General features: G+C 36.5%; 6 protein-coding genes across 63 annotated transcripts in view; 5 read left to right on the forward strand and 1 right to left on the reverse strand.

The window, feature by feature from the left end:
• The window catches only part of Pkn (serine/threonine-protein kinase N), a 297,850-nt gene extending 286,478 nt beyond the window's left edge, over positions 1-11,372 (forward strand). For all 50 annotated transcript variants that reach the window (XM_073990896.1, XM_073990881.1, XM_073990853.1 and 47 more), the window contains 6 exons: positions 572-1,210; positions 1,277-1,466; positions 1,543-1,724; positions 1,799-1,906; positions 9,976-10,116; positions 10,206-11,372. In XM_073990896.1, the coding sequence (XP_073846997.1) occupies positions 572-1,210; positions 1,277-1,466; positions 1,543-1,724; positions 1,799-1,906; positions 9,976-10,116; positions 10,206-10,349 (1,404 nt within the window). In that variant the 3' untranslated portion in view covers positions 10,350-11,372. The remainder of the gene's footprint in view (positions 1-571; positions 1,211-1,276; positions 1,467-1,542; positions 1,725-1,798; positions 1,907-9,975; positions 10,117-10,205) is intronic.
• A 12,395-nt stretch (positions 11,373-23,767) lies between these two features.
• LOC141406105 (uncharacterized) lies at positions 23,768-30,696 on the forward strand. 2 transcript variants are annotated; one of them, XM_073991185.1, is made up of 3 exons: positions 23,768-24,303; positions 29,940-30,161; positions 30,273-30,696. In XM_073991185.1, exons 1-3 carry the CDS (start codon positions 24,174-24,176, stop codon positions 30,359-30,361), a joined length of 441 nt encoding a protein of 146 aa, XP_073847286.1. In that variant the 5' UTR covers positions 23,768-24,173; the 3' UTR covers positions 30,362-30,696. The 2 variants fall into 2 exon arrangements, with proteins under 2 accessions (XP_073847286.1, XP_073847287.1); XM_073991186.1 differs by having other exon boundaries at positions 23,775-24,303; positions 30,276-30,696.
• Positions 30,697-37,794: 7,098 nt separating this feature from the next.
• Lrt (Leucine-rich tendon-specific protein) lies at positions 37,795-119,118 on the reverse strand. 3 transcript variants are annotated; one of them, XM_073992794.1, is made up of 7 exons: positions 118,000-119,118; positions 45,717-46,231; positions 45,173-45,654; positions 44,292-45,012; positions 44,078-44,224; positions 43,921-44,006; positions 37,795-39,003 (listed from the first exon to the last, which is right to left on the reverse strand). In XM_073992794.1, the coding sequence occupies exons 2-7, from the start codon at positions 46,158-46,160 to the stop codon at positions 38,397-38,399; spliced, it is 2,487 nt and encodes an 828-aa protein (XP_073848895.1). In that variant the 5' UTR covers positions 46,161-46,231; positions 118,000-119,118; the 3' UTR covers positions 37,795-38,396. The 3 variants fall into 3 exon arrangements, with proteins under 3 accessions (XP_073848895.1, XP_073848898.1, XP_073848897.1); XM_073992797.1 differs by having other exon boundaries at positions 118,913-119,032; XM_073992796.1 differs by lacking the exon at positions 118,000-119,118 and adding an exon at positions 46,287-46,331.
• LOC141404945 (lysozyme) lies at positions 56,378-64,081 on the forward strand. Its single transcript, XM_073988800.1, has 4 exons — positions 56,378-56,732; positions 56,801-56,889; positions 62,991-63,054; positions 63,478-64,081. The coding sequence occupies exons 1-4, from the start codon at positions 56,573-56,575 to the stop codon at positions 63,609-63,611; spliced, it is 447 nt and encodes a 148-aa protein (XP_073844901.1). The 5' UTR covers positions 56,378-56,572; the 3' UTR covers positions 63,612-64,081.
• Positions 75,795-81,556, forward strand: LOC141406777 (lysozyme c-1-like). The gene is made up of 4 exons (XM_073992800.1): positions 75,795-75,845; positions 76,109-76,289; positions 80,373-80,546; positions 80,830-81,556. The coding sequence occupies exons 2-4, from the start codon at positions 76,124-76,126 to the stop codon at positions 81,018-81,020; spliced, it is 531 nt and encodes a 176-aa protein (XP_073848901.1). The 5' UTR covers positions 75,795-75,845; positions 76,109-76,123; the 3' UTR covers positions 81,021-81,556.
• LOC141406778 (lysozyme-like) lies at positions 81,798-89,386 on the forward strand. 6 transcript variants are annotated; one of them, XM_073992803.1, is made up of 4 exons: positions 81,798-81,872; positions 87,875-88,086; positions 88,438-88,614; positions 89,060-89,386. In XM_073992803.1, the coding sequence occupies exons 2-4, from the start codon at positions 87,915-87,917 to the stop codon at positions 89,206-89,208; spliced, it is 498 nt and encodes a 165-aa protein (XP_073848904.1). In that variant the 5' UTR covers positions 81,798-81,872; positions 87,875-87,914; the 3' UTR covers positions 89,209-89,386. The 6 variants fall into 6 exon arrangements, with proteins under 6 accessions (XP_073848904.1, XP_073848903.1, XP_073848902.1 ...); XM_073992802.1 differs by having other exon boundaries at positions 81,806-81,974; XM_073992801.1 differs by having other exon boundaries at positions 81,814-81,974; positions 87,824-88,086.
• Positions 119,119-128,062: the final 8,944 nt, after the last annotated feature.

A 128,062-nucleotide genomic window follows, 5' to 3' on the forward strand; every position in this document is an offset into this window, starting at 1 on the left:
GTGGAAAACACTATCGACGTTTGTGGATAAAATTATCCATGTTTACGGATAAAATTGTCCACGTTTGGGGATAAAATTATCGATGTTTGGGGATAAAATTATCCATGTTTACGGATAAAATTGTCCACGTCTAAGGAAAAAATAATCCACCTCTTTGAATAAAAGTATCCACCTTTGAGTAGAAAGTTAAATTTCTGTAAAATTAATATTATATACAAAACCTATTTCTGCACCACTCTAAATTTAGAATAGAGGATAACTGTTCGATATTTAGTTTTAGAAAAAGCAATTCTTAGTTCGTATTAAGTTGTGAGAAAAAAAAATTTAAATCTAAATTACACAAATAGTACAGTTTTGAATATGGCACACTATATTTAGTCGGACACCACAAGCACAATAGCTTTTCTCTAAGTATTGAGTTTTTCGATTGGATGGATGAATGTTTGACAATTGTAAAATAACACGCAACCAAACCAAAAAAAAAACACTAAACACTTTTTCTTATTAAACCAAAGCTTTTTCTGCAAATTTTGAAAACAAATGTAACCTTTTGAACACTCCCAACTTTTAGGTTATACCACAATTTAGCAATGTTACGATTAGCAACAATAACAACATACAACTGCAACAACAACATTCAACAGAACCATCACCAATTATACAGGAGCCCCAAACACCCATTGTCTATGGTGGACATTTATCGGCCAGTGAAGCGGCCGCACCACATTTCCCACAACCTGCTCAACGTCAACAAAATTATCAGCAACCTTCACAGCAGCAGCCACCACAGCCATCGGCGGCGGCGGTTCAACAACAACAGCAACCGATTTATCAAAATCAATTTGAACTACAAAATGCTGCTGCAGCAGCTCAATCCAATTCAAGGCGCAATGTAGCCCGTGGCCTACAATATCGTGATTCTGCCTATGAATCACGACGCCAATCACAAAATATCACAGCTCCACCTGGTATTTTGTCAATGGACAATTTCCGCATGCTAAGCGTTTTGGGTCGTGGTCACTTTGGCAAAGTTATACTCTGTCAGCTGCGTACCAATAACCAATACTATGCCATCAAGGCTTTGAAGAAGGGCGACATCATTGCGCGTGATGAGGTGGAATCATTGCTCAGTGAAAAACGTATCTTTGAGGTGGCCAATGCAATGCGTCATCCATTTTTGGTTAATCTTTATGCCTGTTTCCAAACGGAGGTAAGTTGACAACTTTGGGCAGATGGTTTTTATGTTATCGGAACTTCTTTGTTTTTCTCCTTTTAGCAACATGTTTGTTTTGTCATGGAATATGCCGCTGGTGGCGATCTTATGATGCACATCCACACAGATGTTTTCTCCGAACCCCGTGCCGTATTCTATGCGGCTTGTGTTGTTTTAGGTTTACAGTATTTGCATGAAAATAAAATCATTTATCGTGATTTGAAATTGGATAATCTGTTATTGGACACAGAGGGTAGGTTTGCCATTTGAATTTCTCTTTATTTCATATCTTATTATTAATATGTCTGTTTGTGTGTGTGTTTTTTTAGGTTATGTTAAAATTGCCGATTTCGGTCTGTGTAAAGAAGGTATGGGCTTTGGTGATCGCACCGGCACATTCTGTGGTACTCCTGAATTCTTGGCCCCTGAAGTATTAACCGAGACTTCGTATACTCGCGCTGTGGACTGGTGGGGTTTGGGTGTGTTAATATTTGAAATGTTGGTGGGAGAGGTAAGGCTTATAATAAAATTATTAATAATATTTTATTTTATTAATCTTCTATTTATTTCCTTTTTACGTTTTAGTCACCCTTCCCCGGTGATGATGAAGAAGAAGTTTTCGATTCAATCGTTAACGATGAAGTTCGTTATCCACGATTCTTGTCGTTGGAAGCTATTGCTATAATGCGAAGGGTAAGTTCATACTTAATAGTTAAGGCAATTTCGTCGTTTGGTAACATACATTTAAGGAGGCCTTTAAGGTCCTCTTGTTCTTGAAAATCGACTTCAAAATGTCCTTTTAGTAAAGTCTTTTTTTTTTGTAAAGTATAATGTCCTTATTCTGATAATGAATACAATTTTATAGGATAAAGGGTAGCTATTAAAAGTCTTCTATAAAGTAAAACTTTTGCCAAAGATAAATAACAGATATTGGGTCCAAGTACGGCAGAGCGCTATGTCCTATGTCGTGTTTTAATACCCTCAGCATTTATGCTAACGAGGGTATATACCCTTTCATATGGGCAAAATGTGCCTCATCGAAATAATGATTTAGACCCCAAGAAGGTTTGGACGAAATTTGTTTCAGACAATTTGGAGTAGATTTAGCAATGTCCGTCCGTCTGTCTGTCTGGCTGGAGCGCACGATAACTCTCGAAGATGAACCGATTCGGTTCAAATTTTGGCTTTCGTAATATTTTGCCCAAACTTAGTTTAAGTTCGAAGATGGGCTATATCGGTCCACTCCTTCCGGTACCTCCCCCACAAAAGTTCGAAAATGTTCGGAAAATTTGTGTGCACGATAACTCTTGGTCCATACTTTGCCATCGTGAAATGTGTACCATACTTGGATAAGGTTTCAATATGGACCCAATCGGTCCCCTCCTTCGGGTACATCCCACAGAAAATTTTGGAAAAGTTCAGTTTAGGGCCATCTCTCGAATCGCTTTGATTTTTGTTTTAGCAACTTGTATTCACTGCCCCCATACGACGGTACAAGTTTCATCAGGGCAAGTCCATACTTCCTGAGAAAATAGCATGAAAGTTGCAAAAAAAAACTCCTATAACACCGTGTGAGGTGTTTGGAGCGCAAGATAACTCTCGAACGGATCTGCCGATTCGGTCCAAAATTTGGCCTAAGTAGTATTTTGTCCAAACATAGGTTAAGTTAGAAGATAAGCCATATCGGTTCACTCCTTCAGGTACCTCCCCCACAAAAGTTCAAAAAATTTCGGAAAAGTTCAGTTTAGGGCCATCTCTCGAATCGCTTTGGTTTTTGTTTTAGCAACTTGTATTCACTGCCCCCATACGACGGTACAAGTTTCATCAGGGCAAGTCCATACTTCCTGAGAAAATAGCATGAAAGTTGCAAAAAAAACTCCTATAACACCGTGTGAGGTTGTTAGAGCGCAAAATAACACTCGAACGGATCTGCCGATTCGGTCGAGGCCTTACTAGTATTTTGTCCAAACATAGTTTAAGTTCGAAGATAAGCCATATCGGTCTACTCCTTCAGGTACCTCCCCCACAAAAGTTCAAATTGTTCGTACGGTAACTCTTGAAGGGAGTGGCCGAATTTGTCCATACTTTACACTTCCTAATATTTCTACCAGATATAGATCAGGTTCAAGTATGGACTATATTTGTCCACTCCATCCGGTACATCCCACACAAAATTTCGAATAAGTTCACTTTAAGACCTGATATCGAATCACTTTGATTTTTGTTGAAGCAACTTGCATTCGCTGCCTCAATTACCAAAAAAAAGTTAAAAAGTGCAGTTTAAGGGTCTGAGTAGCTCCCCAAAAAAGTAAAAAAGTGCAGTTTAAGGGTCTGAAATTGTTATGGAAGGTAGGCCTTGTGGTGTTCGTGTATCGTTCCTCTGTGTCCATAATCAGAACCCTGGACTGGCTGCGACCGTAACGAATCGGGAGTTAGTTGACTGGGTTTAGCTGGGCAGTTAAATGGATGCAGCATATCATGCTATTAAATTGGTTCCAATACCAATTGAGACTAGTAGACATCCGGATCTTAATTGAGTTAAAACCACACTTGTTTGCCTTGGCAGCTGGCGTTTTTGTGCTGCGGTGGATGTAGTATGGTCTCCAATAACTGAAAAAGAGGCCCGAAAGTTCACTTTGTACCGTATTTTTCTACATTATAAAAATCTGTTCTGATATGCCTGGGTGAGGGAAACCTGTTCTCAGATTGGGGCCGGGACGCTAACGAGCAATAACACCCCACCAGGTACTGCATCTACAACATCTCGTTGTGTTCATGCACCGGCAAAAAATCTTCCTTTCCTCATAGTGTCATGAGGAGACACCCTGTTGCAGTCCTCAGGGTTACATTCTGGTAGGATTGAATATTCTTTCACTGCATAGCGCTAACATTTAAATGCCTTACTAGCACCGCATAGTATTTCACAGACCGGCCTATTGCCTTGTTGGAAGTCGATAAGGTTCTCAATCGCTGTCGGTCGGTGACTTTTAGACTTTCTTCTTAGTTCGGATCTTGTCAAAAATATCTGTCGTTTTCGCGGACAACATGATGTTGATCGTTGCACCAAATGTCTGGGGGTAGATAGTGGTCGGAATCAGGACACTATTCGAACAATATGTTCAGGGGTAGCCTCATTTCTGCCGTCATAATCCTCTGATGGAAGAACTGTACTAAGTCAGCTATAAAGATATTTAACCTATCTTATATGGCATCGAAAATACGACCCGACGCTTATATCGTACAATCATCCGCATAAATTATGATCTCCTTTCCGGCTGGAAGGTATGAAATTTCAGAAAGGTAGAGGTTAAACAATTAAACAACCTTGGGAAACTTTCTGTTTCATTTTAAGGGCCTTCGATTTATTGTGTCTGAATTCCACAAACGACTGGGGTCCACATATAGGTAATTATCCACCTTCCAAACACGGATGGACGGAAGTCTCATTTCCTTTTTCCTCGAACAACTTGACATGTCATTGGCACTGATGTCAGGCAACTGGGCAACTGCTTTTCATCATGGGTAGAAATTGTCCCTCTAGAATCTTTGCTACAGGCGACATGTGTTAAATCAGCATGTACGACTCTCTTCTTCTAGCATCGTTGCCTGCCTTCAGTAGCGGGATCACCCTGCCATTTTTCCAGGCTTTTGGTACAATATGGGTGGCTAATGATAATTTGAGGAGACTTCTCAGATACTCAACTTCGTGCCGTGAGCATTTCGTGTGGGTCCAGCGCCTAGGATGATTTCGCGTTTCGGATGACATCTGTAGCATCGCTCATCGCAAATTGTGATGTTAGCTTCTCGCCTGAGAGGGCTCTTATACGGCGTAGCACACTCCTCTTCGCCCTACCACCCTCTGGATGCTCTGTAAATTGTCAGTAAAAATAACCCTTGCACATCCTCGGATCTTTGACTATCACGGCGTTGAAAGTAGCCATTCTATCATCCTTCATTCCCGAATTCGAGAGTGATTTAACCGTTGGCACAAATAACTGTATACTGTAACAATGTTGCTTTGCGTATGCTCGTCTACTAGCCTTTTGACTTCAAGAATAGGCTATCCTAACTCTTGGGTCTTCAGGGTTCTTACGTTGAAGCTTCGCATTCATTTGGTAGTCTAATCGTCTGTGTTGGAGAATAAGGTGTAATTGTGGATATTCGACCAGCATGTAAATAGGGAGCGACTGCAGCTGTGATAATACATACATACAGTGGTGTGAAAAATAATAAGGACACTTCAATCCATAACCAAAATTACATTGAAAACTGACTAAAAAAGTGAAAATTACATTAGTTTATAAAATTTATTGTTTTCTTAAAATGTTAAGAAAATTATTATAAAAATATTTTGATTGCTTGTAACCATATATTTTATTTATCTTTTATATTTTATGCGAATTGTCGTAGTTTGTTGTGTGAAAAATAATAAGGACACTTCATGACATCCTTTAATAAGGACCAAACTTGAAAGAAATTAATGCAGGTTTTTACTAAATAATCGTAGATAAAGTGTTTCAGTGTCATTAATACTTTGTAGACGATCCTTTGTTTTCTAAAACGAAAGCGCATCGTCTGGGCATCGAGTCGACCAAATTTTGGCACTTCTCTACTGGTATCGCGTCCTACGCAACCTGTTTAAGTTGCCAAAGGTTGCCATAATTTGATGGACACTTTCCCCTGCTTGATTTTTTAACTTCATTCCACAACATTTTGCAATCGGGTTCAAATCAAGGGATTGTATGGGCCATTCTAACAACTTAACTTAACTATCCTGGAACGCCTTTTTTCATTTTGCCGTCATTTTTGGGTCATTAACCTTGCTGAAGACTCATTTGAGAGGCACACCCCCTTCAGCATACGGAAGAATTATATTTTTCAAAATATCAATGTAGTGTAGTGATTTCAAAAACACTTTGAATACTGTATAGAGACCCCACAGCATAGTAAGAAAATGAGCCCCACACCATGCTGTTACCTCTGTCATATTTAGCATCCTTCAGAGTATATTTTGGGTTATATTATTGATTTTTAGGTCTTCAACCCTGATAAACTCTTCTATCAGAACAAAAAATATATTTGGTTTCATCAGACCAAAGAATGGTACGCAATTTTTCTTAGACCAAGCGATGTGATTTTCTAGCAAACTGTATTATTTGCTGAATATTTTTATACCCTACACCACTACGTAGGAAGTGTATAATTTTTCGATTAAAATGATACTTTTCTGACACTGTGAGCTCTAATGTGGCCACCACAGAGGGTTTTAGGAGTTGTTGATGCGTCAAAATTAATATTTAAGTAGTTCTTTATTTGTAAAGATGTGGTAAAAGGATCTTTTTTAATCTTCGAATAACGCATTTATTATTACAGGTGCATTTTTTGGATTTCTACTACGACTTTTATCTTTGAAGTTCACTTAGCTGCATCCTCCACTATTGTTTTTAAAGATTCTAAGCTTTTTCTTAAATTTTTCTGTATGAATTTCCTTCTTTATGTAAAAATTAAATGATTTCTCGAGTAGCGTGATAACAATGCATATTTTTACCCATATTTGTAAAGAACAACTAAAAATACCGGTAGATTTAACATTTATTGAATAGAAACTAATTCATTTTAAACTTTTACTTACAGGAAAGAATCACAAAAAATAATATCCATTTATTTTTACTAAAACGAAAAACTGTCCTTATTTTTTTTTCACAGCAGAAATCACGAATTTTACGAAAAATATTTGATATGTATAAAAACTAAACAGAAAGCAACCAAAATCGTAACGGGATTTCTTATGGCAATACATGTACATTTTCAAAAACAAATTTCCATCGCAAATTCTTCCATTTTACACATTTTAGGAGCGACCAACATTTGTGAATGTCACTGTCCTTATTATTTTTCACACCACTGTAAGTTCCCACAACATTCCTGAAAGGACAAACGTTACTTCTCTCATAGCACTAAGTGCACGCCGATTCATATTGGCTCAATGATATGCGACCCACTTTTTATCGACGTGTCGGAACGTTGTGATTTACGACACCGCTTGTTAAGAACTTTTTCATGGCTGAAATACTTAGGAAATGGAAGCCGACATTACAATGAGGGGATTTGCCACCGCCGAAAACTTTAATTTTGAACCGCAAACCTTCTAAGTTCAAGGCGCTGTGATAATATTCAGGAAAATTATCTTAGCTACCGGAATATCTGATGGACTGTGTATCTCTCTGAAGCGATCATTGTTAAGTTTAGCTTTTTCCGCGGTTCAGATAGGTACGTTTGTCATAGGTGATGAAGGAGGGATTGTCTGTTAACATTGGATAGTGGTATGAGCCAAGCGAAATGACGGATCGCCAGGATGTTTCATTTGTCAGGCCGGGTACCACAATGTGATGTGTGATGTCTGGTGAGCTGTAGCAATCTCCCCTTACCTTTGTAGGAATGTTTTCTTTCGCTTTGTAAAATCTGGAGCTATTTTTTAGACAGCCGCCTAATTATAATTGGCTATGTATGTCCATTTTCGATGAAATTTGAAATGTGTGACGGAATTTGATCTGGAAAAAAGTTTGTCAAATTACTTTAAAATCTGTTCAGATTTGAATATAGCTCTCATATAAATATTTTCAGCATATTTCATGTATTTGATGCTCTAAATACGCAAATTGTGCCCAATTTTGATGAAATTTGGAAAATGTGATGGAATTCGAACTAGAACAAGTAAAAAAGTGTTAGTCGGCTTTGCCGACAGATATATACCCTCAGCCAATGTGAAGTGAAACCTTTACCTACGGACAGATCGAATATATTTAAGGTCTCTTCAGAATTTTGTGGCCCTTTTTGGATATTTGAACTTCCCGAAAAAAATTTGGATTAGGAATTAACTGCACTAAGACACAAATGTTGAACCTTTGTGGGGGAGGTACGCTTAGGGAGGACCGATATGGGCCATTTTAGAAGCTAAACTAAATTTTGACAAAATATTAGGAGACCCAAGGTTGGAACAAATTGGTTGCCTCATTCAAGTGATATCGTCCTAGCATTTTAGTGACATTTTTTAAACATTGGGAAGAAGTACCGGAAGTTATGGACCGGTATTGCCCCGTGAAACTAAGTTTGGATATAATATGATGAAGACCAAATGTTGGACCAAATCGGTTGAACAGTTCGGGAGTTATGGTGCTCTCTAGCCACCACATATGGTAACATAGTGTTTTTTACACCTTTCGGGGGCTGTTTTCCTAAGAAATATGGACTTGCCCCTGAAAAAAACTTTTACCGTCGTAATGGAGGTAGCGAATGCAAATCGCTTCAACAAAAATCAAAGTGATTCGAGAGCAGGTCTTAAAGTGAACTTATCCGAAATTTTGTGTGATAGATACCAGAAGGAGGAGACAAATATAGTCCATATTCGAACCTGATTTATATCTGGTAGATATATTAGGATGTGCAAAGTATGGATTACATCGGTAACTCCCTTCAAGAGTTATTGTGCGCACAATTTTTCCGAACATTTTTCAACTTTTGAGGGGGAGGTACCTGAAGGAGTGGACCGATATGACCTATCTTCGAATTTAAACTATGTTTGGACAAAATATTACGAAGGCCAAATTTTGGACCGAATCTGCAGATTCGTTCGAGAGTTATCTTGCGCTTCAACCACTACACACGGTGTCATAGGGGCTCTTTGCAACTTTTAGGCTATTTTCTCAGGAAGTATGGACTTGCCCGTGATGAAACTTGTTCCGTCGTATGGGGGGCAGTGAATACAAGTTGTTGCAATAAAAATCAAAGCGATTCGAGAGCAGGTCCTAAATTGAACTTCCCCCCGACAGACGAACGAATCGACTCCAAATTGTCTGAAACACATTTCGTCCAAACATACTTGGGGTCTAAAACCATTATTTCGATGAGGCACATTTTGCCCGTATGAAAGTGTATATACCCTCGTTAGCATAAATGCTGACGGTATAAAAATCGTCGAGCGCTTTTTAAATAAATCGCGGTTCAAGTTGACATTTTTAAGGGTTTTTTTAGGTTTTCACGATTTTGTTTGGAAATCACAAGTCCTATCCGAATGGGACTAAAAAAATGTTGTAGCTGGGAAAATTCTCTACAAGTTTGGCTTTTATAATATCTTCGTAGTTTTTACCGTTTCTGAGCTATAATTTTCAAAATGGATTGACTGTATCGCCTCCTTATAAAACAATGTCATGACTGCAATTTCCCAACTTAAACTTATATATCACAAAAATAGTACAACATAGGACAATTTCGAAAGCCAATCTTGTAGAAAATTTTCACAGCTACAACATATTCTTCAGTCCAATTTCGAAAGAATTTTTTATGCTTAATCCTGACGACCTAAGAAAAAATCTGAAAGTTTGATCTGAACCTCTATATCTCAAAAATGGTAAAACCTAGGAAAACAATCTTGTACAGAATTTTCACTGCTACAACATTTTCCTTAGTCCCATTTCAATAGGACTTGCGGTTTCCAAGCAATATCGTAAAAACCTAAAAACCCTTAAATATGTCAACTTGAAGCACTCCGGCGATTTTTTTTTTTTTTTTTTTTTTGTTTTTTAATTTTTCTCATCTATGAACATTGTAGTTTCAGAATCCGCAAAAACTTCCCAGGTGTAAGCACTTTCCATTTAATTTTGGTTCAATAGCACCGTGTGAAAGGAATCTAATTATTCCAGTTTTACATATTACGTGTTTTTTCTTCTTTTTATTAATTTTTTGTATTCCTTTTTTTCTCACAGCTTCTACGTAAAAATCCTGAAAGACGTTTGGGTTCATCGGAACGTGATGCTGAAGATGTGAAGAGACAAGCCTTCTTCCGTTCAATAGTCTGGGATGATTTGTTATTGCGCCGCGTTAGGCCACCATTTGTGCCTACCATTGTAAGTTTTTGTAGCAGCATTCAAACTCTGGAAAAGCTGTTTTATTTAAATAAAAATTTTAAATTTCTTTTTTCTTCATTTTCTTTCAGACCCACTTGGAAGATGTATCCAATTTCGATGAAGAATTTACTTCAGAAAGACCACAATTGACACCGCCAAAGGAACCACGTGTTTTGACTGATGAAGAGCAAATGTTCTTCCAAGATTTCACATATACAGCAGAGTGGTCTTAATAAAGTTAAATGGGAAATGAAAAAAAACAAGCACCACAACTAACACCAAGGACATTACCACCAGAACCATTAAATACAACAGCAACACCATCACCCCATTCATTATTAATAACAATACACAATAATGAAAGATTTTTGTAAGAAAAGATTTCATGGCGTTTCGAGAGTTATTAAGCCGTCCCCATATATTCAAATGAAGACGGTTGTATATTTCTTTTTATTTTTTCTTTTTAAGTTCTAAATTTGTTAAATACTAAAATGCCTTTAATTTCATTCGTTTTTTTATCCAAAACTTGTAACTGTTTCATTTTTTTATTTTACTAGTTTTCTGGCAATTATGGCCACGATGATGAAGAAGATGATGATTATGTATTTTTCCTTTTTAGTATCTTTTATTTTAATTTAATTAATTTTGTTGCTTCTTTTGAGCATAAAAATTTACATATTTTTTAGTTAGAAAAGAAAACAAAATATAAAAACCCCTAAACATAGCAAGAAACAAAAAAGCATGTTGCCTTTTAAAAGTTATTCTGATTAAAATAAAAAAAAAACTAAGTTAAAAGTAAAATAACTTTGAAAAGAAGAAAAAAAAACAAACCCCATTAAATTTATAACAAGCTCTTATATAAAAAATGTGAAGAGTATAAATTATTTATATAATATATAGTAAAACAACAAAAAAACAAACAAAAACCAACAACAATTTATTATTTGTGAAAATTTATTGAAACAAAAAAAAACGTGTAGAGGAGGAGCCCAAAAGTTAACGAATTCAGTGAAATACTAGAATGAATTCATCAATTAAAAAACTACATTTGAAATACATTATATATTTAAAATAAAACAATAACATTTTAAATTATAATAAGCATTTAAAGATTATAGAAATTAGAATATAACTAAACAACCAACCAACCAACAACATCAATTATATACATTTACAACAAAACGATAAACAAACATAAGCGTTTTCAAGGAAATGAAAAGAAAAAAAAAACAAATATTTGTAAAAAAAAAACAAAACAACATAATTCTTAAACTACCTTACATAAGTCATAATCTACAACTAACAACTCTGCTGTAAATCACTAACCAACTAACAACCTCAATTCCTTGACCTTCCTTCTCCCCTTGATATGATGCCTGCCTACCACCCAACCAAGCCCTCTTCATTTTTTCACCCATCAACTTAGTCACTCTCCCATGCACCTCTGTAGATAATAACAAGTTATCCTCTAACCACAACAACAAAAAACAAGAACTTGGAACTAATCGCGTTCCACCTGTCCAATTTGTCTGTTTACCACCTACCCTATTTGCTCATCAGTTTCTCAAAACATAGTCCTATATTTTTCATAAAATTATTATTTATATAATTCTATTTAATTTTTATTAGAAAATGTCATTTTTGTTTTTAAAGAAAAAAAAGAAAAGTCAAAACTTTTTGTATTATTTTTTTTCGTGTGTCCAAAACACATTAAACTAAAATCTTATTCTTTATTTTCTATTATTTGTATTTTCTTTACTTAGTTGTTTACCTATTCTTTTCCTTTTTTTTTTTTGCTTCAGCATTAATTATTTTTTAATTTAATTATTATTACTATTATTATTTTCGTGTATTAAGAAAAACAAAACGTAAAAGAAAAAGAAAAAACAGTGTTAAGGTTTTTATTTTTATTTAATCATTTACACATTTAATAAGTAATGTTGACACTATAAATAAAATAATCATTATTTAAATTTTCTATTGCGTTTTTATTTCAGTATTGTATTTCACATTTTTGGACTTGTTTGGTTTATTTTAGAATTTATGTAATATATAAAATGCTTCTGTTTTCTATTATGGAATGATGATTTTGTACCTTTTCTAGTTTTGAAGTGTGATATTTAAATGTTGGATTTTATCAATATTTATAATAGCAATGTACAACACAAAAAGTAATTACAAGATAATTCGGCCAGATTGTGAAAGAGGACCGAAAAAAAGAAGACACGATATCGGCGTTTTGAAAGTTTACGTCGGGAAGTAACCTAAATAGGCGTGGCAAGTTTCGCCCATTTCTAAAGGTTTTGAAATATTCGACATCAGATTCCTTGGAATCCTTGCATTTTAGGTGTAAAGTGTATTTGGCAATATTACTGACAATAATGCGGGGTATCTTTTTATGAAAAAAATTAACCCTTATGCGAGTCACTAAAGGGGTCTTTTTATTCCCTTTTTTCAAAAACTTTTAAAAACTCCTTTAAAATGTGATCGTATCAGATCAAAATATTCTACAAAATTATTTGCCATAAAATTTTACTTTAGGTCTCTGAATACACCAAAACTCTAGATCGCACCTAAACGCCAGGAATTTGCCAATAGTAAAATCACGTTTTAGGGTTAACGTTGTACTTTATCTGAGTTTATTAAGTTTTGTCCCACAAAACGTCATTCTAGATAGAAGACGCCAAAGACAAAAATGATCTCCATCAAATTTCAATATAAGTCGCCGAATAAATGAAATATGTATTTGCAATATATATCAAGAAAATATATACATCAAGTTTGTCAACAAAACACCTAAATATTTTTTGAATAAATTTGTGTTGTTCTTTTTTCGAGTTGACGCATGAAAGTAACATAAAATTTAGTTCTAGACGAAAGGTGTTAAAAGAACAAATATTCTACACAAAATTTCATTGTAAGTCCCAGAACAAACTAGATATCTTAGTAAAGTACTTTGTTAAGAAATTGACGTTACAAAATTAGATATTATAGGTAGAAATTATTTGTTACACTTTTAGACTCTTAATTAAAATTTATTCCATACTGAGTCAAAATCTCCTAAAATAACTCACTTTTTGGGGATTGTGTCAAAAGGAGAAATGTTCCAAATCAAATTTCATTATGAGTCTCTGAACAAAAGAAATTTGTAGCTATAATATTTAACATCTCCACAACCATATTCTACCGTTTTTATTCACATTTTCGTTATCTGCGGTCACAAAATATATTTTATTGATGTTTTTTTCATAATAAATTCTTTCACAAGATTATGTGTGCTCAATCCAAACTGTTTTTGAAATATCTATGGTGAATATATATCGGGAAAATATTGATAACTCAGATCGGACTTTGAAAAATTGCATATTTTAGTACTATAAACTAAAATAACGTCATCAGATTAAGTCATAGGCTCCTGATATTGTATAGTCTATTGATATTGTCCAGTGAATATATATCTGACATACGAGTCCTAACATCCATGGTTTTGGCATTGTCCTAAATACTATAATGATGGCAGCTACTCCTGCTATGATAAAATTGACTGAATTAACCCTAGGAACTTACATACATGTGTGTATCATGAATAACATAACAAATTTAGTTAGGATATGGCTAGTTACTTCGATTTCAAGGGTTAATTCAGTCAATTTTGTAAGAGCAGGGGTAGCAGCTGCAATCATAATATAAAAAGCAAAAGCTTCCGGAGATGTTAAATATTATAGCTACAAATTTCTTTTGTTCAGAGACTCATAATGAAATTTGATTTGGAACATTTCTTCTTTTGACACAATCCCCAAAAAGAGAATTATTTTAGGAGATTTTGACTCAGTATGGAATACATTTTAATTAAGAGTCTAAATGTGTAACAAATAATTTCTACCTATAATATCTAATTTTGTAACGTCATTTTCTTAACAAAGTATTTTACTTAGATATCTAGTTTGTTCAATGAAATTTTGTGTAGAATATTTGTTCTTTTAACACCTTTCGCCTAGAACTAAATTTCATGTTACTTTCATGCATCAACTCGAAAAAAGAACAAAACAAATTTATTGAAAAAATATTTGGGTGTTTTGTTGGCAAACTTGATGTATATATTTTCTTGATATATGTATATTGCAAATACATATTTCATTTATTCGGCGACTTATATTGAAATTTGATGGAGATTATTTTTGACTTTGACGTCTTCTATCTAGAATGAAGTTTTGTGGGACAAAACTTAATAAACTCAGATAAAGTACAACATTAACCCTAAAACGTGATTTTACTTGTGGTAGATTCCTGGCGTTTAGGTACGATTTAGAGTTTTGGTGTATTCGGAGACCTATAGTAAAATTTTAAAATTTTATTTTTATACGATCGCATTTAAAAGGAGTTTTTAAAGGTTTTTGAAAAAAGGGACCACAAAAAGGCCCTTTTTAGTGACTCGCATGAGGGTTAATTTTTTCATAAAAAGATACCCCGCTTTGTTTTCAGTGGTATTGCCAAAGACACTTTATACCTAAAATGCAAGGATTCCAAGGAATCTGATGTCGAATATTTTAAAACCTGTATAAACGGGCGGAACTTGCTACGCCTATTTAGGTTACTTCCCGACGTAAAAAAACGCTTTGAGTTCGATTATACCATTATCAGAAATGTGCGTCATTGCAATAATGGTTTTTGACTTCACAAATGTTAAAGCCAAATCCTTTTCAGATAATTTTGGCGTGAAGGAAAAAACGATTTGGTCCCAACTTTGAACTTTGTAATATTTCATCCAAACATAGATCATGTTAGGAGAGGGACTACATCCGTCCACTCCTCCACAAAAATTCAACAACATTTGATTAAGGGTAGTTTAGGGGTTGTTCCAGAATAGTTTTTGAATCTTTACGGAAGATTGTCCTTTTGGTTCTGACTACGATATTAGTTTTTTTCTTCGTGGGCAATACAATATTTCCTGTGCTATTGACAAAAAAACTCTTAAAATAGCTCTGCCGACATCACGTTAATGACTGATGTACATCAATCTCGTGGCGACCAGATCCATACCCCGGATTGACTGTCACAGTTCGCCTGACATATCCAACGTGTAACCTAGTCTGGCGAATGACGTGACTGAGTAACCCGCATTATTTCCCTAGGGTCGAACCATCTCCCTATACTCCAACAATAGACCACCAGGCTTTATAACCTCTGAATGCTGTACTTTCCTTAAACAGTGAAGAAAACCAAATACTAGGATTAAGAAAATCCACAATCACTGTAAAATATCGAATGTAATGATTACTCAACTAAGATCAAGTTCCAAGATGAACTATGCCGATCCCATCCTTCAGGTGTCTCCTCCTTCTCAAAAGTTAAACAGTTTTCTGCTTAAAAACAATATGATGCCACTTGTCTGATCGGGAACATCCACAACACCTTTTGTCAGCTACGATAATGTTGTTGCTTTTTTGGGATCTGTTCATATGACATTTAGGTCCACCACCGCTGTTGTTTTTCTGTACGGGCATATGCTGAGGATATTCAGCTGTCGACAAAAACGACTGAATTTCTGCCTTTTAAACGAAATGATATAATATTTTTCCTATTTTTCAATATATACGTAATTATAATTTATTTATTTATATGTTTTTTTTTTTTAATTTTATAAAATTGTTTCAATAAAATGTATTAAATTTCATTTCTAAATTTATATTCTAAAGTTTTTATACACAATTTTTAGTTTCAGTGCCTTGAACCTGTAACACGAAGAAATTGAAGACATAACAAAAATACCCAAAAAAATACTCAAACACCAAAAGTTTTTGATTACCAAATAACCCCTCAAAAGAAAACAGACATGTGCCTCAACCATTGATTAATGAAGAAAAAATAGTATTCACCTCAAAAAATAAAAGAATAATACAAATAGTGAAATTCCAAATTAAATTTGAATTTAAATATGTGCGTACATATATAAGAATTCAAAAAACAACTAAGTATTTTGCCAAATTTAAAATTTGTAGTATTAAAAAATGGAATGAAAATTCACTGAAATTAAAAATAAAAAAACATGTATACAATTATATATTAATAACATACTTAATATTAAAATAATAAAAAATTTTTTGAAAATGTAGAAACAAAGACTTTTAGTTATTGGACAAAATTTAAGTACATGTTTCGAAAACAAATTAGTACGAATTACTACCAAAATTCAAAATTGTTCAACATTTTTGTTTGATTAAAAAGAAATTTTGGTTAAATTTGGAACATTTTTTTCGAATCGTCTCAGGTCGAAATTTGCACAATAAATATTCGTCGCTTAATATTGTCAAATTAAAAAAATAAATGTTGAATATGTCGTAAGTCAAAACGTTATCCACACAAAAATTATATTAACATATGTGACTTCTATTTTTAGTTCAATTTATTTATTTCTACCAATTTGTACATACATACTTTGTTAAATAACATTTCTCGCCTTATGTATAGCAAATGCCAAAAATATCCTTTGTATTCGTTCGCTTATATTTAAACCTTTAGTTAGTGGCGTAATCAATTTGTTATAATATTTACTATCAGCTACTAGCCCCCAAATTTGTATTTCAATGAGCCAAACTCAGTTCACTGTTTTTTTTTAGCAAATTTCCATTACACCCAAGTTAATTATTATTTATGACGTCGTACTTGGTAGTTAACATGGAAGAGTGTCAACAATTAACGAAAAAATAACAACTATGTATTGAACTTTCTGAATATACATACCCCCAAAAGTATTCAGTGTTTTGATTATGGGTTATTTGGATATTTTCCATTAGTTACAGAGGGGTTATTGGCAGAAGTTGAAAGGTGGGAAAACTCTAATAAAAATTAGAAATAATGTTTGGTTAGTTGTAGGTAGGTTGTTTTTTTCATTACATTTCTTTGAAAATGCATAGAATAGAGGAAAAAAAGAGGGCGTTAATAACACGCTTTGCATACAAGTGGTTGTTCGTTGACCACCAACGGTCACATTTTTCCTTAGAAACAATAACAACAAATACATTTCTTTGTTAAGTAGCCTTCTTAAGATACTCTGTTACTCATTATGCATTAGGGTGTATATAAAAGTAAATTGTAAATCTATTATAAGCTTCGTCCCTGTACTTTTTAATAGTAAAACTCGAACTCGAAAAAGAGAACTGTAAAAAATTGTTCTCACACAAAAGTTTTTTGAAATAGTTCGGGAACGCAAAAATGGAAAAAACGTCAGAAAAGCTGGAACAAATGTCAAAGTCGACGTACCATCCAATCAGACGCCGGCATCCATGTCGGCTAAAGGGGTATTTACACTTTGATACGACCAAAAATGTGCCTCGTCGAAATAATGGTTTTAGACCGTACGATATCCGTTTCAGACAATTTTGAGTAAATCTAGCAATGTCCGTCCGTCTGTCTGTCTGGCAGGCTGGTGCGCACGATAACTCTCGAACGGATCAATCGATTCGGTTCAAATTTTGGGTATCGAAATATTTTGTCCAGATTCGATTTAAGTTCGAAGATGGGCCATATAGGTCCACTCCTTCAGGTACTCCCCCACACATTTTCAAAAATTGTCGCAAAACTTGTGCGCACAATAACTCTTGTAGGGAATAACCGATTTGGTCCATACTTAGCATATCGTGTAATTTCTTCCAAACTTAGATGAGGTTCCAATATGGACTCAATCGGTCCACTCCTTCGGGTACCTCCCACACAAAATTTCGGAAAAGTTCAGTTTAGGACCTGGTCTCGAATCGCTTTGATTTTGGTTTACGCAAGTTGTATTCGCTGTCCTCTATACGACGCTGTAAGTTTCATTAGGGACAAAACCATACTTCCTGAGAAAATAGCCTGAAAGTTACAAAAAACCCTATGACACCGTGTGTAGTGGTTGGAGCGCAAGATAATTCTCTAAAGGATCCGCAGATTCGGTCCAAAATTTGGCTCTCGTAATATTTTGTCCAAACTTAGTTCAAGTTCAAAGATGGATTATATCGGTCCACACCTTCCGGTACCTCCCCCACAAACGTTCGAAAATGTCCGGAAAATTTGTGCGTACGATAACTCTTGAAGGGAGTAATCGATTTGGTCCATACTTTGCACATTATGAAATTTCTACCAGACTTAGATGAGGTTCCAATATGGACTCAATCGGTAAACTCATTCGAGTACCTCCCACACAAAATTTCGGAAATGTTCAGTTTAGGACCTGCTCTCGAATCGCCTTGGTTTTTGTTGTAACATATTGTATTCACTGTCCCCCATACAACGGTACAAGTTTCATCAAGAGCAAATCCATACTTCCTGAGAAAATAGCCTGAAAGTTACAAAAAACCCTATGACACCGTGTGTAGTGGTTGGAGGGCAAGATAACTCTCGAACAGATCTGCTAATTCGGTCCAAAATTTGGCCAGGGTAATATTTTGCCCAAACTTAGTCTAAGTTTGAAGATAAGCCATATCGATCCACTCCTTCATGTACCTCCCCCACAAAAGTTCAAAAATGTATGAAAAAAATTGTGCGCACGATAACTCTTGAAGAGAGTGACCGATTTGGTCCAATACTTTACATATCCTAATATATTTTCCAGATATCATCAGGTTCGAATATGGACTATATTTGTCCAGTCCTTCGGGTACCTCCCACACAAAATTTCGGATAAGTTCACTTTAAGACCTGCTCTCGAATCACTTTGATTTTTGTTGAAGAAACTTACATTCGCTGCCTCAATTACGACGGTAAAAGTTTTTCAGGAGCAAGTCCATATTTCATGCGAACACAGCCCGAAAGGTGTAAAAAACGCCTATGAAACCATATGTAGAGGCTGGAGAGCACGATAACTCTCGAACTGATCCACCGATTTGGTCCAAAATTTGGGCTTCGTCATTTTTTATCCAATCTTATTTTCAAATCGAAGATGGGCAATACCGGTCCACAACTTCCTGTACTTCCCGAAATAAGATCCACTTCCATAATTGTTTATGTCAGTCCATTCCTTTAAGTACCTTCTCCTTTAAGTATAGCTAAAAGGGTCACAAAATTCTGAAAAGACCCTAAATACATCCGATCTGTTCGTAGACGAAAGGTTCAATTCAAATAGACTGACACGTTTTTACTTGTTCATAATAATTTACATTTTCCATGAATTCCAAACTTGTCAGTATTAAAATATAACTGTGACCTCCATCGTGATTATGGTTACACTACACACAATTGAAATGTGGATGTAACTCTTTTATCTGACCACGTACATCAGCATAATTGGCATCAAGGCATATTGAATAAGGTAGCCGACTCACGCCAGTTGATTGAACGTAAAATGTCAAAAAATTGTTGTAAACAACATACAACAACAATTCTTCATACAAAATCATAACAAATTTTGACGTTTAAAGTGTACAACAAGAGGTTTTTATTGTTGCCATTTGACGAATAGGTTACCTGTTAAATCTGCCTTGATTGGCATCAATGGAATGGCCAAGAGCTCCTCTTCTAAATAAAACTTACAGTGTTTGAACATGATTTCCGGAAATAAGTATACCGTAATTTTACTAATAATTTTACCAATCTTCACACAAAAGTGTTGGTCCATGCCACCCGCTAAATATTATCTGATCATCATGTTAAATTACAAACTTTTTCCTTATCGTAAACCCAAACCTTATTTAAAATTTCGTGTCGATCAGACCATCATTGCGAACTACAGAGCCGCTACAAAATCGAATAAAAATGTTGTGTCTGGTCCATTTCATCACCTAAATATTTTATGATCGCAACCAAAAACTAATCGTTTCTATTCTGGTGGGAACCCGACCTTCATACAAAATTTCCTGACGATTGGTCCATAATTGTGGCCTGTAGTTTGATTGGAATTTTAATGGACGGACACACATCTCAAAATCGCTTTATCTCGTCGAGATATGAATTTTGGTATACCACATGGGGGGTCCACGACGAATATTTCTCGGTGTTGCACGCATTTTCGAAAAAAGCAAACATATAATACCCTTTCCACATTGTGGTGTAGGGTATATTTCCGGCAAAATAATTGGAGTCTGAAAAACTATTCTGCGTTTCGCTTACACGGTAATATTCTGTTGCAGGAGTAACATTACTTACTTAGCTGGCCCATTACAGAACATTTGTTCCATAGACCGAACTAAGGAAAGATCTCCAATTCTCTCTGTTTAGTGCCTCGCTTTATGGAAAGCCGCGCCTTGTCATCTCTTCATGCACTTGCGTGCACCACCATGTGGCTCGAATTTATTCGCCTTTTTAGCTGCTTCATCATCGCTCATTCTTATTATATGGCCTAGCCAACGCAATCGCTGCAAGTCGATACGTTTAACTATATTAATGCCGTTGTATAGCAGATAAAGCTCGTGGTTCATACGACGTCGATATTCACCGTCAACGCAGATTGGTCCGTAGCTTTTTCGAAGAATTTTTCTCTCAAACACCCCAAGCACTGTCTTATCTGCTTGCGCAAGTACCCAGGCTTCGGAACCATACATCAGCACCGGTAGTATCAGTGTTTTGTAAAGCGTTATTTTTGTTTGACGAGTTGTGGCTTTGTTTTTGAACTGCTTACTTAAGCCAATACAATTCTTCTTTTTATTTCACAACTGATGTCGTTTGTTGTGTTTACGGTGGTGCCGAGGTATACGAAGTCTTTTACTACCTCAAAATTATAGGAACCAACTTCAACAGTTGGTCCGATCACAATGGACGCATTCAACACCATCAACTTGGTCTTCTCGCCGTTTACCGCCTGACCCACTTTAGCAGATTCTCCTTCGACCTTCATAAAGGTAACGGTTACTTCTTTTACTTATCGTCCCTTGATGTCTATATCATCAGCATAAGAAAGTAACATATGACTATTGGTGTAGATTGTGTCACTTCTTTTGACGTTTGCCTCTCGTATAACCTTTTCTAGCAGAATGTTGAAAAGATCACACGAAAAGCTGTCTCCTTGCCTGAAACCTCTTTTAGTACAAAACTCTTCGGAGAGATTCTTTCCTATTTTAACTGAATATTTTGTGACAGTTAGAGTCATTTTACAAAGCCGAATGAGCTTTGCGGGGATACCAAATTCAGACATTGCTTGGAATACCTTTGAACGTAGCGGGCTGTCGAAGGCTGCTTTATAATCGACAAAAAGGTGGTAGGTGTCGATCTGCATCTCTTGGGTCTTCTCAGGATTTGCCGCAGGGTAAATATATGGTCAATGGTGGACTTGTCAGGTCTAAAGCCGCATTGGTAGGGTCCAATTATTTCGTTGACCATCTCCTTTCTTATGGACGAGACACAGGATGCTCAGGTTCCAATCGTCGGGTACGCGTTCTTCCTGCCAGATGGAGGTTACTAGCTGATGTCACCTTATCAGTGTGTCGCCTCCGGTTTTAAACCGCTCGGCTGGTAGGCCATCTGCTACTGCTGCCTTATTATTCTGCAGCCGGTTTATTGCTTGGCCGGGTGGTATACACTCAATACCATCTTCTGGGATTGGATCTGTGGTATCTTCGTCGACTTCGCTACCATTGGATACCAACAGTTTGGAAAAATGCTCTTTCCATATCCTTAGCACACTATCTGTATCAGTTACCAGATTACCTTGCTGGTCTCTACAGGAGGATGTGCCAGTTCCAAAGCCATCAGTTTAAAGTTTCACTCTTTGGTAAAATTTTCGGACGCCATTCTGTCTCCTGTACATCTCGATTTGTTCACACTCTCGCTTTTCCATCTCTCTCTGTTTCCTGCGGAAAAGACGTTTCTCCTCTCTCCTTTTCTCCCGATACCTCTCTCGTGCGCTACATGTTGCTACTGATTGTTAAGTAGCCCTATATGCCGCATTTTTCTCTTTGGTTGCAGCACGACACTCCTGGTCATACCATGGATTCCTTGGTGGAGGTGTCTGGTATCCAAGTACTGATTTTGCGGCTGTTTGCATGGAGTGGGCAATGTTTTGCCATTGTCCTGATAAGTTATCGGGACGAGAAGTGCTTTGATTAAGCAGTTGGGCCAGTTGAGTGGAATATGCTGTGGCTATCTGTTGTGATTGCAGCTTACCGATGTCCAACTTCCGTGTTGTGTCTGTTAGCACTTTGTTTGCTACGTTTAATCTGGTACATACCTTTGCTGCAACAAGGTAGTGGTCCGAGTCTATGTTTGCACCTCGGAGCGATCGTACATCCAACACGCTTGATGCATGTCTTCCATCTATCACAACGTGATCAATTTGCTGGAGTGACATTAAATTATATAAAACTTTCTTCTCTAAGGGGCTTCTTCAATCCGCTTAAACAAAACACTACTTCTTTTATTTTCTGCCACATTTGCAGTTTGTAATTCGCAAATGATAAAAAATGTATAAAATCTTCATTACATAATACTTTATTTATAACATAATTCCAAAAAAAAAATAATGATTATCTTCAAATATTAAAAATCTTCTTTAGAAGTGTTCAAATATCTCAACGCATTACAAAGTTATTAACTTTCCATGAAAATAACGGATTTCCACGAGCTTGGCAACTCTTACAGTTGCCTACCAGGTCCGGTACTTTTCAGCTTTATCACTGCGAATTTTAATAATTTTAATCATGGCTTTCAATAGATGGCACTATCCCCTTGACATTGCCAGTGTTGTCGTTTAATTTTTAAGATTTCCTTTATTAGATATTTAAATTTCGAGCATACTTTTAGGCGCAAACAAAAACGTTGCTACTTTCCTACTTTAATGGGCGGGCGGCAACTACTTAAAAATGCAATTACATATATTTGTATTTTAAAATACAAATAAAAAATAAAAAAAAATTATTGTATTCGTTAAGTTTTGAGATTGGGGTCCGACATTAGAAAAACAGCAGGTTCTGAAATGAAATATTTACATACTTATTATATGTACTTACCGCCATTCAACTCTCAGAGCACAAATTCAACGCCATCCGATTGTCTTAAACTAAAAGATTACCTTTAAATTATATAGATTTTCATCTTAAACCATAAAACCATTTCGTTACACCCTATTATGCCCTTTTCAAACCCAATAGATGTAGCTATGGCAAAGGTATGTACATATAAATGCGATTTAAAAAGTGGTCAACGCCATTGACGAGTTCGCGAAGAAAAAGTCATTGTAGCTTTCCATTTCGATGTGGGGGGTGGTCAGAAGACGAGCCTTCGCAGTAGTGGGACTTAATCACATTTCTATGGTAGACATTTTTGTTTTTGTATGGTGGCCAAAGGAAACCAAGGAAACCTACGCTTGTCAACTATACATGGATATTAACAATAATATCTCTATGTAAGTATGAAGGTATTATGACAAACACACACACACATCTTTACAACTGGACATTATGACGTAGGAATGAATATTTTTGTTAAGTCGGATAAAGCTCCAATGTGTGAGTTTGGTAGTGTGCGTTGTGTTAAGCAAAGGTAAATCACCCCTTGAAGTTGTCAAGAGTATGGGTATTTTTCTAGTTGTTGTAGTGACCAGAAAACAGAAACACAAACAACTCTAACCACAGCTATTAGGCGAATATAATGACTGTATCCTTTGGCTAATGGTTAGGTTGTTTGTTAGTTAGCTGGCTGGCTGGCTGAATGAGTGACTGGTCAAGACTATTGTTTTGTGTTAGCCAGCAAGGGCTAGCAGTATTAGTTTTAACGCCAACATGTCCTGAGCTCGTGCTAACCTAACGCTGCGTGTGTTACATTTGGGAAAATGTCATTTTATCGATTTTCATATTTGTTAAAGGAATAAAAAAATAATCGGAGCTCCCTCCTCTAACGCGTTGTTAATAATTTAAATAAAAGGAAAAGAATAAGCGAAAAAAAATACATTTATTAAATTGTGTTGCATTTGAACAAAATAATAAAATAAATAGTATATCTCTGTAAGGCCTATGAAGGACGACGTCCTTTACAATTCAAAACAAAAAAACAAATTATCGCTTTCACTTCTTCCCTGGTAGCCTTTGTTGGCCCAAACCAGAAGAAGTCAAACACCGCCAACAGAATCATCATCACCCCCTACCAAACGTGTCTACATGAGCATGCTGGGATTTGTGTATTTAGTCCTGATACTAGGTTGGATATTGATTGTCCTGTTTTTAAAGTGCAAAAAATCTATAACGCCCCACATTGGATTAAGCGACAACTATACAGACGCTGCCATTGGTATGTTTTCCTTTCGGTTACCGTAACTGTTACTGCCAAAGCTTATGAATAATTAATGTCCTTTGAATCGAATGACATGATGAGTGGCCGATTATGGCGGCATTTAACCTAGTTTAGGGTTATTTTTTCCAACGAATTTCCATTTCAAATGGGGGCTTTGTGTCCATTGGGCATTTGATAAAGTGAATTATTTATTAAACGACGTGGATAATTATCTAAAACGCTGCATATTGCATAAATTCATGGATGTAATTTACCAAATCATGTCTGGATAAGTATAAGTAAATTATCCACCAACGTGGATAAATTATCCACCAATGTGGAAAAGTTATGTACCGTAGTTTTATCTACAAAAGTGAATAATTTATCTACAATCGCGGATAGATTTATCCACAAACGTGGATAGATTTATCCACAAACGTGGATAATTTTATCCAAAAACGTGGATAATTTTATCCACAAACCTGGATAATTTTATCCACAAACGTGTGGATAACTTTATCCACAAACGTGGATAAATTTATCCACAAAAGTTGATAAGTTTATCCACAAACGTGAATATTATTTAAAAAGGGTGATAATTTTATCCACAATGTGAACCACAAACGTAGATAATTTTATCCACAAACGTGGATAATTTTATTTACAAACGTAAACAAAAAAAGCATTATTCCACAACATCCCATACGTGACAAGGGAGACTTCTCTCATATCAATGAGTGCACCCCGATTCATATTTAGCTCCATGATATGGGACCTACTGTTTATCGCCGAGTCCAAACGGCGTGTCTTAAGACACCACTTATGGAGAAGTTTTTCAAAGCTGAAATACTCATAAAATGTCGCCAACATTACTGAGGGGTATTTTGCCACCGTTGAAAAATGTTTGATTTTGCCTGGCCGGGGAATCGAACCCCCGACCTTCTGCGTGCAAGACGGGCGTGCATACCATTGCACCACGGTGGCACCCGTGGATAATTTTATTTACAAACGTGGATAATTTTATCCACAAACGTGGATAATTTTATTTACAAACATGGATAATTTTATCCAAAAACGTGGATAATTTTATGCACAAACGTGGATAATTATACCCTCAGCCTTTAGGCTAAAGAGGGTATTTACACTTTGATACGACCAAAAATGTGCCTCATCGAAATAATGGTTTTAGACCCCAAGTATGTTTGTACGATATCCGTTTCAGACAATTTTGAGTAGATCTAGCAATGTCCGTCCGTCTGTCTGTCTGTCTGTCGGTCTGTCTGGCTGGCTGGAGCGCACAATAACGCTCGAACGGATCAATCGATTCGGTTCAAATTTTGGGTATCGAAATATTTTGTCCAGATTCGATTTAAGTTCGAAGATGGGCCATATAGGTCCACTCCTTCAGGTACCTCCCCCACAAATGTTCAAAAATTTTCGCAAAACTTGTGCACACAATAACTCTTGTAGGGAATAACCGATTTGGTCCATACTTTGCACATCGTGTAATTTCTACCAAACTTAGATTAGGTTCCTATATGGACTCAATCGGTCCACTCCTTCGGGTACCTCCCACACAAAATTTCGGAAAAGTTCAGTTTAGGACCTGGTCTCGAATCGCTATGATTTTTGTTTACGCAAGTTGTATTCGCTGTCCTCTATACGACGCTGTAAGTTTCATTAGGGGCAAGTCCATACTTCCTGAGAAAATAGCCTGAAAGTTACAAAAAACCCTATGACACCGTGTGTAGTGGTTGCAGCGGTCCACTCCTTCCGGTACCTCCCCCACAGAAGTTCGAAATGTTCGGAAAATTTGAGCGTACGATAACTCTTGAAGGGAGTATCCGAGTTGGTCCATACTTTGCACATTATGAAATTTCTACCAGACTTAGATGAGGTTCCAATATGGACTCAATCGGTAAACTCATTCGAGTACCTCCCACACAAAATTTCGGAAAAGTTCAGTTTAGGACCTGCTCTCGAATCGCCTTGGTTTTTGTTGTACCATCTTGTATTCACTGTCCCCTATACGAAGGTACAAGTTTCCTCAAGGGCAAGTCCATACTTCCTGAATAAATAGCCTGAAAGTTGAAAAACAAACCCTATGACACCATGTTTATGGGTGGAAGCGCAAAATAATTCTCGAACGGAAATGCCGGTTCCGGCCAAAATTTGGCCTTCGTAATATTGTTTCCAAACTTAGTTCAAGTTCGTAGATAAGCCATATCGGTCCACTCCTTTAGGTACCTACCCCACAAAAGTTCAAAAATATTCGGAAAAAATCTGGGCACGATAACTCTTGATGGGAGTGACCGATTTGGTCCATACTTTACACATTCTCATAATATCTACCAGATATAGATCAGTAGTGGGATTCTGTAACACATTTTTGCTGTTACCGACAAAAATCGGTAAAATTAAATCGCAAAATTATGACTAAAAACATAAAGAAAAGTTGGCATCACTGTTTGTGTCGGTAGAGGCTAGCGACTACTTTTTATTCATCGTTAACTTACCGAAAAATTTCGTTAATTATCGAAATTATCAGCATTTTAATTTTACCGACAATTATCGATAACAGCAAAAATGAGTTACAGAATCCCACTACAGGTTCGAATATGGACTATATTTGTCCACTCCATCCCGTACCACACACACAACATTTTGGATAAGTTCACTTTAAGACCTGCTATTGAATCACTTTGATTTTTGTTGAAGCAACTTACATTCGCTGCCTCAATTACGATGGTAAAAGTTGTTTCAGGGGCAAGTCCATACTTCTTGAGAAAACAGCCCGAAGGGTGTAAAAACCCCCTATGGCACCCCCATGGTCTATGTCTGTCCATACCTTTAAGTACCTTTTCAGCAAAATTTTTGAACTTTAATCCTAATCAACATTTTTGTCGGTTCATACGAGACCAAAAATTTTGAAACCCCCTAAATACATAAGTTTTTTGTGAAAAAAGTGTTTCAATTTGCACAGGCTGAGGGTATATCTCTGTCGGCAAAGCCGACTGGTACTTTTTTACTTGTTTTATTTACAAACGTGGATAATTTTATCTACAAACGTGGATAATTTTATTTACAAACGTGGATAATTTTATCCAAAAACGTGGATAATTTTATCCAAAAACGTGGATAATTTTATACAAAAACGTGGATAATTTTATCCAAAAACGTGGATAATTTTATCCACAAACGTGGATAATTTATCTACAATCGCGGATAGATTTATCCACAATCGCGGATAGATTTATCCACAAACGCGGATAGATTTATCTACAAACGTGGATAATTTCACCCACAAACGTGGATCATGTAATCCACAAACGTGGGTAATTTTATCCAAAAACGTGGATAATTTTATCCACAAACGTGGATAATTTTATTTACAAACATGGATAATTTTATCCAAAAACGTGGATAATTTTATCCAAAAACGTGGATAATTTTATCCAAAAACGTGGATAATTTTATCCACAAACGTGGATAATTTTATTTACAAACATGGATAATTTTATCCAAAAACGTGGATAATTTTATACAAAAACGTGGATAATTTTATGCACAAACGTGGATAATTTTATTTACAAACGTGGATAATTTTATCCACAAACGTGGATAATTTTATCCAAAAACGTGGATAATTTTACCCAAAAACGTGGATAATTTTATCCAAAAACGTGGATAATTTTATCCAAAAACGTGGATAATTTTATCCACAAACGTGGATAATTTTATTTACAAACATGGATAATTTTATCCAAAAACGTGGATAATTTTATACAAAAACGTGGATAATTTTATGCACAAACGTGGATAATTTTATTTACAAACGTGGATAATTTTATCTACAAACGTGGATAATTTTATTTACAAACGTGGATAATTTTATCCACAAACGTGGATAATTTTATCCGCAATCATGGATAATTTTAACCACAAACGTGGACAATTTTATCCACAAACGTGGATAATTTTATTTACAAACGTGGATAATTTTATCCACGAATGTGGATAATTTTATCTACAAACGTGGGTAATTTTATCCACAAACGTGGATAATTTTATCCACGAATGTGGATAATTTTATCCACAAATGTGGATAATTTTATCTACAAACGTGGATAATTTTATCTCCAAACGTGGATAATTTTATCTACAAACGTGGATAATTTTATCCAAAAACGTGGATAATTTTATCCACCAACGTGGATAAGTTATGCAAACGGGGTAAGTTATCCACCAACGTGGATATGTTATCCACTAGCGTTGATATGGTATCATCAATGTGGATAACTTGTCTACAAATCGTCGGTGTCATGCTTAAGTGTTCCATACGCCATTTGCCTGATTCGAGGAAAACTCAAGTTAATGTTTAAGGTCATACAGGATAAAAATGGTGCAATAATCCAATACTTTAAGAGCTCGATTCTACTTAACTAAACTCTTAGAATATATCAGTAGTTTATTTTAATCAGATATCTGTGATAGTCTAGAAGTTATGGCCAATTTTTATAATTGCAAAAAGTTGCTGAATTGTTCCATGGAATCTTTTTTTCATGTTTTTGGTAGTTTGTGTCACATGGAACAAGTTTTGTCACATTTCAACCAAAACACTTTTTATCAATCGTGTTCCACCTCCCTTATATGAAGTGCTACTGTTGAGTTTAAAAATCAGGACTTTAAATGAAACATTAATTTTTCTCATATAAATATAATTAGGACCATTATTATAGGTTTCCTTAACATTTATTTAAGGGATTTCCTCCACTTATCACTATTTTTTTGTGGTAAAAATTTCGATCGGACAAAACAGATTGATGTTTAGCATTTTTAAGGTAACATTAAACATTTAAACGCGATTTTCTTATAATACCATTTTTGTAGTCGGTGTCCACACTAGCTTCAAGTCGTATGGACGTTTTGCGTATATTTTTGTGGACTTACATCAAAATTTTGTCTTTAAACTAGGAATTTTTTGTTTAAACGATTGATAACTTTTCGTTTTCATATCACAATATTCAAAAATATTTGGATTTAGAAACTATTATTCTTCAGTTTTTAAACCAAGTCCTTTAAACCAATTTGTTCCATACACCACATTTTTCCATAACTTGGCAAAAATGGCCAATTTTTTGTTCCAAACGCCATCATTTTTGGTGCGGAACAATTCGTTTTTGTCTCTTTTTGTTCCATACGCCAATCGACATGGATATGGAACTAAAAAGTTCAAAGTTGTTTTGTTCCATACGCCAGGCTTAATGGATATGGAACAAAACGACAAGATTTTTTGGGTCACAAGGCGGATATGGAACATACTGGCATCCGAATATCTCAGAAACTATAAGAGATAGAAAAAAACCGACCAAAGGTACCTTTATCTCAAAATGTCAAAAATGGCGTATGGAACACTTAAGCATGACACCTACGAAATATGAATAACCTATTTACTAACCTGGATATTTTATCAAATGTAAAATGTTATCTATTAATTTGGATAAATTCTCCGATTGTGGACGTATTGTTATTATACATTTTTCCTATGTATTAATAGTGTTGTACCTGTTGCGGATAATTTTTAAAGGCTTATACTAACTAATTTTTATGCTAATAAGTCTATTGTTTAAACACTCTATTTTGATTATCCTCAGATCAACGAAGCCCTTCAGTCCATGTCATACAGCTGCACAGAGATGATTTGGATCAAGAAGAACAGATAATGGAATCATATCATCAGCGTAGCAATAGCCTAAGGAGACATTCACAACGTATACCCCTGTCGGCGGTAGATGAACGAAATATTGTGACCACCTATCCCACAGATGCTATAATAAATCCTGCCTATACCCATGATGAGGACTATGTTATTAATGGTAAGTGCCAAAGGATATTTAGTCCGCGTGTAAAGGGAGAACGATAAAGCGAGTGAATACTATTCTCATTAATAGTTATAGTTATTAACAAATATTCCTTCCCTTTTTCAGCAGCACCACCACCCTCTTACGATGAGGTCATGCGTCAACCGAATGTTTATCCCAAAGTCCACAGCAAAAGTAGTGAAGCGAATATTTAATGAGAATGCAATTGGACAAAAACAAATGTTTGTTTTGATTTTAACAAAACACAACAATTACAACAACAACCTTAAACTGTGATTCAATATAGCCTTGGAGAGGGAAATTTAAATGAAAAAAAGGAAAAGAAATTCGTAGAAAAGAAGAAATAATATTGATCACTTCGTGTGGAGAAACGAAAATAATAAGGGGACAAATGTTTGTATGTACGGAAATTATGTGGAATTTGATTTTTTTTAATATTAAACTTTTGTACATAGACAAATTTCAATATAAGTGATTTGTATTTTTACTAATAAAAAAAACTTGTAAAAAATATTTTTGGAATAACAAATTTTGGTTTTTAATTAGAAAATATTGGGTGACGTAGGGGATGGAAGATACCAAGGAACGGTCCTGACCGGTTTTAACATGGCAAAGCCCAAGATTTATCTTGGTCCCTCTTTCATCTCAAGTGGACACTGACCTCCCCGTGATGTCACCTGGGGAACTGCCTTTAACATCCGTTAAAGGTAGTGAGTTAACATGTGCCGCGCGCTCACTCATAAGAACGTTAAAAACTTGGGTTTAGGCGTCGGGTTAGTAACCCTCCCTAGAAAAAACAGCCTTCTATGTAAAAACGAAAGAAAAGAAAAACAAACCCCTCAAAAGTTGACGAACCCCGCAAACGTTTTAAGGACCATGATCTGCGAATCTGCACCTGGAATGTTCGCACTCTTTATAGAGAAGGTGCAGTCTTCGCATTGGCAGACGTACTTGAAAAGTACAAGGCCGATATTACTGCCATAGAGGAAATACGATGGAACGGGAAAGGCGTCACAACAACACCTAAAGGTGACGCAATGTATTATAGCTGCCATGACGTAAAGCATGAGTTTGGTTGCGGATTCGTAGTTAGTCGGAGACTAAAACATCTGGTATCCAACTTCACCCCAGTGAATGAAAGACTGCTGCAATTCGAATAATTTTTATTTTATTTTATTTTAATGCCAAAATTTTAAAGGAGAATATCTTTGGCCCAACAGTCGGGAAATTCAGTCTCCACAGTGAAACATCTGACAATGGTTTGAGGCTGATAGACTTTGCAGCTGCAAGAAACATGGTAGTTAGCAGTACCAGATTTAATCATCTCGATATTCATAAGGGCACCTGTCTGTCTCCAGATCAAAGAACACGTAATCAAATTGATCATGTTGTGATAGATGGAAGACATTCATTCATCTACGATCGTTCCGAGGCGCAAACATTGATTCGGACCACTACCTTGTTGCAGCAAAGGTACGTACCCCTCTAAACGTTGCAAATAAAGCACGAACAGACACAACGCGAAAGTTGGACATCGACAGGCTGCAAACACAGCAGATAGCCACAGCATATTCCACTCAACTAGCACAATTGCTTAACGCGAGCACTCCTCGTCCCGATAACATATCAGGACAATGGCAAAGCATTGCCCACTCCATGCAAACAGCCGCAAAATCCATACTTGGATTCCAGAGACCTCCACAAAGGAATTCATGGTATGACCAGAAGTGTCGTGCTGCTACCGAAGAGAAAAATGCGGCATATAGAGCTACTTTACAATCAGTAGCAACGCGCAGCGCACGAGAGAGATATCGGGAGAAAAGGAGAGAAGAGAAACATCTTTTCTGCAAGAAAAAGAGAGAAATGGAAAAGCGGGAGTGTGAAAAAATCGAGATGTACAGGAGCCAGAATGAAGTCCGAAAATTCTACCAAAGTGTGAAACATCAAACAGATGGCTTTGGTACAGCCACATCCTCCTGTAGAGACCAGCAAGGTAATCTGGTAACAGATACAGATAGCGTGCTCAGGATATGGAAGGAACATTTCTCCAATCTGCTGGTATCCAATAGTAGCGAAGACGATGATACCACAGATCCAATACCAGAAGATGGTATATAATGTATACCGCCCGGCCAAGATGAGGTAAAAACAGCAATCAACCGGCTGAAGAATAACAAAGCAGCAGGAGCCGATGGCTTACCAGCCGAGCTGTTTAAAACCGTAGGCGACGCGCTGATAAGGTGTATGCATCAGCTAGTTAGCACCATCTGGCAGGAAGAACGCGCACCCGGCGATTGGAACCTGAGCATCCTGTGTCCCGTCCACAAGAAAGGAGATAAGACTGTATGCTTTAACTATAGGGACATAAGTCTTCTCCCTATTGGCTATAAGATAGTGTCAGGGATATTGTGCGAACGACTAAAGCCAATGGTCAACGAAATAATTGGACCATACCAATGTGGCTTTAGACCTGGCAAGTTTACCATTGACCAGATATCTACCCTGCGGCAAATCCTAGAGAAGACCCAAAAGATGCAGATCGACATATATCACCTTTTTGTCGATTATAAAGCAGCATTCGACAGTCCCCTCCCATTAAAGGTATTCCATGCAATGTCTAAATTTGGTATCCCCGCAAATCTCATCCGGCTTTGTAAGATGACTTTAACTGATACTAGGTCCTCAGTTAAAATTGGAAAGAACCTCTCCGAAGAATTTTGTACCAAAAGAGGTTTCAGACAAGGAGACAGCCTTTCGTGTGACTTATTCAACATTTTGCTGGAAAAGGTAATACGAGATGGAAATGTCAAAAGAAATGGCACAATTTACACCAATAGCCACATGTTACTTGCCTATGCTGATGACATAGACATCATGGGACGATCAGTAAAGGAAGTAACTGATACCTTTAGGAAGGTCGAAGCAGAATCTGTGAAAGTGGGTCTGGCGGTAAACGGCGAAAAGACCAAATTGATGGTGTCGACGCGCAAAGCGTCCACTGTGGAAGTTGGTACCTACAATTTTGAGGTAGTTAAAGACTTCGTCTACCTCGGCACTGCCATAAACACAACAAACAACATTAGTTGTGAAATAAGAAGAAGAATTGTATTGGCCAACAGATGCTACTATGGTTTAAGTAAGCAATTTAAAAACAAAGCCACAACTCGTAACTCGTCAAACCAAAATAATGCTTTCAAAAACACAGATACTACCCGTGCTGATGTATGGTTCCGAAGCCTGGGTACTTGCGCAAGCAGATAAGGCAGTGATTGATGTGTTTGAGAAGAAAATTCTTCGAAAGATCTACGGGCCGATTTGCGTTTAAGGTGAATATCGACGTCGTATGAACCACGAGCTATATCAGCTATACAAAGACATGAATATAGTTAAACGTATCGAGATGCAACAATTGCTTTGGCTAGGCCATATCATAAGAATGAATGATGATGAACCCGCTAAAAAGGCGTATGAATAGATGCCACATGGCGGTGCACGCAGAATCGGCAGGCCTAAGCTTCGATGGAGCATACAAGTGGATGAAGAAATGAAAAGGCGACGGTATTCCAAAAAGTCAAGCGAAAAACAGAGAGGAATGGAGATCTTTTCTTAGTTCGGTCTATGGAACAAATGTTCTGTAAGTAATTAGAAATATATAGTCTGATCCAGAACTGCAAGAATCTACTAATTTTTACTATTTTTTATACCCTCAGCCTTTAGGCTAAGGAGGGTATATACACTTTGATACGATGAAAATGTGCCTCACCGAAATAATGGTTTTAGACCCCAAGTATGTTTGGACGAAATGTGTTTCAGACAATTTGGAGTCTATCTAGCCATGTCCGTCCGTCTGTCTGTCTGTCCTGCTGGCTGGAGCGCACGATAACTCTCGAACGGATGAACCCATTCGGTTCAAATTTTGGCTTTCGTAATATTTTTCCCAAACTTAGTTTAAGTTCGAAGATGGGCTATATCGGTCCACTCTTTCCGGTACCTCCCCCACAAAAGTTCGAAAATGTTCAGAAAGTTTGTGCGCCCGATAATTCTTGAAGGGAGTGACGGATTTGGTCCATACTTTGTACAGCGTAAACTTTCTACCAGAGTAATATGAAGTTCAAATATGGTCTCAATAGGTCCACCCCTTCGGGTACCTCCCACACAAAATTTCGGAAAAGTTCAGTTTAGGGCCATCTCTCGAATCGCTTTGATTTTTGTTTTAGCAACTTGTACTCACTGCCCTCCATACGACAGTACAAGTTCCATCGGGGGCAAGTCCACACTTCCTGAGAAATTAGCATGAAAGTTGCAAAAAAACCCCTATGACACCGTGTGAGGTGGTTGGAGCGCAAAATAACTCTCGAACGGATCTGGCGATTTGGTCCAAAATTTGGCCTTAGTAATATTTTGTCCAAACATAGTTTAAGTTTGAAGATAAGCCATAGCGGTCCACTCCTTCAGGTACCTCCCCCATAAAAGTTCAAAAATGTTCGAAAATTTGTTCGTACGGTAACTCTTGAAGGGATTGGCCGAATTGGTCCATACTTTGTATAGCGTAAACTTTCTACCAGAGTAATATGAGGTTCCAATATGGTCTCATTAGGTCCACTCCTACTCCTTCGGAAAAGTTCAGTTTAGGGCCATGTCTCGAATCACTTTAATTTTTGTTGAAGCAACTTGCATTCGCTGCCTCAATTACGATGGTAAACGTTTTTTCAGGGGCAAGTCCATATTTCTTGAGCAAACATCCCGAAGGGTGTAAAAACCCCCTATGGCACCATATGTAGTGGCTGAAGATCCACTTCCATAATGGTCAATGTAGATCCATCCCTTTTAGTATCTCCTCCGCAAAACTTTTGATCTCTAATCCTAATGAATATTTTTGTCGGTTCAAATTCCCAAAATTTTTAAAAACTCCGTTTTTTGGGAAAATTTTTTTTCAATATATATAGGCTGAGGGTATATCTCTGTCAGCAAAGCCGACTGATACTTTTTTACTTGTTTTAATTAGAAATATAGTAAATTAAGGCAAGTGCATTACTTTCACGTAGGGGATGAATGATACCAAGGAACGGTCTTGACCGGCTTTAACATGGCAAAGCCCAGGACTTATCTTGGGCTCAAGTGGACACTGACCTCCCCGTGGTGTCACCTGGGGAGCTGCCTTTAACGACCGTTAAAGAGCGCCTAGAGAGAGAATATGTCCGCTGCCCTGGCCATGACATTAAGATTGTTCTAGGAGATTTTAATGCTAAAATTGGAAGGGTAAATATATTCGGTCCCACGGTCGGCAAATTCAGCCTTCATGGGGTAACATCCGACAACGGAATGAGGCTGATTGATTTTGCAGCGGCAAAGAACATGGTAGTGAGCAGCACCAGATTCCCACACCTCGACATACACAAGGCTACGTGCATATCCCCGGATGGGAAAACAAAAAATCATATTGATCATGTTGTGATAGATGGAAGACACTCGTCCAGTGTGTTAGATGTCTGATCGATTCGGACCATTTCCTTGTAGCAGCCAAGGTACGCACTCGTCTTAATGTTGCGGCAAAAGTGCGATTTAACACAGGACGGAAGCTGGATGTCGAGAAGCTGCAAACACAACAGACAGCACAAGCCTACTCCGCTCAACTGACTCGCATGCTGGAAAACAGCACTCCTTGTCCCACTCCCTTCAGACTTCCGCAAAAACCATACTTGGGTACCAAAAACCTCCACCAAAAATGTATGGTACGATCAGGAGTGTCGTAAAGCTACAGAAGAAAAGAACGCGGCATGTAGAGCAACACTGCATTCAGTAGCAACACGAAGAACGAAAGAAACTTATCGGGGGAAGAGGAGAGAGGAGAAGCGTATTTTCACGAGAAAAAAGAAGGAGCAAGAAAAACGTGAGCGTGAGAAACTCGAGATGTTCAGGAGTCAGAATGAAGTCCGAAAATTTTACCAGAGTGTAAAACACCAGACTGAAGGATATGGTGCAGGCACATTCTCCTGCAAAGATGACCAAGGGACCAGATTCTGATACAGATAGCGTACTGAGGATCTGGAAGGAGCACTTTATGAAGCTTTTGGATCGAATATGGATGGCGATGAAGATACCCCGGAACCAATGGTAAATGACAATGTTGAATGTATACCACCTAGCCAAAGCGAGGTTACGACAGCCATTAATCGGCTGAAAAACAATAAGGCAGCAGGAGCTGATGGACTTCCCGCCGAATTGTTCAAGACCTGTGGCGAAATGCTGGTAAGGAGTATGCATCACCTAATTTGCGAAATTTGGCAGGAAGAAAGCATACCCAACGATTGGAACCTCAGCCTACTATGTCCCATACATAAGAAAGGAGACAAAACGGTTTGTGCAAATTACCGAGGTATAAGTCTCCTTCCCACCGCATATAAAGTGTTGTCGAGCATACTGTGTGAACGGTTAAAACCCATGGTCAATGAAATAATCGGGTCATACCAATGCGGTTTTAGACTTGGTAAGTCGACAATTGACCAAATCTTCACACTGCGCCAAATATTGGAGAAGACCCACGAAAGACAGATGGACACATACCACCTATTCGTCGACTATAAGGCCGCGTTCGACATCCCAATTAGAGCAAAGGTGTTTCAAGCCATGTCTGAGTTTGGCATCCCTGCAAAACTAATTCGACTATGCGATAAGACGAAGTTTATGCTATCAACACGCAAGTCGTCCAGTAGACTCGGACCAACTGTGGATGTTGATAATTATAAAATTGAGATAGTAAATGACTTTATCTACCTTGGCACCGCCATAAATAAAACCAACAATATAAGCCTTGAAATAAAGAGAAGAATAATATTGGCCAACAGATGCTACTTTGGTCTAAATAAACAGTTTAAAAGCAAAACCGCCTTACGTCAAACAAAACTTACACTTTACCGGACACTGATACCACCCGTTCTTATGTATGGATCTGAAGCATGGGTACTTGCGAAAGCAGATGAGGCAGAACTTGGTGTGTTTGAGAGAAAAATTCTTCGAAAGATTTATGGACCAATATGCGTTGAAGGTGAATACCGACGTCGTATGAACCACGAGCTATACCAGCCGACCGACATCGATATAGAAAAACGTATCGAACTACAACGATTGTGTTGGCTTGGCTATGTCAGCAGGATGGATAAAGATCCCCCCGCCAAAAAGGCATTTGAATACGAGCAACTCGACGGTATACGCCCCAAGGGAAGGCCAAAACTCCGATGGAAAGACCAAGTTGAAGAAGATATCACAAAACATGGCGTCCAAAATTGGAGAAGTAAGGTAAAAGATCGGTGCGTTTGAAAATCTATTCTTAGTTCGGCTTATGGAACAAGACGTTCTGTTTAGTATAAAAGACATCTAAGTAAGTAAGCATTACTTTCAAAACTAATTTGAGTTAGATTTTTTATATAAAGTGTTATCCTACTCGCAGACGACTGAATACGTATTTTTACTGACAATAAACAATTTGGGATTTGGAAGATAAAAGTTTTCTGCAGACCTATAAGTTTACATTATCCTTTGATTGTTCACCTTAGAGCCCTTTCTTTCCGAAGACCCCAAAGTATAGCTGATTCTATTTGGCACTACAAGATATAAAATCCACATTTCATTTTGTCATCAATTGTGATATTTATTATCATAGCTATTTTAGTGGATAAGTGTATGTATGCGTGTGAGTTTGTGTAAGTGTGTTAATGAATTATCCGAGTTTTAAATAGATTAGTGTATCAGTGTAAAAACAAAAATTGTGTTATGTTTAAGAAGTAAAAAAAGGAAAAATAGTAATCATAGGTATAAAAATAAATTACAAAATATTCTTAGCATATGGCACAGAACCGATTTAAGGTAATTTCGAATACAAATAATAAAACAAACTTATTTAAATAGGATATCTAAAATTACTCAGTATGTTTTTTAACTATTAATTTAAAATTAAAAAAAAAAAAAAAAACAACAATTATTTGGCTTAAGACCTAAGGTTAAGTTCTTTGTTAAATAATTTGAGTTTTTTTTTCTAAAAAAAATACTTTTGTTAATTTTAAATCTAAATATAATTTAAGTTAAGTTATTTTTAGTATTAATTGGTAAAGGGTACTTCAAAGAAATAAAGTACTATCACAAATAAGCAAAGGTCCCTCCATACATAAGAGTCCTTTGAACCACACTAATGGTCTAATATTGGTCAAATATCCCCCCCATCCATATTTCACTTTATAGACTAGTGGTGGCTTGCAGCTTTAAATAACGTGTTCCACCATTTTCCGTATCTGCCAGCCGTGCCAAATGTTCCGATGCCGCATAACATGTTGTGGCTGTTGGTGAACTGGAACGTCTATCACCATGCATAATATGATTGTTGTTATTATTATTGTGATTGACATTTTGTCGCAGCCGTGATGCAGCCCATATCAAGACCATAATCGAAGTAACCAAAATCCCCAATCCCAAGCCAGGCAAAAAACTTTTATTTAAGGAATTTAGAAATTCATAGGGATTTTCGGCATGCGTGGCATGGGGACCATCATCGAATCCACCATCGACGGTACGTTGCTGACTTGTGGACATGGTGTTAAATTTACGCGAATTAATGCTATAATCTACATTCAAACCATTGTTGGTATTCTGTTCCGCCACCACATCTGTGGATGCAGATCTATCGAATTTGGAGAGATCAGCATAGGGTCGCCTGGGTATGAATTGTCGATTTGATGGCAGCATACCACTGGTGCTCTCTTGTAGTTGTGTAATATTTGAACAGCCAACGGTCAAATCAGATTGTTCGTTATGTTCCTGGACCATTACCAAACAGAAGCGATAACTGTGAAAGAAAAAAACAACAACAACAAAATTAAAAAATTGAATAAAGTTGTACAAAAAATGTTTAACCTACAGAGGACCTTTTTAGAATGTCATCAACCTACAGAAGACATCTTCTTTTATCATTAGAAGGGACCCCCTTAGGATATGTTATATAGAAGGCACATTTAGGAGGTGTTCTATATACAGAATACAACTTTAGGAGGTCTTCAATATATACAAGAACCCTTTAGGGGGTGTTCTATCCATAGAATACACCTTTGAAAGGTCTACTATCCATACTATCCAGGAAGGTCTTCTATCGTTTGAAGACCCCCTTAGGAGGTCTTCTATTCATAAAAAACCTCTATAGGAGGACTTTCATCCACAGAAGACCCCTTTGGATGGTCGTTTGTCCATAAATACACCTTTGGGATGTCTTCAATCTATAGAAGGCCCCTTACGGAGGTCTTCTATCCATAGAAGAACCTTTTAGGAAATTTTCTATCCAAAGAAGAACCCTTTAGGAGGTCTTCTATCCACAGGAGACCCCTTTAGAAAGGTCTTCTATAAGTAGAAGATCCCTTTGAGAGGTCTTCTAGCCATAGAAGACCGCTTTGGGAGGTCTTCTATCCATAAAAGACCCCTTTGGGAGGTATTCTATCCACAGAAGACCTCTTTAAGAGGCCTTCCATCCATAGAAGACCCCTTTGAAAGGTTTTCTGTCCATAAAATACACCTTAAGGATGTCTTATATTAATAGAAGACCCGTTTGAGAAGTCTTCTATCCATAGAAGACCCTTTGGGAGGTCTTCTATCCATAGAAAACCCCTTTGGGAGGTCTTCTATCCACAGGAGACCCCTTTGGGAGGTCTTCTATCCATAGAAGGCCCTTTAGGAGGTCCTCTATCCACAGGAGACCCCTTTAGGAGATCTTCTATCCATAGAAGACCCGTTTGGGAGGTCTTCTATCCATTGAAGGCCCTTTAGGAGGTCCTCTATCCACAGGAGACCCCTTTAGGAGATCTTCAATCCATAGAAGACCCCTTTGGGATGTCTTCTATCGACAGAAGAGCCCTTTGGGAGGCCTTCTATCCATAGAAGACCACCTTGGGAGGTCTTCTATCCATAGAAGACCCCTTTGGGAGGTCTTCTATCCACAGGAGACCCCTTTAGGAGGTCTTCTATCCATAGAAGGCCCTTTAGGAGGTCCTCTATCCACAGGAGACCCCTTTAGGAGATCTTCAATCCATAGAAGACCCCTTTGGGAGGTCTTTTATCCACAGAAGAGCTCTTTAGGAGGCCTTCCATCCATAGAAGACCCCATTGAAAGGTTTTCTGTCCATAAAATACACCTTAAGGATGTCTCAGAAGACCCCTTTGAGAAGTCTTCTATCCATAGAAGACCCCTTTGAGAAGTCTTCTATGCATAGAAGTCCCCTTTGAGAAGTCTTCTATCCATAGAAGACCCCTTTGAGAAGTCTTATATCCCCAGGAGACCCCTTTAGGAGGTCTTCTATCCATAGAAGGCCCTTTAGGAGGTCCTATATCCACAGGAGACCCCTTTAGGAGATCTTCTATCCATAGAAGAACCCTTTAGGAGGTCTTCTATCCATAGAAGACCACATAGGGAGGTCTTCTATCCATAAAATATCCCCTTGGGAGGTCTTCTGTCCATAAAATGCACCTTTAGGATATCTTATATCTATAGAAGACCCCTTACGGAGGTCTTCTATCCAGATAAAACCCCCTTAAGTTTTCTTCCATCCATATAAAAATTCTTTAGGAAATGTTCTTTGTATAGAAGACTCCTTTAGGAGGCCTTTAACGTATAGAATACCTTTTTATGATGTCTTCAATCTATAAAAGGCCCCTTTAGGAGGTCTCCTATCCAAAGGAGACCCCTTTAGCAGGTCTTCTATCCACAGAAGACGCCTTTGGGAGGTCTTCTATCCATATAAGACCCCTTTGGGAGGTCTTCTATCCACAGAAGACGCCTTTGGGAGATCTCCAATCCATAGAAGACCCCTTTGGGATGTCTTCTATCGACAGAAGAGCCCTTTGGGAGGCCTTCTATCCATAGAAGACCACCTTGGGAGGTCTTCTATCCATAGAAGACCCCTTTGGGAGGTCTTCTATCCACAGGAGACCCCTTTAGGAGGTCTTCTATCCATAGAAGGCCCTTTAGGAGGTCCTCTATCCACAGGAGACCCCTTTAGGAGATCTTCAATCCATAGAAGACCCCTTTGGGATGTCTTCTATCGACAGAAGAGCCCTTTGGGAGGCCTTCTATCCATAGAAGACCACCTTGGGAGGTCTTCTATCGATAGAAGACGCCTTTGGGAGTTCTTCTATCCATAGAAGACCACCCTGGGAGGTCTTCTATCCATAAAATACCCCCTTGGGAGGTCTTCTGTCCATAGAAGACCCCCTTGGGAGGTCTTCTATCCATAGAAGACCCCTTTGGGAGGTCTTTTATCCACAGAAGAGCTCTTTAGGAGGCCTTCCATCCATAGAAGACCCCATTGAAAGGTTTTCTGTCCATAAAATACACCTTAAGGATGTCTCAGAAGACCCCTTTGAGAAGTCTTCTATCCATAGAAGACCCCTTTGAGAAGTCTTCTATGCATAGAAGTCCCCTTTGAGAAGTCTTCTATCCATAGAAGACCCCTTTGAGAAGTCTTATATCCCCAGGAGACCCCTTTAGGAGGTCTTCTATCCATAGAAGGCCCTTTAGGAGGTCCTATATCCACAGGAGACCCCTTTAGGAGATCTTCTATCCATAGAAGAACCCTTTAGGAGGTCTTCTATCCATAGAAGACCACATAGGGAGGTCTTCTATCCATAAAATATCCCCTTGGGAGGTCTTCTGTCCATAAAATGCACCTTTAGGATATCTTATATCTATAGAAGACCCCTTACGGAGGTCTTCTATCCAGATAAAACCCCCTTAAGTTTTCTTCCATCCATATAAAAATTCTTTAGGAATTGTTCTTTGTATAGAAGACTCCTTTAGGAGGCCTTTAACGTATAGAATACCTTTTTATGATGTCTTCAATCTATAAAAGGCCCCTTTAGGAGGTCTCCTATCCAAAGGAGACCCCTTTAGCAGGTCTTATATTCATAGAAGATCCCTTTGGGAGGTCTTCTATCCACAGAAGACGCCTTTGGGAGGTCTTCTATCCATATAAGACCCCTTTGGGAGGTCTTCTATCCACAGAAGACGTCTTTAGGAGGTCTTCCATCCATAGAAGACCCCTTTGGAAGGTCTTCTGTCCAAAAAATACACCTTCAGGATTTCTTATATACATAGAAGGCCCCTTTGGGAGTTCTTCCATACACAGAACATCCCCTTAGGGTGTTTTTCTCCATAGAAGACCCCCTTAGAAGGTCTACCGTCCATAGAAGACCCCTTTGAAAGGTTTTCTGTCCATAAAATACACCTTAAGGATGTCTTATATTAATAGAAGACCTCTTTGAGAAGTCTTTTATGGATAGAAGACCCCTTTGGGAGGTCTTCTATCCCCAGGAGACCCCTTTAGGAGGTCTTCTATCCATAGAAGGCCCTTTAGGAGGTCCTATATCCACAGGAGACCCCTTTAGGAGGTCTTTCATCCATAGAAGACCCCTTTAAGAGGTCTTCTATCCATTGAAGGCCCTTTAGGAGGTCCTCTATCCACAGAAGACCCCTTTAGGAGATCTTCAATCCATAGAAGACCCCTTTGGGAGGTCTACTATCCATAGAAGACCCCCTAGGGAGGTCTTCTGTCCATTAAGTACCACCTTGGGAGGTCTTCTGTCCATAGAAGACCCCCTTGGGAGGTCTTCTATCCATAGAAGACCCCTTTGGGAAGTCTTTTATCCACAGAAGACCTCTTTAGAAGGCCTTCCATCCATAAAAGACCCCTTTGGAAGGTCTTCTATCCATAGAAGACCCCTTTGGGAGGTCTTCTATCCTCTTTAGGAGGCCTTCCATCCATAGAAGACCCCTTTGAAAGGTTTTCTGTCCATAAAATACACCTTAAGGATGTCTTATATTAATAGAAGACCCCTTTGAGAAGTCTTCTATCCATAGAAGGGGTCTTCTTGGGAGGTCTGCTATCCATAGAAGACCCCTTTGGGAGGTCTTCTATCCACAGGAGACCCCTTTAGGAGGTCTTCTATCCATAGAAGACCCCTTTTTGAGGTCTTCTATCCATAGAAGACCCCTTTGAGAGGTCTTCTCTCTATAGAAGACCCCTTTGGGAGGTCTTCGATCCATAGAAGACCCCTTTGGGATGTTTTCGATCCGTAGGAGATCCCTTTGGGAGACCCTTTTGAAAGGTTTTCTGTCCATAAAACGCACCTTAAGTTTTCTTCCATCCATATAAAAATTCTTTAGGAAGTGTTCTTTGTATAGAAGACTCCTTTAGGAGGCCTTTAATGTATAGAATACCTTTTATGATGCCTTCAATCTATAAAAGGCCCCTTTAGGAGGTCTCCTATCCAAAGGAGACCCCTTTAGCAGGTCTTCTATCCATAGAATACCCCTTTGAGAGGTCTTCTATCCATAGAAGACCTCTTTAGGGGATCTTCCATCCATAAAAGACCCCTTTGGAAGGTCTTCTGTCCAAAACACCTTGAGGATTTCTTATGTACATAGCAGGCCCCTTTGGGAGGTCTTCCATACATAGAACATCCCCTTAGGAGGTTTTTTGTCCATAGAAGATCCCCTTAGAAGGTCTTCAGTCCATAGAAGACCCCTTGAAGGGAACTCCTATCCACAGAAGATCCTTTTAGGATGCCATCTCTCTTTGGAAGACCTTTTTTCATGTCTTCTATCGATAGAAGACCCCTATATATCTTCCATCCGTAGCAGATCACTTGAAGCAGTCCTATATCCATAGATGCCTTTCGGAAGTCTCTTAAATGTTTAAAATTATCCTGATACGCTACTTACCTCTCACCCACATCCAATGAGGAACTATCCGGCACAATAACACTGACCATATTTTGGCCATTAATAACTTTGCTTTCACAGTGGATCTAGGAAATATAGAAAAGCATTGTTAAATAAAAATCACACTCCATTTAAAGAAAAAATGTTCCGCACTTACCGGTGAATTATCAATCAGAATTTCATTGATATTCTCTTCCTTATAGACAAATATGGCATCGCACATATAATCGTTTTTGCTAAGATTTATGATCCATGTTAAGATGAGACCATAATCAGCTGAGAAATGTAGCTCGTGGAGAATAATCTGAAATTAAAATTACCGTACATTAGTAAAGATTACCCTAAAAGTGTTGTTGTGTTATATTTCATACCTCCTCAGATAAGTCCTTTATGTGATGATTTGTAGAGTGATTCTGTTTGGCCATTGCCTCCAGCTGTTCTATGATATTGGCATTATCTTCTTCCAAATTTTCCATATCACCACAACTGAGCATTTCCATGGGTACTTGTATCAAGGGGGCACCCTCCAGTTTGGGTGGTGTAACACAGGTTATTTTTAGCAGATCTTGAGAAACTAATTTTGCCGCCTGTAACCATTCGGCAAATTCACGTATGGTACAATCACAGGAGAGGGGATTTTCTTCCATAACCAAGGTTTTCAATTCCCTGGCGCCATCCAAGGCATGTTTGGCCACAATGGATATGTCATTGCCTGAAAGTCTGAGCTCCACCAAAGATGGTAAAGGTTTTATCAAATCCGAAGTAAGGGCCCTTAGAAAGTTATGTGTCAAATCCAATGTCTTGAGTCGTGTGAGGTGTTGCAGTGAAGCACTGGATATGGCCACAATACCATTATAACTTAAATCCAATGTTTCCAGTGAGCCCAAACCATAAAAGGCATGATCTTGGAGTACATCAATTTGATTGTGACGCAAAGAGAGAGTGGTTAGACGTGAGAAATTCATAAGGGCCTTATTTTGTATACTTTTGATGAGATTACGATTCAGATTAAGGCTGGCGAGATTTTTTAAAACTGGTATTGAACTGGCTGAGAGGTTTCCACTTAGATTGTTGGCACTTAAATCCAGGTCTCTGTAAGGATAAGGAAATAAATTAGAATTTGTAATTGCATAACTAAACTTCTTTGTAAATTGTTGTAGATGGAATTCTACCCGGATCTACCAGGCAAAACTGAGTGTGGGACAATGACAGCATTTTCAAACATTAGTCAAAGTGACTCTCAACTACCTACCTCAAATTGTGACACTGCATTAGGGCCTTTAAACTGGATGCATAGTCGCCCAGACGATTTCCTCCCAACTTTAGAACTTCCAGCCGCCTTAAATTGGCAAATGTCCGTTGGGAGATACTGGACAACTGATTATTGCTCATATCCAAATATTCCAAATTCACCAAGGCAGCCAAATCTGATGTTCCCAAAGCTTTAATTTTATTATTCGACAAATCCAAACGTTCCAAATCCACTAGTGTTCCCAAAGAACTCCAGGGAACCGCCAGCAAGGCATTTCCAGGCAAACCAAGGGCCAATAAAGGACCCTTAATGCCCAGGAAAGCAGATTTATGGACTCTTTTTATTTCACCCGATGATATGATGAGGCAGCGCAGTGAAACATTATCAAATATGCGGGCATCACTTAAAAATGTTACATTACGCAAAGAAACATCCAACAGGGCCACTGAGTAGGGAGAGGTGCGGAGATTATCCGATAAAACCTGCAAAATAAAACGTAATTTTAGCAAGAGTTCCTTTTTCATTTGGAAACGCAATAACTTACCGTTAAACCATGCAAATCGCCATTACATCTCAATGTATGAGGCAAATCACAGCCACACTCAAGGCTCCTGGAAACTGTTACATTGGGACAACGCCATTCGGTGGTATCATCGCCAATTGGTATGGAGGAAACATCAACTGCTTTCCTTTTCTTTGTGGCTGAAGGTTTCTTAAAAAACTTGGCACTTTTCCGGTTCAGCGGTAATGGTGAGGGAGATGTGACTGAATAAACACCGGTGGAGGAAGGTGTTTCAAATCCTGTAGAAAACCCGTTTGAGCTCAAGACTTTTGCCGATGGAGTTGGACTTGTGTCAGGGTAATAAGATGTTACATTAGTGTCAGTCTGTTGTAACATTGATGATGTATCGATTGTCTGGCCCAGGACAATGGCCGGTAAGAGGCTGCTGACCATCAACACCAAGAAAGACAAAGCAAATTGACACATTTTGCTGTGTTTGTTTTACTCTCTGAAACTTCGATGATTTACGTGCTAAGAAGGGAAGTGTGCTGCGGTATCTTTAAAGAAAAGAAATAAACAAAAACAAAACAATTACTTAAAGAGGAAATCAACCTTGAGGCATTGAATGGTTGCTGTCATCGTCGTTGTCGTCTTGAGAAGTGTATTATTGTTGTTGTTGTCGTTATTATTGGCAATGCAAATAAATGCACCATTGCACATTGTCTGTGGTCAGTTACATTTGCCTATGGGGCAGATTGTGCTGCCCCATTCCATCTAAACAATATGACAACAAACTGTCATGCAATGGAAAATTTACTTCAATTTAGTTTAAAATTTAATAAAGAGAGGAAGGTGGTGGTGTGGTGGTTTGGGGGGCACACAATAGAAAGGAAAAGTGAGGTGATTTATTTTTATATTTTTTGAAGACAGCCATTCTAATGTCTGTTGTAAATCTTTTTTGGGTCAAGCTTTGCTGACACTTTGACACATTTAATTCTATTAGACGAATTGGCGGGGGCCTACAATAGTATCTAATGACCCAATTTGCCAAACCCAATGCTACTCATCACGCCAGCATAACCCATTTTTTTCAAAATGTATGGCAGAAATTTTCCTACAAATAATTGGAAGCTATTAAGTACAGTTGTGGGAAAGTTTTAAGCAGAACTTGATATAGAAAGGGTGTTTCTATAGAACTTTTCCGAACGGAAGGGTGCATCTAGCGACCCTATCTAAAAGAAAGGGTGCTTCTATAGACACCTTTCTAAAAGAAAGTGTGTTGCTATAGACACCTTTCTGAAAGAAAGGGTGCTTCTATAGACCCTTTCTGAAAGAAAAGGTGTTTCTATAGACCCTTTCTGAAAAAAGGTGCTTTTATAGACACCTTTCTGAAAGAAAGAATGCTTCTATAGACCATTTCTAAAAGAAAGGGTGCTTCTATTGACCCTTTCGGAAAGAAAGGGTGCTTCTATTGACCCTTTCGGAAAGAAAGGGTGCTTCTATTGACCCTTTCGGAAAGAAAGGCTGCTTTTATTGACCCTTTCGGAAAGAAAGGGTGCTTCTATTGACCCTTTCGGAAAGAAAGGGTGCTTCTATTGACCCTTTCGGAAAGAAAGGGTGCTTCTATTGACCCTTTCGGAAAGAAAGGGTGCTTCTATTGACCCTTTCGGAAAGAAAGGGTGCTTCTATTGACCCTTTCGGAAAGAAAGGGTGCTTATATTGACCCTTTCGGTAAGAAAGGGTGCTTCTATTGACCCTTTCGGAAAGAAAGGGTGCTTCTATTGACCCTTTCGGAAAGAAAGGGTGTTTATATTGACCCTTTCGGAAAGAAAGGGTGCTTCTATTGACCCTTTCGGAAAGAAAGGGTGCTTCTATTGACCCTTTCGGAAAGAAAGGGTGCTTCTATTGACCCTTTCGGAAAGAAAGGGTGCTTCTATTGACCCTTTCGGAAAGAAAGGGTGATTCTATTGACCCTTTCGGAAAGAAAGGGTGATTCTATAGACCCTTTCTAAAAGAAGGGGTGCTTCTATAGACCCTTTCTAAAAGAAAGGGTGCTTCTATTGACCCTTTCGGAAAGAAAGGGTGCTTCTATTGACCCTTTCGGAAAGAAAGGGTGCTTCTATTGACCCTTTCGGAAAGAAAGGCTGCTTCTATTGACCCTTTCGGAAAGAAAGGCTGCTTTTATTTACCCTTTCGGAAAGAAAGGGTGCTTCTATTGACCCTTTCGGAAAGAAAGGGTGCTTCTATTGACCCTTTCGGAAAGAAAGGGTGCTTCTATTGACCCTTTCGGAAAGAAAGGGTGCTTCTATTGACCCTTTCGGAAAGAAAGGGTGCTTCTATTGACCCTTTCGGAAAGAAAGGGTGCTTCTATTGACCCTTTCGGAAAGAAAGGGTGCTTCTATTGACCCTTTCGGAAAGAAAGGGTGCTTCTATTGACCCTTTCGGAAAGAAAGGGTGCTTCTATTGACCCTTTCGGAAAGAAAGGGTGCTTCTATTGACCCTTTCGGAAAGAAAGGGTGCTTCTATTGACCCTTTCGGAAAGAAAGGGTGCTTCTATTGACCCTTTCGGAAAGAAAGGGTGCTTCTATTGACCCTTTCGGAAAGAAAGGGTGCTTCTATTGACCCTTTCGGAAAGAAAGGGTGCTTCTATTGACCCTTTCGGAAAGAAAGGGTGCTTCTATTGACCCTTTCGGAAAGAAAGGGTGCTTCTATTGACCCTTTCGGAAAGAAAGGGTGCTTCTATTGACCCTTTCGGAAAGAAAGGGTGCTTCTATTGACCCTTTCGGAAAGAAAGGGTGCTTCTATTGACCCTTTCGGAAAGAAAGGGTGCTTCTATTGACCCTTTCGGAAAGAAAGGGTGCTTCTATTGACCCTTTCGGAAAGAAAGGGTGCTTCTATTGACCCTTTCGGAAAGAAAGGGTGCTTCTATTGACCCTTTCGGAAAGAAAGGGTGCTTCTATAAACCCATTCTGAAAGAAAGGGTGCTTCTATAAACCCATTCTGAAAGAAAGGGTGCTTCTATAAACCCATTCTGAAAGAAAGGGTGCTTCTATAAACCCATTCTGAAAGAAAGGGTGCTTCTATAAACCCATTCTGAAAGAAAGGGTGCTTCTATAAACCCATTCTGAAAGAAAGGGTGCTTCTATAAAACCATTCTGAAAGAAAGGGTGCTTTTATAAATCCATTCTGAAAGAAAGGGTGCTTCTATAAACCCATTCTGAAAGAAAGGGTACTTCTATAAACCCATTCTGAAAGAAAGGGTGCTTCTATAAACCCATTCTGAAAGAAAGGGTGCTTCTATAAACCCATTCTGAAAGAAAGGGTGCTTCTATAAACCCATTCTGAAAGAAAGGGTGCTTCTATAAACCCATTCTGAAAGAAAGGGTGCTTCTATAAACCCATTCTGAAAGAAAGGGTGCTTCTATAAACCCATTCTGAAAGAAAGGGTGCTTCTATAAACCCATTCTGAAAGAAAGGGTGCTTCTATAAACCCATTCTGAAAGAAAGGGTGCTTCTATAAACCCATTCTGAAAGAAAGGGTGCTTCTATAAACCCATTCTGAAAGAAAGGGTGCTTCTATAAACCCATTCTGAAAGAAAGGGTGCTTCTATAAACCCATTCTGAAAGAAAGGGTGCTTCTATAAACCCATTCTGAAAGAAAGGGTGCTTCTATAAACCCATTCTGAAAGAAAGGGTGCTTCTATAAACCCATTCTGAAAGAAAGGGTGCTTCTATTGACCCTTTCGGAAAGAAAGGGTGCTTCTATTGACCCTTTCGGAAAGAAAGGGTGATTCTATTGACCCTTTCGGAAAGAAAGGGTGTTTCTATTGACCTTTTCGGAAAGAAAGGGTGCTTCTATTGACCCTTTCGGAAAGAAAGGGTGCTTCTATTGACCCTTTCGGAAAGAAAGGGTGCTTCTATAAACCCATTCTGAAAGAAAGGGTGCTTCTATAAACCCATTCTGAAAGAAAGGGTGCTTCTATAAACCCATTCTGAAAGAAAGGGTGCTTCTATAAACCCATTCTGAAAGAAAGGGTGCTTCTATAAACCCATTCTGAAAGAAAGGGTGCTTCTATAAACCCATTCTGAAAGAAAGGGTGCTTCTATAAACCCATTCTGAAAGAAAGGGTGCTTTTATAAATCCATTCTGAAAGAAAGGGTGCTTCTATAAACCCATTCTGAAAGAAAGGGTGCTTCTATAAACCCATTCTGAAAGAAAGGGTGCTTCTATAAACCCATTCTGAAAGAAAGGGTGCTTCTATAAACCCATTCTGAAAGAAAGGGTGCTTCTATAAACCCATTCTGAAAGAAAGGGTGCTTCTATAAACCCATTCTGAAAGAAAGGGTGCTTCTATAAACCCATTCTGAAAGAAAGGGTGCTTCTATAAACCCATTCTGAAAGAAAGGGTGCTTCTATAAACCCATTCTGAAAGAAGGGGTGCTTCTATAAACCCACTCTGAAAGAAAGGGTGCTTCTATAAACCCATTCTGAAAGAAAGGGTGCTTCTATAAACCCATTCTGAAAGAAAGGGTGCTTCTATAAACCCATTCTGAAAGAAAGGGTGCTTCTATAAACCCATTCTGAAAGAAAGGGTGCTTCTATAAACCCATTCTGAAAGAAAGGGTGCTTCTATAAACCCATTCTGAAAGAAAGGGTGCTTCTATAAACCCATTCTGAAAGAAAGGGTGCTTCTATAAACCCATTCTGAAAGAAAGGGTGCTTCTATAAACCCATTCTGAAAGAAGGGGTGCTTCTATAAACCCACTCTGAAAGAAAGGGTGCTTCTATAAACCCATTCTGAAAGAAAGGGTGCTTCTATAAACCCATTCTGAAAGAAAGGGTGCTTCTATAAACCCATTCTGAAAGAAAGGGTGCTTCTATAAACCCATTCTGAAAGAAAGGGTGCTTCTATAAACCCATTCTGAAAGAAAGGGTGCTTCTATAAACCCATTCTGAAAGAAAGGGTGCTTCTATAAACCCATTCTGAAAGAAAGGGTGCTTCTATAAACCCATTCTGAAAGAAAGGGTGCTTCTATAAACCCATTCTGAAAGAAAGGGTGCTTCTATAAACCCATTCTGAAAGAAAGGGTGCTTCTATAAACCCATTCTGAAAGAAAGGGTGCTTCTATAAACCCATTCTGAAAGAAAGGGTGCTACTATAAACCCATTCTGAAAGAAAGGGTGCTTCTATGAACCCATTCTGAAAGAAAGGGTGCTTCTATAAACCCATTCTGAAAGAAAGGGTGCTTCTATGAACCCATTCTGAAAGAAAGGGTGCTTCTATAAACCCATTCTGAAAGAAAGGGTGCTTCTATAAACCCATTCTGAAAGAAAGGGTGCTTCTATAAACCCATTCTGAAAGAAAGGGTGCTTCTATAAACCCATTCTGAAAGAAAGGGTGCTTCTATAAAACCATTCTGAAAGAAAGGGTGCTTCTATAAACCCATTCTGAAAGAAAGGGTGCTTCTATAAACCCATTCTGAAAGAAAGGGTGCTTCTATAAACCCATTCTGAAAGAAAGGGTGCTTCTATAAACCCATTCTGAAAGAAAGGGTGCTTCTATAAACCCATTCTGAAAGAAAGGGTGCTTCTATAAACCCATTCTGAAAGAAAGGGTGCTTCTATAAACCCATTCTGAAAGAAAGGGTGCTTCTATAAACCCATTCTGAAAGAAAGGGTGCTTCTATAAACCCATTCTGAAAGAAAGGGTGCTTCTATAAACCCATTCTGAAAGAAAGGGTGCTTCTATAAACCCATTCTGAAAGAAAGGGTGCTTCTATAAACCCATTCTGAAAGAAAGGGTGCTTCTATAAACCCATTCTGAAAGAAAGGGTGCTTCTATAAACCCATTCTGAAAGAAAGGGTGCTTCTATAAACCCATTCTGAATGAAAGGGTGCTTCTATAAACCCATTCTGAAAGAAAGGGTGCTTCTATAAACCCATTCTGAAAGAAAGTGTGCTTCTATAAACCCATTCTGAAAGAAAGGGTGCTTCTATAAACCCATTCTGAAAGAAAGGGTGCTTCTATAAACCCATTCTGAAAGAAAGGGTGCTTCTATAAACCCATTCTGAAAGAAAGGGTGCTTCTATAAACCCATTCTGAAAGAAAGGGTGCTTCTATAAACCCATTCTGAAAGAAAGGGTGCTTCTATAAACCCATTCTGAAAGAAAGGGTGCTTCTATAAACCCATTCTGAAGGAAAGGGTGCTTCTATAAACCCATTCTGAAAGAAAGGGGTCTTCTATAAACCCATTCTGAAAGAAAGGGTGCTTCTATAAACCCATTCTGAAAGAAAGGGTGCTTCTATAAACCCATTCTGAAAGAAAGGGTGCTTCTATAAACCCATTCTGAAAGAAAGGGTGCTTCTATAAACCCATTCTGAAAGAAAGGTTGCTTCTATAAACCCATTCTGAAAGAAAGGGTGCTTCTATAAACCCATTCTGAAAGAAAGGGTGCTTCTATAAACCCATTCTGAAAGAAAGGGTGCTTCTATAAACCCATTCTGAAAGAAAGGGTGCTTCTATAAACCCATTCTGAAAGAAAGGGTGCTTCTATAAACCCATTCTGAAAGAAAGGGTGCTTCTATAAACCCATTCTGAAAGAAAGGGTGCTTCTATAAACCCATTCTGAAAGAAAGGGTGCTTCTATAAACCCATTCTGAAAGAAAGGGTGCTTCTATAAACCCATTCTGAAAGAAAGGGTGCTTCTATAAACCCATTCTGAAAGAAAGGGTGCTTCTATAAACCCATTCTGAAAGGGTGCTTCTATAAACCCATTCTGAAAGAAAGGGTGCTTCTATAAACCCATTCTAAAAGAAAAGGTGCTTCTATAAACCCATTCTAAAAGAAAAGGTGCTTCTATAAACCCATTCTGAAAGAAAGGGTGCTTCTATAAACCCATTCTGAAAGAAAGGGTGCTTCTATAAACCCATTCTGAAAGAAAGGGTGCTTCTATAAACCCATTCTGAAAGAAAGGGTGCTTCTATAAACCCATTCTGAAAGAAAGGGTGCTTCTATAAACCCATTCTGAAAGAAAGGGTGCTTCTATAAACCCATTCTGAAAGAAAGGGTGCTTCTATAAACCCATTCTGAAAGAAAGGGTGCTTCTATAAACCCATTCTGAAAGAAAGGGTGCTTCTATAAACCCATTCTGAAAGAAAGGGTGCTTCTATAAACCCATTCTGAAAGAAAGGGTGCTTCTATAAACCCATTCTGAAAGAAAGGGTGCTTCTATAAACCCATTCTGAAAGAAAGGGTGCTTCTATAAACCCATTCTGAAAGAAAGGGTGCTTCTATAAACCCATTCTGAAAGAAAGGGTGCTTCTATAAACCCATTCTGAAAGAAAGGGTGCTTCTATAAACCCATTCTGAAAGAAAGGGTGCTTCTATAAACCCATTCTGAAAGAAAGGGTGCTTCTATAAACCCATTCTGAAAGAAAGGGTGCTTCTATAAACCCATTCTGAAAGAAAGGGTGCTTCTATAAACCCATTCTGAAAGAAAGGGTGCTTCTATAAACCCATTCTGAAAGAAAGGGTGCTTCTATAAACCCATTCTGAAAGAAAGGGTGCTTCTATAAACCCATTCTGAAAGAAAGGGTGCTTCTATAAACCCATTCTGAAAGAAAGGGTGCTTCTATAAACCCATTCTGAAAGAAAGGGTGCTTCTATAAACCCATTCTGAAAGAAAGGGTGCTTCTATAAACCCATTCTGAAAGAAAGGGTGCTTCTATAAACCCATTCTGAAAGAAAGGGTGCTTCTATAAACCCATTCTGAAAGAAAGGGTGCTTCTATAAACCCATTCTGAAAGAAAGGGTGCTTCTATAAACCCATTCTGAAAGAAAGGGTGCTTCTATAAACCCATTCTGAAAGAAAGGGTGCTTCTATAAACCCATTCTGAAAGAAAGGGTGCTTCTATAAACCCATTCTGAAAGAAAGGGTGCTTCTATAAACCCATTCTGAAAGAAAGGGTGCTTCTATAAACCCATTCTGAAAGAAAGGGTGCTTCTATAAACCCATTCTGAAAGAAAGGGTGCTTCTATAAACCCATTCTGAAAGAAAGGGTGCTTCTATAAACCCATTCTGAAAGAAAGGGTGCTTCTATAAACCCATTCTGAAAGAAAGGGTGCTTCTATAAACCCATTCTGAAAGAAAGGGTGCTTCTATAAACCCATTCTGAAAGAAAGGGTGCTTCTATAAACCCATTCTGAAAGAAAGTGTGCTTCTATAAACCCATTCTGAAAGAAAGGGTGCTTCTATAAACCCATTCTGAAAGAAAGGGTGCTTCTATAAACCCATTCTGAAAGAAAGGGTGCTTCTATAAACCCATTCTGAAAGAAAGGGTGCTTCTATAAACCCATTCTGAAAGAAAGGGTGCTTCTATAAACCCATTCTGAAAGAAAGGGTGCTTCTATAAACCCATTCTGAAAGAAAGGGTGCTTCTATAAACCCATTCTGAAAGAAAGGGTGCTTCTATAAACCCATTCTGAAAGAAAGGGTGCTTCTATAAACCCATTCTGAAAGAAAGGGTGCTTCTATAAACCCATTCTGAAAGAAAGGGTGCTTCTATAAACCCATTCTGAAAGAAAGGGTGCTTCTATAAACCCATTCTGAAAGAAAGGGTGCTTCTATAAACCCATTCTGAAAGAAAGGGTGCTTCTATAAACCCATTCTGAAAGAAAGGGTGCTTCTATAAACCCATTCTGAAAGAAAGGGTGCTTCTATAAACCCATTCTGAAAGAAAGGGTGCTTCTATAGAATCTTTCTGAAAGAAAGGGTGCTTCTATAGAATCTTTCTGAAAGAAAGGGTGCTTCAATAGACCCTTTCGGAAAGAAAGGGTGCTTCAATAGACCCTTTCGGAAAGAAAGGGTGCTTCAATAGACCCTTTCAGAAAGAAAGGGTGCTTCAATAGACCCTTTCGGAAAGAAAGGGTGCTTCAATAGACCCTTTCGGAAAGAAAGGGTGCTTCAATAGACCCTTTCGGAAAGAAAGGTTGCTTCAATAGACCCTTTCGGAAAGAAAGGTTGCTTCAATAGACCCTTTCGGAAAGAAAGGGCGCTTCAATAGACCCTTTCGGAAAGAAAGGGCGCTTCAATAGACCTTTTCGGAAAGAAAGGGCGCTTCAATAGACCTTTTCGGAAAAAAGGGTGCTTCGATAGACCCTTTCGGAAAGAAAGGTTTCTTCAATCGACCCTTTCGGAAAGAAAGGGTGCTTCAATAGACCCTTTCGGAAAGAAAGGGTGCTTCTATTGACCCTTTCGGAAAGAAAGGGTGCTCCTATTGACCCTTTCGGAAAGAAAGGGTGCTTCTATTGACCCTTTCGGAAAGAAAGGGTGCTTCTATTGACCCTTTCGGAAAGAAAGGGTGCTTCTATTGACCCTTTCGGAAAGAAAGGGTGCTTCTATTGGCCCTTTCGGAAAGAAAGGGTGATTCTATTGACCCTTTCGGAAAGAAAGGGTGCTTCTATTGACCCTTTCGGAATGAAAGGGTGCTTCAATAAAGACCTTTTCTGAAAGTAGTGACCTTTTCTGAGGGATGGGTGCTTCTATAGACTCTTTCCGAAAGAAACGGTGCTTCTGTAGATCCTTTCTGAAAGAAAGGGTGCGTCTATAGACCCTTTCTGAATGAAAGGGTGCTTCTATAGACCAATTCTGATAGAAAGGGTGATTCTATAGACTCTTTCTGAGAAAAGGGTGCTTCTATAGATCCTTTCATCTCCTTATTATGGGATGATTTCTATGAAAAAGATAAATAAATGAGCATACTTTTGGGCGGAATGAATAATGAATATCGGCTTGTACATAATAGGTTATAAGTTCATAAACCCTGGATAAATTATCCCTTCTTATTGTATTAGTCTCGGGAGCAAAGACGTATGTAACTTTAAATGATGTATACCCACATTTTATGTCCCCTTTCATGTAAAAGCTAGGTGCTGCAATTTCTGACATGGCATTACGATAATACATTATAGTCATAAGTTCCTCATATTATGTATCTAATTCATATATTTACAATGTTTAAAAAAAAAAGACTCAATAAATATAAACTTGTACATAATAGGTGTCTTTTATAGACAATTTAGTTGTATTTTTAAAACGACTGAAAAAAATCTTGAGTAGATTATTGAAAAAAAATATTTTTTTAGAAAGTTTTATAGATTTCGGTCCTTGTATGAAACATTCCTTATGAAGGATAATTAAAAATTTGTTACATAAAAGCATGTTTTAATGGAACAAATATCTCTACTCATGGTATACCAGGGCACTTAAAAGCTAACAACACCCTATTCATACTATAAAAATTATGTCCCAAATAGATTTTTTAAAAAATATATGGCAATTTCTAAATATTCTCTCCTTGCTGTTGGATGGCAAAACATGAATGCACATTTCAAAAAAAATTGGTTGTGGGCGAATAAGTGAGACTCGAAAAAATATCACACATTCATCTTACACTTAATTCAATTTTACAATTCAGATGAAATTCTTGACTATGAATGGATAGATGAATGAATGAATGGATGATGAATGTCCGTCTAATGTCATATACAGACATTACATTACATTACGTTCTGTTTTTTTTATTTTGCAATTGCAATAGAAATGGAAAGTGAAAAACAAACAGAATTATCACGTAGTGCCCAATTTGTAGCATCGCCGCCACCACCACCGAGTCTTTAAAAGACCATTTTTAAGTGAAAATGAAATTAGTTAGAGTTGAAAATTGTAACGTGTTGCTTTAATTCGTTGCCGCAACGTCGTTTTAACGAGGAAGTTGGAGGAATTCAAAGAAATCACATCCTTTTATTTGGAACATTTTAATTTTGTTCGTTAAAAAAACATTTTAATGATTGTTTTATAATTGCCATTTGAGAAAGATATTGTTTTTTATATAATTATGAGTTCAAAATTGTTTAACTTTAAAAATTCTGCAGCCCTTTGGGCATTAATATACTTTACTCTGTTGCCACCGGAATGTACCAGCAAAATGTTTACGCGTTGCCAATTGGCCAAGGAGCTGTTGCGTCATGATTTTCCACGCAGTTATTTGTCAAATTGTATGTAGAATTCGAAGAAACGATATAATTTTTCATTGATCCATTTAATATTGATGTATATTTAACAGGGGTGTGCCTGGTGGAGAATGAGAGTGGCCGTAGTACTTCAAAAGTTATGCAATTATCAAATCAAAGTGTTGGTTATGGTCTTTTTCAGGTAAATATTATTTGAAATCGGCAAAAAGGTTATATAATTTTAGTTCTTTAGGGAAACATTTAGGCTGACGGACATTAGTAATTAAGAAGAAGAATGTGAATGTATCCTTGAATGTATCCAGGGACTAAACGATTGCATTGATCAGTTCCTAAAGTATAGATATAAAAGTCTTCCGCAATGAATGTCATTGAGCCTCATCATTAAACTCCAGGCGAAAAATCTCAAGTTAGAACCTTAAAATGATTCATGGTGATCACTGACACTAATTTGAGAGATAAGAATATAATTCGTTTAAGAGGAGTTAAAAGCGTGCAAAAATATCCTTGTTGGCGACAAAGGGCATTGCATTTCCCAATTCTTCCATAAAAATACAAAAATTGCATCAACATTCTTGATAGCTTAACGCCATCTATATTTCAATTTCACATTTTTAAAGGGGGGTGTTGTCTGAGAAAAATAAATAAATGAGCATACTTTTGGGCGGAATATTTAAATAACACAAACCATAAACCGTACTCAGGCGATTTTATGAAAGAAAATTTATAGACAGCTGAAGGGATTCGTTTTACTGAAGGACTTAAAGATGAATGACTTTTTTGTTTACAGAAAACTCAAAGAAGCGAAAGAAGAACGAAACCTGAAATCAGTTTTCATGAGCTACGAGAAGATGATAGACTGATGGGAGTCTTTTATATCAAATGAAGGATTCTAGATGACCAAAGGATTTTTTTACAGACGATTGAAGGAATCTTTTAAATGAGACTGTAGCAGTCTTTTACAAACACTGAAGGAGTCATTTATAGACGACGGTTTTTTGAGGATCGAGCGAGTCTTTTATAATCGACTGAAGAAGACTTTTAGGGACCAGTGGATGAGTCTTTTTTAGACGACCGAAGGAAACTTTTGTGGACAACTAAAGGAGTCTTTCAAAGAGAGGAATCTTTTTTTGACGACTGAAGAAGACTTTTAAGGACCATTGGATGAGTCTTTTTTAGACGACCGAATGAAACTTTTGTGGACAACTAAAGGAGTCTTTCAAAGAGAGGAATCTTTTTTTGACGACTGAAAGAGTCTTTCATGGACGACAGCAGAAGTATTTTTTGACAAATGAAGACGACTTTTTGAGGACTGAGACTCCCTCAGACAACTGAAGGTGTCGTTTATACACGACTGAAGGAGTTTTTTATGGACAAGTAAAGGAGTCTATCAGAGAGAGGAATCTTTTATTGGCAACTAAAGAGTGTTTTATTGTGACTTAAGGAATCTCTTATTGACAACTGAAGGAGTCTTTTAAAGATGATTGAAGCAGTCTTTTATAGGCGACTGAAGAAGTCTTTTTAGACGAGTGAAGGAGTCATTTATAGACGATTCAAAGAGTCTTTTATAGGCGACTGAAGGAGTCTTCTATAGTCGATTGAGGAAATATTTTATAGGCGACTGAAGGAGTCCTCTATAGACGATTGAAGGAGGATTTTATAGGTGACTGAAGGAGTCTTCTATAGACGATTGAAAGAGCCTTTTATAGGCGACTGAAGGAGTCTTCTATAGATGATTGAAAGAGCCTTTTAAAGGCGATTGAAGGATTTTTTTAAACGATAGAAGGAGTCTGTTACAGGCGACTAAAAGAGACTTTTATACACGACTGAAAGGGACTTTTATAATCGACTGAAGGTCTCTTTTATAGATGACTGGAGGAACCTTTACAGACTTCTGCAGGAGTCTTTCAGACGGCTGACGGAATCTGTTATAGACGACTGAAGGAGTCTGTTATTGACGACTGAAGGAATCTGTTATAGACGACTGATGGAGTCTTCTATAGACGATTGAAGGAGGATTTTATAGGTGGCTGAAGGAGTCTTCTATAGACGATTGAAGGAGGATTTTATAGGTGACTGAAGGAGTCTTCTATAGACGGTTGAAAGAGCCTTTTATAGGCGACTGAAGAAGCTTTTTAGACGACAGAAGGAGTCTGTTACAGACGACTAAAAGAGACTTTTATACACGACTGAAAGGGACTTTTATAATCGACTGAAGGTCTTTTTTATAGACGACTGGAGGAACCTTTACAGACTTCTGAAGGAGTCTTTCAAAGACGACTGGAGGAACCTTTACAGACTTCTGAAGAAGTCTTTCAAAGACGACTGAAGGAATCTGTTATAGACGACTGATGGGGTCTTCTATAGACGATTGAAGGAGCCTTTTATAGACGACTGAAGGAATCTGTTATAGACGACTGAAAGAGTCTGTTATAGGCGACTGATGGAATCTGTAATAGACGACTGAAGGAATCTGTTATAGACGACTGAAGGAGTCTGTTATAGACGAATGAAGGAGGATTTTATAGGTGACTGAAGGAGTCTTCTATAGACCAATGAAGGAGCATTTTATAGGCGACTGAAGAAGCTTTTTAGACGACAGAAGGAGTCTGTTACAAACGACTGAAAGAGACTTTTATACATGACTGAAAGGGACTTTAATAATCGACTGAAGGTCTCTTTTACAGACGACTGGAGGAACCTTTACAGACTTCTGAAGGAGTCTTTCAAAGGCGACTGAAGGAGTCTGTTATAGACGACTGAAGGAGTCTGTTATATACGACTGAAGGAGTCTTCTACAGACGATGGAAGGAGGATTTTATAGGTGACTGAAGGAGTCTTCTATAGACGATTGAAGTAACCTTTTATAGGCGACTGAAGGAGTTTTTTAGACGACAGAAGGAGTCTGTTAGAGTCGACTGAATCGACTGAAGGTCTGTTTTACAGACGACTGGAGGAACCTTTACAGACTTCTGAAGGAGTCTTTCAAAGACGACTGAAGGAGTCTGTTATAGACGACTGAAGGAGTCAATTATAGGCGACTGAAGGAGTCTTCTATAGGCGATTGAAGGAGTCTTCTATAGGCGATTGATGGAATCTGTTATAGACGACTGAAGGAGTCTGTTATAGACGAATGAAGGAGTCTGTTATAGACGACTGAAGGAGTCTGTTATGGACGACTGAAGGAGTCTATTATAGACGACTGATGGAGTCTTCTATAGATGATCGAAGGAGGATTTTATTGGTGACTGAAGGAGTTTTTTATAGACGAATGATGGAGCATTTTATAGACGACTGAATGAGTTTTTTTATAGACGACTTAAGGGGTCTTTTATAGGCAAGTAAAGGATATAGATGACTGAAGGAATCTTTTATAGACGACTGAAGGAGTCATTTATAGATTTTTTTGTATAGCTTTGTTCATTGGGACCCTTGAAATGATGTCGATGTGTGTATATCTTCAGGGCAGATAACTTGAAACAGTATTTAATAGAAAGGAGTCCTTTATATCCCACCTGAAAGCAAGTTTTTGAAATCTTGTGACCTGACTTCTATCCTCTATTGCCTGGTGGTCCTATATTAGATAGAAGTCCTCTCTGGAGGTCTTATATTGGGTAGAAGACCTCCCCAGAGGTCTAATATAATTTAAAGACCTCTTTGGAGGAATTTTGTTGTATATAAGACCTCGTTTGAGGTATTTTTTTTTGTACAGAAGGTCTCTTTGCAGGTCTTCTGTTGTATAGAAGACATCTTTGGATATCTTCTGTTGTATAAAAGACCTCTCTGCAGGTCTTTTAATGCATATAAGACCTTTCTGGAGGATAGAAGGCAAATCTGGAGGTTTTATAACGGATAAAAGTCCACAAAGGAGGTTTTATATTGGACAGGAGACCCTCCAAAGGTCGTCCATTGGTAGAAGACACCGCAAAACGTCATTTGTTGTATAGATGAGTAGAACAAAAGACCACTTACAGGTCTAATGTTAGATAGAAGACCTCTCACGAAGTCGTATGTTGCAAAGAAGACCTTTCTGGGTGTCTTTTGTTGGATAGCAGACCACCCTGGAAGTCTTGTGCTGTATAAAAGACCTTCTTGGAGGTCTTTCAATGCATATAATACCTCTCTGGAGGTTAGAAGGCAAATCTGGAGGTCTTATAACGGATAGAAGACCCCAAAGGAGGTTTTATATTGGACAGGAGACCCTCCAAAGGTCGTCTATTGGTAGAAGACACCGCAAAAGGTCATTTGTTGTATAGAAGAGTAGAACAAAGGACCACTTACAGGTCTTATGTTGTATAGAAGACCTCTTGTATTGGTTAAAAATTTTCCTTCATGTTTTTTATACCCTCAGCATTTATGCTAACGAGGGTATATACACTTTCATACGGGCAAAATGTGCCTCATCGAAATAATGGTTTTAGACCCCAAGTATGTTTGGACGAAATGTGTTTCAGACAATTTGGAGTCTATTGAGCAATGTCCGTCCGTCTGTCTGTCTGTCTGACTGGAGCGCACGATAACTCTCGAACGGATAAACCGATTCGGTTCAAATTTTGGCTTTCGTAATATTTTACACAAACTTAGTTTAAGTTCGAAGATGGGCTATATCGGTCCACTCCTTCCGGTACCTCCCCCACAAACGTTCGAAAATGTTCGGAAAATTTGTGCGCACGATAACTCTTGAAGGGAGTAACCCATTTGGTCCATACTTTGGCCATCGTGAAACGTGTACCAGACTTAAATAAGGTTTCAATATGGACTCAATCGGTCCACACCTTCGGTTACCTCCCACACAAAATTTCGGAAAAGTTCAGTTTAGGGCCATCTCTCGAATCGCTTTGATTTTTGTTTTAGCAACTTGTATTCACTGCCCTCCATACGATGGTACAAGTTTCATCAGGGCAAGTCCATACTTCCTGAGAAAATAGCATGAAAGTTGCAAAAACCGCCTATGACACCGTGTGAGGTGGTTGTAGCGCAAGATAACTCTCGAACGGATCTGCCGTTTCGTTCCAACATTTGGCCTTAGTAATATTTTGTCCAATCGTAGTTTAAGTTTGAAGATAAGCCATATCGGTCCACTCCTTCAGGTACCTCCTCCACAAAAGTTCAAAATTGTTCGTACGTTAACTCTTGAAGGGAGTGGCCGAATTGGTCTATACTTTACACATCCTAATATAACTACCAGGCATAGATCAGGTTTAAATATGGACTATATTTGTCCACTCCATCCGATACCTCCCACACAAAATGTCGGATAAGTTCACTTTAAGACCTGATATCGAATCACTTTGTTGAAGCAACTTGCATTCGCTGCCTCAATTACGATGGGAAAAGTTCATTTAAGGGGCAACTCCATACTTCTTGAGCAAACAGCCCGAAGAGTGTAAAAACCTCCTATGCAACCATATGTTATGGCTGAAGATCTACTTTCATAACTGTCAATGTTGATCCATTCCTTTTAGTAATCTAATCAACATTTTTATCGGTTCAAACGTCCAACATTTTTAAAACGCCCTAAAAACATACGTATTTTGAGAAAAAATTGTTTCAATATACACAGACTGAGGGTATATCTCTGTCGGCAAAGCCGACTGATACTTTTTACTTGTTGTTGTATAGAATACCTCTCACGAGGTCTTCTGTTTTATAGAAGGCATCTCTGGAGGTTTTGTATTGGATGAAGACATTTCTGAAGGTCTTCTATTCTTTTATTGGATATAAGATCTTTCTAGAGGTCTTCTGTTGTATAGAAGACTTCTATGGAAGTCTTGCATTAGACCAGAGACTATATCAATATTCTTTGTTCTCATTACCCTATTTGTCTAATATTTCTAGTTTTTTTAATACGACTAAAGGGTAAAATGGGTATTTTTTGTACATTTAAAAGAGAACATCCTCCTTATTTATTCAAAAAACTATTTCCAGCATCTTTTAAAGGACAAGGGAGAGAAAGACTTCTTTGCCAAATCGAACAGCCTGTTTAACGAAATTTTTGCAGTTTTATGTCAAAAAAAAAAAAAATACTCAGGAATTATAGGCCAACATTACACTGAGGAATTTTTACCACCGTTGATGTTGTCTAGCCTGGGACTCGTACAAGACGAGCATGCTACCCAATCTTCTTCATCTCGTCTGTAATAATACACCCTGATATGGAAACTATGGAAACGTTTGACTAAAAGGACCTTTAATGTTTTTTAGCCTGAAAATATGACTGTCAAACCTATTTTTAGAATACTTTATATAAAATTTTAATTTTTTATTTTATTTTTATTTTTTCAGATAAACAGTAAAAATTGGTGTCGCAAAGGACGAAAGGGTGGCATTTGCAACATTAAATGTGAAGGTAATTTGTTCATAATAACATTTCATTTACATGATCACAGTCAATTAAATTAAACGGAATACGTTTCATAAACGGAACATAAATTCCCTTTTCCCATGGACCCACTCAACTCCAGCTCCTACTCCTTTCATCCCACAACTTTCTTCATATCATCATCATCATCATCATCATTCGTTGATTGCTAACAACAATATTGTTAAACGGCCTACTCAAAGTCATTGGATGTCTGGCTGACTGACAACGAATGTGCCCAGCATGCCACCACATATCATTACAAACAAGACCAAAACAAAAATGTGTAATGCCCTATCACACACACCCATGTGCATGGGACTGCAAGCAACTACCTCTACTTAGAATTTAAGAAGTTGCATTTTTTTTTGGTATTATTTTCAAGCCTCCTTTTTCGTTTTCTTTTTTTAGACTTTTTAAATGATGAAATTTCGGATGATTCGCGTTGTGCCATGCAGATTTTTAATCGTCATGGATTTCAGGCTTGGCCTGGTTGGGTAAATAAATGTCGTGGGCGATCATTACCAGATGTATCTCGCTGCTGAGTTGGAATGGTATGACGATCGGTTGGTTGTCTGGTGCCAAGTCCCCAACCATAGTTAGTCGTAATGTGGGTAGTTTCTTCTTACATATGTCTTTGAGTTTAGACCAACAGAAAAAAAGAAAACAAAAACAAAGAGAATAGAGTGTGGTTTGGATGAATGACATCCAAACCATACCAGGAGTTTATGTGTTGGTGTAACCCCCAGTTTTTTTAAGACCAACTAAATTCATTGTATTTTTTAACAATAACAACAACATTAAGTATTTGTCGCTGTCATTGCCTAGTTCTTGTTACAATAACCTAAGTAAAGAAAAAAATCAACAACTATAATAAATTGGAATTTTATTTAAAATATATTTTAGTCTTAAATATGTATTTATGTATGTACGTTATGCCTAAGTTATAAATATAAGTTGCCTACAGTTTATTTTTGCATTTTGTTTATTTTAAATAAAGGATATAAATATGTTGTTTTTTGTGTTATCTTTATACATATATGTATCTAGGTATATTGAAGAGCAGGAAGTCAGAGGGCAACAAGTTTTCCCTAAGATTTCAATTTGGTTATAAGCGGTCTGAACAAGCCGTTTCATTGTGACCATATTCCGGTATAACCCATAATTTTTCTAATTGCAACCTTTTATGCCATTCGGAATTTCCCAGAATGGGGAATTCCGCGAAATCAACAATTGCTACTGATAAGATGTTGGCGACATGCAATTGGACAGTAGGCATGTAAAATTTCAAATGTACACAGATAAGAGCATACAACGATCTATTCAAAAAGAGAAAAGGCAGGAGAGAAATTATACAAACAGAAAAAAAAGCTCCACCACCCCCTACCCATATGAGATGTAAACAAATTTCGCGTAACTGATTTGTGTGTTTAATTCTCTGAGATATACTCTCTGTCCACTATTTTTTCCCACTTTTGAGATAGGTAATTATTAAAAAGCTTAAACATATGATTTGTTTTCAAATTTAATTTAAATAAATAGTATTAACAAAACAAATGATTGTTTGCACGTAGTAAAACAACAGGGCGCGCACATACACTGGCATGGGAACGAACACAGTTATTGGTACTGTACTTTAAACGCCCCATACACATGGCTGGCTATATAAAACCCGTGTTTGAGTCAATATCAAGCAATACAGTAATCGAAAGAATTTAATACGTCTTCTGCATAGCGAGTATTTCGAATGGTTTTTATAATTTTGAATACCAATTTGTATTGATAACTATAATGTATTGTTGATTCAATAACCAATTGGTAACATATTTTATTTATATTTAATATAGAAATAAATAAACAAAAATTAAAATAAATTAAAAATATAAAATATAATATATAAAATATAAAATACAAAATACAAAATATAAAATATAAAATATAAAATATAAAATATAAAATATAAAATATAAAATATAAAATATAAAATATAAAATATAAAATATAAAATATAAAATATAAAATATAAAATATAAAATATAAAATATAAAATATAAAATATAAAATATAAAATATAAAATATAAAATATAAAATATAAAATATAAAATATAAAATATAAAATATAAAATATAAAATATAAAATATAAAATATAAAATATAAAATATAAAATATAAAATATAAAATATAAAATATAAAATATAAAATATAAAATATAAAATATAAAATATAAAATATAAAATATAAAATATAAAATATAAAATATAAAATATAAAATATAAAATATAAAATATAAAATATAAAATATAAAATATAAAATATAAAATATAAAATATAAAATATAAAATATAAAATATAAAATATAAAATATAAAATATAAAATATAAAATATAAAATATAAAATATAAAATATAAAATATAAAATATAAAATATAAAATATAAAATATAAAATATAAAATATAAAATATAAAATATAAAATATAAAATATAAAATATAAAATATAAAATATAAAATATAAAATATAAAATATAAAATATAAAATATAAAATATAAAATATAAAATATAAAATATAAAACATAAAATATAAAATATAAAATATAAAATATAAAATATAAAATATAAAATATAAAATATAAAATATAAAATATAAAATATAAAATATAAAATATAAAATATAAAATATAAAATATAAAATATAAAATATAAAATATAAAATATAAAATATAAAATATAAAATATAAAATATAAAATATAAAATATAAAATATAAAATATAAAATATAAAATATAAAATATAAAATATAAAATATAAAATATAAAATATAAAATATAAAATATAAAATATAAAATATAAAATATAAAATATAAAATATAAAATATAAAATATAAAATATAAAATATAAAATATAAAATATAAAATATAAAATATAAAATATAAAATATAAAATATAAAATATAAAATATAAAATATAAAATATAAAATATAAAATATAAAATATAAAATATAAAATATAAAATATAAAATATAAAATATAAAATATAAAATATAAAATATAAAATATAAAATATAAAATATAAAATATAAAATATAAAATATAAAATATAAAATATAAAATATAAAATATAAAATATAAAATATAAAATATAAAATATAAAATATAAAATATAAAATATAAAATATAAAATATAAAATATAAAATATAAAATATAAAATATAAAATATAAAATATAAAATATAAAATATAAAATATAAAATATAAAATATAAAATATAAAATATAAAATATAAAATATAAAATATAAAATATAAAATATAAAATATAAAATATAAAATATAAAATATAAAATATAAAATATAAAATATAAAATATAAAATATAAAATATAAAATATAAAATATAAAATATAAAATATAAAATATAAAATATAAAATATAAAATATAAAATATAAAATATAAAATATAAAATATAAAATATAAAATATAAAATATAAAATATAAAATATAAAATATAAAATATAAAATATAAAATATAAAATATAAAATATAAAATATAAAATATAAAATATAAAATATAAAATATAAAATATAAAATATAAAATATAAAATATAAAATATAAAATATAAAATATAAAATATAAAATATAAAATATAAAATATAAAATATAAAATATAAAATATAAAATATAAAATATAAAATATAAAATATAAAATATAAAATATAAAATATAAAATATAAAATATAAAATATAAAATATAAAATATAAAATATAAAATATAAAATATAAAATATAAAATATAAAATATAAAATATAAAATATAAAATATAAAATATAAAATATAAAATATAAAATATAAAATATAAAATATAAAATATAAAATATAAAATATAAAATATAAAATATAAAATATAAAATATAAAATATAAAATATAAAATATAAAATATAAAATATAAAATATAAAATATAAAATATAAAATATAAAATATAAAATATAAAATATAAAATATAAAATATAAAATATAAAATATAAAATATAAAATATAAAATATAAAATATAAAATATAAAATATAAAATATAAAATATAAAATATAAAATATAAAATATAAAATATAAAATATAAAATATAAAATATAAAATATAAAATATAAAATATAAAATATAAAATATAAAATATAAAATATAAAATATAAAATATAAAATATAAAATATAAAATATAAAATATAAAATATAAAATATAAAATATAAAATATAAAATATAAAATATAAAATATAAAATATAAAATATAAAATATAAAATATAAAATATAAAATATAAAATATAAAATATAAAATATAAAATATAAAATATAAAATATAAAATATAAAATATAAAATATAAAATATAAAATATAAAATATAAAATATAAAATATAAAATATAAAATATAAAATATAAAATATAAAATATAAAATATAAAATATAAAATATAAAATATAAAATATAAAATATAAAATATAAAATATAAAATATAAAATATAAAATATAAAATATAAAATATAAAATATAAAATATAAAATATAAAATATAAAATATAAAATATAAAATATAAAATATAAAATATAAAATATAAAATATAAAATATAAAATATAAAATATAAAATATAAAATATAAAATATAAAATATAAAATATAAAATATAAAATATAAAATATAAAATATAAAATATAAAATATAAAATATAAAATATAAAATATAAAATATAAAATATAAAATATAAAATATAAAATATAAAATATAAAATATAAAATATAAAATATAAAATATAAAATATAAAATATAAAATATAAAATATAAAATATAAAATATAAAATATAAAATATAAAATATAAAATATAAAATATAAAATATAAAATATAAAATATAAAATATAAAATATAAAATATAAAATATAAAATATAAAATATAAAATATAAAATATAAAATATAAAATATAAAATATAAAATATAAAATATAAAATATAAAATATAAAATATAAAATATAAAATATAAAATATAAAATATAAAATATAAAATATAAAATATAAAATATAAAATATAAAATATAAAATATAAAATATAAAATATAAAATATAAAATATAAAATATAAAATATAAAATATAAAATATAAAATATAAAATATAAAATATAAAATATAAAATATAAAATATAAAATATAAAATATAAAATATAAAATATAAAATATAAAATATAAAGTATAAAAAATAATAATAAAATATTTTTTTTGTTATCGTCCCACGCCTCTCTTTCTCGCCCCTGCCGACCGAGGGGGCCACCTCCCCATGACAAAGGGAGCGCGTACACCCCATAGTCCGTACTATGGAGGGATATAAAAGCTGGGAACTACCGGCTACAATGATTTTCAGCCGGTGTTAATATAATACTGTATACATTTATTTACAGGAAACACAAATACAAACAAACATCACAATACACCACAACCCAGCCAGCATTTTTTGAAAATTTTAATCAAATTCGAGTCTTTGAATAAATTAAAATTTCTTTTTATTCTTCTTTGTTTCTTTCCTTTGTTTTATAGTCTTTTCTGCTTTGTTATGTCTTTTAATTATCCTTTATGTTGCTTGGTGGTTAGTATACTGCTTCTTCATTTCACTTGGCAAAACCTGTTGTGTTGTGTTTGTCTGTACCTTTAATATTATACGTTACATTTATATCAAAATTTTGTAGAAAGTGTATATGAGAATTTTATTTTTTTATTTACAACCAAATAAAAATAAAACAAAGCAATCAGTTTTTAATCACCTAACTGTTCAAAATATGATCAGAGTATACATAATTATAATCACTTTTCAAACACCTGTATGACCCTTTTTTGATTAAGCATTTTTCAATCTTCCAGATGATCAAAATGTGACAATAAATAACAAAAAATTGTCACATTTTAAACACCTCAATGATTTATTTGTGATTGCTACACATTTGTTGTTGTATTTTAAATTGAACTCTTTTTAATCATTACAGGGAGTCACTTTCGAGTCCCTTTCTGATCACACAAGCGACTTAATCAATTTTTGATCACCAAAAGGACTCTAAAAAGACTCCTCAATGTGATTTTTGACAAAACAGTCTTCTAAATGCTATCTGGGAATCTACATACGTAAAATAGCATTTTTTATTACCCTGCAAACAAAAACTATCGCGGAAGTGACTTAGGCGTCTCGCCCAGGGCGATGAAAACAGTCGCGGCGATAGTCGCAGAAGTCACCCTGAAGTGACCTGCGTTGTGAAGAAATGAACCACGCCGGCGTGTCGTCTTGGAAGTCACTCCAGCTACACTTCTAAAAGATTATTTCCGGGATAGTTTTAAAAATTAAAAAACATGTTTTTCTATTTATTTTTATTTCATTTTTTTTATATTTATTTATTTTTTATTTTTTTAATTTTTTTATTTGTATTTATTTTTTTCTCTTTTAGAGAAATTATTCTTTGCAATTTCCCCCTACATTAATTTTGTCATATTAAAAATGTGATGTTTTGTTGCCTAACTTGGGAAGCGAATCCGGACCTTCAGAGTGCAAAGTGAGCATGCTTACCACTGCATCACCGCCTCATATAATCATCAGATAGAAAATGTTCTATATTTCATCAAATGTGTTGAATCATTAAATAAATGTAAACAATCGCCTTGGAAGTCACTCAGAAGTCAGTCCGAAGTGTCGGCATACGCGATAAAACGTAATCACAATAAGGCTATAGAAATTGTTTGTGTAATTCACCAACGATCTTCCTTGGCGTGTCTCCGGAATGACCTCTTAGGCGAGGGAGTGCGAAACTCACTTCCAATTGCTGGCAGGGTACTTCCACAGAATCATAAAATGGTATAATATTATACAGTTTGTTATAGGCCTCGCATATGGAACGAAACGGATTACTTAATTCATAGTTTGATTTTGCTACCGGAAGTTTAAGTGGTATGTAATGACGCGTATTACGACGGGGAAGATTTAGATCTAATTCACCGACCAAAAAGTTACTATCAATTTGCCCTCTTAAAATGTTGGTAATAGCATTAAACGTCTTCTCTCGAGAGTTGGTAGATCGATTAATTTTTAACGATTTTCGTATGGTGGAAGATCTACATTCGTATTCCATTGCAAGCCTCTATGTGCAAAAAGAAGAAATTGAATTTGAACATATATTGAATTGAATTAAACATAAAATACAAAATATAAAATTCCCAGTCATTTATCTAGATGCAGTGGTAATCTCTTAGACTGATTCATCCAATTCGAATTACTGAATGGTCGAAAGAGAACCTAATAGAATGATTTTTTTTTTATTTTTATATTTGCTACGGAAATACCTCCTTAGATGTAACTACTAAAGGGCATCCCACAATTCGTTTAGAGCCTGCATTTGTTTAAATAATTACTTATGATAGTTTCTGGTGTTGTTGTTGTTTTTCTTCTTGTTGTTGTCATACCCAAACGAAATCACTAAACAGCAAATTGTAGAAAACCGTGACAACAACAACGCGAGAGAAATGTGCAGAACTCAAAAAAATAAATATAAAATAAAACAAAAACATTAAAAATACTATTATAATCTATATATATAAAAGAGCTTAGTGATAAGTGAGTGAGTGAGTGAGTGAGTGACTGACAGATCATCGCCCAGACGAAACCGCTGAAGCTAGAAAGCTGAAATTTTGACTGTGGGTTGCCGTCGGTGTGTAGGGGTGAGATAAGGCTGGGTTTTTGGAAATTCGAACTGGAAGGGTACGAAATGTACCAAAAGGTACTAAATATGGTACCCTTTGTATTAGGCAAGCGGGAAGAGCTAGAATTCTGAAATTTGGAATGAGGGTAACTGATGGAGAGTTAGAAAGATGTACCAAAGGGTTTTGGGAAATTCGACCTCTAAGTGTACGAAAAGTACTAAATTTAGTACCTATTGTATATTTTGAACGGATTTAGCTAGAAACTTGGAATTTGGTATAGAAATGAAGGTTGGGAAGTGGTGTTTATAAAAAGAAATGGTTTGTGAAATTCGTACTCGTGTGTACGAAAAGTACTAAATGGTACTAAATTTAGTACAATTTGGATTTGGGTGAAAGGATAGAGCTGGAAATCTGAAATTTGGAATTAAGATTACTGACGGAGTATAGGATTGAGATATAGGGGTAGTTTTGGAAATTCGTACTTATGTGTACGAAAAGTACTAATTTTAGTACAACTTGGATTTAGATGAACGGATAGAGCTAGAAACCTGAAATTTGGAATTAAGATTACTGACGGAGTATAGGATTGCGATATGGGGGTAGTTTTCGAAGTTTGTACTTATGTGTACGACAAGTTCTAAATGGTACTAAATTTTGTACAACTTGGATTTGGGTGAACGAATAGAGCTGGAAACTTGAAATTTCGAATTAAGATAACTGTTGAAGTGTACGATTGATATATGGGGTAGTTTTAGTACTTATGTTTACGAAAAGTACTAAATGGTACTAAATTTGGTACAATTTGGATTTGGTTGAACGAATGAGCTGGAACCGAGCAATTTCGTACTTATTTTGTACTAAATATGGTATCCATGGTATTAGGCAAACGAGAAGAGCTAGAATTCTGAAACTTAGAACGAGGGTCACTGATGGAGAGTTATAGAGAGAACCCTTTGGTATGGTTTTTGGGAATTCCACCTATAAGTGTACGAAAAGTACTGAAAGTTACTAAATTTGGTACCAATTGTGTGTTTTGAGCGGTTAAAATGATTTTGGAAGTTCGTACTTATGTGTACGAGAAGTAATAAATGGTACTAAATTTGGTACAATTTGGATTTGGGTAAACGGATAGAGCTGAAAACCTGAAATTTTAAATTTAGATTACAGTCGAAGTGAAATATGGGGACAGTTTTGGATATTCATACTTATGTGTACGAAAAGTTGTAAACGGTACTAAATTTGGTACAATTTAGGTGAACGGGTAGAGCTGGAATCCTGAAAATTTTAATTTATTTACTTTTGGAGTGTAGGATTGAGATAGTTTTGGAAATTCGTACTTATGTGTACGAAAAGTTGTAAACGGTACTAAATTTGGTACAATTTAGGTGAACGGGTAGAGCTGGAATGCTAAAATTTGGAATTAAGATTACTTTTGGAGTGTAGTTTTTGAAATACGTTCTTATGGGTACGGAAAGTACTACATAAATGGTACTAAATTTGGTAACATTTGGATTTGGGTAGACATGGTAACCTGAAATTTGAAATTAAGATTACTGATGGAGTGAAGGACTGAGGTAGTTTTGGAAATTCATACATATGGGTACGGAAAGTACTACATGGTACTAAATTTTGTACAATTTAGATTTGGGTGAACGGATTGAGCTGGAATTCTGACATTTGGAATTAAGATTACTGTTGGACTGTAGGATTGAGTTAGTCTTGGAAATTCGTACCTATGGGTACGGAAAGTACTTAATTTGGTACAATGGTACTAAATTTGGTACAAATTAAATTTAGGTGAACGGACAGAGCTGGAATCCTGAAATTTTGAATTAAGATTTATATTGGGGTATATGATTGAGCAAGTTGTGGAAATTTGTACTTAGGGGGTACGAAAAGTACTAAATGGTAATCAATTTGGATTTTGGTGCACGGATAGAGCTGGAATCCTGAAATCTGAAATTAAGGTTACTGATGGAGTGAAGGATTGAGGTAGTTTTGGAAATTCATACTTACGGGTACGGAAAGTACTAAATGTACTAAATTTCATACAATTTGGATTTGGGTGAACAGATAGAGCTGGAATCCTTTATAATTAAGGTTACTTATGGGGTGTAATATTGAGATAGTTTTGAAAATTCGTACTTATGGGTACGGAAAGTACAAAATGGTACTAACTTTGGTATACTTTAGATTTGGGTGAAAGAATAGAGCTGGAATCCTTAAATTTATAATTAAGATTACTTATGGAGTGTAGGATTGAGGTGGTTTTGGAAATTCGTACTTATAGGTACGGAAAGTACTAAATGGTACTTAATTTGGTACATTTTAGTTTTGGGTGGACAGATAGGGTAGAATCCTGAAATTTGGAATTACTGTTGGCGATAGTTATTGAAATTCGTACTTTCAAAGGAAAAGTATTAATGTTATTATGAATAGAGATGGAATTCGGAAATTTGGTATTATAGACCCTCTTGATGTGTAGGGTTGAAATATGGATGTGGTTGTGGATATACGTACAAAATTACAAAATGGCACAGAATTTGGTTCAAATTGTTATTGTGTAAATTAGTAGAGCTGAAATTGTGAAATTCGGTATTATGTATACGTATTTATGTATACGAAAAATACTAAATTGCGGTTGGGTTGCGGTTAGTTTTGGATAAAATGCAGTTTTTTTAACTTATACATATTATAAGTACTGAATTTGGTACCAGTTTGGCGTTGCTTGAAGGGAAAAAGGTGGAATTTCGAATTGTTGTATGAGGGATGGTGTTGGTGTTTAGATAAGATTTTTTTTTAATGCATACAAATTCAGAAATTGGGCTAAGGGCTGGCTGACTTATTGAGAAATACGAAATGTACTAAATGCTATTAAATTTGACGTTGGTGTAGCAATGAAGCTGGGATAATATAATTAGTGTGTGAAAAGTACAAAATTGCAATCAATTTGGTATTGGGCTAGGGAATAGAAGTGGAATTCTGGTATATTATTTGTCAGGTTTATTGTTAGAAGTGGTCGTACAATAAATGTACTAGAAATATTAAGTAATACTAAATATTGAAGCTCTGGTATTGAGTGAATAGATAAATGAAATTTATTGCGAGGATCACTGTTAATATTGGATCAGAATGTTTATTAAAATCCACCTTTAAATATATGAAACTTTTCTACATGAAATACTATTGGCATTGGGTGAACAAGTAGAGCTAAAACTGTGACATATGAGCTAAGGTTCTGGATTCTAAAAATTGTACTGAATAATGTACTATTGTTTCTATGTTAACACGAATTCGGTTTCTAAATAATGTAATAATTGTTCCACAAACATCCCAGACGGGACAAGGGAGACTTCTTTCATATCAATGAGTGTACCCCGATACATATTAGCTCAATGATATGGGACCTACTGATTATCGCCGAGACCGAACGGCGTGCCTTACGACACCACTTGTAGAGAAGTTTTACATGACTGAAATACTCAGGAAATGTCGCCAACATTACTGAGGGATATTTTGCCACCGCCGAAAATTTGATGTTGCCTGACCGGGGAATCGATCGGTTTTCTACATTTTGATGTCACAAATTCCAAAACTCGGACTGAAATTTAAAATGTAGGCCGCTGTTGAAGTGTAGAGGTTTTTTTTTTGAGATTCGAACAAAACGTGTACGAACAGTACTTGAAAGAAATTAAATATCAATTCCAATAGGTATTAGTACATAAAAATGTTCAGTGTTCACCATATTAAATATTGTTTATTTGAATATTATTCCTTTTCCGCATACGAAGTAGCGGGCATTTTGCTAGTATTCATATAACACAACCACAAAGACAACAACAATTTTAAACAATGTTTTTATTGTGCTTTTTATTTTGCTACTGTTGTCGTCGTTGTCATCGTCACATACAACCGATCATTGTCATTTTTTTGTACGTACAATTTTATTCCGCATAGCAGGTCTTCAGTATTTAAAACGTACTTATTGAAACAACAAGTGCTTTTTGGGGGAGGGCTTTTTTGCTATACAGAGAGCAAGAAAATATAATAATACATTTCAAAAACAGACAATATTAATAAAAACACGAAAAAATTGCAAACAGAAAACGTTGAAAAGTCAAAAAGGTTCGCGCAAATGGAATGTTTTTTTCTGGTTTCTTTGAGGTGTTTTTTGTTTTGTATGACATTTGAAATTCTCTGTTGTAACGTGGAGAAATCATCTATCCATCCATCACTTACTAAAAGTATCCAGTTTAAATTTAAACCAACTGAGAAAAAAATAACAAACAAAACGAACAGAGTAACAACTAGAACATCTTCACCTGCTTTTCAAGTGGTGGTGATCGTGGTGCAAACCTAGAAACAAAGGTTGTAATCACCTTTTATGGTTCGAATAGAAAGAAGATTCTTCCTTATCAGTTTTTAGTGTGCTGAAGCAATTGTTTTTCCGTTTTTTTTTTCTTGCTGCTACACTCACATGTTGTTGTTATGGCTGGCTGTTTGTATGCCAGTCTGTCTGACTGTTTGTCTAAATGGTCTGCCAACCCGATCACCATTCAACCGGTTATATCTTGCGGATTGTTTGTTATTGCGGAGAATAAATGAATGATCATGATAGAAGTTGGACTAAGGAACAAAATTGAAGACAGTGAAACAGAAATAATAGGAATATAAGAAACAATTACATATACAGTGGGGCATGTTTCCAAACATAATAAACTACGGCTGTTGATTATGACAAACCAAAAAGCAACTCTAACATGTGGAGATCTAACAAAGCAGTTTCATTTATTTCTTCAAATTCTTTAAAATTGTGTTTGACTGTTTCTAATGATTGGTTTACATTTACGAAATCCACTCGATTTCCACTGTCAATTTCATTGCTTAAACGTCAAATGAAATCCAATGGATTTCAGATGAGTTTTCATTTGACGTATACGCAAAGGAATTGACAGTTGAAATCGAGTGGATTTCGTAAATGTAAACCAAGCTTTATAGTTTATTAATAACACAAACTATTGCAATCAATAACGACTGTCAAATACAAATTTCATTTTGAGGTTTGTTCATTATAACCACGTTCCACTTTACAATGCCAATGTTTGTAAACAAAACAAAATAACAAAACTCAAACTAAAATAATTAAAAACAAACAATTTTTATCTTTTGTTATCATCATTATGTTCAATATTCTCACAAGTGAATCTTTTTGTAAAAATATTGAATAGTTATTCGTAGATCATTGTCACTTTCGCAAGACATTTCATCCTGTAGAGAAGTGTTCTACACTGAGTATTAATAAATCGTATTTCTTTACAAATAGTGCCACCATCTCAAAATGCAAAGCCAAAAGGTTAAATTAAAATGTTTAACATCGATCACCATTGTCTTCCTGCTGCTGTCACATTGTACCTGCCCAATTTATGCCAAGAAATATCTGCGTTGTGAATTATCCCGTGAACTGGTGGAAAAATATAAAGTTAACAAAACATTTTTATCAAATTGTAAGTATAATTCATTTTTTTTTATTAATATCTTTAATAGTGATTAAGTGGAAGAAGCATCGTAATGGGTTTTTACAAGTTTAAAAATGAATGAATGAAATGTTACTACAGAATTTACTGATGTATAATATTTTTAATAATGTTTTTTTATGACCTCAGCCTTATGGCAACAGAGGTTATATATACTTCACATAATTAGAAATGTTGTTCATTGAAATAAAATTAAAAATTCGTTTCACAAAAATTGGAGTAGATAGAATCATGACCATTGGTTCGTTTGTCTGATAAACACCACAACTTACTTACTTACTTAGTTGGCCCATTACAGAACATTTGTTCCATAGACCGAACTAAGAAAAGATCTCTAATTCTCTCTGTTTCGTGCTTCGCTTTTTGGAATACCGCGCCTTTGGCCTGCCAATTCTGCGTGCACCGCCATGTGGCTCGAATTTATACGCCTTTTTAGCGGGTTCATCTTCGCTCATTCTTATGATATGGCCTAGCCAACGCATCCGCTGCATCTCGATACGTTTATCTATACTGATGTCGTTGTATAGCAGATACAGCTCGTGGTTCATGCGACGTCGATATTCACCGTCAACGCAGATTGGTACGTAGATCTTTCGACGAATTTTTCTTTCAAACACACCATGTCTGCTTGAGCAAGTACCCAGGCTTCGGAACCATACACCAGCACGGGTAGTATCAGTGTTTTGTAAAGCGTTTTTTTTTTTTTTGTTTGGCGAGTTGTGGCTTTGTTTTTAAAGTGCTTACTTAAGCCAAAGTAGCATCTGTTTGCCAATACAATTCTTCATTTTATTTCACAACTGATGTCCTTTGTTGTGTTTACGGCGGTGCCGAGGTATACGAAGTCTTTTACTACCTCAAAATTATGGGAACCAACTTCAACAGTTGGTCCGATCTCAATGGTCGCATTGCGCGTCGACACCATCAACTTGGTCTTCTCACCGTTTACCGCCAGACCCACTTTAGCAGATGCTCCTTCGACCTTCATAAAGGTATCAGTTACTTCTTTTACTGATCGGCTCATGATGTCTATATCATCAGCATAAGCAAGTAACATGTGGCTATTGGTGTAGATTGTGTCACTTCTTTTGACATGTGCCGCTCGTATAACCTTTTCCAGCAGGATGTTAAAAAGCTCATACGAAGGGCTGTCTCCTTGCCTGAAACCTCTTTTGGTACAAATTTCTTCGGAGAGGTTCTTTCCTATTTTAACTGAGGATCTCGTGTCAGTTAAAGTCATTTTAAAAAGCCGGGTGAGCTTTGCGGGAATACCAAATTCAGACATGGCTTGGAATACATTTGAACGCAGTGGGCTGTCATCCACTTGTATGCTCCATCGAAGCTTAGGTCTGCCGATTCTGCGTGCACCGCCATGTGGCATATATTCATACGCCTTTTAGCGGGTTCATCTTCGCTCATTCTTATGATATGGCCTAGCCAACGCAATCGCTGCATCTCGATATGTTTAACTATATTGATGTCGTTGTATAGCAGATACAGCTCGTGGTTCATACGACGCCGACGCAGATCGATCCGTAGATCTTTCGAAGAATTTTTCGCTCAAACACGCCAAGCACTGCCTTATCTGCTTGCGCAAGTACCCAGGCTTCGGAACCATACATCAGCACGGGTAGTATCAGTGTTTTGTAATGCGTTATTTTTGTTTGACGAGTTGCGGCTTTGTTTTTAAAGTGCTTACTGTTGGCCAATACAATTCTTCTTTTTATTTCACAACTGATGTCGTTTGTTGTGTTTACGGCGGTGCCGAGGTATACGAAGTCTATTACTACATCAAAATTATAGAAACCAACTTCAACAGTTGGTCCGATCTCAATGGACGCATTGCGCGTCGACACCATCAGCTTGGTCTTCTCGCCGTTTACTGCCAGACCCACTTTAGCAGATTCTCCTCCGACCTTCATAAAGGTATTGGTTACTTCTTTTACTGATCGTCCCATGATGTCTATATCATCAGCATAAGCAAGCAACATGCGGCTATTGGTGTAGATTGTGCCACTTCTTTTGACGTTTGCCTCTCGTATATCTTTTTCTAGCAGGATGTTGAAAAGGTCACACGAAAGGCTGTATCCTTGCCTGAAACCCCTATGCGATAGGGATCTATAGTTGGATCATAAAGTCTTATCTCCTTTCTTATGGACGGTACACAGGATGCTCAGGTTTCAATCGTCGGGTACGCGTTCTTCCTGCCAGTTGGAGCTAACTAGCTGCATACACCTTATCAGCGTGTCGCATCCTGCAGCCTTATTATTCTTCAGCCGGTTTATTGCTGTCTTTACCTCATCTTGGCCGGGTGGTATACATTCAATACGATCTTCTGGGATTGGATCTGTGATATCTTCGTCGACTTCGCTACCATTGGATACCAACAGTTTGGAAAAATGATCTTTCCATATCCTTAGCAGACTATCTGTATCAGTTACCAGATTACCTTGCTGGTCTCTACAGGAGGATGTGTCTGTACCAAAGCCATCAGTTTGATGTTTCACTCTTTGGTAGAATTTTCGGACTTCATTCTGTCTCCTGTACATTTCGATTTGTTCACACACCCGCTTTTCCATCTCTCTCTTTTTCCTGCGGAAAAGACGTTTCTCCTCTCTCCTTTTCTCCTGATACCTCTTTCGTGCGCTACGCGTTGCTACTGATTGTAAAGCAGTGTTAATCACCACTGGGCTCGCGAGCCGTGTCTGTGTGAACACACACAATCTCAATTGCGGTGAGATTGAACGTTACTCTCACCACCGATAATCTTCTTTGTTTTAGCAATGAATAAAGGCACACGATGTTAATCTAGATAGGGATAGATAATCTCGTGTGTCTGCCCAACACAAACAGAGCGGTTGCATTTGTAGTTGTTGATGAACACTGTTGTAAAGTAGCCCTATATGCCGCATTTTTCTCTTCGGTAGCAGAACGACACTCCTGGTCATACCATGGATTCCTTAGTGGAGGTCTCTGGTATCCAAGTACTGATTTTGCGGCTGTTTGCATGGAGTGGGCAATGTTTTGCCATTGTCCTGATATGTTATCGGGACGAGGAGTGTTTTAATGAAGCAGTTGGGCCAGTTGAGTGGAATATGCTGTGGCTATCTGTTGTGATTGCAGCTTACCGATGTCTAACTTTCGTGTTGTGTCTGTTCGTACTTTGTTTGCTACGTTTAAGCGGGTGCGTACCTTTGCTGCAACAAGGTAGTGGTCCGAGTATGTGTTTGCACCTCGGAACGATCGTACATCCAACACGCTTGATGCATCTATCACAACGTGATCAATTTGATTTTTTGTTCTTTGATCTGGCGACAGCCAGGTGCCCTTATGAATATCGAGATGCTTAAATCTGGTACTGCTAACTACCATGTTTCTTGCAGCTGCAAAGTATATCAGCCTCATACCATTGTCAGATGTTTCACTGTGAAGACTGAATATCCCGACTGTTTGTCCAAAGATATTCTTCTTTCCAATTTTGGCATTAAAATCGCCTAGAACAATTTTAATGTCATGGGCAGGACAACGGTCATGTGTTTTTTTCTAAGCGCTCGTAGAATTTATCTTTGGTCTGTTCGTCCTTGTCTTCGGTTGGAGCATGAGCGCAGATAAAGCTGATGTTAAAGAATTTTGCTTTTAATCGAATTGTAGCAAGTAATAAATCGTCAACCCAAGGTTCGTGTCTAGGATATTGAAAACATCTTTTACCCTGCGTTTACAAATGCCAGTATTGGCAAGACAATAGCAAAAATACAAACCTTTTTCACAAATACATTTATAAAATTTAAAATATGTATAGAGAAAAGTATGAATGTATTGGTGAAAATGGTTTGTAACTTTGCTATTGTCTTGCCAATACTGTCTGTGTGTAAACGCCTAGTAAGGTCAGAAATTTACTTATTGTAATTATTTTCATTAGATGTCGCAATAATAACATTTTAGAACTATTTTCTTCCTTGCACTAATATTAGTCGATGATCTTTTTTGCTTACAATTTCCCCTTATATTTTTTCGATTAATTTATCATTAAGAAAAATATTTCCTTTACATTTACAGGGATCTGTTTGATTGAACACGAAAGTGATCGCGACACAAAGAAAGTTACGCGCCTGGGAAATGGTGTGAATAAATTTGGCATTTTCCAGATAAGCAGTAAAGAATGCAGTGCTGGCAGCAAAGTGACATCCTGTGATACACAAAAATATCCCTGCTGTAAAGTGAAATGTGAAAGTAAGTATTCACACTACTTACTTAAATTGTTAAAAGAAGATTATTAATATTAAAAAATACACAAACAAAGAGTTTCTGCTACAATATCTTCCATGCCAAATTATAACAGAGACGCTGTGTAATTTAATAGTCCTATATTTCTTGATATTTAGTAAGCAGAAGAACCAAACATTTCTAATTGTCTTTGGTGTCATTATTGTTCAGGACTTTAGTTAAAAAACGTATTTTATTATTGAGCAAATTTATTTACATTAATTTAATTTATTTATTTTTTTAATTCTAGACTTCCTCAACGATGACATATCGGATGATGTGGCCTGTGCCCAAAGAATATTCGATTTGAAAGGTTTTCAAAATTGGAATGGTTGGAGTTCTTTTTGTCGAAATCCACAAAACTTGCCAAATTTAAGTGTTGCCTGTAATATAAATACCGTTACGCCATTATCACGATTATTTACGAGTTATAGGCATTAAAGAGACCAAAAAGGGAAAGGAAAAAATAAAACAATATATTAATAATTTATGTATTATGATTGGGTGATTATTCATTGACTGAAATATAGACTTCAAATTTTAGAGGAATAATACTGCAAAAAAAAACATACATACCTGAAAATATCAAAAAAGTCTTTGAAATATTAGTTTGTATTATCGCGCCATCTATACTTAATTGTTAAAGTTATTACGTTTACAGTTATTTGAAAGAGAATTGAAAAGCATACTTTTAGGGGAAATATTTTTGTAAATATAGACAGATGACTTGGGGTTCTTAGCAGGCATATTGAAACTGTATGGAGAGAGGCTTATTGGTGTAAGGAGATAAAATAAGCTGGATATATGAAAATTCAACTGCATTGCACGTAGTGATAAAAATTCTCAATCTTAGAGAGTTCTGAGAGTTTTGCTTCAATAAAACATAGTAAAGTTTAAAAGTATGTTATATATGTAGGTGGATTTTAAAATAAAAATACAACGAACAAAATAAGTTTCAATGAAATCGATATGGAAAATTTGGAGTTTTTTTATTTTTGCATATTTTTCTTGCATTTAAATTATACTACTACTATTTTGTTTATTATTATGATGATCCTAATCATATATTAAATCCACCAAGTTATGTCTAATTCATCATAGCAGGTTTTAAATGGGTTAACAATTACAACACAATTTCCATAATCTGCTTGTCTAGATCAGTTACGTTTTGTGAATCCATGCAACAACTAATTACTTTTGTCTGATTACTTGTGAAGTGTCAGTTCAGTCATTCAGTTAGTAGTAGTACATCAGAAAAGCAACAACAAAGCGAATCATATACATACATATGTAGTACGGATAAATATTTTTTCAATTAATATTCACACGTTGTTGTCGATAATTTTGTATTCTTTAAACACATTCTTCTTTGGCTTGTCAATTTCAAGTTAAAAGGTTTGAGAGAACAACAAGTCGAAACTATTTTATCATGTTAATCAATAAGTGTTTCAAAAGATTATATGAAATATATTTGTTTTCGAACATTTATTTTCAAAGTGACAATAACTTGAGGTGTACGGCTCCTAAACGTTTTTTAAATTAGTGTTCAGTGTTAAAAAAATAAAGTACAAAAATTCCCCTACAACTTTGTAAAAAGGTCTATTTTTATTCCATTATGCGATGAGACTAATGAGAGCTTTAAATAATTTATTTTTAACTGGCAATAATTGTGTGAGATAATAAATGTTGTTGTTATTATATTTATAATTTTTACTCACATTACTAATGGCTGTGTTGTAATAAAAGGGAATTTACAACAAACATTAGGCTGTATTAAAATAAATTGAAGCAAATCACACAGTGATTTTTAGAAAACAATTTTTTGTGAGGTACCAAAATATCGTGAGCAAAAAGTAAAAAGAGTCCATGGAGAACGGATGAAGATAGTATCAGTGAATTATAAATTTAGTCACTAATAATTGTTCCACAAACATCCCAGATGGGACAAGGGAAACTTCTCTCATATCATTGAGTGCACGCCGATTCATATTAGCTCAATGATATGGGACCTACTGTTTACTGCCGAGTCCGATCGGCGTGTCCTTAGACACCACTTGTAGATAAGTTTAAGTCACTATTGGTGACAATGTGTGTATTATATGTTTATGTCAAACGCCATCTGTACTTCATTCAGCACATTATAGAATGATAAATTGAGGAGCATACTTTCGAGCGGAATATATAAATAATAAGTAATGCAATAAGGCGTTGTAACTACTAAAAACGTATTAAAGCTTATCGATGCAAATACAGTTGAAGTCGTTTATAACGACGTTCAAGGGACCGATGGAATTGGTCATTACAACCTTTATGTCGTTATAAGCGATATTTGTTTTATGTGGGCTATAAAGCGCCGCAGAAATTTGGGACTCTTGGATTTCGTCGTTATAACCGATATGTCGTTATAAACGATGACGTTATAAGCGATTTTGACTTTAAATACAATAAAGAAGATGTTCGTCTAATGGTCCATGAAAAATATTCTTTCAAAAATCCATGTTCGGTAGACAGTGGCCTGAGAAAAAATCTTCAAAAATCTACGTTTGAAAGATAAGAGGTTCAGACCATTTTGAAAGATAAGAGGTTCAGACCATAAGAGGTTCCATCAGCAGACCGCCCACTTCATCACTTCTGTACGCCGTACTTCCATCAATCATGGGGAAAGCTAATTTGCCTAGTTTCAGAGTTCAGAGAACTGTCCAACCGTTCTAATGTTCGGGGACCAGAAAGGACGTTTCGGGTCATCCTCGCAGCTGCAGCCGATAGAATATACATGTTGGTCGAATACCCGAAGTGCGATAAATTTCCCAGCAGAGGCGACGGGACAAGAAAATGAGCGTGATGAGCAGCGTACGTAAAAATACTTTAAATAACATTTCCAATCGTTTCGTTTCGTATTTTCCATAGGAACAATACAAAACGAAACATAACCCAAGCTGGCGGAGTTCGCTGTTTAGTTTCGTTTTGTTTACATTCGTGAGTGCGAACAAAACGACAAGCGAAAAGTACTCAACTCCACAAGAGCAGTTTATAGGGTTTTTAAACAACCACATGTGTGTGTGTGCCTGAGTGTGTCATTGAGCATAACGCACGGCAAACGTTTGCCAAAAATTCTTTTTGTTCCGGTGATGAATGAAACAACTCGGCAAATCATAGCCAAAGTACATTTGAGCAATCGTACAGTTTTCATCTTTTTACATTGAAAAGTTGGTGGTTTTGGTTGTGAGAATGAAACGATTCAGAGAAGCTGAAAAGTTTGTGGCTTTGTGTGATTGGTACGGGAATCGTTTTGTTAGTTTACGTTCATTGGTGACGAGTTTCGTCAAACCAACCCCAGTGGCCTCAGAGTTAGGTAGTTGAGCACAGCGGAACAACTGGCTAGAACATCTGATAAATTTAAGGTTAAGCCACTCTCGAACCCTTGGACGGTGGGACAGTAACGTTTGCAGAGGTTACTCTGACTGATGCGAAGAGATGCGTAATATATTTGAATCGATAATTTGTCGAGTATGGTATGGATGGTATTAGATATTTTCCTACCGAGAAGAACCCACCACAACTTACAAACATTGATGTTGAAAACACTCATGACCACATCTCCAAGGTAATACTGAAAAAGCTGGATGAACTGGGAGCGAGTATCTCACCAAAGTTATCAACCTGTTGTTAGCCAACCCCATCAAGCCCAATGTTTGGAAATTGGTACCACCCGCAACTGAACCTGGTAAGGATGCCAGCAAAGATGAATCGTAAAAGCCGATTTTGCTTTTTTTCGCCTTAGCAAAGGCTCTTGAGGATTTACTACTCCGCAGCGTCCGAAATCGCTATACAGTTGACGATCATCAGCATGGGTTCCCTAAGGAGCACAGCACTAAAACAGCGGTCAACGCAATCTCAACACATATTAGTCAAGGGCTCAACCAGAACATGTCGTGCGTTAGGATAGTTTTAGAGGTGCTCGAGCTATTAAAACCACTACACCCTGTTTGAGGAAATTGGACAGACAACCTACGGCCACGTTTAAAATTTTAGACAGTCAATAGTGTGGGCGCCAATCGTTCTGGAATAAAAAATCGTAGCCCCGTAGAGTGAAACAGGGAGCTACCAAGGAGGGCTGATATTTCTAGAACCTCCAGACAGCATTAAACTCATATTTGATGGAATATCCGCCACTAAATCTATGGTCACTCAGTTCACTACATGGATTCATGTGTCCAATGTCCTGGTTGAATGTCCACAAACTATCCCAAGCTTCTAGCTTTCACAATCGACATTATATTCAAGTCGTCTGCACATGTGAACTATCTGCTACAAGCTAAAATCTAGGAACAAGGTCCTCAAGTCCCGGCAAACATTTTGGATAGTCAATAGTGTGGACGCAAGTCATACGTAGAATTGTGGAATAAAAAATCGTAGCCCCGTAGAGTGAAACAAGGAGCTCCCAAGGTGGGCTGATATTTCCGAAACGTCCAGACAGCATTGAACTCCTATTTGATGTAATATCTGCCACTAAATCTACGGCCACTCAGTTCACTACATGGACTCATTTGTCCAATGTCCTAGTTGAATGTCCACAAACTACCCAAAGATTCTAGCGTTCACAATCGACAGTATATTCAAGTCGTCTGCGCATGGGGACTACCTGAAACAAGCTAAAATGTAGGAACAAGGTCCTCAAGTCCCTTACCGGCAGCACTTAGAGTGCAAAAAAAGAAGCCTGCCTTAATAACCACACATAAAGCGATAAGTCGTCTGTGTTTCGCTAATAAAAGTGCAACACGTTGGAACAATATTTTTACCCATAAAAACGCCGCCATCGGTTATCAGTGGGCCATCTGCATGAGGAGACGAAAATTCTTCCAGTACGGCAAGACAATGGTATGTTGTCATTGCAGTACTTGCTCGGGTTCATCCTAATCACCGTACGGTGAATAGAACTACCCACCCCCGCTTTTTATACCCTCAGCCTTTAGGCTAGAAAGGGTATATACACTTTCATACGGGCAAAATGTGCCTCATCGAAATAATGGTTTTAGACCCCAAGTATGTTTGAACGAAATGTGTTTCAGACAGTTTGGAGTCGATTGAGCAATATCCGTCCGTCTGTCTGTCTGGCTGGCTGGAGCGCACGATAACTCTCGAACGGATAAACCGATTCGGTTCAAATTTTGGCTTTCGTAATATTTTGCCCAAACTTAGTTTAAGTTCGAAGATGGGCTATATCGGTCCACTCCTTCCGGTACCTTCCACACCAAAGTTCGAAAATGTTCGGAAAATTTGTGCGCACGATAACTCTTGAAGGGTGTAACCGATTTGGTCCATACTTTGCACATCTTGAAATATGTGCCAGACTTAGATAAGGTTTCAATATGGACTCAATCGGCCCACTCCTTCGGGTACCTCCCACACAAAATTTCGGAAAAGTTCAGTTTAGGGCCATCTCTCGAATCGCTTTGTTTTTTGTTTTAGCAACTTGTATTTACTGCCCCCCATACGACGGTAGAAGTTTCATTAGCGGCAAGTCCATACTTCCTGAGAAATTAGCCTGAAAGTTGCAAAAAACTCCTATGACACCGTGTGAGGTGGTTGGAGCGTAAGATAACTCTCGAACGGATCTGCCGATTCGGTCCAAAATTTGGCCTTAGTAATATTTTGACCAAACATAGTTTAAGTTCGAAGATAAGCCATATCGGTCCACTCCTTCAGGTACCTCCCCCACAAAAGTTCAAAAATGTTCGGAAAAATTGTGCGCACGATAACTCTTGAAGGGAGTGACCGATGTAATCCATACTTTGCACATCCTAATATATCTACCAGATATAGATCAGGTTCGAATATGGACTATATTTGTCTACTCCTTCTAGTACCTCTCACAAAAAATTTCGGATAAGTTCACTTTAAGACCTGCTCTCGAATCACTTTGATTTTTGTTGAAGCTATTTGCATTCGCTACCTCCATTACGACGGTAAATGTTTTTTTAGGGGCAAGTCCATATTTCTTGGGAAAACAGCCCGAAAGGTGTAAAAAACCCCTACGTCACCATATGTGGCTGTCGGATAGCACGATAACTCTCGAACTGTTCAACCGATTGGGTCCAAAATTTGGCCTATATTATATCCAATATATATATTATATCCAAACTTAGTTTCATGGGGCAATACCGGTCCACAACTTCCGGTACTTCTCCCAGTATGAATGGGGCAACCAATTTGGTCAATTTGGATCTCCTAATATTTTGTCAAATTTAGTTTAACTTCTAAAATGGCCCATATCGTTCCTCCCTAAGGGTACCTCCCCCACAAAGGTTCAACATTTGTGTCTTAGTGCAGTTAATTCCTAATCCACATTTTTGTCGGCAAGTTCAAATGTCCAAAAAGGGCCACAAAATTCTGAAGAGACCATACATTTGATCTGTCCGTAGGTGAAAATTTCACTTCACATTGTCTGAGGGTATATATCGGTCGGCAAAGCCGACTGACACTTTTTTACTTGTTGATCTTGAGAAAGGGGTCCAACTTTGAAACCAGAATCCATAAACAACTATCGTGTGAATGCGATCCTAGTCGTATATCTCCCATCTATCACAGGTGAGGAGAGTCAGCTGCCACGACAAACCAAACTAACTTCCGGTTAATGCATGCCCAGCATGCGAAGACGCTTGCACGACATGAAATTAATGAAAGGAATGACTTCTAAAATGAAATTCTGCTCCAAATTTTTGGTCCCATACAAAAGTATGAGATATGGTCCCCGAAATGACCCGCTCTGGAATAATTAGGCCCCCTCCTTCTACTCCTCAAACACCTACAAAATTACTCTGGAAACTTCCGAAACGTCTAAGATCACCTACGAAAAGATTATTTAGTTTTACACATCCTCAAAGTATTCGAGCTTAATCATCTATTTCATATACACCGAAGACCTTTGGCCTTGCAAATAAAGCAACCGGTAAATTCCTAGCAATTTTCAACATCTTATCTCTCTTAGAATTTCCAAACAAACAAAAAATAAGCGATTACTGCGCCTTGTCTTGCGACAAAACATTTCATAATTAATAATTGAAAAAAATGCTTATCGCCAATTGCAAACATTTCAGTCCCATCAATGCCTTAATGCAATATTCGTGTATTGCCAAAGAGAGGCGATGGGAGTTATCAAAATCAATTTTATTTCTAAAATTATTTAAAATATACAAAAATATTTTGAAATTGTGATTTATTTCATTGCGAGCGGCTGTGAGCAGCAGAACGATTTAGAATAGAAGGTGGAATTTATTATTTTGCAAATTCTACAGACAATTGATCAACCAAAGCATCGTCATCACCATCGTAATTATGTATCAGCGGCATAACAACAAATTGTCGATAATATTTTTAATTACAACAACTATTTTACTACTGCTACACTGCTATGCCACTCCGGCTGAGGGCAAGAAATATTTACGCTGTGAATTGGCACGCGAATTGATGGACAAGTATCGAGTGAATAAAACATTTCTATCAAATTGTGAGTACATACATAAATTTTGTTATTTTTTATTAACAGTGGAACTGAGTTATAAATAGAAAACGGATTTTGCATAATTTTTCAAAAAATCGAATAGGGAAATTCTGATATTCTTACATGATGTTGTATAGCAATAATTACCATTTTTTTATTATATTAGACACAAAAGTTTCAAAAAAAATAATTAGAAACGTTCAAAAATTTTAACATTTTCCGCTGTATCAAATAGTTGTGAAAAATGGAAGTAATCTTCTATTAAACTTTATGACCATATTATATTGTTTTTTAATTTATTTGAAATATTGTGAATATTTTTTTAATTTAATTTTTTATTTTTATTTCATTCTTCAGGGATCTGCTTGATTGAACATGAAAGTGATCGTGATACAAAGAAAGTCACCCGTCTTGGCACTGGTGAGAGTAAGCTGGGCATTTTTCAAATTAACAGCAAAGAATGTAATTCGGTGAACAACAAAGTGACCGCGTGTGATGTACAAAAATATCCCTGTTGTCGAATTAAATGTGAAAGTAAGTATCCTTTAAATAATTATAGAGTTTAAGAGAGTTATAAGAGACTCTATGGATCAGGAAACTATATATCCATAAAAAAACTTATATTAATCCGTATATAATATAAATGCAAAAACGTCATCTATTCGACGTATTGTCTGTGAAATTTAAATATACAGGCATATTTTTGTGCGGAATATGCAAATAAATATCGAACGTATGGATTTTTCACAAGCAATCCCAGTTGGAATTCAAAACGTCATCTATACCTCAAATTAAACTTTGCCATTCGGAGAGTTGTCTGTGATAAGCAAATAAATGAGTATATTTTTGGGCGGATTATGCAAATAAATATCAAACATATGAATTTTTTACAATCAAAGATGAAGGATTGATTTTAGAAATTTTAAGATATTTTTGACATATTACAATATATTTAATTTAATTGGTCTCCTTTTTACAGGTTTTCTCACCGATGACATAAGCGAAGATGTGGAATGTGCTTTGAAAATATTCGAAACAAAGGGTTTCCAATACTGGAGCGGCTGGAGTACGTATTGTCGCAATCCTCAAAATTTACCAAATTTGGGTGTGGCTTGCGGCATATATTAGATTGTCGTTTATATCGTTTACATTTAGATGTGGATATAGATTTTCATAAGGTGTCAACAATTTTGGGAATATAGTCTTACCTCGAATATAAATAATCAATTACACTTACCTGAAAAGAAGAAAAAAAAACTGTTATTATAAAATCGAATAAAAATTAATTAAATTAACAAGTAAAAAAGTGTCAGTCGGCTTTGCCGACAGATATATACCCACAGACAATGTGAAGCGAAATGCATTTAAGGTCTCTTCAGACATTTGAACTTGCCGACAAAAATGTGGATTAGGAATTAACTGCACTAAGACACAAATGTTGAACTTTTGTAGGGCAGGTACCCTTAGGGAGGACCGATATGGGCCATTTTAGATGTTAAACTAAATTTTGATAAAATATTAGAAGATCCAAAGTTTGGACCAAATTGGTTGCCCCACTCAAGTGATATCGTCCTAGCATTTTAGTGACATTTTTTAAATATTGGGGAGAAGTACCGAAAGTTTTGGACCGGTATTGCCCATGAAACTAAGTTTGGATATAATATGACAAATACCAAATGTTGGACCAAACCGATTGAACAGTTCGAGATTGAACTGCTCTCCGACCGCCCCATATGGTGACAGGGGTTTTTCCACCTTTCCAGTTTTTTTCCCAAGAAATATGGACTTGCCCCTGAAAAAACGTTTACTGTCGTAATGGAGGTAGCAAATGCAAATCGCTTCAACGAAAATCAAAGTGATTTGAGAGCTGGTCTTAAAGTGAACATATCCGAAATTTTGTGTGAGGGGTACCAAAAGGAGTAGACAAATATAGTCCATATTCACACCTGATCTATATCTGGTAGATATATTAGGATGTGCAAAGTATGGATTACATCGGTCACACCCTTCAGGATTACCGTACGAACAATTTTTCCGAACATTTATGAACTTTTGTGGGGAAGGTACCTGAAGGAGTGGACCGATATGGCTTATCTTCGAACTTAAACTGTTTGGACAAAATATTAATTAGGTTAAATTTTGGATCGAATTGGCAGATCCGTTCGAGAGTTATCTTGCGCTCCAACCACTACACATGGTGTCATAGGGGTATTTGCATCCTTCAGGCTATTTTCTCAGGAAGTATGGACTTGCCCCTAATGAGACATGTACCGTCGTAAGCGGGGCAGTGAATACAAGTTGCTATAACAAAAATCAAAGAGATTCGAGAACAGGTCCTAAACTAAACTTTTCCGAAATTTTGTGTGGGAGGTACCCGAAGGAGTGGACCGATATAATCCATATTCGAACTTGATGTATGCCTAGAGGTAGTATTACCATGTGCAAAGTTTGGTTCAATTCGGTTACTCCCTTCAAGAGTTATCGTGCGCACAAGTTTTGCGACAATTTTTGAACATTTGTGGGGGAGGTACCTGAAGGAGTGGACCTATATGGCCCATCTTCGAAATTAAATCAAATCTGGACAAAATATTTGGATACCCAAAATTTGAACAGAATCGATTGATCCGTTCGAGAGTTATCGTGCGCACCAGCCCGACAGACGGACGGACATTGCTAGATCTATTCTGTAGAAGACACCTACGGTGGTCTTCTATTCTATAGAAGACACCTACGGTGGTCTTCTATTCTATAGAAGACACCTACGGTGGTCATCTATTCTACAGAAGACACCTACGGTGGTCTTCTATTCTATAGAAGACACCTACGGTGGTCTTCTATTCTATAGAAGACACCTACGGTGGTCTTCTATTCTATAGAAGTCACCTACGGTGGTCATCTATTCTATAGAAGACACCTACGGTGGTCATCTATTCTATAGAAGACACCTACGGTGGCCTTCTATTCTATAGAAGACACCTACGGTGGTTTTGTATTCTAGAGAAGACACCTACGGTTGTCTTCTATTCTAAAGAAGACCCCCTACGGTGGTTTTCTATCCTGTAGAAGACTTCTACGGTGGCCTTCTATCTTATAGAAGGCTCCTACGTTGGTCTAATATCCTACATAAGCTACACCTTCTATATTAATGGGGCACGGTGCTCTTGAAACAATTTTAAATGGAAGGTGCTTACACCTCGGAAGTTATTGCGGATTTTGAAACTACAATGTTTATAGATGAGAAAAATCAAAAAACAAAAAAAAAATCGACGGAGCGCTTTTTAAATAAATCGCGATTTAAGTTGAAATTTTTAGGGGTTGTTTAGGTTTTCACGATTTTGCTTAGAAACCGAAAGTCCTATCAAAATGGGACTGACGAAAATGTTATAGCTATGAAAATGCTCCACAAGCCTTTATGGTATTCTCGTCGGCTTTACCGTTTTTGAGATATAGAAGTTCAAATTGGGACAATTCAAATTCAATTCAAATTTGTATCGCCCCCTTATAAAAAATGTCATGACTGCATATTTCCAACTTAAACTTATATATCTAAAAAAATGTTACAACTTAGGATAAGTTACTTAAGCCAGTCTTGTGGAGAATTTTCACACCTTTAAGATTTTCTCAGGTCCCATATCGATAAGATTTACCGTATTCAAGCAAAATCGCGAAACCCCAACAAAAAACCTAAAAATGTAAACTGAGCTTCTTTATCTCAAAAATGGTACAGGCTGGGAACAAATGAAAAACGTCAATCCTCTAGAGAATTTTCACAGCTACAACATTTTCTTTAGCTCCATTTCGATTGGACTTGTGGTATCCAAACAAAATCGTGAAAATCTAAAAAACACCTAAAAATGTGAATTTTGACCGCGATTTATTTAAAAATCCCTACAGCAATTTTTTCTTGTTTTTGGATTTTTCTCATCTATGAACACTGCTGTTTCACAATTCACAAAAACTTTCCCTGTGTAAGCGGTTTTTATCAAAAGTTAGTTAAGGCGCACCCTTCATGATATTGTTTTATAAGGGGGCGATACAGTCAGTGCATTGTCCCAATTTGAACTGCTATATCTCAAAAATGGTAAAAACTACGAAAATACCACAAACGTCGATCTTGTAGAGAATTTTCATAGCTACAACATTTTCTTCAGTACCATTTTGATGGGACTTGCGGTTTCGAAGCAAAATCGTGAAAACCTAAACAACCCCTAAAAATGTCAACTTAAATCGCGATTTATTTAAAAAGCGCTCCGCCGATTTTTTTTTTTTTTTTTGATTTTTCTCATCTATGAACATTGTAGTTTCAGAATCCGTAAAAACTTCCAAGGTGTAAGCACCTTCCATTTAAAATTGTTTCAAGAGCACCGTGGGGGTTCATTCTATTTCTCTTTACTTATTTTAATAGCTTAACGTAGCTTCTTAATTAACACTGTCCTGTGTCCACCAATATCTTCTGTTTGATTTGAATTAATTTTGGTTAGAATAGATAGGCAACCCTGTTCCAGATGAGACCAGATCAAATTACTGATTTCATCTTTTAATATTCTTCACCTTCATTAACAAAGTTTCCTATTGAAATAAATACTAGGATTCTATCTAAATTTCCAACTAATGGGCCATTTAAGTGGGTGGTAGATTGAAATCGAAACTAATAATTAAGACAAAATATTGATGTCTCCCAATATCCCCCCTAAGGTTTTTTTTTATTTTTTTTTTTTAGTTTATTATTAATTTGTTGACTTTGTGTGTTATGGCCATAAGTTGTTGTTTGCTGCTTAATGATTCGGTTTTTTTGTTGTTGTTATTGTTGGCTTTGATATGTGGTTTTAACCATATAGGGTTGGTTAGATGAATGAATGGATACGACGATAGAGATCAATGTGGGATTATGTGTAGGAGGTGTCTCTGTGGTTTTGCAGACAAACAACAACGAAAGAAGAAACACACCGACACTGATGTCCATCCCACTAATAACACAGAAGAAGAAGAAAAACAAGCGATCAATATTTCAAAAACTACATTTAATTAACATGTTTCTGGGCGTTTATTTAATGGGAATTGTCGCCGCCGCCGATGATTTCCTGTAAACGGCAATAAAAACAGCTATTGGAAATTACAAAATTCTGCTGGCGAACCACATAAAACTCCACTGAGATTTGTCATTGTATAACTTTGGAAAGTTAGCTGGCAAACGTTTTGAAATAATTTAGAGCATGCAAAGTATTTTATGGTAGAACTATTTTCGACAATTGTAATGTGAATGGGCAAATTAGACAAAAGATTCGTTCAAGTAACCCGACTCTGCACAAGCAAAACACAGTAAACTAACCTCACTTTCCATATAAACACTTGTAGTTGAAAGCCAACTATGGGACTGGAAATGGTAGCTGAGTATTCAAGTGACGATGTTGCCAGTGTACCATCCAAGTGTGAGGTACATGAGGTTACCCGCCAACAATCACCCTCCATACACAAAACTTGAACATCCTCCACTTAACAAAACAAAAAACCCAAACGAAGACCTCTGTTGTTACGGTTTAGTATTTCTACCTGTCGCCCTATGCCACAACATCGCCATCGTCGTCAGGCGGGCTTTGTATACCACAACTCATGCGCCACCATTAGCATTGTCGTTCGGTTGTTATGCATCCATCCACCACCGACAGTAATGTAGATAGATATCTCTTTTTCAAAATCATCAAACCATGTTTCCATAATCCGTTGTTGTTATAGTTCGTTTTGATGACACGGTGGCTGGCTACTCCACAGTGTTGTCTGTATGTTTTCCCAATTTCCATTTATTACAAATATTATTTTATTTTTATTTAATTTTTACTATTGAATTTTTTGACTTCCGGTAGCAAGTTTGTTTTGTTTAAACAAACATTGTCATCATTGCGTTGATGATGTTTATCATCATCATTGGCCAACCAGTCGAATGCACCCACCATGAGCAACCAACCTACCTAGCTACCCATCTAACTAACTAAGCAAACAAGTGAACCCAAACCATCTGCAACTGCCACCACATGTTTTTTTTCGATGGGGAAACCTACTTCTGGCCCAGAGGAACTGTGGTGCACCACAACCACCGTTGTAACTTGGTGTAACAGGTAACACCTACAAATGAACTTCCTCCTCATTGACTTTTTTATTTACGAGGGTCAATTGTATGGTGTGGATATTGACACGACCAAGTTACGATTTTAAATAAATCAAAGAATACTAAGCTGGTATGACTGTATGTCGGTTTCCGCTATATACCAACGGAAGTTTGGAATATTTTTTCAAAACATTGTGAATAGAGACAGTGTATTTCTTATTTTGTATTATATATTTTATATATTATTTTTTTATTTTACAGTTTGAATTTTATATTTTACATTTTATATTTTATATTTTATATTTTATATTTTATATTTTATATTTTATATTTTATATTTTATATTTTATATTTTATATTTTATATTTTATATTTTATATTTTATATTTTATATTTTATATTTTATATTTTATATTTTATATTTTATATTTTATATTTTATATTTTATATTTTATATTTTATATTTTATATTTTATATTTTATATTTTATATTTTATATTTTATATTTTATATTTTATATTTTATATTTTATATTTTATATTTTATATTTTATATTTTATATTTTATATTTTATATTTTATATTTTATATTTTATATTTTATATTTTATATTTTATATTTTATATTTTATATTTTATATTTTATATTTTATATTTTATATTTTATATTTTATATTTTATATTTTATATTTTATATTTTATATTTTATATTTTATATTTTATATTTTATATTTTATATTTTATATTTTATATTTTATATTTTATATTTTATATTTTATATTTTATATTTTATATTTTATATTTTATATTTTATATTTTATATTTTATATTTTATATTTTATATTTTATATTTTATATTTTATATTTTATATTTTATATTTTATATTTTATATTTTATATTTTATATTTTATATTTTATATTTTATATTTTATATTTTATATTTTATATTTTATATTTTATATTTTATATTTTATATTTTATATTTTATATTTTATATTTTATATTTTATATTTTATATTTTATATTTTATATTTTATATTTTATATTTTATATTTTATATTTTATATTTTATATTTTATATTTTATATTTTATATTTTATATTTTATATTTTATATTTTATATTTTATATTTTATATTTTATATTTTATATTTTATATTTTATATTTTATATTTTATATTTTATATTTTATATTTTATATTTTATATTTTATATTTTATATTTTATATTTTATATTTTATATTTTATATTTTATATTTTATATTTTATATTTTATATTTTATATTTTATATTTTATATTTTATATTTTATATTTTATATTTTATATTTTATATTTTATATTTTATATTTTATATTTTATATTTTATATTTTATATTTTATATTTTATATTTTATATTTTATATTTTATATTTTATATTTTATATTTTATATTTTATATTTTATATTTTATATTTTATATTTTATATTTTATATTTTATATTTTATATTTTATATTTTATATTTTATATTTTATATTTTATATTTTATATTTTATATTTTATATTTTATATTTTATTTATAAACGAATACCAATGTAAAAACATCTTCACACAATTCCGCAGTAAGGCCGAACGCACCTCGTTATGAATTTCTCCGGCATTTCTTTCACACGCACCAGAAAAAAAGAACATTCATTGTTTATACATTCTGTTTATAATAATTATTATTTATTTGTTGTTGTTGTTTTTTAAGCCTTCGTAATATTTCGGTAGAATTGCAGGAAACCTACACACCGGAAAATGAGTTTTGTTGTTGATTTGGTTTTTTGATTTATGTTTAGTGTTGTTGTTGTTATTGTTATTACCATGCTGGAACAACAATAAGTACAATTTATTGTGAATATGCACGGATGTCCATATTAGGGGATGCAGTGGTAGTAGCTGCATCCGATTTAAATCCATTTACATATCAAAAACAACAACAAAAATGATACGCACGATAGGTTACAATGTGGCGGTACGTCCGTGTAACCGTCCATGAAGCACGTGCATTGGCATATTAATGAGGCATTGTTTTTTTCTTTATAGTGAAGGTGTATTGTAAGTAACTAGACATGTGATGGTTGCACTGATGGAATGAATATCATCCAGATGGAAATTGTTATACAAATTATTTAATTATAGAGATGTCCATATTTCCATGTTGTTGTTTTTATAAATGAAACGAACCAAAAAGTGCGTTCCGTTGTGGTTGTTCCTCAAATCTAATGAAAGTTTAAAAATGTTGTGGCCTCTTCACACAAAAAGGAGATTAAAATTATACCCTCAAACCATGAATCAGCACCAAAAATGATTTTCAATTTAAAATTCAATCTGTTTCTCCTCATCCACGCACAAGGAAGATGATGCAGCAGAAGAATCTGAATTCTTAATGAAACTGAGTGATTGCTACAAGGATGTATTTTTATGCGCGCGCACACAAGGGCACCCTCGTTCAGAAAAGGATGATGGGCAAAAATGATTCACTTTGTAATTAACTTTTTTTCGAATACCTTTAACAGTGGCGTGGTTTTGAAGGGAAACTGTTTTGGAAAGAGTTATTTTAAAAGTCTTAATGTTTAAAACTGAGGTTTACATTAATATAACTCCCACAAAACCATACCTTTGGACAGCCTGTACAACTACATAACTGCGAAGCTATACAAGATTGCCTTATAAAATAGGCTCGTTGATCTAGAGTTTCCTGCTTTCAGAAATTACATTGGCCAAATTTCAGAAAAAATAAATGTAATAAAAGTTTCTCCCCCCTTAAACTCAAATGTAAATAACTTACCTCCGCCACTGACAGTTGAGCCGAATGATTCAATTATACGAATATCTGGATTTACGAATTCTGCTTAAAAACCCCCATACATTTGGAAAACATGTCTATATTCACAATAAAGAATTGGAATTGTCTTGAGATTATTATTTAAAAAAACACACACACACAGAGAAACACACAAATGCGGGAAACGAAGAGTCAGGGCAGACACTGACACACGAAAGACCTACTGACAACAAAGCAATAAAATAAAACTACACGAAATGGCAAACGGCACAACATCTCAAAGCGGCGACTGCAATTCCATTCCACGCACAACAAAAATTGGTTGCAGATCACAAACAAAAACAACAAAATCAAAAAAACAGAAACTTGCTGCAATTGTCGCCTACAAACAAAAATAACCACGAAACGAAAGAAGTTAACAACAATCCCAAACAGAGCTCAAGGCATTTGGTCACAGCTGCTTTAAATTATCAAAAAAGAAATAAAATAAAAACATTTCACAGTTGTCTGCAGTTGCCAGTCAGAGAAACAGAAGGACGGACGGGTGGACGGACGGACATAGAAACAATCATCAATGTATCTGTTTCAAGTAAATACCCGGCTACACAGCAGAGTCGTATGGATCATTCTAAACAAAAACAAAAATGAATGAATGAATGGTTAAAGGAATGAATGAAACAGTCAACCAGCCAACCAACGAACCATTCAGTCACTAAGCCATAAGGGTCCAAACAATGCATTGGACCTAAACGAATTGTAAAGAATTTACATTTGAGGTTTTTTGTTCGCTTTTTTTGCTTCTGTTGCTCTCGATTTCCATCATGAGAGTGTGTGTGTTTGTGTGATTTGTTGATTGTTTTAAGACGGAAGCGGATGTTTTAAGAACATGAACAATAAAACAAATTCAATTCAATTCAATTCCATTTAAACTGCAATAACAACCACAAGCTGAATTTTGAAAAAAAGGAAATTTATATGCTTGCCAATGACAAAAACTACAGCCATGGAGAGCGAGAGGAAGAAACCATGAGAGCAACAGGAGTGACAACCCATGGCTCTATTGTGCACCAAAAACAATCAAAAAAAGTAATCATGCCAAGAGAGCTGGCTAAGCGGCTTTATTTAGCAAAACAAACAAAACGTAATCAAATAAAATTCATGTTGATATGTCTCGTATTACCTACCCCGGACCCAAATACTTGGACAAAAAAACAAAAGACTTAGGCAACAAACCTTCTTAAGACTACCCAAAACAAATAATTGAATGATTATCTCCTCACTCGGCTGTGATGAACAAAAACAATTTGGGACTACAACAAAATTTACAAAACAAAAATACAACAAAATAAAAAAAATTACAACAAAGTACGTTATATTCATTGCCACCAACTTGGAATATCCGAACACAAACTCACAAATGCCCGCACAAACCGCACCGCATTACAAAAATCAAGCGAATTTCTTGCCTTGTCTTGTTTGATGTTGTATTGGAAAATTGACAAGAGCAACAACAACAACTACTATCACATTTAACACCCACATGCTTCCTTTTGTTTTTGCAAATCGGTAAGTAGAGACAAAAAAACAACAAATCAACAATCTAAATTCATTCAAAATATAAACAGAATTTATTTTAAAGGCTCTCACAAGAACCAATGCACTGTGGGTTCTAAAATATTTACAACAACATTCCAGAAGAGAAATATGGCTAAATAATCAAGAAGTCCCGGTAAATGTGGGTTGTGGCAAAATGTGGATAATAATGCAAAACAAGTAAAGAAGTGTCAGTCGGCTTTGCCGACAGATATATACCCTCAGCCAATGTGAAGCGAAACTTTCATCTCCGAACAGATCGAATGTATTTAAGGTCTCTTCAGAATTTTGTGGACCTTTTTGGACATTTGAACTTGCCGACAAAAATGTGAATTAGGAATTAACTGCACTAAGATACAAATGTTGAACTTTTGTATGGCAGGTGCCCTTAGGGAGGACCAATATGGTCCATTTTAGAAGTTAAACTAAATTTTGATAAAATATTAGGAGATCCAAAGTTTGGACCAAATTGGTTGCCCCATTCAAGTGTCGTCGTTCTAGCATTTTAGTAACATGTTTTAAATATTGGGGAGAAGTACCAAGGGTGACGTAGGGGATGGAAGATACCAAGCAACGGTCCTGACCGGTTTTAACATGGCAAAGCCCAGGATTTATCTTGGTCCCTCTTTCATCCCAAGTGGACACTGACCTCCCCGTGGTGTCACCTGGGGAACTGCCTTTAACACCCGTTAAAGGTAGTGAGCTAACATGTGCCGCGCGTTCACCCATAAGAACGTTAAAAACTTGGGTTTGGGCGTAGGGCTAGTAACCATGATATTAAAATCATTCTAGGCCCTGCCCATGACATTAAAATCATTCTAGGCGATTTTAATGCCAAAATTGGAAAGGAGAATATCTTTGGCCCAACAGTCGGGAAATTCAGTCTCCACAGTGAAACATCTGACAATGGTATGAGGCTGATAGACTTTGCAGCTGCAAAAAACATGGTAGTTAGCAGTACCAGATTTAATCATCTCGATATTCATAAGGGCACCTGGCTGTCTCCAGATCAGAAAACAAGAAACCAAATTGATCATGTTGTTATAGATGGAAGACATTCATCGAGCGTGTTGGATGTACAATCGTTCCGAGGCGCAAACATTGATTCGGACCACTACCTTGTTGCAGCAAAGATACGCACCCGCTTAAACGTAGCAAACAAAGTACGAACAGACACAACACGAAAGTTAGACATCGGTAAGCTGCAATCACAACAGATAGCCACAGCATATTCCACTCAACTAGCCCAATTGCTTAATCAAAGCACTCCTCATCCCGATAACATTTCAGCGCAATGGCAAAGCATTGCCCACTCCATGCAAACAGCCGCAAAATCCATACTTGGATACCAGAGACCTCCACCAAGGAATCCATGGTATGATGAGGAGTGTCGTGCTGCCACCGAAGAGAAAAATGCGGCATATAAGGCTACTTTACAATCCGTAGCAACGCGTAGCGCACGAGAGAGATACAGGGAGAAAAGGAGAGAGGAGAAACGTCTTTTCCGCAGGAAAAAGAGAGAGATGGAAAAGCGGGAGTGTGAAAAAATCGAGATGTACAGGAGCCAGAATGAAGTCCGAAAATTCTACCAAAGAGTCAAGCATCAAACTGATGGCTTTGGTACAGGCACATCCTCCTGTAGAGACCAGCAAGGTAATTTGGTAACTGATACAGATAGTGTACTCAGGATATGGAAAGAACATTTTTCAAATCTGTTGGTATCCAATAGCAGCGAAGACGACGAAGATACCACAGTCCCAATCCCAGAAGATGGTATTGAATGTATACCGCCCAGCCAAGATGAGGTAAAGACAGCAATAAATCGGCTGAAGAATAAAAAGGCAGCAGGGGCCGATGGCTTACCAGCCGAGCTGTTCAAAACCGGAGGCGACACGCTGATAAGGTGTATTCATCAGCTAGTTAGCACCATCTGGCAGGAAGAACGAGTACCCGACGATTGGAACCTGAGTATCCTGTGCCCCGTCCACAAGAAGGGAGATAAGACTGTATGCTCTAACTATAGGGGCATAAGTCTACTCCTATTGCCTACAAGATCGTGTCAGGGATATTGTGCGAACGACTAAAGCCAATGGTCAACGAGATAATTGGACCATACCAATGCGGCTTTAGACCTGGCAAGTCCACCATTGACCAGATATTTACCCTGCGGCAAATCCTGGAGAAGACCCAAGAGATGCAGATCGACACCTACCACCTTTTTGTCGATTATAAAGCAGCCTTCGACAGCCCGCTGCGTTCATAGGTATTCCAAGCCATGTCTGAATTTGGTATTCCCGCAAAGCTCATCCGGCTTTGTAAAATGACTTTAACTGACACGAGGTCCTCAGTTAAAATAGGAAAGAACCTCTCCGAAGAGTTTGGTACCAAAAGAGGTTTCAGACAAGGAGACAGCCTTTCGTGTGACCTCTTCAACATCCTGCTAGAAAAGGTTATACGAGAGGCAAACGTCAAAAGAAGTGGCACAATCTACACCAATAGTCACATGTTACTTGCTTATGCTGATGATATAGACATCATGGGTCGATCAGTAAAAGAATAACTGATACCTTTATAAAGGTCGAAGGAGAATCTGCTAAAGTGGGTCTGGCGGTAAACGGTGAGAAGACCAAGTTGGTGGTGTCGACGCGCAATGCGTCCATTGAGCTCGGACCGACTGTGGAAGTTGGTTCCTATAATATAGAGGTAGTAAAAGACTTCGTCTACCTCGGCACCTCCGTCAACACAACAAACGACATCAGTTGTGAAATAAGAAGAAGAATTGTATTGGCCAACAGATGCTACTTTGGATTAAGTAAGCAGTTTAAAAATAAAGCCACATCTCATCAAACAAAAATAACGCTCTACAAAACACTGATACTACCCGTGCTGATGTATGGCTCCGAAGCCTGGGTACTTGCGCAAGCAGACATGGCAGTGCTTGGTGTGTTTGAGAGAAAAATTCTTCGAAAGATCTACGAACCAATCTGCGTTGACGGTAAATATCGACGTCGCATGAACCACGAGCTGTATCTGCTATACAACGACATCAATATTGTTAAACGTATCGAGATGCAGCGATTGCGTTGGCTAGGCCATATCATAAGAATTAGCGATGATGAACCCGCTAAAAAGGCGTATGAATACATGCCACATGGCGGTGCACGCAGAATTGGCAGGCCAAGGAATAGATGGCGCAAACAAGTGGATGATGAGATGAAAAGGCGCGGTATTCCAGAGTGCAAAGCAACAAATAGAGAGGAATGGAGATCTCTTCTTAGTTCGGCCTATAGAACAAAAAATTATGGACTGGTATTGCCCATGAAAATAAGTTTGGATATAATATGACGAAGACCAAATCGGTTAAACAGTTTGAGAGTTATCGTGCTCTCCGACCGCCACATATGGTGACATAGGGGTTTTCCACACCTTTCGGGCTGTTTTCCCAAGAAACATGGACTTGCCCCTGAAAAAACTTTTACCGTCGAATGCAAATCGCTTCAACAAAAATCAAAGTGATTCGAGAGCAGGTCTTAAAGTGAACTTATCCGAAATTTTGTGTAAGAGGTACCAGAAGGAGGAGACAAATATAGTCCATATTCGAACCTGATCTATATCTGGTAGATATATTAGGATGTGCAAAGTATGGATTACATCGGTAACTCCCTTCAAGAGTTATCGTGTGCAAAATTTTTCCGAACATTTTTGAATTTTTGTGGGGGAGGTACCTGAAGGAGTGGACCGATATAGCCCATCTTCGAGTTTAAACTATGTTTTGATAAAATATTACGAAGGTCAAATTTTGGACCGAATCGACAGATCCGTTCGAGAGTTATCTTGCGCTCCAACCACTACTCACGGTGCCATAGGGGCTTTTTGCACCTTTTCGGCCATTTTCTCAGGAAGTATGGACTTGCCTCTGATCAAACTTGTACCGTCGTATGGGGGGAAGTGAATACAAGTTGCTGCAACAAAAATCAAAGCGATTCGAGAGCAGGTCCTAAACTGAACTTTTCAGAAATTTTGTGTGGGAGGTACTCGAAGGAGTAGACCGATTGAGTCCATATTGGAACCTCATCTAAGTCTGATAGAAATTTCACGATGTGCAAAGTATGGACCAAATCGGTTACTCCCTTCAAGAGTTATCGTGCGCACAAATTTTCCGAACATTTTCGAACTTTTGTGGGGGGAGTACCGGAAGGAGTGGACCGATATAACCCATCTTCGAACTTAAACTAAGTTTGGACAAAATATTACGAAAGCCAAATTTTGGACCGAATCGGTTGATCCGTTCGAGAGTTATTGTGCGCTCCAGCCAGCCAGACAGACAGACGGACAGACAGACGGACGGACATTGCTCAATCGACTCCAAATTGTCTGAAACACATTTCGTCCAAACATACTTGGGGTCTAAAACCATTATTTCGATGAGGCACAGCATAAATGCTGAGGGTATAATTAATCTCGAAGAGCATTTTCAAAGCTACAATACTTTCTTAAGTCCCATTTCGATAGGACTTGCGGTGTCCAAGCAAAATCGTGAAAACTTAAAAAAAACCCTAAAAATGTCAAATTGAATAGCGGTTTATTTAAAAGCGCTCCGGCGATTTTTTGTTTTTTTATTTTTCTCATCTATGAACATTGTAGTTTCAGAATCCGCAAAAACTTCGTAGGTGTAAGAACCTTCCATTTAAAGTTGCTTCAAGAGCACCGTGCATGCCCAAAGCTTTCAATATTTTGACCTAATTTTTTCGTTTCCTTAGTTTCAATACGTTTACTATCGAATCCCATATAGAAATTAACAATCGGTGACAACAACAAATTGGGGTTTTGGCCAGGAAAATCGATTTCTGAATCATTGTGTGGCGGCCGGTTCTATGCAACGGATATACTTGGAAGAATTTTCGACCAGGGGCCGTCACCTCAACAAGTATGTGTTTGTGTTCTTAATTTTTTTCACCGTGGGAGAGACAAAATATCCCGGAATGCCTACTCCGAGCTCTTTTAATCGGTCCGTGGCGGGATAGAGTAGGACCCCGTGCCACGGATCTAGGTCGTTTGCCAGATCCGCTTTCAACATTGTTGAGATGTAGGGAAAGGTTGCACTTCCGAAGCTGTTGTAGCCTTTGTCATCTCCAAGACTACTGCGATAGAAATTATGTTGCTGATTGCTGCGCCAGAACATCTCCCAGCGCCCACGTTTCATAACCCCCAACATTTTTGGGACTTATGTCCGATGTTATGTGGCGGACTAACTCCCAATGGGGAGACGGATTTGACAAACTATATTGGGTATTATGTCTGAATTTTTATTTGAGAGTTATGTCCAAGTTCATTGACGGACAAAAGTCCCAAAATCATTTTGATAGTTATGTCCGTGGGGGTTACGTCGTGATCGTCGGAAAATGAAACACCCCGGTAGTCTTTCTAACAACAAAAAAGGAGAAGGAGAAGGAAAAGTACTTGCTTTTCCTTATACACTAGTCTATTGAGTACAGACCTATCTCGTTTTAGCTTCATTCAAGTGACCCATACATATATTGGGGTAGCAATAAAGTGTGGGACTGCCGAGGTACATGTGCTTAATGTGTACATAACGCCAATGAATAGTTATGCCGTTATAGCTATGCGTGATGATAATAGTTCTATTTTTGGGATTTTGGGAGGTAATAAACGACTTTTGCTAGGGGCCTTCAATGCTCATCATGAGCTTTGACATTCCATCCTAGGCAATGACCAGAGGCGCATCAGTGCTGGCCTAACAAATTGATAGCTCCACATTTTGTACCTACGAGAATACGAGGATATTGCCACAGCTCGTCAGACATCATCATTGTGACACCAGGTCTGATAAATGACGTGTCCTGGCAGCCCGTAATTTCCCAAATGTTAACGCTATGCAGTGGAAGAATATTAAAAGCTGCCAGAAAGCGGGCCTGAGGACAGCAACAAGGAGCCTCTCACAACACAAGTGGACCCTCTTTAGATGAAGGCGATGGTTTTACCAGTGCATCATAGATGCGTAGATGCTTTATGAAGGAGTTGCGCCTTTTGTGCATTAGGTCACTTACACCATCCGATAGTTACCCAGCAAAAAGTTTGCCTCCAAAGATGTAGTTAAATCATATGTACAAGTGATTTGGAAGTGCATCAAATTATGCATTTTCACTCATGATTTTTACAAGAGCGAGCGCCCTAATTATACCCTCAGCATTTATGCTAACGAGGGTATATACCCTTTCATATGTGCAAAATGTGCCTCATCGAAATAATGGTTTTAGACCCCAAGTATGTTTGAACGAAATGTGTTTCCAACAATTTGGAGTTGATTTAGCCATGTCCGTCCGCCTGTCTGTCTGTCTGGATGGCTGGAGCTCACGATAACTCTCGAAGGGATCTACCGATTCTGCTTTCGTAACATTTTGTCCAAACATAGTTTAAGTTCGGAGATGGGTTATATCGGTCCACTCCTTCCGGTACCTCCCCCACAAAACTTCGGAAATGTTCGGAAAATTTGTGCGCTTGAATAACCGATTTGATCCCTTCTTTGCACATCGTGAAATTCCTACTAGACTTAGATGAGGTTCCAATATGGACCCAATCCGTCCACTCCTTCGGGTACCTCCCACACAAAATTTCGGAAAAGTTCAGTTTAGGACCTGCTCTCGAACCGCGTTGATTTTTGTTGTAGCAACTTCCATTCACTGTCCTCTATACGACAGTATAAGTTTCATCAGGGGCAAGTCCATACTTCCTGAGAAAATAACCTGAAAGGTGCAAAAAGCCCCTATGACACCGTGTGGTTGGAGCGCAAGATAACTCTTGAACGGATCTGCCGATTCGGTCCAAAATTTGGCCTTCGTAGTATTTTGTTCAAACTTAGTATAAAATCGAAGATAAGCCAAATCCTTCAGGTCCACTCCTTCAGGTACCCCCTCCAAGAGCTCAAAAATGTTCGGAAAAATTGTGCGCATCATAATTCTTGATGGTAGTGACCGACTTGTTTCATACTTTACACATCCCAATATATCTATCAATATTTCAGGTTCGAATATGGACTATATCTGTCCACTCCTTCGCGTACCTCCCACATAAAATTTTGGATAAGTTCACTTTAAGAACTGCTCTGGAATCACTTTGATTTTTGTTGAAGCAACTTTCATTCGCTGCCTCAATTATGACGGTAAAAGTTTTTTCAGGGGCAAGTCCATACTTCTTGAGATAACAGCCCGAAAAGTGTAAAAAACAACCCTATATGGAATCATGTAGTGGCTGGAGAGCACGACAACTCTTGAACCAAATACTGAGTTGATCCACACTTTGCATATCGTAATATTTCTTCGAATATTAGATGAAATTCGAAGGTGGTGCTTGTAGGTCCACTCCTTCCGGTACCTCCCCCACAAAAATTCGAAAATATAAGCTAAAATAGTACGCGCGATATTTCATAAACAGAGCAACCCGGTTAAGGGTCTGTGCGAGGATCCCTTGAAAATGTTTACCTAGTGGTCCTGTTTACAGCGATATAATGTTTTTCGTAGGCAAGTACATGCTTCCTGATATAATGGTCCAAAACCTCTGAATTAAATGGTGACCAACTGAAACGACAGGTGGTCGCGATATGTATCGAGGGGATTGACACCCAAAATAAAATCCACTTTCAAAATGGAATATGTCGGTCCATTCCTGTAGATACCTTCCCTGTAAAACTTTTTGAGCTCCCATCCAAATCCATATTTTTGTCGGTTCATACACCCAAATTTTTCAAAACCCCTTTAATATATACGTTTTTTGGAAAAAAGTGTTTCAATTCACACAGCCTGAGGGTATATCTCTGTCGACAAAGCCGACTGATCCTTTTTTTACTTGTTAATTTACAAAAGACTTAAGACACAAGCTCCTTTCTCTCTCTACGGCATTGAGGCAACATTGTGTGACTCTTTTCCGCTCTGTTCTCTGTTATATGACTAATAAAAGATTTAAGACACAAACCTTTTTTTAATTCTAATATAATTTAGGACATTCACCTTAATATAAATAAATTAAAAATCTCTAAGCCTTTTATAGTCCGCTCAAAATATACATAAAAATAGTTGACAAATAAAAATAATTCTCAGAATTTCGGAAAGTTACGGCTCGATGGCCTTTAGAATGTTACTAAAACTCACACAATTGAGTGATGTGATGAATTCCTTGAAAGAAATATGTAAATTTCCACAGCATTTTCATTCAAACATCATCTTCAGACCAACCTAAATGAAACCAAATCACCATATGAACTCGAACACCATTCAAAACTTCATGTAACATCAAATAAATTAAGAAAGAAATTCTTTATTTTGAGTTTACAACATTAAATGCCACGACGTTTCAAGTCATTCCAAGTTCAAAACCCACACAGGTTGTTGGTTCGCTGGTTGGTTGTGTTTTTTTTTTTTTTTTTTTAAGCCGTCGTCCATGGAACGCTTTAGTTAATTGTGAAACTTAAGGCACAGCAAATAAACAAACACAGACGCGTTTTGTGTTTAACCGAAAACTGAACAGAGAAAAAAACAACAACAACAAATCAAAATCACAACAAACAGTAACAGCAGCAACAACAAGAACAACATAACTAGTACAACAAATCCCACCAAAATGTTAACGTAGGCGTGCAACAGTTGACTTAAATCGAATGGCAACAGTGATTGAGAGAACTATGAAGACAGAAAAAAAACAACACAGCAACAACAACAACATCTTTAACAACAACTCTACGCTTCTATGTTCTGCCTCTTCAGTTAAATATACGAACAACCGACGAATGCTACTTTCGCTAAATTAAACAAAATCAAAAAAATTAAATAAATGTAGGTGGTCTCGGTTCATGCATTCCCCAAATAATGTCACACGACAACTCGCGGATGACATTGAGTCACAGTTAAAGATGAAGTAGATAAATTGCAACGACAAATACGCTCTAAATGTTGCAACATATTCTAAGTTTCTTTGTGCAGATTTTCAAGCAAACCAGCACAAGGACACACCTAAAGTATTCAGTTTTTTTTTTCTATTTGAGATCTGCTTACAATTGGCATAAATTAGAACATAATGTTATTGATGTTAGAAGATGGAACATATCGGGACAGTATAAACTGAACTGAATTAGTAGTGTTCTGTTCGTATTGCATTGTTTGGTTAGATCAATTATAAATTTGTATAACTTTTTTGTTTTGAAGCCCGTTAGGTTTACGTAGCACGGTGCTCTTGAAGCAAATTTAAATGGAAGGTGCTTGAACCTGGGAAGTTTTTGCAGATTCTGAAACTACAATGTTCATAGATGAGAAAAATCAAAAAACAAAAAAAAAACGCCGGAGCGCTTTTTACATAAATCGCGATCCAAGTTGACATTTTTAGGGGTTGTTTAGGTTTTTGCGATTTTGCTTAGAAACCGCAAGTCCTATCAAAATGGGAATAAGGAAATGTTGTAGCTATGAAAATTTTTTACAGGATTGATCTTTATGGTATTCTCGTCGGTTTTACCGTTTTTGAGATATAGAAGTTCCTTTCGTACTTTTGGTACTCCATCTACACCATTTTCAACTGTTATTCAGAAAATACCAATTGTAATTCAGACATTTTATTTGAAATTCAGATGTTTTATTTGTAATTCAGACATTATATTTGTAATTCAGATATTCCGTTTCAAATTCAGAATACTTCATTTGAATTTCAGATTTTCCATTTGAAATTCAGAAATTCCATTTGAAATTCAGAATATTGCAATTGAAATTCAGATATTCCATTTGAAATTCGGAATTTCCATTTGATATTCAGAATTTTTCTATTGAAATTCCGAATTTCCATTTGAAATTCAGGAATTCTATTTAAAATTTAGATATTCCATTTGAAATTCAGAAATTCCATTTGAAATTCAGAAATATTCAATTGAAATTCAGAAAATAATCTATTAAACATATTTTTAATAATGTATTGAGTTTTATTTACATTAACAATATGCTATGTAAATACATAGTGTTAACAGTTAAAAACAAATGTAAAATAATCTATCGTCCCACCGGTATATCTTCCAGAGATAGGGCTTCTTCGTGGAGTGTTGAGGAGTGTTGAATGGCTCGACTGCAGTCGCCGACACTAATAGTTAACAAAGCTTCGTCTATTACAGATTCCAAATATTGCAACCTCTTCTGACCGATGTTTGGCGGTGTCACGGTTGGAATGGTCAAATTCCTTTTAACATAAGTTTTTATTTTACCCCATATAATTTTCATTGGGTTTAATTGAGGAGGATAAGGCGCTAATCATAAAAGAGACGCGGGGGATTGCAAAAATATTTTCCCAATATATTGTGACATGGAGCATTATTCACCACCCATTTGGACAAAACCGACTGGACCCACTCTTTTGCATCGTTTCCTCTGAAAGCTCCACGGTTAATTTTAATTTGTTATTAGTATTCTGAATTATAAATAAAATTTTCTGAATTTCAATTGAAATATTCTGAATTTCAAATGGAATATCTGAATTTCAAATGAAAATTCTGAATTTCAATTGACGTGTTCTGAATTTAAAATGGATATTCTGAATTTCAACTGATACTTTCTGAATTTAAAGTGGAAACTCCGAATTTCAATTGAAATATTCTGAATTTCAAATGGAATATCTGAATTTCAAATGGAATATATGAATTTCAATTGAAATTTTCTGAAATTTAAATGAGTTATCTGAATTTAAAATGGAATTTCTGAATTTAAATTGACGAGTTCCGAATTTAAAATACAATTTCTGAATTTCAAATGGAATATCTGAATTCCAAATACAATGTCTGAATTACAAATAAAACATCTGAATTTCAAATAAAATGTCTGAATTACAACTGGTATTTTCTGAATTACAGTTGAAAATGGTGTAGATTACGAAGATCTCTTCTGACGTGCTTGGGTGGGGGATGCCTGCCACAAGATTGTAGCAGAGGTGCTCACGGCGATAGCACACTAGCATCTTGTTGTGCTGATGTACCAGTAAAATCTTCGCCATCTTATGAAGATGGTGCATTGGTACCATCACCTCGTTGCAGTCCTCAGGACGACATTCTGGCAGATTTTAAAATTCTTCCCCTCCGTAGCTTTTACATTTACATAATACACTGCCGTCGTATAGCTTACCACACACCGATCTATTGCTTTAAAGGAGGTCAACAAGGTTTCTTGGTCAGCACCACAATCGATGTCGGCCAGCGACTCGGACTTTTAGTACGGTTACACTAGGGTTTTTTGCCGGGTTAACCCACTTCGAGAGGATTTATTTGACGTTTGCGCAATGGAATTGACATTTGAAATCCAAACCCACTGGGTTAATCCGGTTAAGTGTAACCGGGGTATTTGTTTGTAGATCTGATCTTGTCGCAAGTGTCCTTACGCAGACGACTTAAACATGCTATCGAACGTTATACCCATTATCTTGGGGTAGGTAGTGGGAGAAATCAGGACTTAACGGCCGATATTTTCATATTCCTGTACTAAATCCCTATGCCGTTCCGCAGATATCATTTCTCCTTGGGGAACTCCCTGTTTCACTCTACAGGTTTTCGACATCTTATTTCTGAATTCCTCAAACGACTGGCGTACACACATATAATTAATTGATTGTCAACGTTTCAAATGCTCCTGGAGGGAAGTTTTCTTTCTCTGTGCCCTCGAACAGATTGGTATGGTTGAAGGCCTTCGATTTTCCGGAATCTATGTTGATGTAGGACAACTGTGAAACAGCTCAAAATTGGATACGGCGTAGCACATTCCTCTTCACCCTATCACTCTCGGGGTGCTCTATAAATTGACTATTAAAATAACACGCACACCTCTTCGGATCTCTCAACGTCACGCCTTTGAATGTGACAGCAGATCTATCATCCTTCTTTTCCGGATTCGATGTGATTGAACCGTTGCCCACAATTTACTCAATACTGCAACAATGTTCCATTGCTCCAAATGGTCTCGCAGCTTTTCCGATTATGCTCGCCTACTGGCCTGTTGACAAAAAAAATTGAGTCCAATAATTTCTGCACTTCAGCTTCGTAAGACGAAGGTCATTATGCACATTTGCTAGCCATGTCGCATTTGCGGGAAAATTTTGGTCTAATTTCGGATATTCGACAAGCAAGTGGTTGGGAGCGAGCGGTTGCAGCAGTTATGATGTATCGGGAAATTATCTCAGCTACCCGAGAATCTGAGGGAATGGGCAGCTTTCTGAAGCAATGATTGGCAAATTCTCTGAACCCTTGCCAGTAAGCTTTTCCATGGTTCTGAAAAGTACGGCGGTCAGAGGAAGTTTGAAGTCGAGTAGTCTGTTAACGGAGACAATGTTAGGAAGGTGGTCTGAGCCAAGGGAAATATTGGGTTGCCAAGCCAGACCGGATCAGAAAAAATAATGAAGAACTATACGCTGGATTGGAATCCTCAAGGTATCAGAAAAAGACCCAAAAACTCCTGGAAAATACGTCTTATGAAGAAATAAAAATGCACCGGGAAATCAACATGAAACGAAATGAAAGCAATAGCAAAGACAGATATTCCTGGAGGATTTTTGTAGAGATCTTATGCTTCTTAAGAAGATAAGCGGAAAAGAAGAAGAAGTCATAATTGGGATGTCTAACGAGCGGGGCCAATCCTTATCCTCTTGGAAGCATCTTCATTCACAGTGCAAAAATTAGAGCTATAAATTTGCTCGATCAGTGCTGTACCCCTTCGATCATTGCTTAGGACGAAATGTTAAAGCTCATGATGAACATTGAAGTCGCCTAGCAACAGACGGTTATTGCCCTAGAACGTAGGGCACATCGCGTTATGCACACCTTATAGTCAATTTCAAGCGAGTTATGTCCGCTTCTTTTGCGATCCTTACGCAAAACGTTGTAACCATCACAACATTGCAAGCTACAGGTGACGCTGAGCTTTGTTTCCAGGATCACAGCGACCCTGATGTTTCTCCGATTTATACAATATCGCTGACTTTAATTCGCAGACCGTTGCAATTGAATTGCAGGAACGATGCATATCCGGGCGCTGAACAACAAAAATGTGATGTTAGATGCTGCATTTCTTCATGTTGGGGGTGTCTTGTATTCCAACAACGAAGTTTGATACACCCAAGGAGATATTCTGATGCAGCTAAATGCAATATAACTCCTATCGCTGCAGTCCTGGAGCCGGCTAAGAACAGACCAGCTTTGGAAGTGCACTCATTACCTACATCCATTACATCTCTCCGACCTTTACCTGTGGGGGATACGGATCTGGCAAACGAAACAAATCCTTGGTCCGTGGCTTTCCCCTATCCCGCCAAAGAGCGATCAAAGGGGCTCGGAGCAGGCATTCCGAGATATATTGCCGCTCCTATGGTGAAACAAATTTACGAACACAAACACATAATTTATGAGGTGGCGGCCCTTCGGTCGAAGATTCCTCTGAGTCACTCCGCCTGCCGCGGGATAGACGCCTAGCTTTTGGGCTATTATCTTAGAAAGTGTGAAAGTATGGGGCCGTGAGGACAACATGCTGCAAAAAGTTTCAAAATTATCCCATCTGCACTTTTGCGAAAAAATAAGATATTGAATTTTTTGTCGGAGGTAGCAGAAGGCGTGGGCCGATCTAGCCCATATTCGAACATAACCTATGTATGTCTAGAAAAAACATTACAGGTTGTACCAAATTGGCTACACCGTTCGAGCACCAAATTAGCGAAAACTTTGAACTTTTGTAGGGGATGTACCGGAAGGAATGGCTTGATATAGACCATCTTCGAACTTAACCTAATTTAAAAAAATATATATTACGAAGTGCAAAATGTGAATCGTTTAATCCGTTCGAAGTTTTTCGTGTGCACGAGCCAGACAGACAGATTAACAGGGCGAGAGCAGATCTTAAACTCAAATTTTGAGTGGAGGATACAAGAAGGAGTTGGCCGATATAGTCCATCATCTGTCAGAAATATTGCAATGTGCAAATTATAGACCAAATCGGTTACTCCCTTCGATAGTTATCATGCGCAGCATTTTAGCGAAAAGTTTTAAACTTTGGAAGTTCAAGTTTTGACATTTTTTGAAGTTTTGATTATTTGGGAGAAGTTCTGACTATTTGGAAGAAGTCCTTGAGACAAATATTTTCAAAAAGTAAACGCGATTTGGATGTCCTTGAAACAAATATTTTCAATAAAACCATGATTTTCAAGTCATTGAAAAAATATTTTCAAAAAATAAACACGATTTGGAAGTCGTTGAAAAAATACTTACTTAGTTGGCCCATTACAGAACATTTGTTCCATAGGCCGAACTAAGAAAAGATCTCCATTCCTCTCTGTTTTTCGCTTGACTTTTTGAAATACCGCGCCTTTTCATTTCTTCATCCACTTGTATGCTCCATCGAAGCTTAGGCCTGCCGATTCTGCGTGCACCGCCATGTGGCATGTATTCATACGCCTTTTTAGCGGGTTCATCATCGCTCATTCTTATGATATGGCCTAGCCAACGCAATCGCTGCATCTCGATACGTTTAATTATATTGATGTCGTTGTATAGCAGATACAGCTCGTGGTTCATGCGACGTCGATATTCACCGTCAACGCAGATTGGTCCGTAGATCTTTCGAAGAATTTTTCTCTCAAACACACCAAGCACTGCCATGTCTGCTTGCGCAAGTACCCAGGCTTCGGAGCCATACATCAGCACGGGTAGTATCAGTGTTTTGTAGAGCGTTATTTTTGTTTGACAAGATGTGGCTTTGTTTTTAAACTGCTTACTTAAACCAAAGTAGCATCTGTTGGCCAATACAATTCTTCTTTTTATTTCACAACTGATGTCGTTTGTTGTGTTTACGGAGGTGCCGAGGTAGACGAAGTCTTTAACTACCTCAAAATTGTAGGTACCAACTTCCACAGTTGGTCCGAGCTCTATGGACGCTTTGCGCGTCGACACCATCAATTTGGTCTTTTCGCCGTTTACCGCCAGACCCACTTTCGCAGATTCTGCTTCGACCTTCCTAAAGGTATCAGTTACTTCTTTTACTGATGGGCCTATGATGTCTATATATCATCAGCATAAGCAAGTAACATGTGACTATTGGTGTAGATTGTGCCACTTCTTTTGACGTTTGCCTCTCGTATAACCTTTTCCAGCAGGATGTTAAAGAGATCACACGAAATCCTGTCTCCTTGTCTGAAACCTCTTTTGGTACCAAACTCTTCGGAGAGGTTCTTTCCTATTTTAACTGAGGATCTCGTGTCAGTTAAAGTCATTTTGCAAAGCCGGATGAGCTTTGCGGGGATACCAAATTCAGACATGGCTTGGAATACCTTTGAACGCAGCGGGCTGTCGAAGGCTGCTTTATAATCGACAAAAAGGTGGTAGGTGTCGATCTGCATCTCTTGGGTCTTCTCCAGGATTTGCCGCAGGGTAAATATCTGGTCAATGGTGGACTTGCCAGGTCTAAAGCCGCATTGGTAGGGTCAAATTATCTCGTTGACAATAGGCTTTAGTCGTTCTCACAATAACCATGACACGATCTTGTAGGCAATAGGGAGTAGACTTATGCCCCTATAGTTAGAGCATACAGTCTTATCTACTTTCTTGTGGACGGGGCACAGGATACTCAGGTTCCAATCGTCGGGTACTCGTTCTTCCTGCCAGTTGATCAGCGCGTCACCTCCGGTTTTGAACAGCTCGGCTGGTAAGCCATCGGCTCCTGCTGCCTTATTATTCTTCAGCCGGTTTACTGCTGTCTTTACCTCATCTTGGCTGGGCGGTATACATTCAATACCATCTTCTGGGATTGGGACTGTGGTATCTTCGTCGTCTTCGCTGCTATTGGATACCAACAGTTTTGAAAAATGTTCTTTCCATATCCTGAGTACACTATCTGTATCAGTTACCAAATTACCTTGCTGATCTCTACAGGAGGAAGTGCCTGTACCAAAGCCATCCGTTTGATGCTTGACTCTTTGGTAGAATTTTCGGACTTCATTCTGGCTCCTGTACATCTCGATTTTTTCACACTCCCGCTTTTCCATCTCTCTCTTTTTCCTGCGGAAGAGACGTTTCTCCTCTCTCCTTTTCTCCCTGTATCTCTCTCGTGCGCTACGCGTTGCTACGGATTGTAAAGTAGCCCTATATGCCGCATTTTGCTCTTCGGTAGCAGCACGACACTCCTGGTCATACCATGAATTCCTTTGTGGAGGTCTCTGGAATCCAAGTATGGATTTTGCGGCTGTTTGCATGGAGTGGGCAATATTTTGCCATTGTGTTGTTATGTTATCGGGACAAGGAGTGCTCGCGTTAAGCAATTGGGCTAGTTGAGTAGAATATGCTGTGGCTATCTGTTGTGTTTGCAGCCTATCGATGTCCAACTTCCGCGTTGTGTCTGTTCGTGCTTTATTTGCAACGTTTAGACGGGTACGTACCTTTGCTGCAACAAGGTAGTGGTCCGAATCAATGTTTGCGCCTCGGAACGATCGTACATCCAACACGCTGGATGAATGTCTTCCATCTATTACAACATGATCAATTTGATTACTTGTTCTTTGATCTGGAGACACCCAGGTGCCCTTATGAATATCGAGATGATTAAATCTGGTACTGCTAACTACTATGTTTTTTGCAGCTGCAAAGTCTATCAGCCCCATACCATTGTCAGATGTTTCACTGTGGAGACTGAATTTCCCGACTGTTGGGCCAAAGATATTCTCCTTTCCAATTTTGGCATTAAAATCGCCTAGAATGATTTTAATGTCATGGGCAGGGCAACGGTCATATGATTCTTCTAAGCGCTCGTAAAATATATTTTTTTGTCTGTTCGTCCTTTTCTTCAGTGGGAGCATGAGCGCAAATAAAGCTGATGTTGAAGAATTTAGCTTTTATCCGAATTGCAGCAAGTCATTCATTCACTGGAGTGAAGCTGGATACCAGATGTTTTAGCCTCCGACTAACTACGAATCCGCAACCAAACTCATGCTTTACGTCATGGCAGCTAGGTGTTGTTGTGACGCCTTTCCCAATCCACCGTATTTCCTGTATGGCAGTAATATCGGCCTTGTACTTTCCAAGTACGTCTGCCAATGCGAAGACTGCACCTTCTTTCTCTATAAAGAGTGCGAACATTCCATGTGCGGGGTTCGTCAACTTTATAGGGGTTTGTTTTTTTTTTCTTTCGTTTTTTCATAGTAGGCTGTTTTTTCTAGGGGAGGGTTACTAGCCCGACGCTTAAACCCATGTTTTTAACGTTCTTATGGGTGAACGCGCGGCACATGTTAGCTCACTACATTTAACGGGTGTTAAAGGCAGTTCCCCAGGTGACACCACGGGGAGGTCAGTGTCCACTTGAGATGAAAGAGGGGCCAAGATAAATCCTGGGCTTTGCCATGTTAAAACCGGTCAGGTCCGATCCTTGGTATCTTCCTTCCCCTACGTCACGTCTATAAAACTATGATTTGGAATTCCTGGAAAAAATTTTTACAATAAAGCCACAATTTGGAAGTCCTTAAAAAACGATTTGAAGGTCCTTGAATTAAATATTTTTATTTAAACCAAGATTTGGAAGTCATTGAAAAAATATGTTCAACAAAAGCACGATTTGGAATTCTTGAAAAAAATGTTTTCAAAAATTAGCACGATTTAGAAGTCCTAAAAATCATATTGAAAAAATAAACACGATTCTTTAAAAATTTTTTTTTTTCAATAAAACTACAATTTGCAATTCCTCGAAAAAATAATTTTCAAAAAATATACACGATTTGGAAGTCTTTAAAAATGTTCAATAAAACAACGATTTTAAAGGCTTTGAAAAATATTTTCAACGATTTGAAAGTCCTTGGAAAAAAACTTGAAAATATTTTCTATAAACCACGAAAAAGATATTTCTATAAAACTATTAGAAAAAATATTTTCAATAAAGTCACGATTTGGAAGTCCTTAAAAACGATTTGAAAGTCCTTGAATGAAATATTTTTAATAAAACCAAGATTTGGAAATCCTTAAAAAAATATTTTCAACAAAAGCACGATTTGAAATTCTTGAAAAAATATTTTTTTACAAAATTAACAACACGATTTAGAAATCATTGAAAATAATTTTGAAAACATAAACACGATTTGGAAGTTTTTAAAAATAAAAATTTGGAAGTCCTTAAAAATTAATTTTCAATAAAACCAAGAAGTCTTGAAAGAAATATTTTCAAAAAAACACGTTTTGGAAGTCTTTAAAAAATAACTTTTATTAAAAAAACGATTTGAAAGCCCTTGAAAAAAATATTTTCATTAAAATCACGATTTGAAAGTCCTTTGAAAAAACTTTCTTTGCCTCTCTAGCTAAAAAACGGGGGGGCATAAAAAGGTTAATCGCATCAACCTTTAATTCTGGGGAAGCCACTAGTTTGCTTTCCTCCCTTTCAAATCAAATATAATGACACTCCATGCATCCAAAAACAAGAAGAAAAAATAAGTGGGTATAAAGTGCGTGGTATAATATTTTTGAAATTTATGCATGCAAACATTGGATATTTGTAATTCATTCAAACTAACTCGAGGAAATGAAGAAAAATAGCAACAACAAAAAAATGCACTCAACTTGGATTTTTTTATTCATAACAAAAAAATTGAATTGGGTAGGAGGCGGAGAGTGCGTGTGTGTGGCATAATTTAATGCAAGTTATGCAAATAACTCTTCCAGAGATTTTGGTTGGTTGTCACCAAAATGTGTGTATAGGCAGGCCTCCACAGTGATTAGCATGTAGGTTCGAATTGAGATCAGAGATATGGATAAATGTAACCAACAGCAGACATCGTTTTCGGCTTAAAGTCTTACTAAGTTTTTTTTATTATTTTTTTTATTATTTTTGAGATAATTTAAAAATGTTAAGAGTTTCCGTTAACAACTGCTTAGCATAGATAGCAAAATACATAGTTGATGCTTATACATATGTATGTATTTTTGTTTGTCTGTATGTATGGCAAATAGCATTATAAAAGTAGTTTTCAGATTTTTTAGCAATTAACACCAAGAGAGAACGTGGGAGTTTGAGTTTCTGGTTTTTGTATTTTTTTTCAATTTCATTTCAATTTTGTTTAACAACCTACCAAAAAGAGTAGGTTGTATTCACAACAAGAACAACAAATACTACAGAGTAGTGTAAAAAGCAAGAGAAAAATGTATGGCTATGACAACAAAACCACCAACAATATAAAGATAATTATAATGGCAAAAATCATAAACAAAACAAAAACAAATCAACACACATACATATTTACTCCTTTGGATACTTTAAAAATCCATCAAATTATGTCAACAAAAAACAAAATGAGTTGAGATAATAAAAAAATATTTAAATTATGTTCAAAATTTATGACTCAGTGGAGATAAGAAATGCGATTACTTACTTTTTATAATGAAATGTTTAAATCCTTAATTTTGTGGAAACAAAAATCATCAACAATGATTGAATGAATGAATGAACACTCCTGCTGACTGCTGCCTTTTTTTGATGTTTAAGCAAAAAAAAACCAAAACTAGACGTGGGCAAAACAAAAGATTTATTTTTTTCCATTCACAAATTGATTTCATTCAGCAAAATGCCTTGCAGCTGGCATCAGATTCGTCGTAACTCTCGGCGTTGGTAATGTGTGCAACTTATGACACACCGACACAGCACATTAAACAAAATACGAAGACCCGGAGAACGAACAATGAATGCAATGATGAAGTCTGCTAAAGCACGTTTAATACCAAATTACAACATTCTAATATGTATTTTCTTTTGTTTTTATTGTTGTTGTGTCTCAGTTTTTTTTTGCAATTTCGCAAGCAGAAAACCGCACAGATGCGTAGCTGTTATTACCGTTTAAACAGAACAAAAGACTTAAGACACAAACTCATAGAGTTACAAAAACCAAACGGCGGCACACACACGCTAGTGGGCAGAGCACACACACCACACACTGACTGCACTGCATTGAATGACGACAACACACGATAACGATGCTCTCCGCTATCCTCTCTCCTTCTCTACACTGCACTGTTAAGATGCACTTCTTTTGAAATTGAATTGTAAAACAATTTGCAGATTTTCTTTGCTTGTTCTATTTATTGTTATAGCTATTGTCGTTGTTGTTATTGTTGTTGAGAATGAACTAAGTTATCATCACTAAAATTAGCTCTTGGACACACATATGGTTACTTAAAACACTTGTTTTTCTGTTTTATTTATTTAATTTTAATTTTTTTAACATCAACAAATAAATATTTTAGGCAAATATTTTTTTCTTGCATTGCCTTTTTGTTTTGTTTTCTTGCCTTTTATTCTGTAATTTTTATATTTTGTGTGGGTTTTTGATTTTAATCCACGCTTGTTTCGTTTGTCAAGACCAGCTCACCGTACCAACCACCATTCGCTTTGAATTGAATTTCATAACTAAACAAACAAAATTATTTTCCAACTGCATTTGGCTTCCATCGGCTGTTTTGTTGCCCCGTTCTGTTCGAGTGCTGTCTGTGGTGTTGTTGTTGTTGAGCTGCCTACAAGCAGTTGTTCGCTCCAGCAACAGCAGCATCAACTTTCTAACATGTTTGATGTTTGAATACCCTATAATGGGTTTTACCATCCCTGAAAGCTTCACATGTTCCCACAAACATCCCCGAAGGGACAAGAGAGGTTTATCTCATATCAATGAGTGCGTGCACCCGATTCACATTAGTTCAATGAGAATGGACCTTAAGACACACAGAGTAGTTTTACATGGCACTGAGGGGGGTATTTGTTGCCAACGTTGAAGATTTCTAAGTCTGACATGGGAACCGAACCCGGACATTAAAGCTTTGGGAACAAGTGTCGTTTAGGGGCACCTCTCGGATCGGCCCGAAATTTTTACCATAGGTAGCCCTTGGGACCCTGATTCCAACGATATATAATTGTTTTGTGTACGGGAACTGTTTTTCGGGTAAAATGTGTAAAAGTCGTAAAAACTGTTTGGAACAAAGTTTGGCTTAAATGTCGTTTAGGGGCACCTCTCGGATCGGGCTGAAATTTTTACAGTAGACAGCTCTTGACATCCTGAATACAACGAGATATAGTTTTCCGGGGGTAAGTCCATACTTCCCGTGATATGGGTCTTGACATTTCGGAGATTTCGTACTTGTAACACCTTTAGGTTGTTTATTGGCACCTCTCGGATCGGGCTGAAATTTTTACCATAGGTAGGCCTTGGGACGCTGAACACAATGATATATAGTTTCCGGGGGGAAGTCCATTCTTCCCGAGATATGGGTCTTGACATTTCGGAAATTTCGTACTTGTAACACCTTTATGTTGTTTATGGGCACCTCTGGGATCGGGCTGAAATTTTACAGTAGATAGCCCTTGGCACACTGAACACAACAATATATAGCTTTCCGTGGGGAAGTCAGTACTTCCCGAGATATGGGTCTTGACTTTTTTTACCTTTATCATCATTATTTTTAAAACCTATGCAATATGAGACTCGTTTTAAAGCTCACGAAGAGTACTTTCCAACGCCTCCAATAATTAAGAATGGTAATTAGATTTTCTAACAATAATTTATTAAGTTATTATTGGGCTAAACGATCAAAACCCTCTTTTAAATTAAAAGTGTTCTTAAGTAGCCGGCCTTCGGCCGGGAATTTAAGACTTTTTCCTATGGACAGGGACAAAAGTGGGCTACGCGATCAAAACTCTCTTTTAAATTGAAAGTGTTCATAAGTAGCCGGCCTTCGGCTGGGGATTTAAGACTTTCTCCTATGGACAATGAAAAAAGTGGGCTACGCAAACAAAACTTTCTTGTAAATTTAAAGTTTCCTAAGTAGCCGGTTTTGAACAGGAATTCAATACATTCTCCTATAAACAGGTGTAAAAATAGGTCGCGTGCATAACAGTACTGTCCATAAGCTTTAAAACGATGCCCATATTGCCCACGTTAGAATTGTAAAATGTCAAGACCCATATCTCGGGAAGGATGGACTTCCCACGGAAAATAATATATTGTTGTATTCAGGATGTCAAGGGCTGTCTATTGTAAAAATTTAAGCCCGAGCCGAGAGGTGCCCATAAACAACCTAAAGGTGTGAAAGTACGAAATTTCCCAAATGTAAAGACCCATATCTCGGGAAGTATGGACTTCCCCCCGGAAAATTATATATCATTGTGTTCAGCGTCCCAAGGGCTAACTATGGTAAAAATTTCAGCCCGATCCGAGAGGTGCCCATAAACAACCTAAAGGTGTTACAAGTACGAAATCTCCGAAATGTCAAGACCCATATCTCGGGATGTATGAACTCCCCCCGGAAAATTATATATCGTTGGAATCAGGGTCCCAAGGGCTACCTATGGTAAAAATTTTGGACCGATCCGAGAGGTGCCCCTAAACGACACTTATTCCCAAAGCTTTAATGTCAACGGCTGCCTACTGTCAGCCCGATCCGAGAGGTGCCCCTAAACGACATTTAAGCCAAGCTTTGTTCCAGAACAAAACAGATTTTACAATTTTTACGACTTTTACACATTTTACCCGAAAACCCGTTCCCGTACACAAAACAGTTGTAAAATGTTCACTTCTCTTTAAACAAAAAATGGCGCTGAATTACGCTCTCTTTAAAAACTTTTTACTCGACAAATTTAACATGGTAACATGGTTGCCGGCGTCTGATTGGCTGGTACGCCGACTTTGACATTTGTTCCAGATTTTTTGACGTATTTTCCATTTTTCCGTTCCTCCCTAACTATTTCAAAAAAATTTTGTGTGAGAACAATTTTTTACAGTACTCTCTTTTACGAGTTTTACTATTAAAAAGTACGGGAACGAAGCTTAAGTGTGCAATGCAGGTGTGCCACAATAACAGAGAGAATTTAAAGATAACAAGTAAGAAAGTATCAGTCAGCTTTGCCGACAGAGATATACCCTCAGACTCAGACATAAAGAAAATATGTAAACGCAAAACTTCTGACGTCTTTTAGAATTTTTGGGCCGATTTCTCAGAAAGCACCGACGCACAGTGGTTCAGAATCGGTTTCTCCTGGTCAAAATTCTGTAAATTTACGGATAGAGATATTTTCACAATTAGCTTTTAGATGAATTATAAGCGGTCAAATTCGGTCCGGTAGTTGCAGAAAAAATCAAGGTCAAAGTTAAACTTTTGAGTTTTTTAACTATTTTTCATCAAACACCAACAAATAAACAATAAAATTACCAAAAAAATACTGAAAAAAAATCGAAAAAAAAATCGAAAAAAAAATTCAAAAATTTAAAAAAAAATTAAATTTTTTTTTTTTTTTCAAAAATTAAAAACAAATACTCCTTGGGTTTCCATAAAACTTATATAACTCGTATAAGATTTACTCGCGAGTGAAAATTTTGAGGGAGGTGGTAATTTTTTTTTTGGGTGCATTTTTTTTTTTTGGTGTTGGTGGAGCAAGTTTTTTTGGGGGTGATGTAAGTTTTTGTTTGGTGGTGGGGAGGGGGCGAGTTACGCCCATCAACTTTCTCGATTTCGAGAAGAGTTTCACTCGCGAGTGAAATTCGAGCGAATTGGAGCGAGTATTCGGAGCTCTGAGGAAAAACACACATTTTTACCCATGTAATTTCAATAAATTGAAAAAGGTGTTAAACGGACGGAAAAGGACGGGTACAAAAGTATGTATGGGCTGAAAGAGGAGACTATCGGGCATCTTTCTGTGGAGACAGAAAATTGTTCCATGTTGTTGCAGAAAAATTATAGTCCACAAAATTTGGAATTTCATAAAATTTAGTACCTGAGGAAAAATAAAATAGCTCATGTTGTGTAAACACTACAGTAATTTACTAAATCGATTTTTAAAGGCAACAATCCTACCTACCTTACAATAAAAAAACAATGAACACAATATCTGTTATAGTTTCCTAGAAATAGCTACGTCTTTCTCCAGAAATTTGCAAAAATTAGGTATTTCGTCTTTAGGGGCACACCACGCCAACACCTTCCAATATTTTGAACTAATTTTTTGGTTTCCTTAGTTTCAATAAGTTTAATCCCATATAGAAGATATTTGGATAAAACAAAATTTTGATTTTTGGCCAGGAAAAATCGATTCCTGAACCATTGTGCGACGTAGCCAGCGGGAGAACCGAATCGGCTTCTCCCTGCGAAGGTTATCTTACGTACTACCCCATTTTATTTGGTGCTGTCAAGTTTTTTGGAGCTTTTCGGCCATTATCTCAAGCCCCGCAAGAAGAACTTTTTGCAACAAAATTAAAAACGATCCGAGGCAAGCTATTTCCAATTTTTTTGTGGGAGATACACGAAGGAGTTTACCGATTTAGTCCATATTTAAACCTAATGCTATCATATGCAAAGTTATGACCAATTCGGTTACTCCGCACAATTTTAGAGACAAATTTGTATATTTTGTGGGGCAGGTATCGGAAGGAATTGGACAAAATATTACGATGACGCAACCATAAGAACCCTAAAAACTTGGGTTTGGGCGTCGGGTTAGTAACCCTCCCCTAGAAAAAACAGCCTACTATGAAAAAACGAAAGAAAAGAAAAATAAATCCCTCAAAAGTTGACGACCCCCGCAAACGTTTTAAGGGCAATGATCTGCGAATCTGCACTTGGAATGGTCGCACTCTTTATAGAGAAGGTGCAGTTTACGCATTGGCAGATGTACTTGAAAAGTACAAGGCCGACATTACTGCCATACAGGAAATACGATGGAACGGGAAAAGCGTCACAACAACACCTAAAGGCGGCGCACTGTATTATAGCTGCCATGACACAAAGCATGAGTTTGGTTGCGGATTTGTAGTTGGTCGGAGGTTAAAACATCTGGTCTCCAGCTTCATCCCAGTGAATGAAAGACTCGCTGCAAATCGATTAAAAGCAAAATTCCTCAACATCAGCTTTATTCGCGCTCATGCTCCCACTGAAGACAAGGACGAACAGACCAAAGATATATTTTACGAGCGCTTAGAAGAAACATATGACCGTTGCCCTGCCCATGACATTAAAATCATTCTAGGCGATCTTAATGCCAAAATTGGAAAGGAGAATATCTTTGGCCCAACAGTCGGGAATTTCAGTATCCACAGTGAAACATTTGACAATGGTATGAGGCTGATATATTTTGCAGCTGCAAGAAACATGGTAGTTAGCAGCACCAAATTTCAACATCTGGCTGTCTCCAGATCAGAAAACAAGAAATCAAATTGATCACGTTGTGGTAGATGGAAGACATGCATCGAGCGTGTTGGATGTACGATCGTTCCGAGGTGCAAACATAGACTCGGACCACTACCTTGTTGCAGCAAAGGTACGTACCACATTAAACGTAGCATGCAAAGTGTGAACAGACACAACACGGAAGTTGGACATCGATAGGCTGCAAACACAACAGATAGCCACAGCATATTCCACTCAACTAGCCCAATTGCTTAACGCGAGCACTCCTTGTCCCGATAACATAACAACACAATGGCAAAATATTGCCCACTCCATGCAAACAGCCGCAAAATCCATACTTGGATTCCAGAGACCTCCACAAAGGAATTCATGGTATGACCAGGAGTGTCGTGCTGCTACCGAAGATAAAAATGCGGCATATAGAGCTACTTTACAATCAGTAGCAACGCGTAGCGCACGAGAGAGATATCGGGAGAAAAGGAGAGAAGAGAAACGTCTTTTCCGCAAGAAAAAGAGAGAAATGGAAAAGCGGGAGTGTGAAAAAATCGAGATGTACAGGAGCCAGAATGAAGTCCGAAAATTCTACCAAAGAGTGAAACATCAAACAGATGGCTTTGGTACAGGCACATCCTCCTGTAGAGACCAGCAAGGTAATCTGGTAACAGATACAGATAGCGTGCTCAGGATATGGAAGGAACATTTCTCCAATCTGCTGGTATCCAATAGTGGCGAAGACGATGATACCGCAGATCCAATCCCAGAAGATGGTATAGAATGTATACCACCCGGCCAAGATGAGGTAAAAACAGCAATCAACCGGCTGAAGAATAATAAAGCAGCAGGAGCCGATGGCTTACCAGCCGAGCTGTTTAAAACCGGAGGCGACGCGCTGATAAGGTGTATGCATCAGCTAGGTAGCACCATCTGGCAGGAAGAACGCGTACCCGACGATTGGAACCTGAGCATCCTATGTCCCGTCCACAAGAAAGGAGATAAGACTGTATGCTCCAACTATAGGGGCAAAAGTCTACTCCCTATTGCCTATAAGATAGTGTCAGGGATACTGTGCGAACGAATAAAGCCTATGGTCAACGAGATAATTGGACCATACCAATGTGGCTTTAGACCTGGCAAGTCCACCATTGACCAGATATTTACCCTGCGGCAAATCCTAGAGAAGACCCAAGAGATGCAGATCGACACATTTCACCTTTTTGTCGATTATAAAGCAGCATTCGACAGTTCCCTCCGATCAAAGGTATTCCATGCAATGTCTGAATTTGGTATTCCCGCAAAGCTCATCTGGCTTTGTAAGATGACTCTAACTGATACTAGGTCGTCAGTTAAAATTGGAAAGAACCTTTCCGAAGAATTTTGTACCAAAAGAGGTTTCAGACAAGGAGACAGCCTTTCGTGTGACCTATTCAACATTTTGCTGGAAAAGGTAATACGAGATGCAAATGTCAAAAGAAATGGCACAATTTACACCAATAGCCACATGTTACTTGCCTATGCTGATGACATAGACATCATGGGACGATCAGTAAAGGAAGTAACTGATACCTTTAGGAAGGTCGAAGCAGAATCTGCGAAAGTGGGTCTGGCGGTAAACGGCGAAAAGACCAAATTGATGGTGTCGACGCGCAAAGCGTCCATAGAGCTCGGACCAACCGTAGAAGTTGGTACCTATAATTTTGAAGTAGTTAAAGACTTCGTCTACCTCGGCACTGCCATAAACACAACAAACAAGATCAGTTGTGAAATAAGAAGAAGAATTGTATTGGCCAACAGATGCTACTATGGATTAAGTAAGCAATTTAAAAACAAAGCCACATCTCGTCAAACAAAAATAACACTATACAAAACGCTGATACTACCCGTGCTAATGTATGGCTCCGAAGCATGGGTACTTGCGCAAGCAGATAAGGCAGTGCTTGGTGTGTTTGAGAGGAAAATTCTTCGAAAGATCTACGGGCCGATTTGCGTTGACAGTGAATATCGACGTCGTATGAACCACGAGCTATATAAGCTATACAAAGACATGAATATAGTTAAACGTATCGAGATGCAACGATTGCGTTGGCTAGGCCATATCATGAGAATGAGCGATGATGAACCCGCTAAAAAGGCGTATGAATACATGCCACATGGCGGTGCACGCAGAATCGGCAGGTCTAAGCTTCGATGGAGCACACAAGTGGATGAAGAAATGGAAAGGCGCGGTATTCCAAAAAGTCAAGCGAAAAACAGAGAGGAATGGAGATCTTTTCTTAGTTCGGTCTATGGAACAAATGTTCTGTAATGAGCCAGCTAAGTAAGTAAATCAGTGGATTCATTTGAGAGATATCGTGGGCACCAGCCAGCCGGACAGACAGACAGATATGGCTAATTCAACACGAAATTGTCTGAAACGGGGTATAACCCATTATTTCGATTAAGCACAATTTTGGTCAAATCAAAGTGTATATACCCTCTTGGGTGCCACCGTGGTGCAATGGTATGCACACCCGCCTTGCACGCTAAAGGTCGTGGGTTCGATTCCCCGGCCAGTCAACATCAAACACTTTTCAACGGTGGCAAAATACCCCTCAGTAATGTTGGCGACATTTTCTGAGTATTTCAGCCTTGTACAGCTTCTCTACAACTGGTGTCTTAGACACGCCGTTCGGACTCGGCGATAAACAGTAGGTCCCATATCATTTAGCTAATATGAATCGGGGTGCACTCATTGATATGAGAGAAGTCTCCCCTGTCCCGCTTGGGATGTTTGTGGAACAATTATATACCCTCTTTAGCCTAAAGGCTAAGGGTATAAAAATGGTATTGAAAATTAAATAGTATCTTTGGTCACAAAGGCTCTAAATTTGGGAGACACTCCTTTCGATATCGTGCCAATCAGCAATTTTAATTGGTCACCGTAGCATTTTTTTGAGCTATCTGGTCATTGTTCCAGGAAGGAAGTGTGGACTTGCCGATCATCACAGGGACTATCTTAGACACCTAATAAAATATCTGGTTTCTATCTGGTTTCTCTGTATCCAGACATTCAAAAACCTGGACCGGCTGCGTCTATAAAGAATCGGTGAGTGGGTTTGGCTGGTCAATTAAACAAATGCAGAGTGTCGTGTTCCGGTTTGCAGGAGTGAGATACTCGTGAGAGTTTAGCTGCAAGCTACCAGACGGGTCATAGGTTGTGGATGGTGCACAGACCCTAGTTGTGTGGCAGTTGTGAATATGTTGAATAAACTACCCCGAACAAGCAGCGGATCAAGAATAGGGCATGGAAGCCCCATAACCCAAACACCTCATTGCCGTCCTCAAAATTAGCATCCAACCAACAATATCTCATCTGCATATACGCCAACTCGAAGTAGTCGGGAATATGGTCAGGCAGATCATTACATGATTATGATCGGATCATGCAAAAGGGATGAGCAGATAACTGTCAACGGTAGCAACCACAAGCTTCCAGGAAGCCTACAGCCGTGCTTAGTCGATCAAGAGTGTCAGGCTCTTCTAAGCTCTTCTTTGTCTTTACAAGCATCGGAGAAACCCTGGCAAAGCATCAAGAAACGTGAATACAACACGAAAAAATATTACACATCACATTGTCAAATCCCCCCCATTTCGACGACAAGCTCCACATGTCTGGGAGGGAACAATAATTCATGTTTAGACAGTATAACAGAAATTTCTAAGGCCCTATGCTCCCCAGGGAGTTATTGGAAATAAAGAAAAAGAGACTGTCGTGTCGTCATTTAGAGCCCAATACGAATGGAGACGGCTGGATCGCATGGATATTAATTGGGTCTGCCGCGATGAAAACGTGGTCTCCGAGTACGACATTCAATCCTGTCTAATAGTCTCGTTGATCTATAGATTCTAGCTTGTACCTTTGGACCTCTCTCTCCAGATAATGAAGATCTCCCCTGACGTTCTTGGCTTGGGGAAGCCTGTCTACTAGATCGTGGAAGGGATGCTCACGGAGATAACACCCAAACAGGTACAGCATCGACAATATCTTGGTGTGCTGATGTAGCGGTAAAATCTTCGTTTCCTCACGGTGGCATTCTGGCCGGTTTGAATATTCTTCCACTGAGTAGGGCTAACATTTGTATACCACACTGGCGCTGCATAGCTTACCTCAGACCGACTTTGTAAGAGGTGCTGCTGCCTCAATGGCTTGAGGACCTTATTCCTTTTTATAGCGTATATCGTAGTTTGTCATTTCAAGTCTGCTAAATTTCTTGTATGAAAAAATGTTCGAATGTT

Source organism: Musca autumnalis, unplaced genomic scaffold, assembly GCF_047663935.1.
Source record: "Musca autumnalis isolate F117 unplaced genomic scaffold, ASM4766393v1 scaffold_5, whole genome shotgun sequence".
Classification (NCBI taxonomy): Eukaryota; Metazoa; Arthropoda; class Insecta; order Diptera; family Muscidae; genus Musca; species Musca autumnalis.

Excerpts from the sequence above, each read along its gene's own strand:
- LOC141406777 (XM_073992800.1), top strand. The coding sequence starts at position 76,124 with ATGCAAAGCCAAAAGGTTAAATTAAAATGTTTAACATCGATCACCATT. Across the intron at positions 76,290-80,372 it reads CAAAACATTTTTATCAAATT|GGATCTGTTTGATTGAACAC; the intron begins GTAAGTATAATT and ends TTACATTTACAG. Across the intron at positions 80,547-80,829 it reads CTGTAAAGTGAAATGTGAAA|ACTTCCTCAACGATGACATA; the intron begins GTAAGTATTCAC and ends TTTTAATTCTAG.
- Lrt (XM_073992794.1), bottom strand. The coding sequence starts at position 46,160 with ATGTGTCAATTTGCTTTGTCTTTCTTGGTGTTGATGGTCAGCAGCCTC. Across the intron at positions 45,013-45,172 it reads ATGCAGTGTCACAATTTGAG|AGACCTGGATTTAAGTGCCA; the intron begins GTAGGTAGTTGA and ends TTATCCTTACAG. Across the intron at positions 44,225-44,291 it reads TAAAGGACTTATCTGAGGAG|ATTATTCTCCACGAGCTACA; the intron begins GTATGAAATATA and ends TTTTAATTTCAG.
- LOC141406778 (XM_073992803.1), top strand. The coding sequence starts at position 87,915 with ATGTATCAGCGGCATAACAACAAATTGTCGATAATATTTTTAATTACA. Across the intron at positions 88,087-88,437 it reads TAAAACATTTCTATCAAATT|GGATCTGCTTGATTGAACAT; the intron begins GTGAGTACATAC and ends TTCATTCTTCAG. Across the intron at positions 88,615-89,059 it reads TTGTCGAATTAAATGTGAAA|GTTTTCTCACCGATGACATA; the intron begins GTAAGTATCCTT and ends TCCTTTTTACAG.
- LOC141406105 (XM_073991185.1), top strand. The coding sequence starts at position 24,174 with ATGAGCATGCTGGGATTTGTGTATTTAGTCCTGATACTAGGTTGGATA. Across the intron at positions 24,304-29,939 it reads CTATACAGACGCTGCCATTG|ATCAACGAAGCCCTTCAGTC; the intron begins GTATGTTTTCCT and ends GATTATCCTCAG. Across the intron at positions 30,162-30,272 it reads TGAGGACTATGTTATTAATG|CAGCACCACCACCCTCTTAC; the intron begins GTAAGTGCCAAA and ends TCCCTTTTTCAG.
- LOC141404945 (XM_073988800.1), top strand. The coding sequence starts at position 56,573 with ATGAGTTCAAAATTGTTTAACTTTAAAAATTCTGCAGCCCTTTGGGCA. Across the intron at positions 56,733-56,800 it reads ACGCAGTTATTTGTCAAATT|GGGTGTGCCTGGTGGAGAAT; the intron begins GTATGTAGAATT and ends TATATTTAACAG. Across the intron at positions 56,890-62,990 it reads TTGGTTATGGTCTTTTTCAG|ATAAACAGTAAAAATTGGTG; the intron begins GTAAATATTATT and ends TTATTTTTTCAG.